We start from the raw sequence: 144,179 nt of genomic DNA, 5'->3' as shown, positions 1-144,179 counted from the left end.
TAAAGGAAATCAGTCCTGAATATTCATTGGAAGGACTGATGCTGAAGCTGAAACCCCAATACTTTGGCCACCTGATGTGAAGGGTTGACTCACTGAAAAAGACCCTGATGTTGGAAAAGACCCTGATGCTGGAAAAGATTGAAGGCAAAAGGAGAAGGAGTCAGCAGAGGATGAGATGGTGAGATAGCATCACTGACTCAACGGACATGAATTTGAGCAAGCTCAGGGGTATAGCAAAGGATAGAGGAGCCTGGTGTGCTGCAGTCCATGAGGTTGCAGAGAGTCAGGCACGACTTAGCAACTGAACAACAACAATAACTCACAGTAGGCTTGAGAGATACTCCCTTGAAGCATGAAAAACACTGTTAGAAAACACTTCTAACACTTCTAAACACTGTTAGAAAACATGTGGCACCAACTTGGAGCATGGTGGTTTCAGAGGAAAGGTTGCTCAGGGAGAATCAGAGAAATTAGGGAAAAGGTTGTGACCATGTTTCTGTGGACCAACTCAAGAAGATCCTTGCTTATGCTCATGAACAATGGAGAGTCCCAGATTCAGTAGGACCTGCTGGGTTTGAATTGGGAATGGGCACGTTATAAGCCCCCTCGACACTTCTGATGCACACTGAAAGTTTGGGGAACCCTGATTTGTGGCTTCGGTCCATCTCAATTGTACCCATTCTTTAAAGTTCAGGCCTTGTGCTAGCTCATTAATTTGTTGAGTATTTATAATAATCAAGGTGCTATGAGCACACAATATACTGGATTCTCTGCCATCAGGGGCTCATGGTCTCATGGGAGGGAAGTCATGAAGAATGAATCACATAGAGTATAGGTTGGCAACTGCTGTTCCCCGGGAGGATGGCTTTGGAGCCACACAGATCTGAGTCGTAATTTACCAGTTTACTAGCAGTGTGGCTGAAGATAAATATTTTAAATTTCTTTCTTCACTTGTGAGTACTAAAACATGAGGACAGACATGTACACTTGTAAATCTTAATTAATTTAACCTTAACTTAATCTTGAAATTGCATAGCTCAGATCCCTTTCTTCCCACACAAATAGGTACTGTGCATGCATGCTAAGTCGCTCAGTTGTCTCTGACTCTTTGACCTCTATGGACTGTAGCCCACCAGGCTCATCTGCCCATGGGATTCTCCAGGCAAGAATACTGAAGTGGGTTGCCATGCCCTCCTCTAGGGGTCTTCCTGACCCAGGGATCGAACCTGCATCTCCTATATCTCCTGCATTGGCAGGTATATTCTTTACCACTGAGCCACCTGGGAAGCCCCCTAAGTAGACACTAACTCCCAGTTATTCTCCCTACTAATCCACAGCCCCCACCCACAGGATGAACCCACTGATGACCGCCAGCAGTCTGCATGGTCCTCACCATGTTCCTTCAATCCTGCTGTCTTTGAAGGGGCCCAGCGCCATCAGGTCACTCAGGGAACACTCACCAAGGCCATGGTGGTCAGCCTAGGTGCTTCTAGAGCTGTGGCCCTCGGCATGCAAGAGAGAAATTGAATCCATGATGAAAAGACAGGATAGCCTGTTCTTGTCTCAGGATTGCAATCTGTCCTTTGGGTCCAAGGAAACTCTGCTTATGTCCAGCATGTCACAGTCTCTCGTGAACAGTTTCTGGTATTTACTTTTGCCTCAAGTCTAAAAGACTCTCAAATTCATGGACATGTCCATATCTAACTCTCATACATCTAAGCACAGGGCTCCACCCAGTCCAAGGGGGCAGGTAGGGAGCAGAGCCTTGATCATTCCTCATTGTCCTCCTATCCCCTCAGCTCAAATACATCTTCAAAAGCAGTGGCCTCCTTGATGTCAATATTACTACCCACCCCCTTCCCCACTCCTTGAAGCTGTTGTATCTCAGGACATCTCTATTCTAGCAGAACCTCTTTGCTTTACCTTGGCATGGTGAAAGTGTCCACTGAGGCACTGTCTATAAACCATATAGGTGGACTGCTAACAGGCAGTCTCCAGGCTCCATCTCTGGTGAATCAGAAAATAGTTCCAACTTTACAATAACAGATTCTCTGATTTCTATCACCTTATAATAGTTTATAAGATGCTTAGGCCAATTCAGACCTCAAGATTCTTGTCCTTCCCTCCTCTCTCCAGCATCATGGCAAAGGGAAAATTCCTCATTCTAGTTAGTCTAGGATGTTGGAGCTGAGGGCTAAGGTGATGACCAGAGTGAAAGGTCTAGTCTTATCTCCTACCGGTGGCTTCATGGATCACAACTTTTTGTTACAGCAGTAAGGATAGGAGTAGATGAAGACAGGTTTGGGGAATTCTGGGCAATTTATGCCTAGGTAAACTCTATGAAACTCCAGTACTTTGGCCACCTCATGAGAGGAGTTGACTCATTGGAAAAGCCTCTGATGCTGGGAGGGATTGGGGGCAGGAGGAGAAGGGGATGACAGAGGATGAGATGGCTGGATGGCATCACCGACTCAATGGATGTGAGTTTGAGTAAACTACGGGAGTTGATGATGGACAGGGAGGCCTGGTGTGCTGCAATTCATGGAGTCGCAAAGAGTCGGACACGACTGAGCGACTGAACTGAACTGAAACTCTATGAAGTGGTAGTAAAAATTATCATAAAAGCTAATATTTCTAAATACGTATGATGAGAAAAGTAGAGTCCTAGTGTGGATTAAAAGAGATAAGGGATCATCTCATTAACCTCATCTTAGTATTGAGATAGGTATCATCATGTCCATCCCCCCAAGGGAATACAAGTTACATGAATGCAGGGACCTCATTTATCTTGCTTCCTGTCATACCTCCTGGTTCGATAGTCCCTCTGAGATGAGTACCTGGCACATAGATACTGAAATGGTGTTTGTCAATTGCATCAATGAGCACTCATGTCTTATAGTGAACCAGAGAATCTGTTATTGTAAAGTTAGACTCTATGCAACCCCATGGACTATAGCCCACTAGGTTCCTCTGTTCATGGAATTCTCCAGGCAGGAATACTGGAGTGGGTAGCCATTCCCTTCTCCAGGGGATCTTCCTGACCCAGGCACTGAACCTGGATCTCCTGCACTGCAGGTGGACTCTTTACCATCTGAGCCACCAGGGAAGCCCGTGTCTTATAGATAAAGAGCCAAATATTAGAGAGTTTAAGTGGCTTGAATCTCCGCAGCCAGACTCAAAGTCTATTGCTCTAAACTATCCATTAGACCCTGCTATGAGTTCTTTTGCAATTGAGAGCTATAGAGAAGGCTGAAAAGTGTGTGGTGAGGTTTTAGAATAGCTGGTATGAGGACTAGCAGAGCAGGGTGGCCTCAAAAAATGAAAAGATCGCCGTGATTTAGAAAGCCCAGCAGACAGTGCCATCACTGCCGATTAGTTGTGAAAGAGACAACAGTTCATTCAGAATCCCTCTGGTTAACCGTTTAAAGAGGGAGGCCTGTGTGTGTGTTTGTGTGTGTGTGTAGAGAGAGAGAAAGTGAGTGAAACTGGGGAAAGTAGTCAGTTAGGTTGACAGCTGCTGCTGCTTCTGCTGCTGCTAAGTCGCTTCAGTCGTGTCCGACTCTGTGCAACCCCAGAGACGGCAGCCCACCAGGCTCCCCCGTCCCTGGGATTCTCCAGGCAAGAACACTGGAGTGGGTTGCCATTTCCTTCTCCAATGCATGAAAGTGAAAAGTGAAAGTGAAGTCACTCAGTCGTGTCCGACTCTTCGCGACCCCATGGATTGCAGCCCACCGGGCTCTTCCATCCATGGGGTTTTCCAGGCAAGAGTACTGGAGTGGGGTGCCATTGCCTTCTCCATAGGTTGACAGAGTACCATGCAAACCAGCTTCCTAAGAGAGCAATCTGGAAACAAAATTACAAAGTTGTGTGTTAGAAAATATAAAGTTGATCATATGAACTCTGAGCCTACATAGATAATTAATGCAAGAATCAGGGTTAAAGATATGCATTCAAGGCCCCCAGCCAGGTGGGGAGATAGCTTTCATTTTATCATTTTCTCAATCTGACATTACATTTCACAGTCGGACTTGCCCACAGTTTGCTTTTTACATAGGCTACCTTGTATCACTGGGCTTCCCCGGTGGCTGGGTGGTAAAGAATCCACCTGCATTGCAGAAGATGCGAGTTTGATCCCTGGGTTGGGAAGATCCCTTGGAGAAGGAAATGGCAACCCACTCCAGTATTCTTGCCTGGAAAATTCCACGGACAGAGGAGCCTGGTGGGCTACAGTCCGTGGGGTTGCAAAAGAATTGGATACAACTTATTAAATAACAACAACAACCTTGTAGCCCTAGTGTTTCAAATGGCAAAATACACAGTCAGGGCAGGAAAGTGGGTAGCAAAGGGACTCCGCCTTCTTAGGAAGCCACGTTTATATCTAGACTTGGCATCCTCATGAATCAATCCATACCTGAACTCTTGTTGAAGGCAGAGATGGGTTGGATTCATCTCCATGCTTCCTCCATGACCAGAATATTTCCCAGCATGCTGTGGGTGCTCAGTAAAGTACACATATTACTCATCTGAAGGAGACCCGGAAGCCAGATTTGCAGGATCAGTGTCTGGTGACCGAGAACTGGGTTGAGGAACAGACTGGGGCTCTCTCTGTGTGGACAGCTGAGGACTTGTTGAGGCTCTGAGGTCCTTTGTGGTCCTCCTTCTCCTCCACCTACTCCTGGAAGAGTTCACACATGTGGTGGATACCAGAAGACTTTGAGTATCTACTCAACAAGGAAGCCTAAATCAGAGAAAAAGAGTTAACAGTCCAGCTTCATGTATATGCCAAATAGAAGGACTGCACACGGTGCCATTTAAATGGGCAATGAATAATGATGTAAAGAGAAGTAAGCCCCAAGTGGCCTTTGGTGCCTTGGTGCTTTGAAGTCCACCCCATGGACTTCTTGGGTGAGGAGAGTCAAAGGCATGCCAGACCACAGAAGTCTGTCTTTTTGGCTTTGGAATTTCTTTCGATTTCCATCTTCCATTGAGAATTTACCCTCCTTAAGACTTCTGCTTATTTGAAAGTAGATTACCTTGATGGGAATGCACACTAGCCCGTGATTATCTGATACGACTTTACAGTGGTTCACTTTCCAACAGGTGAGCCAAGTTGCTGGTGTTTAAGGAACTCAGGCTCTGGAACACAGACTTCCTGTGATCTTCTTTCAAGTCTCAGTTCTGTCATTATAAGTTGACCCACTTTGGAAGCCATTTTGCTTCAGGGTCTTTCTCCAGCTCTAAAGTAAGTCGAAGTCTGTGGTTCCCTGTGGTGCTCTGATACCATCTTAGTGGGTGCCTCCTGGGTCTGTCACTGCTCACAAAGGAGGAAATGACCATCCACTCTGGCTTGTCCCATCACTGATAAGAATGATGGCTCGGTTGCTCTTTCAGTTATGGCTGTTGATGTCTCCAGGGGAAAGGCTTTTGACTTAAGGTCTGAGAACACCTGGTATGTCTTCATTATTGAGGATTCATTTGTACTGTCCCAGGAGTCTGACTTCAGAGAATTTATTAGGTGATGTTGCATAATGTAGTAGGAGTCCACACTTAAAAAGTGTAATTTATTTTTTCTATTATCTATCAATCAGTCATCAATCTATCCATCCATCTATTATAATCTTGTACTTATCTGTATCATTGTTGTATTAATGTCTGTCTCTCCCACTGCGTGGTACCCTTCAAGAGTGTGGGAACCACTTTTGTCTCATTCACTTGAAGCTGGCTGTGTTTGGAACAATGCCTGATGTAGTAGATGCTTATTAAATCTTGTTGCATGAATGAGTGATCCTAGTGTATTCTGCTCCCTAGTCCTGGTCACTCTTCATTCTTGATGTCTCTTTCCCTGTGTGTCCTACTTGTACTGCAACTAATTTTAATTTAAAATGCTTTTTAAATTGAGGTATGATTCACATACCATAAATCCACCCATTTAAAGTGCACAAATCACTGTTTTTATGTATTAAAATACATAAAATTCCAGAACCTACTCATCACCCCACAAAGAAACCTTGAACACATCAGCAGTCACTCATCATTCCACCCTTCTCTTTGCCCTGGCAACCACTGATCTACTTCTGTCTCTATGGATTTGCCTATTTTGGACATTTCAAACTAGTAGCATCATACAATATATGATCTTTTATGTCTGACTTTCACTTAGCATGTTTTCAAAAGTTCAGCCATGTTGTAGTATGTATCAGTACCCACTTCTCCTTCATGGCTTAATGATATTCGGTTGTCTGCATATACACATTTTGTTTACACATTCATCAATGGATGGACATCTGGGTTGCTTCTCCTTCTTAGCTGTTATGTTATAATGCAGCTAGCTATGAACATGCCTCTCCAAGTTCTTGTGTGAACATATGTTTTCAATTCTCTTGAGTATATCCTAGGAGTGGAGTTGCTAGATTTATTTTTGTAACTGTCTTTCCCGTTCTTTATTTTTATTCTCTTTCTTCCTTCTGTTTTCCTTTGGTGAGAACATTTTGTTTTCATTTGTTGTAGAGATGAGAACCCCAGTCATCACCCGATTGTGCCTCACTGTGCATGGGGGCTAGCTGACTATAAACTGGGAACACGGACTCACCGAATTACAGAAGTTCTTTTCTGTAGGAAACCATCTATTTCAGCCAGGGCTGTACCTGAGTATTGGGAGCAACACAGACAGGGCTAGTCATTTCACTCTCTACCACTGACTGTTACCGCATTTGTTTTCAGAAAGTCCCTCAAGAACCGTCTTTTAAAAATGGTTCACAGCACCAGTGCTCTTTGATGGCACATTGTAGAGAGAAAGCTGTGGACCAGCCCAACTCCATGGGACAAGGATGGAGAAGCTGGCATTCACATTGCAGAGAGGTGATCTGGAGTCTTGAAACTTCTTGCTGATGGGTGTGCTGACCATCACAATGCTTCTTGGCTGTCAGCAAGTCCAGCGCAGTGCTGGGGAGTGATAGTGCCCGAGGCCCAGCTAAAAGGTTCCAATCAATGCGAGGAAACTTGTCTGTGCGATGGAAAACCTTTCACAGTGTCTGACAGAGGCAAGAGTGCAAAGTCATAAAGAAAGGAACAAAAATCTGCTTGCCAATTCCCTGAAAGATCTCTTTTAAGCATCTAGCTTTCTAGAGCTGGGGTGAGGGGTGGATCTCAGATGCCATCAAATGGGTTATTAATGTTTCAAGGACTGCAGAATCATAAAAGTTAAATACGGAGAGTAGCTATTAAGCTTTCTAATTTCTCAACTGCCAATATGCACCTCTTCCACCCTCCTCTCCACGCGTTCAGGTAGGTTGTCAGGTCTGGTTTAAAGAGGTGGCTGTGACTAGGCTTCCTCCTTTGATGCAGGTGTCTTTGGTGAGATTTGACAGGAAGTTGGCCAGAGCGTTTCCCCAAATCAGGGACGTGAGAGGTGGGAGTGAGGATGTTCTGGTGTGAAGCTAAACAGGGAGGCAGTGCCTGCTGGGGGAGGAGCAGCTGGAATTCACAGCTTCAAAGGCGAAGTTGGAGGCAGGCAGAGAAGTGAAGTGTCTTTTACTTATTGGGAGCCAGTCCTATGTACTTGGCCATAATTAAAGAAGGTGGCCACCCGTGTGGTTTGATTTGAGATGTGCCTGGAGGCCCTCCTTGTCCCCTTTAGCTTGTTCGTGACTAGTGGGAGCCCACCATTACCAATTCTTTCCTTTGGGTTAAGAGATGATTCCCTATTAAAGTGCAAAACCCCTGGGGAAAAAAGAATACCTTAACCCTGATAATCACTCACCTTGCTCTATATTTAAGCATCAGATCTTTTCCAAATATCATCTCCTAAAGATAAATTCTGCTGGGATGAGGGTGGGAGCAGGGTGGTAAGGTGGAGAGGAAAATCCAGCTTTGCAGGAGAATCACTCTCTGGAAAGCTTGTGACTCGGGTTAGAGGAAGGTATTTGTTGTGGAGGAGAATTAAACAATGTGAAGGACAAGTCTACGTGGACCATTGCATGGACTCTGACCAGTTCTGAGGTCAGTTCTCAGCCCCTGCACATCATGCCCACTGCTGCTAGCTGTCCAGGATGCACCTTGAGGTGAACACCAGGGCTGACTCTATGCATCCCTCTTTCTGACCTGGCTTCTCCCTGCCAGAAGCAGAAGAAGACAGAGACATCAAAAAAACTCTGCCCCTCCATTTCATTAGGAAACCTGAGCGCACTTCTAACTTAGTTCACACTGCTGATGGTCCGGCAGGCATCCGGGTCTATAGATGAGCAGAGTCTGCAACCAGGCTTTTTATCCCAATGAATCCTGGCACCTGTAAAGATGTCCACAGTGTCCCCATCTCCAGAGCCTGTGAATAGTTACTTCATGTGACAAAGGCGACTTTCAAAGTGTAATTAAGTTAAAGACCTTGAGATGGAGTGATTATCCTGGATTATTGCGTGGGACCAATGTAATCACAAAGTGAAAGTGTTAGTTGCTCAGTTGTGTCTGACTCTTTGTGACTCCATGGACTGTAGCCTACTAGCTTCCTTTGCCCATGGGATTCTCCAGGCAAGAATACTGGAGTGGGTTGCTATTACCTTCTCCAGGAGATCTTCTCAACCCAAGGATTGAACCCAGGTCTCCCACATTGCTGGCAGATTCTTTACCTTCTGAGCCACCAGGGAAGCTCATGGGTCCTTAAAAGCAGAGGAAGAGATTTACTTCCACCTGTAGTCAAAAAAATAGAATGATGGATAAAGGGTCAGAGAGATGCAAGGCTGCTGATGTTGGAGATGGATGATGGGGGGCCATGAGCCAAGGAATGCAGGGAAAAGAAGGAAAAGGATTCTTCCTTTGAATTTCAAGAAAGGAATGCAATCCTGCTGACACCTCGATTTTTAGCCCAGTGAGACTTGTATTGCATTTCTGACCAACAGAATTCCAAGATAGTGTTGTTCATGGGATAATTTGAGAGAATAGCGTTGAAACATATGCATTACCATATGTAAAATAGATAGCCATTGGGAGTTCGATGTATGATGCAGGGAGCCCAAAGGTGGTGCTCTGTGACAACTTGCAGGGAGGGGGTGGGCAAGGAGGTGGGAGGGGGTTCAGGAGGGAGGGGACACACATCTGCCTGTGGCCAATTCATGCTGATGTATGGCAAAAATCATCACAAAATTGTAAAGTAATTATCCTCCAATTAAAATCAGTAAATCAATTAAAACACCACTACAAGAGTGGTGGTTTGCTAGAGCAGCTATAGAAAGCAAAACGTCATTGGGAAGCTTGAACTGAGTTAATCCCTCCTTGTCCCTCGCTGTGTCCTCCTTAGTCACTTCCAAAATCAAGACTCTCACCATCCCCTCCCTCCCAGACATTCATTCTCATTTGGTGTTCTCCTTCCTCACTCCATCCACTAAAACATTCCTTCTGCCCTTTGAAACTCCTCTCAGTGAATAATAATAGATACCATTGACTGAGCGCTTACTGTATTATCTCATTCACTTTTTATACATTATAAAGCACTTGAGACTTACATACACAAAAACTAAGACTTAGAGAGGTGGGTAACTTGCCCAGGGTCACACAGCAAGGAGTGGGGAAGATGGGCTTAAATCCAGATCCGAAGCCTGTGCTCTCAACTTCTATTCCAATGCTTCCCAAAGGGCATGTGGTAGCACAGCAACTCCATGGAGTATGGATAAGGGTCAGAGGAAAAGCTGATTCCACAGCCTATGGTCTAGTTCTAATTTTCTATATCCTTGCTGCTGTGTGCTGAGGTCCAGGTCACCGTTGGGCTCCCTGTTTGCAGGCTGTATCCACACTGCTCCTGCCGTTCTCTTGGGGTGTTTCTCTCTGTGCAGTGGGTCCATCTGGTGCTCTTGGTTCATAATTGTCTCCTCTGGTGCCCTTGTCCTCCACCCGTATCTCCAGCCTACCTAGCCTCCCCTTTCTGGAATGCCGCCTTCAGCCTCTAGCCCTCTGCCCAGCCCCTTCTCTTCTTCCTGCTCAGCCCTTCCTTTATTACATCATCTGCTTTTCCTGAAGACCTTCAGTTCCTTGGCTCTCCCCTCTTTCCAAGTCCGCTAGACTCACCCCGGCTTTACCAGACTCACCTCTCTCACCCCAAATACTAAAGGCAGAGCTCTGAGAGTGGGGGATGGACATGGGTGTGAAAACCTCCTCTGGTGACTCTGATGCCAAGGTTGGGAACCAAGCTTAGTAGTAGCTCAAACTCTTGGGAGATGCCCTCAACATCTCTAGCTCTCCTCCTGCTTTCTTCCTCTCTTCCTCATCACACTGCCATACCCTGCAAATGCTCCAAAACCTGGGTAAATGTAATGGTCTGGCTCCACCATTGTTTTAATTGGGAATTCTTGCCTGGCAAGTAATAGAAACCTCCTTAGCTAACCTAAGATCTCTTTAGAGGAAATTTATTAAAAGAAAACTGCAGCGATGCCTGGAAGCAGAGGCAGAGTCCTAGAGGAAGTCGAGGGCACCTTCTGTATCATCAGCTCCGTGTCCCTCTGTGCTTCTGCTTCATGCTCCTCTCTTGCTGCAGTTTCTTTTTCTCTTTCCCAGTCCTTTGTGGTAGGAAGTGGTTACCACCAATAACTTCTAAATTCACAGTTTGACAGAAGAAGGTAGGCCGAGATGGGAGCTTTGAGGTCCAGTTTTAAATTCCTGAGAAAGGGGTTTGGATACCCCCAGACAGGATCAGGTTTTCACCCAGGGCCAGACAGCTGTGCTTATTAAGGTGGGACCAGGTGGCATAAACCTGGCTGCTCCCCAAATAACTCACATCCCCAAATCAATGGAAGGGACAGATAGAACCGCCATCCTTAGAAAATCGGAGACCAGAGGGAGAGCTGGGCATCCCAAACACAGCAGGGTTGCTGGATATCCTTGAGGAAATTTACAAACATGTGAGAAGTGGCACTAGTGATAAAGAACCCAGCTGCCAGTGCAGGAGACGTAAGAGATGCGGGTTTGATCCCTGGGTCCGGAAGATCCCCTGGAGGAGGACGTGGCAACCCACTCCAGTATTCTTGCCTGGAGAATCCCCTGGACAGAGCAGCCTGGCAGGCTACAGCCCATAGGGTTGCAAAGAGTTGGACATGACTGAAGTGACATAGCACGCATGTAAAGCGGTAGCATCACAAATTTTGTTTTACAGCGTCAGTTGGGTCCTTGACCGAGTCCAACAATCTTTTTACTCCTCTGTAGTCAATTGTTCCTCAGTCATCTAAGCTGACTTCCAACTTTCCCGCAATCTTTTCATCACCTCCTATCTTGTAGAAAAAATAAAAACCAATGGGCACCAAGTCTTTCAAACCTCAGTTACTGAGAAGCTGATCCACACTCACACCTTCACATTCTTTCTCCTGTCGCTTCCTGCTCTAGCAACCCATCCCTCGATGATGGGTCTTTGCTTTGCCTCCAGGTTCTTATCTGCAACTATAATCTTGGTCCAAGGTCAAGGTTCTCCTATAGATCTCCCTATGGCCCTTGTTCTCTCTTCCTTAATTTACAATCAGATTTCTACCTTCAGATTTTAATTTCCAATTTCATCCTCAATACACTCAATCTGGCTTCTGCTTGCCCCACCAATTCCTGGTAACCTCTCTGGCTGAGGTCACCAATGACCTCCTAATTGCCAAACCCAATGGGTGATTTCCAGCCTTTGTGTTAATGTGCCTCTCGGCTGCATTTGACACGATCTTCTAAATATGTCTCGAACCATTTCTTTTCTCTCTGTCCCCGTGGCCATGCCAGACCCTCTTCAAATTTCCCCTGAACTCTTGTAATAGTTCCCTTAATGGCCTCTCCGTCTTTAGTTTCACTCAACTCTCCCTACTGCTATTCAAGTTATTTTTCTGAAACAAGATCTGATCAAGCCTCTCTCCTACTTAAAATCCTCCCATAGCTCAGCAAATGGGTGCAAAATCCTTGCATGTCATATGTGCAGAGTTGCTCAGTTATATTGGACTCTTTGTGACCCCAAGGACTGTAGCCCACCAGATTGCTCTGTCCATGGGATTTCCCCAGGCAAGAATACTGGCCTTTTATTGCCATGAACCCACCACCCTTTCCATTCAACCTCTTCTGCTGCCTCCCCTCAGCTTCCATAACCACAGGAACCGAGCTGCTTCTAGCTACTCAGAAAGCCACCCTCTTGCACATACTGTTCCTTGCACCAGGCACCCTGGAATATTTCTCTGCTTTTACATCTCAGCTCAAAGATCCTGTCTGCAGTGAAGCCTTTCCCGACTGCTCCAGGCAGAGTCCACTGTTCTTCTCTTCTTGATTCCCAGGCCCCCTTTATGTTTCTCAACTGTAGAGCTTCTCACATTGCATATTTATGATTTCTTAACACGTCAACTTTTCCCATAAGATCACCAGTTCCTCAAGGGCAAAGGAGGGGGTTTAATCATTCTTAGTCAATAAATATGTAATAAATGGATGAATAAATGGGAAGGAGTATCCATGGAGACTGGGCTGGAAAGCTGAGGAAGTGAAGCAATGCAAGTTGACAAAAACGTGGGCTGTCTCTACTTCTGCCCTGGCCGTCCTGTACTGAGATTTAACCTGTTTGCTTAGGCTGCATATTCACTGATTTAGGCAAATAGCATCTCCTTGGAGTGCATCTGCTTTCTTTTATAGCTCCCATCAAGGTATTACTCAGCTCCTTCTAGCTTCTACCTCTTTACTTCTCTCCTTAAAATCCAATTTTGAAAAGCAAGTAGAGGACTTCAGTCACTGAAAGATCTTCATTGATTTATTTTGCCTTCCTTATTTATTAATGGGACCACTTTCTCCTTGATATTTCTTTTTTTCCTCTCTGATGTATTTGTAAAAGCTCTGCTCCTTCCTTTTAACCACTCTGCATTCGATCACCCCAGCCTCTGAGTTTCCTTCTCTCACTATCCATTCTGACTCTAGCTGAGAAAATTTTAGGTCTCCTTCCCAAAGTCCCTGTGTCCAGCAAAATTTTCAGATGATCTTAAATCTTGGTGTTGATCCTTGAGAATCAAATGGCTGACTTCTTCATGCTTGCATCTTGTTCTCTTTCAAATGGTTTTAGCTTTCAGTGAGCCTAATGGTTAAGGACATGGTCTTGGAGCCAGACGACCAGAGTTCAGTCTCAGCTCTACCGCTTACTGACTGTGACCTTGGTCAGATTCTTTAGACTCTTTGCTCTTTAGTTTCCTCTTCTGGCAAAATGGGCTTCACAATAATGCTTACTTCCTGAAGTCCTTGTGAGGAAAGTTATTGAAAGCTTTAACATGTATAAAAGAGTGTCTGGCATAGAGCATCTCCGCCCTGGATCTTAATGTGTTTTTCCTTTTTTTTACTGTTTCCCCCTCACCTCTTCGCTTGGTTTTCTTTTCCTTTCTCTGGTTGGTTAGTGTGAAGCATCAGGATCGTCTTCCCTGAGCAGGACATTTTTCTGGGTCCTAGATGTGTAATGGTCAGATGGTGATCAGATGGCGAACACAGTATGAAGAGAAGCCAGGCCCCATTTATAAACCTTGGGGATTGTAACAAAAGAGAAAAGGAAGTGACATTATATCAAGCAGTGGGATAGGTGCTTTAGGTAGTTTATCAGCTATCATTTCTCCCTTACAGCAGTTGTTTCGGGTTGAAATCACGATCTCTGTATTTTATAGAGAGAGAAATGAAAATACAGTAAAGTGAAGATTCTCGTCCAGCATCACCCAGCAGGAGTTAGCATAAGTGGAACTGGAATCCAGACCAGTCTGGCTGTGAATCCCATGCCCTCAGTCCCATGGCTCTGCCTCCTCCCAAAGAGAAGAGTGTTGTTGTTATTCTGGGATGGGATGTGAGATAATGGCAAGAAGAAGGAACTGAAGCAAGTGTATCATTGTTCCAGCGACAGGCACGGCGGCCCAGACAAATGGGTGACTACGAAGTTAGGATAGGCCTGAGAGTAAGTACTACAGTTTTAGTTTTAGTTTTATTTATTTATTTTTTCAAGAGGGGTGTGCAGCAGAAAACACACAGCACAGGGCCCTGACATTCTTCAGTAGCTTAGTGTTTGTTGGATGAATGTGTGAAGGTGGCTCAGATGGTGAAGAATCTGCCTGCAATGCAGACAGCTCGGGTTCAATTCCTGGGTGGGACAAATCCCCAGGAGAAGGGAATGGCAACCCACCCCAGTATTCTTGCCTGGGAAATCCCACGGTCAGAGGAGCCTGGCTGAGTACAGTCCATGGACACTCAAAGAGTTGGACATGACTGAGCGACTAACACACTTCCAGTGAATGTTTGCTGAATGAATACGTGAAAGTGAAAAAGCAGCTTTTTTTTGCTGCTTTGGGGTGGGGGGCAGTGACTGTTCTCTGGGAGCTCACCAAGGGGTGGGGCTGGGGCTGGGGCCATCTGGCAGGTGGTCCCAGGGCCTGTGGGTTCTCTGGTTCACAGTGTGTTCAGAACACCATGGCGGGCAGTGGGGACATCAGGAGAGGGCAGGGCTGGGTGGGATGAGACCAGGTTCGGGGGGCCTGCTGGGGTTGCCTCCTGGGCTGGCTGCTTGGGAAGGGTTTGATTCATTAGGGGGAGGAGAGCGAGGTCATGGCCTCCACATTTTTCCTCAGTGATGGGTGACCAGACCAACTTTGCTGACCCTCTGCCTGCTCTGTTAGGTCTGGCGTGAACACTGAGGGACAACTGACTCACTTGGGCTGACCTGCAGAGATGTGAACATCTGGTATACCCAGTGACACTGTGACTCATGTCAGATAACGCAGGTGGGCCTCGTTGTTCACAAGGTGTCTCTGGTTGGCCTTCTGGAATTCACACTGCCTGCTGTGGCCTGAAGGCCATTCTGAACTCTGACCTAGAACACACTCCTGCCCTCTTCTCTTTTCTGATCCTTGCAAGTTCATTTTTGCTTCAGGTCTGCGTGTCTGTTCTTGAACCCATGTCTCCTACCTGCAATGCAGGAGATCTGGGTTTGATTCCTGGGTCGGCAAGATCCCTTGGAGAAGGAGAAATGGCAACCCACTCTAGTATTCTTGCCTGGGAAACCCCATGGATGGAGGAGCCTGGTGGACTACAGTCCATGCGGTTGCAAAGAGTTGGATGAGACTGAATGACTAACGCAGTTCTATCTGCTCAAAATTGTTTTCTCTGATTCCCAGAAGGGCTGGCTCCTTTGTGTAAGTCAATTCTCAACTCCACTACCTCCCCACTGCCCTGTCTAATACCGTCACCTGCTTAGTATCAGTCTTGATCATATCACCCTGTTTTCTTTTCTTTATAGCATTCACTGTTGCTCAGAGTCTAGTTTGTTGGTTTCCTTGCTTAATTTGTCTGTCCCATGAGTCCAAGCTCTAGGGTAGTAAGAGTTTACTCTGATTTGTTCATTGTTATGGTCTCAGTTCTTCAGGAAGTGCTGAGCACTTAGGAGGTGCTCAATAAATATCTTTGGAACAAATGGATGGATCTGAGCATGACTCTTAGTGAACGAGACATAGCCTTTCATGAACATGCTTGGTCTCTGTTGCCACTAAATTTCCCTGATTTCTGGTTCAGAATGCTAGAATGCAGTTTTATGAATGTGAAACAGTGGAATTTAATTGAATGCAGTGCCTGGAAAAGAGTTGGATTTTTGTACGATCACAGAAGGGAGAGTAACTCACATGATTTTAAATTCTAGAATGTGATTTACTGTAGAGTGAAACATCAGGTTGCCAAGAAACGCTTTTATAAATATTATGTTTTCTTCTTTCCCCATTTAATAAAGAGAAAGGCCACCTTGATGCTTATTTGGGGTTCAGCACTTACAAAGTTCAAAACTGAGAACAACTGAGGGAAACTCTTTCCTCCTCTTCTGCCTGCCTATCGAAAGTGTTCCTATGGAGAGTTTCCTGTTCATGTTTTTACTGGTTAGAATACATTCTAGTTCTTTCCCGAAGCAGCTTTACTTTCTCTGTTTTTTCTTATTTTAAGGAAACAATCAACCCATGCAGTGTTTCTCAAATGTCTTAATCGAGTAGCTATCACCGGAAAAGCCCATTCATCTTCTCGGTTTTGACCTTTGACCTGCTTCAGAGCAATTCCCTTATTTACCTTTTTTTGATCTGACTCCTTTTCCTAGTCCTGCTTCCAAGACATCTTCATTTCTGTGTCCCACCTTCTTTTGAAATTTAACGTAACAAGACAGCTCAGTATGTAACTCCTGTCCTACTCTATGACCACATAGACTGTAGCTCGCCAGGCTCCTCTGTCCATTGAATTCCCCAGGCAAGAATACTGGAGTGGGTTGTCATTTCCTCCTCCAGGGGATCTTCCTGACCCAGGGATCAAACCTGAGTCTCCCACATTGCAGGCAGGTTCTTTACTCTCTGAGCTATCAGGGAAGGCCATCGTATCTAACAGCCAGAACCCAAACTCCTCAAATTCCCAAATGACCTTCAAAAGTTCTACCCATGTCTCAGTCCCTGGAAAGTATGATCTCAGGGTTACTTCTTACTCCCTTTCCTGTAGAAGCATCTTAGGAACAGTGTCCAAAGTCTCCAGTCTTCTGGGGACTGGAGGAGCCCCTAATGCCCTCCTACTTTTCCTTAGGTCTTGGGCAGAAGGAAGTGTCTCTTGAGGGTCTACCGAGATACCTACTATCTTGCCAGTGCCCCTTAGCATCTGCCCCCTCAGCCACACACCTTGATCTTAACCTCTGCACCAGAGCCGGCTGATGAAAAGGCCAGTCTGCTCCAACATCTTTCTCCTTAGTGGAAGAATCTTATGTTTGCCTCCCAAGGTAGCTGATCTGCCATGGAATTTTCCAGGCAAGAATTCTGGAGTGGATTGCCATTGCCTACTCCAGTGGATCTTTCTGACCCAGGGGTCGAACCTATGTCTCCTGCATCGGTGGTAGGAGAGATGCTAGTGGGAAAGATATAGAAGAACTAACAAGCATCACAGGAATAAAGGCAAAATTGGAAGGAGCATAAAAAATTTATACCACTGAACACACAATAAGAAATAAGAAACTAGAAAAGAGAGAAGCTAACAAAATAAATGGAAACAGAATAAGAGTTTAAAGGAAATAAAGAGGAAAAAATTGATATTGAATACAAATGGCCATCCAAAATTCACAAAATCGAAGTCTCCAAAGACAAAAACCCAAACAATGAAACTTTGAAAAACTGAAAACATAATATAAAATAAAAGTATGATTGTTAATCAGTCAATATAAATAAGCTTAATTCCCCCACTAAAAAAAAAGGATTTCCAGCTTAACTTAAAACAGAGCCTAGCTCTGGGCAAGAGGCAGCCCTAAAATGAAGTGACTCAAAAAATAAACTAATAAACTAAAATAAATTAGTTTATTGAAAGTAAACTGACAGGCAAAAACATATACTGGGGATATAAAAACAATAAGAAAGCAGGCATTGAAGTACTAACATCAAACAGGTAGAATATGGGACAAAGGCACTCATTGAGTCAAAGAAGGAATTTTGTAGTGTTCAAGTATGCAGTAATACACAACGAAGACACCACAGTTATGATAGCTGTGTGCTGAGTCTCGATGTATCACTATTCGTGATGTGGAAAAATAGAAAATAAAAGAGAAAAAGATGGAAACACACTGAAATAGTAGACATAAAAGCTTTCTCAATTGGTCAAAAGAAGAAGAGCCAAAAAAAGCTAACACTTGAAACCTTACATTTGAAAATTTAAAACTTGCTCCAATAGCTCTTGAATCAATAAGAAGATAAAAACTCAGGTTAGAGAACACCACTAATTAGAGCACTGCAGATTAGAGTCTGAAGGATAAAGCAAATTAGTACTCAGAAGAAATGTTATATCCATAAATACACAGATCGATGAAAAACAAAGAATGAAAATAAATGAATTAGGGAGGGGAATCTGGTAACCCCATGAATACACACTGTCAGTCTCCTTTTCAACTAGAAGGATGTCCAATCCAGGGTAGATATTGAAGTGAGAGTCAATTTTGTTGCCCTCCAGCCTTAGTCTAATTATGTAGGTGAATGTCTTTCTGTTTTGAAATATTTGATAGTCTCTCTTCCACCACGTTTTGGCTTACGATTAAAGAAATTTAGCTAAATACTTTTCTCCTTCTATCTCACCCTGGTGAACATTAGACGAAGAGGTAAAGGGATGTGTGGGTTAGGAAAGAGATGAAACCTCAAAATAGGACAATTTTAGGAAACTTAGTTTGTGCAGGTGTGGGTAAGGACAATGATTTTCAACCTTGGCTGACATTAGAATCACCTAGAGAGCTTTTAAAAAATATCAGTGTCCCTGGTCTTTCCTTTTGTAGCACTTTATAACAGTCTGTGTTTATTTTATCAATGCCTGTTTTCCTTGAGACTGGAGGTTTCACGAGAACAGATACCTCTTCCATTTGGATCCTCTAGTGTCTAGTTCAGTGCCTGCTCAGTCACCCCAGAAATTTTAACTTAATTGGTCTAGGGGAGCCCATAAACTGGTATTTTAAAGAACTCCTGGGGATCTTAAGGAGTGGCAAGGTTGGGGACCACTGATAGGGGAGGTGCCTAAGAGGGAATGTGGTCACCTGGGGCCAAAGCAAACTAGCTGTTGCCACCCTAAAACTCAGAGGAGTCAGCATGGGGAATGACTCCTGGAAGTGTGGACCAGGCCACCAAGAGAGGGTCAGTAACCTTTGATCAAGACACGAAAGTGGTTTTTAGGCAAAGTTGCAGAGAAAGAGCCTGGCCTTCTGAATTTCCTCACTTCTTCCATGATCTGAGGTCAACTGGAGGTCTTGGGGACAGTCACACTTGTCAGCCTCCCAGAGCAATGAGCAGAGTGGAGGACATGGGGAGAGCTTCTGGGGGAGCAAAGGGAAGATGTGTCAGCATGGGGGGGCATTCCCTGCAGGGGACTAACGTCCTCAATCGTATATTACAGCCACTGGGGGAGACAGCTGAAGACAAATGGGGCAAGGATGTTGAGTTGTAAGCGTTTGAGCTGATAGATGCCATTATCTGGAGAGCTCTTCTAACCCATACGAGTCCACAGACAAAAAATTGAATGAATGAACATGGGTAAGTGACATGGAAGTTGGGCTATACTATTAATATCAGAAAAAGTGGCTTCCCAGGTGGCTCAGTGGTAAAGAATCTGCCTGCCAAGCAGGAGACGTGAGTTTGATCCCTGGGTTGGGAAGATCCCCTGGAGAAGGAAACGGCAACCCACTCCAGTATTCTTGCCTGTAAAAACCCATGGACAGAGGAGCCTGGTGGGCGACAGTCCATAGGGTCGCAAAGAGTTGGACACAACTTTTTAGCATCTAAACAGCAGCAGCACAGCTGACAAAAGGTAAGCTTGAAAAAAGCAAAATGCTTCGGACACAGCTTTACAATGCTGGTAGCCTATAACCTCCCTTCCTCCTACCCAAGGGGAAAGGTGGGGAACAGACTTGCTCAGGGTCACACCCTGTTCTGATAAGGTTCTCAGTGAGATCCTGCTTGAACACATGGCTCCTCTGGGAATTACAATATTGTGCTATCAGTCTGAGTGATAGCCTTGTACTTGTGTTTCTTGGGATTGGAGAATGATAGGAATTACATCATGAGACGTACTACATTTGATTTGTTTCACCATTCAAGGCCGTGTAAATGAATGTGTGTACACATGAATGTGTATGTTCAGTTCAGTTCAGTCGCTCAGTTGTGTCCGACTCTTTGCGACCCCATGAATCGCAGCACGCCAGGCCTCCCTGTCCATCACCAACTCCCGGAGTTCACCCAAACTCATGTCCTTTGAGTCGGTGATGCCATCTAACCATCTCATCCTCTGTCGTCCTCTTGCCTCCTGCCTTCAATCTTTCCCAACATGAGGGTCTTTTCAAATGAGTCAGCTCTTCTCATCAGGTGGCCAAAATATTGGAGTTTCAGCTTCAACATCAGTCCTTCCAATGAACACCCAGGACTGATTTCCTTTAGGATGAACTGGGTGGATCTCCTTGCAGTCCAAGGGACTCTCAAGAGTCTTCTCCAACACCACAGTTCAAAAGCATCAATTCTTCGGCACTCAGCTTTCTTTATAGTCCAACTCTCACATCCATACATGACGACTGGAAAAACCATAGCCTTGACTAGACGGACTTTTGATGACAAGGTAATGTCTCTGCTTCTTAATCTGCTGTCTAGGTTGGTCATAACAAGGAGTAAGCGTCTTTTAATTTCATGGCTGCAATCACCATCTGCAGCAATCTTGGAGCCCAGAAAAATAAAGTCAGCCACTGTTTCCACTGTTTCCCCATCTATTTGCCACGAAGTGATGGGACCGGATGCCATGATCTTAATTTTCTGAATGTTGAGCTTTAAGCCAACTTTTTCACTCTCCACTTTCACTTTCATCAAGAGGCTCTTTAGTTCCTCTTCACTGTCTGCCATAAGGGTGGTGTCATCTGCATATCTGAGGTTATTGATATTTCTCCTGGCAATATTGATTCCAGCTTGTGCTTCCTCCAGCCCAGAGTTTCTCATGATGTAATCTGCATAGGAGTTGAATAAGCAGGGTGACAATATACAGCCTTGATGTACTCCTTTTCCTATTTGGAACCAGTCTGTTGTTCCATGTCCAGTTCTAACTGTTGCTTCCTGACCTGCATATGGGTTTCTCAAGAGGCAGGTCAGATGGTCTTGTATTCCCATCTCTTTCAGAATTTTCCACAGTTTATTGTGATACACACAGTCAAAGGCTTTGGCATAGTCAATAAAGCAGAAATAGATGTTTTTCTGGAACTCCCTTGCTTTTTCAATGATCCAGCAGATGTTGGCAATTTGATCTCTGGTTCCTCTGCCTTTTCTAAAACCAGCTTGAATATCAGGAAGTTCACGGTTCATGTATTGCTGAAGCCTGGCTTAGAGAATTTTGAGCATTACTTTACTAGCGTGTGAGATGAGTGCAATTGTGCGGTAGTCTGAGCATTCTTTGGCATTGCCTTTCTTTGGGTTTGGAATGAAAACTGACCTTTTCCAGTCCTGTGGCCACTGCTGAGTTTTCCAAATTTGCTGGCATATTGAGTGCAGCACTTTCATAGCATCGTTTTTCAGGATTTGAAAGAGCTCAACTGGAATTCCATCACCTCCACTAGCTTTGTTTGTAGTGATACTTCCTAAGGCCCACTTGACTTCACATTCCAGGATGTCTGGCTCTAGGTGAGTGATCACACCATCGTGATTATCTGGGTCGTGAAGATCTTTTTTGTACAGTTCTTCTGTGTATTCTTGCCACCTCTTCTTAATATCTTCTGCTTCTGTTAGGTCCATACCATTTCTGTCCTTTATTGAGCCCATCGTTGCATGAAATGTCCCCTTGGTATCTCTAATTTTCTTGAAGAGATCTCTAGTCTTTCCCATTCTGTTGTTTTCCTCTATTTCTTTGCATTGATCACTGAGGAAGGCTTTCTTATCTCTCCTTGCTATTCTTTGGAACTCTGCATTTAAATGGGTATATCTTTCCTTTCCTCCTTTGCTTTTCACTTCTCTTGTTTTCACAGCTATTTGTAAGGCCTCCTCAGACAGCCATTTTGCTTTTTTTCATTTCTTTTTCCTGGGGTTGGTCTTGATTCCTGTCTCCTGTACAGTGTCACGAACCTCTGTCCATAGTTCATCAGGCATTCGGTCTATCAGATCTAGTCTCTTAAATCTATTTCCCACTTCCTCTGTATAATCATAAGGGATTTGATTTATATCATACTTGAATGGTCTAGTGGTTTTCCCTGCTTTCTTCAATTTCAGTCTAAATTTGGCAATAAGAAATTCATGATCTGAGCCACAGTTAGCTCCTGGTCTTGTCTTTGCTGACTGTATAGAGCTTCTCCATCTTTGGCTGCAAAGAATATAATCAGTCTGATTTCAGTGTTGACCATCTGGTGATGTCCATGTGTAGAGTCTTCTCTTGTGTTGTTGGAAGAGGGTGTTTGCTATGACTAGTGTGTTCTCTTGGCAAAACGCTATTAGCCTTTGCCCTGCTTCATTCCATAGTCCAAGGCCAAATTTGCCTGTTACTCCAGGTGTTTCTTGACTTCCTACTTTTGCATTCCAGTCCCCTATAATGAAAGGACATCTTTTTTGGGTGTTAGTTCTAAAAGGTCTCGTAGGTCTTAATAGAATGGTTCAACTTCAGCTTCTTCAGCGTTACTGGTCGGGGCATGGACTTGGATTACCATGATATTGAATGGTTTGCATTGAAAATGAACAGAGATCATTCTGTCGTTTTTGAGGTTGCATCCAAGTACTGTATTTCGGACTCTTTTGTTGACTATGATGGCTACTCCATTTCTCCTAAGGGATTCCTGTCCACAGCAGTAGATATAATGGTCATCTGAGTTAATTCACCCATTCCAGTCCATCTTAGTTCAGTGATTCCTAGAATGTCGATGTTCACTCTTGCCATCTCCTATTTGACCACTTCCAATTTGCCTGATTCATATTCAATATTGCTCTTTACAGCATCGGACCTTGCTTCTATCACCAGTCACATTCACAGCTGTGTATGTGCACGGGTGCATTTCCTCGCATCAGCCATGTATACAACATGCAGCTGTAGCTACAATGCAGTTCTGGCAGCTTCTTTGGTCTCCTTACAGATGTAACTCAAGATGGCTAGGGCAGTGGTTCTCAGTGGAAGCAGGCATCAGTAGGGTTTGTGGACACAGACTGGTGGGCCCCACCCCAACTTTTCTGATTCAGTAGGTCCAGGGTGGGACCTGAGTTTCTACATTTTAATAAGCTCTCACCTGATGCAAAAGCTGCTGGTCTGAGGACTACATGACTAGATTACAGAGATATCTCTCTTCTGGTTCTGGGTCACTTGTTCTGCTGTTGCTTAAGCTCTGCTAATTCACACTCTGGTGATATGTTGGCTTCACGTGATTCTGAAATTACTCTGAATCCTGATTTTTTCAGCACAGAGTCTTTAGTATTTGAACTTCTTTTAGGCTGCTTAGTTCTATTCCTGTTAGTTACTGCAAGGATCCATTCATTACCAGAAGGTAGGGAGGTATAGTCTTCTGAATATGCATCACTGATCTTTGCAGGTTCCAACAGATGACGATCAACAGGATCAATATTTTCCCTCTCCTACAACTGCTCTTGGAGTTATATATGGTATTAGCTTCAGATTGGCCATGAAGCAAGTCCTGTCTCTACTGTTTACTGGCTGTGTAACACTGGATAAATGATTTGGACAATTCTTCATCTGCCCAGTGCAGGTATTTATTCTTTCAGAGGGTTTTTGGGAGGCTACAATGAGATAAGATATACAAGAGGAAAAATGCCTGGTTCAATAACATTAGCTAATAATGGATCACCTTGGATTTGGGCAAAAAACTAATAACTTTTGCCTGAAAAAAATTTTCTTTCTCTCTTAGAATTAATTTACTTAAAAAAAAAAACCCTTTTTTTTGTATTGGTGTATAGACAGTTAACAGTGTTGCAATATCAATAGTTTCAGATGAACAGCAAAGGGGCTCAGCCATACATATACATATTGTATATGTACATATAGATATACATACATTTATTCTCCCCCAAACTCCGTTTTGATCCACACTGCCACATGATGTTGAGCAGAGTTCCATGTGGTATACAGCAAGGCCTTGTTGGTTATCCATTTTAAATATAACTGTGTGCACATGTCTGTGCCAAACTCCCTAACTATCCCTTCTCTTCATTCTTTGCCCCCGGAAACCACATGTTCATTCTCTAAGTCTTTGAGTCTGTTTTGCAAGTTCAGTTGTATCATTTCCTTTTAGATTCCACATGCAAAGGAAGTCATACGATATTTCTCCTTCTCTGTCTGACTTACTTCACTCAGTATGGCAATCTCTAGTATTAATTTACTTTTAATGAATTCCGAGGGCAATGCTCAACTATGATTTGAGAGGCAGTGGGCTTGGTGGATCAGGATTCACAGTCTAAAACTGGCATTAGAATCTGGGTTCTGCCATTGATTAGCTATGGAACCCTGGGGGTTTAACTTGACCTCAGTTACAGCATCTGTGAAATGGGAATAGGAAGAGAATCTTCCCCAGAAGATTGTTGTTCAGTCACTAAATTGTATCCAACTCTTCGTCACTTCATGGACTGCAGCCCACCAGACTTCCCCATTTTCCACTATCTCCCGGAATTTGCATTAAATTCATGTCCATTGAGTCAATGGTGCTGTCTAACCATCTCATCCTCTGCTGCCCTCTTCTTCTTTTGCCCAGAAGATTATATGAGGATTAATTTACATAATGCATGTATGGGATTTAGTCCACTGCTGGACACTTCATAAACACACAATAAATTTGAAGTTCTACTATTAGATTTTGGAGAACAATAAAGTCTTATAAATTGGACCTAGATTTTGTGCTTCAAAAAAATCAAATCATAAAAGATTCATAAAAGGAATGCTTTCCGTTTTGTTTTTCCTTCAATATATTTTTAATCTTCAATGAAGAATATCCCTTTGTCTTCAAATGAGTACAGAAGGGAAAATGGTGCTTATTTGAATATTAAATTTAGTATTTTAATATTAATATTTAATATTTTCTCCCTCAGACTCTTGCACTTGAAGAGCATTTTCTGGGTAAGATGTGTGGGGAATTTTAACTTTATTGAGAGCAACACTGTGTTAAGTATTTTGTAAATATTATCTTACATGTATCTCCTTATCCTAGGAGGCCAATGTTTCAGGTCAGTGTACAAGATTTAAAAGATTGTGTGTATATCATGTCTCTTGTAACAAATTCTTCCAAGTTATGATAGAAATAAAAGTATGAATATTTTTATTTGGTAACTCTATCAACTGAGTGAACACATTGAAAAATGTTGTCTGGTTACTTCCCAAGTTATACTATTAAATACCCTATTATGGTGATAGGACCTGGAACTTTGCTATTATGCTTTTTATTTGGCAAAACACATGCACACATGTGCACACACTTTCTATAGACTCACACAGAGCAGGTGGTGGTGGTTTAGTTGCTAAGTTTTGTCCGACTCTTGTGAGCCAATGGACTGTAGCCTGCCAGGCTCTCTGTCCGTGGGATTTTCCAGGAAAGAAGACTGGAGTGATTTGCCATTTCCTTCTCCAGGGAATCTTCCCGACCCAGGGATTGAACCTGGGTCTCCTACACTGCAGGCAGATTCTTTATCAACTGAGCTACCAGGGAAGCCCTTACACAGAGCATACACCCTCCTAAATTGATTATATTAAATGTCCAAAAAATTTTCAGAGTGCATGAATGAGTGTATTATCGTCTCTGCCCATCCTATCTTGCTTTTAGCACAAATTTGGCTTGCTTCTTGCCTCACATAATGCTTAACAAATTCTTGTTGAGTAAAAGGAAACCATATTGAGTTCTCTGACATCTCTGCAGCAGCCTGGCAGTTAAATCTCTGTTCTTTTCCTTCCCCCATGTTCTCATAACAAATGACTTTAGAGTAACTGGTCCATGTCTCCACATTCTGACCATTTCCACTTCTGGCTCATTGTTGGGCATTTTCCCTAGAAGGTTAATGGACCTCCTTGCCAATGCCTGTTGCCATCACATGTTAGGAAGGGGTCCTGCCTCCTTTGATTTTGAGCTGCCTGAGCTTACCAGGGAGGTCACAATTTCAAAAATATTTACCCCACTCTGAATGATGGGGAGAATCAATCCAGTTTCTAGCAAAGAGGCCTGGAGGAGTCACACCAATGCTGCCTGAGGCTTTGAATTAGTTTGCCTGGCTCAGAGGGGCCCACTGCTCTTGCCTTCCCTTGATCAGGCTGGTGGTTGTCTTCTGATGGGGCTGCCTTTGTGTTGGGACAGTGTTCCCACCACCCTGACGGGGGATACAAATATATTAGCCACTGGTGAGCCATTTGTAATTAACGAGTGCTTCATGGTTTTAATCTTTCTTTAATCTGTAAAGCTATAAAAATTTATAACGCAATTTTAGAATCAAGGAAAAAAGCTAACTTGCGTGGCTCAGTCCCTAAACTGATTTCACCAGATCAAAGCTGCAAGGAGAGTGTGTACAGAGGGTTTCCCACGCTGCCCCCACTATCTTTTCTCAGTGGGTCTGTTTTCTTCCTTACCCAGAAGCCACTGGAAACAGGAGAGCATCTCTCTGTCACGAAGCTGCTCACAGCACCCCAAAGAAAACAAACAATACGGTACCTGGTATATAAAACGAAGAGAGGAAAGGAACATCTTAGGTAAATACCAGTCTACTTATTTTATGATTTTTAAATGTCATTTTTGCTCCAATATTGACTTTTTTTTTATGGAGGATGAATTATAGATCCCCCAGCACTGGGAGACCAAAGTGCCCTTTCTTCGACACAGCTGGTCAAGTTTAAGAATTGAAGTCCTGGTAATTAGTTATGAGTTCCTTAGCACCGAAGACCAGACCACTGAGAAAATTCTGCGAGGTGACCCCTCCAGGGAAGACAATACACCTGGGAAAGAACCAGAATGGGCAGCAGAGAAGCACAAAACAACTTCCCAATCTTGTTGCTTACAAACAGATGTTGCCGCGGGCATTCTCTTGCAAGAACAAAATTCAATCCAATCCTTCATTTGTCTGACCAGGCTTCTCTCTCCAAGAACTGGTTTTGAGGCACATTATTTCAGGGTTGCACAGGCTGGCAAAAGGCAGTGGAATTGGAAGCGCTCGTCCTCAGTGACCTCAGGGCTCGGAGCTGCTGCTGTGAGAAGGGAAAGGGGTTGAGCTGAGGTCGTGGAGAGCCCAAGAGCCAGAAACCAGGTCACAGGGAAGAAGCCGGTGGTCAGACTTCCTAGAAAAGGTTTCGAGAAACTAGCAAGAGGGAGCCAGTGTGAGTGAACTGAGCTTCCTGGAGGAAGGTCATGAAGGCAGAAGGGGAAAGAAAGAACACTGATTTAGTACCTCTCCAGCCCTCACCCACGACTTGACTGTTCTCTCGCTTGGTGTCTATGTAAACAGAGATACAGGCTTATAGAAGTGGAGACTGAATTAGGAAAATTCAATTTGCATACACAAAAAGGAGTCAATTCAGACCAATTGGGGTTAGGATCCAGTAGAGGGGGGACATCCCTTTGTTTCATTTGGGAAAAGTTGTTTGTTTTTTAAAACCAAGTTATGTGAATTAACATGTCCTGTTTTCCAGCTTGCCTGGATAGACAAGTGAGCCTACAGTAGATTCAAGAAACATTTTGCCAAAACCCATATTGTTCTGTTAGCAGTTAAAGGCAAATCCTACCACAAACGTATAATTACTTAAATCTTGAATTTGTTGCTCTCCATCATCCTTAATCTGCCTGCTTCTATAACAATAAGTCATTGTGTGGGTGAGTAATGCTACAGAGAAGAGCTAACATCTATTGAAAACCTTTTGTTTTGGCATTTCATTTGTAACAGTAATTCTAGCCAACATGTCTATAGTGCATGGAGGCATCAGCGATATTTTAAACTTTTATGTCAGTTACATTGCTGGCTCCCACAGCAAGTCTGTAATATGGGTACAATTATTACTTTCTTTTTACTGATGAAAAACCTGGGGGCGGGCAGTGAAGTTAGATGGTTTGTCCCAAAGTTGTACAGCTGGTGAGTGACAGAGCACTGTCTGAGCCAGACTGTCTGGTTTTAGGAGCTTTCCAGGTGGCACTAGTGGTGAAGAACCCATCTGCAATGCAGGAGATGTAAGAGATGCGGGTTCAATCCCTGGGTCAGGAAGATCCCTTGGAGGAGGGCATGGCAACCCACTCCAGAATTCTTGCCTGGAGAATCCCATGGACCATGGAGCCTGGAGTCTGTGGGGTCGCAAAGAGTCAGACACGACTGAAGTGACTTTGCACATCTGGTTTCAGAGTCTCTGGGCTTTCAACACTAATTTCATTTCGTGCTAATAAAACTCTTGGAAATAGGTAGCCACAATTGTCGTCATTTCCATTCTACACATGAGGAGATTGGAATTCAGGGGTGAAATCTTTTAACCAGCCTTGCCTAGTGAGGGGGACAGCCAGGCTTCAAGTCCAGGCCTGTTTAAATCCCACCTTAACTAGAGGTAGAGCTGTGGGTGGTGGTTTTAGATCTGTGCTTTTAAAATATTAATGTACACATGCGTCATCCAGGTTCTGATTCCGTAGGCGCAGAATGGGGCCCCTGAACTGCCAGCAAGCTCCCGGGTGATGCTGCTGGGTCACAAACCACACTGCATGAGAGCCTTCAAGGACTGGGAGCCAGGACATGTGAAGTGTTCCTCCTCTGCTCCCCACTGCCCAACATGGATGTAGAGATGGTGTCCCTGAAGGAAGCAGCCTAGAAGGGATTCTCTATTTCAAGTAAACTCACTGTTCTCTTTTCTAAAGCAACACAGAGTCCTATTAAGATTCAGGGTGCTTCTTTCACTTGTATAACCAATTATACTCTTTTTAATTTACTGAGATCCATGCAGTGATCAAATTCATCCTAAATGTCATCACTTTCTCCATAAAATATCTCTTTAAATTTCTTTTTCACACATTCTCTCTTGATTTGCATTTATGTCCTTTTGTTCTGATCTACCTAATAAACTCAAATCCATCATCAACCAAAAATTTATAAGCCATATAGACTTCATTCAGATTGCTTCTTAATCACCAACTTTTAGAATTCAAACACAGATTCCCATTTTGTCCATTTCTCTTCAATCAGAAGAGAATTTAATTCATTATCTTGAATGTCCTGCATTTTTCCTGCCCTCTGATATAGCTCTTTCCTTTCTCCTTAAACACCAGAACTAGGTTCTGAACCTCAAATCTATATGTCAACTGTGGCTTACCGAGTCCCCTAGAAGGCTAGAGTACAATATCCTGGAATTTATGATTTATGCCAAGCCCCCTCTTCAGCCTCACTTCCACTGCCTACTGAGCTGAAAATTGAAATGTTGGCTCAGTCTGTAGAGTCTGACTCTTTTTTTTCTGTTGTGTTTACTAATTCATTTCTAACTTTAGCTTGAGTGTTTTGCTTACCCAAGAGTACCTCACACTGAAGAATTTAAATTTCACATACAATCTCTTTATTCCTTTCCCTCACTGATCAGACTTATTCAGGGCAACAATTATAATTGTTGTTATAATCCGGATAATAATTTTCTCCCCCATTTCATGGCATCCTCAAACAAAGCTCGCAGGCACATGGCAGTCCTTCATTAACTGGGAACATGCAAAGTGCACAAGTCTTTTCAATGGAAAATTCGATGCAAAAGCCAAATGAGGTAAATTGCACTGACCCGCCCTGGGACATTTTAAAGAGTGTTACATATTAATCCGCTGCCAAGTCTCAAGATCATGAGAAGATTCTCATCAGAGCCCAGCGTTATTTTTGAAGGAAGGAGACATCCTCCCCTTACCCATCACTGCTGCCCCCCCCGACCCTCCAAACATAAACAGATGCAGTCTTGCTGATACAGATGGACCTCTGGCAAGAAATAATCAAAACCACCAGTGTTCACATGGAGACAAAAAAAAAGACAGGGCAGGTCAACTAGGGTCACTGTGTCTAGGCACACCCTCAACTTCGTATCTAGTTAATACATTCATAATCTTTGGATTCTTTTCCAGCTGAGCCACAAGGGAAGCCCTGTTTATAGCAACACATGTCATTTTGTAATCATACCCAGTATAGGTGTAACTTGGTTGTTGCTGTTGTTCAGCTGTTAAGTCATGTCCGACTCTTTGTGACCCCCATGGACTACAGCACACCAGGCCTCCCTGTCCCTCACCATCTCCCAGAGTTTGCCCAAGTTCAGGTCCATTGAATCGGTGATGCCATCCTTGAAAGTATTCAGTTCAGTCGCTCAGTCGTGTCTGACTCTTTGTGACCCCATGAATCGCAGCACGCCAGGCTTCCCTGTCCATCACCAACTCCTGGAGTTCACTCAGACTCACGTCCATCGAGTCCGTGATGCCATCCAGCCATCTCATCCTCTGTCGTCCCCTTCTCCTCCTGCCCCCAATCCCTCCCAGCATCAGAGTCTTTTCCAGTGAGTCAACTCTTCACATGAGGTGGCCAAAGTACTGGAGTTTCAGCTTCAGCATCATTCCCTCCAAAGAAATCCCAGGGCTGATCTCCTTCAGAATGGACCAGTTGGATCTCCTTGCAGTCCAAGGGACTCTCAAGAGTCTTCTCCAACACCACAGTTCAAAAGCATGAATTCTTCGGCGCCCAGCTTTCTTCACAGTCCAACTCTCACATCCATACATGACCACTGGAAAAACCATGGCTTTGACTAGACGGACCTTTGTTGCCAAAGTAATGTCTCTGCTTTTGAATATGCTATCTAGGTTGGTCATAACTTTTCTTCTAAGGAGTAAGCATCTTTTAATTTCATGGCTGCAGTCACCATCTGCAGTGATTTTGGAGCCCCCAAAAATAAAGTCTGACACTGTTTCCACTGTTTCCCCATCTATTTCCCATGAAGTGATGGGACCAGATGCCATGATCTTCATTTTCTGAATGTTGAAAGTATTACTCTTGCTATTTTACATGTATGCCTTCCTATATTCTGTTCTAAAGATATGGCCTCCCACCATTTACCTTTATTCCTCCAGTCTGAACATGTTTGAATTATAGTCACTTTAGGGAATTTCTTTTGGTTGTGCCTACAGAGATGGAGCAGCAATCCTTGAAGACAATCTCAGACAAAAGCTGCACGGTTTTTATCCGTCTAAGGATGGGACACTAAGAAAGGTGTTCCTGGAGTACTTTTGATGATTCCTGCCCACTGACTCCTGTCTCCCAGAGCTGTAATGTTGTCAGTTCCTGGCTCAGATCCTCCTGAACTGTGGATCTCAGACTGTCTTTGGAAAAGTTCTGCCCATAAATTGGGAAACCCCCAAACTGATTGCTTGACTCACTGCCCTAGCGGCTGGCTTTTCTGGATTGCGTAGGAAACATGATCACCTAGACCTCACCACTAAATGTTCACATCTCCAGACTGGCTCTGGCCAAGCTCAGGGATCGCACAGTGGGCAGCAACTTGATTATTTAAATAATGGAAAGCACTCCCCAAATTTTAAGATTGGGTTGACTTCCAAAATAGTAATTCACCTTTATTTAGGAAATATTTATTATATGATCTTGTCATGTTGAGACAAGGCTTGTTTGGGTATGTCTTGCCTGCACAAATAGTCTGAGTGACTGCCAGCTTTGCCCTTCAACCCTGAGAAATGAGATTCACATCACTGTTCAGCGCTTCTGCATATTCAAACCTCAGCAAGGATTCCTAAAGCTGTTGGAACCTACAGACACATTAAATGCTTTTGCGGGGTCAAGGAAGAGGGACCAAGGTTAACGTGGGCTGGTCCCTGATCTCTGTTCACGTGTCCTTTCGCTATTGTGCTGGAAGCATCGTGTCGGCGGAAAACACTGTATCCGGAATACACAATTCAGGCCCCGCATGTCAGCATGTGACTGCCAGACAGCCTTACTCAGCGAGTAGCCCCGAAGAACACCACCCAGGATCTTTTAAGCCCTGTAGAGTCACGAGACCCTGGAGGCAATTATCATAATCAGTATGTTCCTGCCTCCTGTAGATGGTAATAAAAATGGTATTTAAGAAATGCCATGGCTGTGGCTTCTGAATGAGATAGTCACTCTGCGGAGGGCTCAAAAGGGTTTGATCTCTGTCCCAAAGAGCCCTGTGCCCCTGTCACCAGCACCTGTTAATTTTTCCATGTCCTGAGTTCAGCAGTGACAGGAGAGTGCAATAGTCTTGTCCTCAGACGCGGGCTGACATTCTTCTTGTAGAGGGTCTCCCACGAGCTGGGGCGGCTTGCTGGAGGAGGTTTTCTTCACAGAGATGGGTGATGATGGTTAAACCCATACATGAGCATCTGGGCGACACTCCCCACTGGGGAGACATATATGTAAATGCATTAATGTATATATTTAATTGGGTTATAATCTATTGACCATAGATACTAAGGCACTGAGCAAGCAATTAACAAAACAACTTTGACTAAATATAGTTAGCACTAAATATAGTTGGTTAATTGGTATTTAATATGCTTATTAAATGTCAATTAAGTATCTTAAGCAATGAATTGGTACCTAATTAACTTACTATAGCTATCCTGTTACTTGACATTTGAACAGCTAAATATTCTCTACAAGTTTAATGTTTTAATAAGAAACAAATTATCCATGCATTGCTCATGAATTTTTCAGTTAGTTTAATGGGATTTAAATGTATCTCCCAACTTGGATACATGTTTTTCCTATAATCAACTAGTATTTTACATTTCAGACTGATTTAAACTTGAAAGCCTGATTCCATGAGAAGAAAAAGCTATAGAAGTCAGAAACACTTTTTTCATCCTGGTTCTGTCACTGACACCCTGTGTTGTCTTAGACATATTTTTCGCTGCTTCTAATTTCCAGTTTTCTCATCTGCTCTGTGGTGTTAAGAATAGAAGTTATGATTACTATAAAAATAAAATTATATAAAATATATGAAAGCACTTAACTAAGCAAGACATCTTCTTGAAAGTTGTGATTAAAAATTCTTAGGAAGGTTATGTAGTCATTATATTGACTGCATCTTCATATTGATATTTATGTAGAAATCTTAAGGTAATTTGTTATTGGACTAGAAATCCAATGTCATCGTTTTCTGAATTGTCCCTGAAGTATAGCGTAAACTTGGCCTTATTAAACCCACAGCTGCACAGCAACCTATGTTGTTCTTTAAAACATGCCTGCCTTCCTCTTCTGGCTGTTTGCCTCTTTATCTGGTCCTGCCCTATTGATCCCATTTACTTTATGGGTTTGAGCAGGTAGCAAGCTGTTGGTCTTTTATCCAGAAATTGTTGGTCTGTGACTATGGCTCTATCTCAGTATACATTGTGTTTAAAATTTTATATTCACTGACCTGGTTTATGGTCTCAGCTGAGCTCCATTTTAATTCTGCTATTTACTTGCATTTGAAGGCCAGTCGGTCACTTATAACCTTAGTAGATTTCTTATGTCTGTTGGTGGGCTTCCCTCGTGGCTCAGTCGGTAAAGAATCCGCCTGCGATGTGGGAGACCTGGGTTTGATCCCGGGGTCGGAAAGATCCCCTGGAGAAAGGAATGACAACCCTCTTGTGTATTCTGCCAGAAGAATTCCATGAACAGAGAAGCCTGGAGGGCTACGGTCCATGGGCTTGCAAGGAGTTGGACATGACTGAGCGACTTCCACTCTATGTCCGTTGGAAGCACACAACAATATATATTGTTTCTCCATTTATGTGTTCACTTATTTTACATCTTCTGCACTTTGTAAGCAAGGCTTCTTGTGTTAAACACTTGCAGTGATTTTAATGCCAATTACCTATCTTGGTTTGCTACACTCGCACCTTCACACTCATCAAATGTTTGCTTTACCTCTGCTATAAATATTTCAAATTAAGTAGAAAAGAGGTGCTGGACATGTCTACCTTAGAATTTGTTGTTGGGATTTCTATAAATGATTTCATGGCTTACAGTTATTCTGTTTTTCAGTTTTCATGGTTTCAAACTATACCCATTATTGCTGACTGATTTACAGAGGTGGCAGTTGTGGTCACTTTGCCCAGCCTTGTTTCCAGGCACAGTACACATTGTCGAAGTTAATTGTCTCCTCACCACTTTTTCCATGTGGCAGAGTGAGTCTCTCTGTATTAGGTTTGGAATGATTTATCCAACATTTTGTTGCTTTCCCTTGGATATCGCTTGGGAAGTCTCCTGGATCTTTGTTGGGCCATAGCATCCGACCAAGTGAATATATTGAAACTGCTGCCTCAAACCCACCGATTGCCTTAATTTTATCTCCTGCATTGAGATTAGTTTGTAGTGTTTTCTCCACAAGTGAACTAAATGTTATTATCTTTATTACCACTGTTGATGCTCTTGTTATACAGGTGCAAAAATATTCTTATCTCTGCTATTTCTGAATCTTCCCCTCTGGACTTACAGTTAGTGATTACCACTACATTAGTCATTCATTGACATGTATGGAGTTCCCAGTTCATGCTGGAAATGATTGCAGCCTTCAGTTAGAAGCCTAAATTCAGACTGAAGTTAGCTGAGACAGGAATTTGAGTGCTCAGTCCTTCAAAAAGCTGGGATAGTATGGTACAGTGTGTAAAGCCAGATTCAAGTCAGAGAGAAACAGGGTCTGTCTCCCTCCCACTCATGGAGGAAAGTGATTCTTTGTTTGACTTCTGCATTTGTGAGCTTCTCTGGTGACTCAATGGTAAAGAATCCACCTGCCAACACAGGAGACGCCGGTTTGATCCCTGGGAGGGAAAGATCCCCTGGAGAAGGAAATGGCAACCCACTCCAGTGTTCTGGCCTGGAAAATCCCATGGACAGAGGAGCCTGGCAGGCTACAGTCCGTTGGGTTGCAAAAGAGTCAGACACAGCAACTAAACAACACCAGTAACTGCATCTGTAAATAGGAGTGAAAAAGAATAATACTTACTTACCTTCTAGGGCTGATGAGATATTATAGGGAGAGTTTAAAGTACCTCATATGACACACTGCAAATGATGTCTTAAGAAAAAGTCAGCTATCATTGAAATAGAATGTTTTTCTAAGATATCTCAATAATAAGTATGATTTAAGGAAGTGGAAGAATAAGAAGACACTTTTTATAGTGTCCTGTCTCTTTATTAATATTCAAGGAAAAAGACAGTAAATGGCAGTTAGTCTATGAGCTGAATGTGTGTGCTGTCCATGAGAACATTAGCTGCAGAGCACCTGGCCTTTTTATTGATGCTTCTTTAGTCAACAGAAGAAAAGCAAAGAGAAAAAAGGGAATTTATTTCCCCATCCCTGTATAATGAACTGTCTTGACTGCATTGTTTGAAGCACAGCGAACAAGGTTTGATATTTGTAGAACACATTGTGTTTTGAAATCATTGATGTATGTATTCTAACTTGAGTATATCAGGCCACTAGAACAAAGACATTCCAATTTCCATGTCAAGATGATAACTGGATTATTTAGGTGTCAAAAGTACAAAGTGTGCATTAAACCACTTTCTGCCTGGGTATAATGAGATCCTGTATAGGAGATGTATACACACTCATCCTGCATAAGTCAAACAAATAAACGTGATACGCGCTAGGGCTATGGAGCAGGACAAGCACTTATGAATCAGACGCTTGCATTCAAAGAGAGCTGGGCTAACCAAGGCTGGCTGCCAAGACAGAGCTTTTGCATGTGTACTTAAGCTGGCATGTGTCAGTCCCTTCACTGGGGTTTTTACACTAAAAAGAGAAGTACTTTATAGAACAGGCCATCAAGTGGAATCCACGTTACTTTATCACTTTTCACTCTGAGTTTATAGCAGAAATATACACAGACACACATACACACACACCCCATCCTGGGAGTTACCTTAAAGCAATTCAGTGACTGAATATCAAGCGTCTTCTGTGGCCAGGCAGGCCCTATGCTAGGCTCTGGGGAGCCAGAGATGAAGAAGACAAGGAGTTTGTGATCTAGCAGCGGAGACAAAGGCTTATGTATATTCCGTCCTGCAGTGTGATTTGTGCAATAGCAAACAAAGGGCTTTGGGAGCACAGAGAAGATAGCAGGTAATTCTGCTAGGCAGTTGGGGTAGGGGGTGCAGAGAAAGAAGGGAACATGTTGACAGTGTATAATCTGGTCTCTAAAACATAGTGTCATTTATACTTCATAACCTATGGACTTTCAACACCAGTACCTGTGCAATTTAAAGCTCTGGTTTATTGTGCTACATGTGGGGGCAGACTTGTTCTTATTGTCACCAAAAGTAACTAACTTTCCGTAAAGATGGACATGAGGAGCATATTTGCAGGGCAGCAGTGGAAACAAGGACATAGGGAACAGACTTATGGATGGGGTAGGGGGAGGAAGGAGGTGGGATGTATGGAGAGAGTAGTCTGGAAACATATACACAACATATTTAAAACAGATAGCCCATGGGAACTTGCCATGTGACTCGGGGAACTCAAACCAGGGCCCTGTAACAATCTAGAGGGGTGGGATGGGGAGGGAAGAGGGATGGAGGTTTGAGAGGGAGGGGACATAGGTATGTCTATGGCTGATTCATGTTGATGTGTGGCAGAAACCAGCACAATATTGTAGAGTAATTATTCTTCAATTAAAAATAAATGAATTTAATTATAAAAAAGATGGAAACGAGATAGAAATGAATTGAAAATTTCATTTTGGCGAAACACTTCACTTCCTTCAAATTAGTTGAGTGAGCAGTTATTTTAATGTTAAAACAAGGAATTCGCAACCAAGAAAATCACCTGGTATCATATGCTTGTAATGATATGAACTAATTTCTCACAACTGCCCTGAAAATTTAATTAGCATTGACATGTACTGACAAGTCCTGGTCTTAAATATTCTCACTCTCAAAAATAATCACAATTATTAGTATTATTATTTAAAGAGTAAGTTCACAGAGATTATCCAATTCAATCCTTCCCCACCCAGGGTTTTTCAAGTATGTGAACTCTTGCAATAGCATATCTACTTGATGTATGTTTCTAAACATTTCCCATCACATCCATTTACCACACTGCCTTCAAAAGATACTTTCCAAAAGACGTATCTTTTCATATCACTGTCTTGCTTAAAAATCTTCACTGATCCCCAATGTCTAATAGAACAAAGCTGAGACAGCTTGTCTAAGTATTCAAGACCATTTATGATTTGACACCAATGTAGCTTTCCTATCTCATGTTCTGACAGTCTTGGTGGTGCTCTCTAATCACGCCTAACTATTTACTATTCTTTTACCTTGTCTTGCCCTTCTGGGCACCCTTGCCTTTGTGCATGCTTCTTTATCCCAAAGCTCTCTTGTCTGATTCTCTGCTATTTGAACTTGTACTTTAAAAGCCCAGTCAAATGATCTTTGTGAAGTTTTTCCTGACTTCATTCTTAAAAGTTAATCTGATGCAACCTTAACACACACACACGTAGTTCTATGAAAGCGCATGTACATATTTCTTTTGGAGCAAGTGTCCCATGGTATTGCAGTTATCCATTTATGAGCATCTCTTTCTCTCTTTCTCCTTAATTAGAGTCACCATAAGCATCACCAGAACAGGACGATATCATTTATATTTGTATACCTAGTACACACTGGAGGACTTCTTCCATAAATGCATAGTATCTAATCAAGTATCATTATCTTCATTTCACACAAGAGGGATCTGGTGCTCAGAGAAGTTTGCATACTTGCCTGAGGTCATCAGAGTCATGAGCAGAAGAGCTAATGCCAGACCCTCAGTCTTTCTGTACAGTGCCAGCTACTTCCCATGTGGCTACAGACTTCAGGTTTCCTAAGGGTCATCACTGAGAGACTGATTCATTTTTCTCACTTAACAGACTATTGTAAGCACTTTATTAGTCTTCTAGAGCTGCCATAACAAAATACCACAGACTGGGTGGCTTAAACAACAGAAGTTTGGCTTCTCAAAATTCTGGAGGCTGGAAGTCCGAGATCAAGGGTGGTATCTTCTGAGGTTTCTCTCCTTTTCTTGTCGATGGCCACCTTTTTCTGATGTCTTCACAGGGTCTTCCTTCTGTGTATCTGTGTGTCCTAATTTCCTCTAAAAAGAGGGAAAAGTAAGGACACCAGTCAGATTGAATTAGGGTCCATCCTAATGACCTCAGGTATTCCTGGTGGCTCCAATGGTAGAGTCCACCTACAGTGGAAAAGACCTGGGTTCTATCCCTGGGTTGGAAAGGTCCTCTGGAGAAGGGGATGGCTTCCCACTCCAGTATTCTTGCCTGGAGAATCCCATGGCAGGCTACAGTTCATAGGGTCGCAAAGAGACGGACACGACTAAAGCGACTAACACTAATGACCTCATGTTAATTATCTCTTTAGAGAGCCTATCTCCAAAGTCACATTCTGAATTCCGGAGGTGGGCGGTGGAGTGTATGGTAGGGTTTCAGTATATTAATTTCGAGGGGACATAACTCAGCCCATAGGAGGTACTTTGGTAAATGCTAAGCTGGGCAAACTTTGAGGCAGACTTCCCTGGTGTCCACAAGTTGGCACGCCATCTCACATTACCCCCTTCACTGACTCACTGGCATTTGGGGCAGGGAGGAAACAGAAGAGAAACTATACTGACACAGTTTCCTTAGACAGTTAATTAATAGAGGAGATGATTTATTCATCTCATGTCCTCCCGGTCCCTGCCAACACCTCCAACCATCTCAGGGTCTTTGTTCTAAAATTCAGGATCCCTGTGTATGTCTTACCTAACATTTGGATGACTTCGTAGAGCAATACCACCTCTGTATTTATGACTTTCCCCATCATTTGTGCTCTGGCTGCAAATGGTTAATATCATAAAACCAGCGAAGGAAGGAAACCCGGCAAAATTTACAAGGCAAAACAAGAGAGCACCACGAATTTGAAATTCCTTTCCCTAAGTGCCCATGTCCTTTGCTTAATGCTGTGCATCATGGGATAAAGAATTTTAGGTAAAAACTGGGAAGTTTTCTCTTTACACAGCCAAGATTTCTCGTGCTTTTGAAAGAAGTAGATCCTGTAAATGATGACAATATCGGTCACAGCCTTAATGCCCGCATAAGAGCGCAATTGTGAGATAGGCACCTTCCCCCAGTCTTCTCTTTGAGTCCCTCGCGTGTCCCAACCACTTTTAAATCGTCATGTGCTTTCTTCTCTCTGGCAACAGCGCGCCCAGAAGGACCAAACATCTAAAGCATCTTCTCCCAGGGGCTTCTTCTAACTCAATAAGAAAAGTTTAAAACTCCTGACAAAGTCTCCTGTCTTTTTCTCCCTTCATGTTCTCTTCAGCATCTTCCTATTCTGTTTCCCTCTGTGATGTGAAGTATTGCAGATTCAGAAATACAGTGTTATATGAACGCCAGAGCACTCAGACCAAGGAGGCAATGAGCAAACGCACACCACATTGTGCACTATCGGAAATGACGGAGCCCCAGACAAGGGGTGAGGGGGGACCCTGGCTCACTGGGTTCAACGTGTAAAGATCAGCCACAGGGAAATTTTATCAGAGGAATTCACGTATGAATAGGACCTAAAATAGCGTTCTAGAAACATCCACCTATACTCCAACATCCACCTATATTCCCTGTGCCCTAACTTGACGCTTCCATGATTGTTTCCATAGTTTTCTTTCCCTTGGACTTTTTTCCATGTGTTCATTACATCTCGGTTTATGTTGAAACATGCTGTTTCTTAACAAATGTCTCTCTCCTCTTTAAAACATTCTATTTCTAGGCGGACTTTGCCACTTTTAGTTGTATTAAGAAGTCCTTGATGATTCTTTCCTTTCTTTGCTTCCCGCATTAGTGAGACTACACTTCTCCCCTTGTTATTGGAGAGGTCACGACCACAGAATTGGGTGACTGATTATTGGACCTTTCAGTGTCAGCTTAAGAGTTGGGAGCAGGTGGGGGAGATAAAAATAGAATTTATAAGCCTGATAAAGGCTATTGGCAGGAGACTAACCTTAACAGGGCAAGATGTTTACTTACAGATTTTAATATTTCGAAAAGTAATCAGGCCGAACTGATACGAAATAAGAGTTCTATAAAGGAAACTGCAACCCCGTGTTGAGAATCAGCCCAGTAGTCTTTCTCCTTCTCCTGGTTATGAATCTTTCTGCTTCCCTCTGCCGAGCTTGAGAAATGTCTGAAGTGGGAATTGCCATCTATGCCGGAGACCAGGGGAACTTCCAGGACCCCAGGGGGGCTTACACCTTGCCCAGTGGCTGGTAGGTCAGAGGCGGGGCTACCCCCTGCAGGAGGTGTTACAAAGGCAGGGAGGCTTGGGGATGGGGAGAAGGGGCTGCAGGCAAAGCAGGCATCTCTGTGGAGGGCTCCTGCCTGGGGAATGCACACAGGGACTTCCGGAGAGTCTGAGCTTGGGGTTCCTTTGCAGCACAAAGGGATATGTCAGGAGCAGGGAAAGCATCACCCCCAGATGTTTGCACGCCCCTCCCTCTCCTCTACAGTTGTGTGTCACTGGAAACGTTCACTCATAAGCTTCTTGGGACTTCTCTGAAGTTGTTGTCCAGCTGAGTTGCAAACCACATGTTTGATCATGGACAAGTCATTTTTGTGTCTCAGGGCTCCAGTGTCCTCCTTTGCAAAGGCAGGGTGATAGTAGCTACCTTGCAGGTTTGTTATGAGGATTCAATAAAATAGCAAAAGGACAGCTTGTCCGGTATGCAGTGGGCACTCAAAGTGTGTTCATTATTGAGAGCAGAGATGGTGTTCCTCCAAATTCCCCCAAGCATGTAGGACCAATCCTCGCGTACAGTAGATGCTCAACAAATGTTAAATAAGGTGCGCCATGGAACTGCACCTTTGAGGATCAACACACCCCACAGATGGGGCTTCTCCTGTTTCCTGACACCCTCTTCTTCACTGCCAGAGCCTCCCCCCTCCCCCATACACACGTCTTCCCTCTGGCCACCTGAGAACTATTATTTGTGGATGGGTTTCATTCTTCTGTGATGCTTCCGTTGCCTGGGACATACTTTCCCTTCTGTAATCCCACACCCTTGACAACTCAGCACAAATGTCCCTTCCTCTGGGAAGTTTTTCCTGACTCCTGCCCCCCTTTTCTGCCACAGTATAAATGACACCCTGCTGTCTGGTCAAAGTAATTGTCTTTCTGTCTCATGAGCCCGAGGGCACACTTTGTGCACTGTTGTGCCCCGGGGACTGGACAAAGGACTGAACAAGAGACTGAGGCATAGGGCACCCAGAGGAGGGTGTGTTATGGAAAAAGTGACAGATTCCAAGTGATTTTCTTGGACCCCAAAATCACTGCTTATGCTGACTGCAGCCACAAAATTAAAAGATGCTTGCTCCTTGGAAGAAAAACTATGACAAACCTAGACAGCATATTAAGAAACAGAGATATTACTTTGCCAACAGAAGTCTATAGATTCAAAGCAATGGTTTTTCCAGTAGTCATGTATGGATGTCAGAGTTGGACCATAAAGAAGGCTGAGTCCCGAAGAATTGATACTTTTGAACTGTGGTGCTGGAGAAGACTCTCGAGAGTCCCTTGGACAGCAAGGAGATCAAACCAATCAATCCTAAAGGAAATCAAATGAAATCAATATTCATTGGAGGGACCGATGCTGAAGCTCTAATACTTTGTCCACCTGATGCAGGGAGCTGGCTCATTGGAAAACACCATGGTGCTGGGAAAGATTGAGGGCAAGAGGAGAAGGGGGCAATGGAGGATGAAATGGTTGGATGGCATTCAGTGACTCAATGGATATGAGTTTGAGCAAACTCCTGGAGATAGTGAAGGACTACCTGGCTTGCTGCCGTCCATGGGGTCACAAAAAGTCGGGCATGACTTAGCGACTGAACAACAACAGGGCTCCATGGATGCACATGACAGTGTTGCTTTTTAAGAGTGACGGAGTTTGAGTCACAGGGTGCACCATGTGTCAGGAGATAGGACCAAGATCACAGCCCACTGAGTCTGCAGGGCCCAGAGTCTGTGGTTACAGGAAGGTCGAGAAGAATTCTGGAAAAGAGCTCCTCCTCGTCTCAATAATAGGTGTCATGCCAGAGTTATCCAGAAAACTTCTTGCAAATGGAAGAAACTACAGAAAAGGACGCTCCCAGTTCCACCCAGTACTCCCTCCCATAGCATTATTTGTGGAAATAATGGATATGGCGCTGTCAGCACCAGATGGATGGGTCCCTGGGGACGCCCCAGCCTGGCTCTGGGTCTGCAAATCCCTGGCTGTTGAGAACGACCCGGGGCATACCTGGCTTGCAGGAATCACTGCAAATAGAATGTGACTATTATGATAATCAATTAATAATCAATTAGTTTAGTAATCTTCCCTTGTAGAAAACCTGCTGAAACGATGAATTGTGCAGAATCAACCAGGGCCAAAAGATGACAGAGGGGTGGGGAAGAAAGTAGCTTTCCAGTTTAAACACACTCAAAAAAAAAAAAGAAAGAAAGAAAGAAAGGAAAAAAAAAGACTTAGAAACCAAATCCCCAAGCGTGGCTGTCTCTGGAAAATGAATTCCACAGGCACCGACTCCAAGATGTTTTATCGAATGTGCTTTAGACTCGCAGGTGATGCATTGTCCCTCAGAGTCATTAAAAGGAACCCAGCTTCCGAGAAGTGCAGACTGTCCACACTCGTACTTTCACACAATATACGGTTATTGTGAGATGCGCACTCCCCCACATGCCGCCTGGGCGGGGGCCTCTCTGTCCTTTATTCAGATATGGGATGAGGATGCTTTCAGCACAGCAAGATGGCAGCCATGCCTCCCACTCAGAGCGGCCCCACAGCAGAGGCGAAAAGTTCCTTTGTTCCTAATGCAGCCCTCATCTTTTTGTCATGCTGGACCTCAAAGCTGAGGGGCATGCAGACCATTTTAAAGTGATCTGGATAATTTCTGAAAACCATAATCTCTACTAATTTTTTTTTTTTTTGGTAAGGAGGGCCATTAGCAAAGCTTTATCATCTATTGTTGTGGACACCATCCACTGGAGGCAGTTAGGGCTGTGCTTAGGAAAAAAATATCCTTGTATTTGTATTTTATTGAAAACAGAATGGTCATTATCCAGAGTCCAGAGGACGGCTCCCTTTCTGACACTGCTTTGGTGGTGGTGGTGGTGGGGGGTGATTCCAACAAAAACTGCCCTTTCTAAAATGACACTGGCTGAGAAATGCTCAAGGGGTGCTTCGCTGAGACTCAGGCTCCTGGGAGGCAGCTTCGGGCATTCTGTGTTTGGGCTGCAGGGCCCCAGAGCCAGCTCTCACTTGATTTTTTTTGGCAGAGAGGGCAGCAAATGTTGGTAATCGAAGGTTTGCCCAACCGGAGGCCAATGGGCTGGCAAAGTCTATTGATCCCCCTGAAGCCCCGGCCCCCAAGGAGTGACTGATTACATCTTAATGTTTTTCTAACGTGCCTCAGCATCGCAGCCACGGCCATTTTTTTCACCAAGACACTGTGCAAGACGTTGTACATGTGAGTGGGGAAGGTCATTTGTGTCCCCTGGAGCCTTAGCTTCTCCTGAAACATCTGAAGAGGAAGCCAGTATTTTAAGACTCAGAGATACTTTTAAGTAGAACCCTCTTGTTCTGCTTGTTTACCTTCTCCTCTAGACTGATGTTGATCTGCTGCGGCGTGTGGGTGTCGGGGACCCTGTGCTGAAATGATGACACGAGCGGTCTTCTCCATTCCTGTCATGAGCAATTGCAGAGTCAATAATTTCCACCGTCTATTCCAAAGACTTTTGTTTTCTCATTCATGACATACCAATTAAAACAGTTGCACTTCATACATCTTTGCATAAAAGCACATTTTAAGGATTTCTTTCTTTCTTTTTTTTTTTTTTTTAAAGCATGAGAGTATCATCATTATTATTTCCTTCCACCACCAACTTCTGATGACATTTAAACCAACAACTCTATGGGACGGACCAGCAGATGTCACTATAGTTCTGTTCGTTCATCTTTTGTCTTGACGGGATTCAGGTTCTATCCTTCTGGGCTCAGCCGCTCACATTTCTTATTTAATCAAAGCATAATGCATCCTAACATTTGTAATTCATGTTGTTGTTATTCTTTCATTGTGTGCGGAATTGGAGACATATCTCCGCACACAGAGATGCAAGCTAAAAAGTAGCCCAGATACCCCTACTGAGGTGTAGAAATCGAAGGCCCTGCTGGAGAGTCATGATAAGATGCAGGGACAAAAGAGCAGGGAAAGTGTCTGTGCACTGACTCTTGGTTCTGATGGACAATCTCGGCATTAAAGACGACACATCCCCTGCATTCTTATGGAGGGCTTCCGGGGAGTGTCAGTGGGGGACTGTGCCGGGTGTGAAGGTAGGTCCCCTGTCAGGGTGGCTAGGGACCACTCAGTGGAGGAGGAGGAGGGCAGGAGCTAGAGATGAGGAGACTCTTTAGGAATGGAGTCCCTGGGACAAAGCAGTTTCTACATTAAAAAAATCACTGCCCTCTTGGGGGAAAAGAAAGATCCATGTGTCAGCTTCAGGGTCGTCATTCGGCAGAAGGTACCTGGTTCCTCGAAAGTTTGGTGTTTGAGGGAGAGAGGTTGACCACACGAGGAAGAGAGTAGGAAGATCTACTTGCTTGTGCTCTCTGTACTGATCTAAAGAAGGTGTCAAATCGAACAAACTCAAAAAGGTCTTCTTTTTAGAAATAATCAGATTATTCTTTGAGGGAATAGGAAAATTTGTGATATTTATGCTGACTTGGTCAATAATCTCATGTGAAGAACAAGGATATCACTCAATCACAGAGGCTGGACTCTAAAGCACAGATCAACCTGGAATAAGTAAATGAAGCCCTAGAGACTGGGAACAAAGCCACTCTGATGGAATAAGCTATTTTTTAACAGACATTGTTATATCCCCTCTACTACCCAAGTCATCCAGGTGGGTGACCCCTAGCTGGGATGTTATGGACTGGCATCCTTCCTTGGTGGACACATTCAATGGAACGACTGTGTCTGGGATGAAGCCTTTGTGCTCAACCCTCCCCACTACATACACACAGCTGCAGAGTAAAGAGCTGGATTATCCAATAATACAGCCAACCCTAGTTCTCCTCCACAGTTTGCTATTTTGACTTTATCTTTATCCAAAAGCTCAAACCAAAGCCATTCTTATAAAGCCAGATTCTCAGTTAAGCATTTTTCTTCCCCTTTCTCTCCTCCTCCTCTTTCTTTGTAAGGTAGACAGCCTTCAAAATGGCAGCCAACAATCTATTATTCACACCTTTGGGTAATCTCACCCTACAGGGTATCAAGGTTGGTCTGTGTGACCAGTAGAATGACGGAAATAATGGTGTGTAGTTTCTGAGCATGCATGATGAAAGTCCCTGTGTCTTTCACCTTCCTTCTTGGCTCACTTAGCTGACATGTCATGAGGACACCCAAGTGGATTATGGAGAGGCCCACATGCAGAGAACTGAGTCCTCCTACCAATGGTCATTGCCTACTTGCCAGACATGGGAGTGAACTGCTTTGGCAGAGCTCTTTCAGTTCCAGTCAAGCCTTCAGATAATTGCAATTCCAGTTGACATCTTGATTGCACCTTCATGAGATACCCTGAGCAAAAATCATCCAGCTGAGCTGCTCTCAGTGAAATTGTGAAAGTGTTAGCCACTTAGTCATGTCTGACTCTTTGTGACCCCATGGACTGTAGCCCGCCAAGCTCCTCTGTCCATGGGATTTCCCAGGCAAGAATACTGGAGTGGGTTGCCATTCCCTTCTCCGGGGAGTCTTCCCAACCCAGGAATGGAACCCAGGTCTCCTACACTGCAGGCAGATTCTTTACCATCTGAGCCACTGGGGAAGCCCTAGTGAAACTGTGAAAGATTGTAGGTTTTTGTTGTTGTGTTAGACAGCCAGGGTACAAAATTTAAGGGGACACTCACACTCAGGGTCATGTAAGCTTGTGGTCACAAGCCCAGACCTACTCTAGTCCCAGACCTATTGTTTTAAGTCACTAAATCTTGGACAGTTTGTTACCAAGCTGTAGGTAAGTGATACATCCTTCTTCTTTGCCAAGTCCCATTCAGTGTGGCATGGTCTGATCCCCTCAAGGTTTGTGACTTATTTCCCTTCAGGCTCCCTGTTCCCACTTAGAGATACGTCTCCAATACTGTCCTTTATGCTGGTCAATTAATTTAGAAAACAAAAGAACCACAACCATAGTACATCGTCTCCTTTTCTAGTATTGATACATGTTAATGTCATCTTTATCAGGTGCTGTCATATCAAGATGATAGTAAGGCTCTCTCTTACCACAGGTTGTGATAGTCAAGAACATTTTTCAGTACACGAAACAATGGGTTTGTGGTTTAGAACACAGCCTGGAGTCATGGGGGATGAAGTAATAAAGTTAATGCAGGTCAATAAGAACCAGAGGCTTTTCGGTAAACACAGAGTGACCAAAGACAAAGGCTTTAGTGAGATGATCAAGGGCAAACATCTAGTTCAAAACCAGACAGCAGCAGCTAATTTTGACACTTGCTTGCCCTTGAACAGAGATTGATAGGTGCTACTGGGTGACTTTCGCTTTTCTAGTCACCTCCTAGATGTATCAATACAACAATGTATCAATTCAACACATGCCTTTTCAACCCTTTTTTTTTTCTGCTTTCAGAAGATTCATGGGAATCTAGAGTTTTGAATGAAAGACAGGCTATTAATTTTATTACTTTGCTTTTTGGCAAGTTTGAATTTCTCTTTTTTTGTTTGTTTGTTTTTTGTTTTCTTTGGTTAAAGATCATACTTCCACAAAGTGAACACAGCTCAGGACCCATTTTAGATCCAGTTACACTCCTGAGGTGTTATGGAAAAGGGTCAAATCATATTCAGACCAATGATTACTTAGACAATATAGACTATAAGAATATTTTTAAAATTAAATTCTGCTCAGATATGCTAAGAGCTGATGAAAATAAAGTCAAGAGGACCAGCATGTTCTTTCTCCACTTGAAAGATGGAACTACCTGTGCGTTATCAACCTCTTAAGAAATAGGGAACTCCTAGCAAGCACTAAATTCAATAAAAAATAATGATAATAGTGATAATAATAATTAAACAAGAGGAAGGAGGAAGTGGATGAAGAGAAGGAGGGAGGGAAAAAGGAGAAGGGGAAGAGAAAGAGGGAGAAGGAGAAAAGAGAAGGAAGAGGAGGAGAAGGAGGAGGAGGGGAGACGGGAGAAGGAGGGAGCGGGCGAAGGGGAGAGACAGCAGCGCCGGGCAGCATCTGTGGGCGTCAGCCCTCCAGGGTTGTTTTAGGTGCTTTACCTATATTAGCTTATTACAGGAACTCTAGTGAAAGATACTGTTTCTATTCACATAATACAAGAGGACACCGAGGCACACCAAAATTGAGTAACCAGAGATCCCATGGCCAGTAAGTGGCAGAGTCGGGAAGTTATTCTTAGGACACTGTTCGTGTCCTCAGATGATTTGTTAATGTCCCTTGGTACTACTGTTGAGGTCTCAAGCACAGTCACTTCTAGAAGTGGTGCCTTACTCAGTGCGACGCGATAGCTCGTAGTAGTCATAGCCATAAAGGCCAGAGTGGGGAGATGCAGAACAGGGTGAGACACCGCAAAGAGATGTTGACAGTAGCTTCAAGCGACATGAGATGGCTTGGGGGGGGGGTTGGTAATTAGCATCAACAACAGTATCCATTTGTTATGAGAGATACTTTTGAATGAGTAAGGGATATCGTCAGTATTCTTTTCTGCACTCGTAGATTCAGCCGCCAGCCATAAGGAGTCTTTGCAGGTGACAAAGACTTTGTTTTAGCATGGGGAAGACATCATTTGTTCAGCCTCTCTATATACTTGAATGACAGCTTCAGCATCAGCACTTCTATAGCTAGAGTGCAAGCTCTTGGAAGGGCAGGGTCATTTAATCTTTGCCTGCACAGTGTCTAGAACCTAGTAGGCATTTAGATAAATGACCCAATATTCATTTAGGAAAAAATGATTATTAGAAGCCAACGAATCACAATGTATACAAGAAATAACATAAATTTCTGGCCTCTAGGCTTTGGGGATCAGAAAGTCTTGTGTCTGGGTCCAGGCTCTGCCACCTCCTGGCTAGGTGATTAAAGAAATCACTTAAGCATTCTAAACCTCAATTTCCTTACTTATAAAAAGAGAGAATTACAGCATGTATTTCCTGGAGATATTTTGAAGATGCAATTATAAGGTAAGACTTGAGAGCATGAACTGTGGAACAGACTTGCAAAGGCTTTGAACTTCTGCCCTATCTCTTAATTAGATATGTGATCCTGGAGAATTTTAAACTCACTGTGCCTCAGTTTCCTCATCTGAAAATGTGATAATAATAGTGATTAGCTTATGGGGTTTTGGTGAGTACTAAGTTAATAGATAAAAAGTGCTGAGAACAATGTCTGGCACATAGGAAGTTCTGTTTAAATGTTTAGTCATAGATTGCTTTTTAAAGCTCACGGCACACTGAAGATGCTCAATTAATGGTTGCTATTGTGTATTTTACTGGTAATAGTCAACATTAGCTGGAGGGAGGGGGGCATCTAATGTGAAATGTGAATGAGTCACAAATTGCTACATTGTTACAATTTTAATAGCACTATTGTCTATTTCCTGTGAGTGACAGTCTAAATTAAACTGTTTGCTCATCAAGTGGCTGTTTCCTGGGATTTTTGAGTTTCTTTTAACATCCAATAGCCCTCTTGGCTAATGTCACATGTTGATTTGTTAGTGATGATCATTTAGTGATGATCAATGTTGAACCTTAGCCGTGGTACAAATATCCTGTGTGTTTATGGGCTATATATTTGAAACTTTAGCAACCCTTTTCTGGGGGGACTCTTCCTTAAAGGCACACATTCTGATTTTATTGTGCCCATTTTTCTCAAACGTAATTTTTTCCTATAGAGCCAGTACTGGCAGAGGTATTGCAGAATCACAATGGTGGGAGACCTTTAGACCCAACAGAAGAGCCTATGGGGCCAAAACTCTGTTTCTCTTTCTGTCTTTTGTTTGCCCGGCCCTTGTTCTCAAAGGACTAATCGGGCCAGGCTTGCTCTTAAATGCAGTCTCTCCTTTCTGCTCAGGCTGGCTGTTGGAAGGACTCTCCCCTGGTTGCTTGTCAGGTGCAGGCTTTTGGCAACCTGGAGGCAGGCTCAGTGGAAGCTCATGTTTCCGACCACGGCATAGCCGTTGACAGGAAGGGCTGGCATGTATCTCATTTCTGCGGCCAACCAGGTGATGGCTTTCCCAAAGGTGGGAGCAGGTGCTTCTCCTATGTCTCCACTGTGCCTCTTTTTCTCCAGTCAGGCTGTTTGGTGAGTTGCCCTTTGGTAAAATCCATGTAGATGGTGCCTGGCAGGCAGGCATGTTGTGCTACTTGGAGGCAACCATGAGCACTGGTATTGGCATAGAATTGATCGCCGATCATACCCATCCCTTGGCCTGCATGGACCTTCCCCTCAAGTCAACACACGTGTAGAGAATGTCCACTGGTAGAGAATTTTTTAAAAATATGTTAAATAATTGTGCTCAGAAAAGCAAAATCTTAGGGGAGGGGAAATATTTTAAGAATCATTGTTATGATTTTATGATAGTATTTTAAAAGATTTTAAAGTCATGGAAAACTGCATGTGAATGAAGTTGTCAGGACTCTGTTTGGGGCTCCTGGAGCCAGCTTGCCAGTACTTGGCCCTTCCTGTCGACAGAAAGGAAGAAAGTGTCCGAGGGGATACATGCTTCAGGATGAACACTGGCCTCGTGTTCAGGTGTCCTCACTCTGCCGATGCTCAGAAGGCAAGTTTTGTCTGTGAGCACAAGGCATAGCAGCTTCCCAGGTGGCTTGGCGGTAAAGAACCCACCTTCTAATGCAGGAGACATGGATTCAATCCCTGGGTCAGGAAGATCCCCTGGAGGAGGAAATGACAACCCACTCCAGTATTCTTGCCTGCAAAATCCCATGGACAGAGAAGCCTAGCCAATTACAGTCTAGGGGGTTGCAAAGAATTGGACATGACTTAATGACTGAACGTGCACGTACGAGGCAGGACTGCCTTTGCCCTCACTCCTGGCTTCTTCACGCGGGAAGCGGGGAGACACATTGACCTCCCTCAAAGTAGGATCAGAAGAAGGTTTACTCGATGAGCTCATTCTCCAGAAACACAATCAGGAAAAGGCTGGGATCTGTAAGAATCTTACAAAGTTCTGAGACTGTACAATCTTCCCATATGGTGAATGTTCTGATCCCCCTGAATGTCTCTACCAAGTGATTTGTAGACGAGTTTTTCAGTGGAAGGGGGCCTTGTGCTTGTGTTCAGGTTTGCAAGGAAGAAGACTCCTGGGAAGACTGTATCCTACCCTGCCCCTGGCTGTGTGGCCCCAGGGCACAGAGCATGGTGGCAGTTGTAGGGCAAGGCCAGGGCTTGTAGAGAGAAGCAGAGGCTCAAAAGGTCCTTGGTAAGAGACAAGAGTGCAGGCTGGATCCACTGGGTACCGTGGCTTCCCTCCTGCCTCCTGCTTCTTCCTTTTGCTCTTGGAGCTACCATTGTTCTGAGGACCAAACAATCTTAGCTTCCCAAGAGGGAGACCTCATTCCTCTGTTCAAGGAAATTCACGCTTATGTGTGTGTTTCTTTCATGTCAAAATAAATAAGTAAACATATATTTATTTATTAAAAATACATGTCATTGACATGAGCCATTTTCTTTCCCAAGGATTTCTGCAGTTTTAAAGATTCTAGGTGATAGGAAGCAATGCTATGCTCAGGGGTCTAGCACTGGCAGGAGATATTTCAGCCATCAGTTAAATGCCTAAGGGAGAACTGTTTTATTTGCCAAGGAATTACAAAGGAGGAGAGAGAAAGATGGGTAGATTTGGCGAATCCATTCTCTCGGAAGACAAAACTCAGGCCAATACAAAGCTGTTGTGTTGAGTTTATCCTGCTGCCAATTGATGTGTGCTGTTTGAGTGCCTTTCTAGGACCCTTCAAACAGAACCACAGAGGCTTCTGTCTCTGTTACCTGTAAGCCCAGCCTTGTGTGCAGCTGGACTGACTATAAAAAAGGAAACATCCTTGCCAGATAGTAAATTCCACTAGAACAAGAACTATACCCATCCTTGAGCATACATTCTGAATGTTTAGTTCAGAACTCAGCCTCTTGGTCACTTAATAAATATTTGCTGACTTGTTGACACACTGCTTAGAAAAGACGTGTCCGTGAAAATAAGCATGCACAGCATTTATCTGTGTGACCTTGAGCCAATTCTCTAGCCTTTCTGCATTACTGTTTCCTCATCTGTAAAAAAATACAGTGCTTAGCATTTATTGAGTGTTAACCCTGTAGCAGGCATTGAGCTAAGTGCTTTATGGTCAGGATCTCACTGAATCCTTAAAACACATATATGGAGTATGAACTGTCATTGTTTTACAGATGAGAAGACCCCGGCACAAAGAAGCCTCAGGTCACTGAGTGGTTAAATGGCAGCAGTCTGGCTCCAGAACCCATCAGGTTACTTACTACCCTGGGATAGGAATAATGAAAGTGCCTGGTAACTAACTTATTTATGCATTTAATCAGCATATCTCTGGGGAGTGCTCTCTGCTACAGGTCCCGTTGAGCTGTGCAGTGAGTTCAGTGGGAGAAGGAGAACAAAGGCTCTTGTGTTAGGAATGCATTTGGCTGCAAGTAGCAGAACAACCACCTCTTAGCACCTTGCAGGCAATGGGCTTTATGAAAGTGGTGATGCTGCTGTGCATCTTTAGGCATTAACCACTCTTAGGATCTTCAGCTGGAAGGGCTATACTTTCTCAGGCTTTTTGTGGGGTGTCACCAAAAGCAGGGAGAGGTGTAAGGCTCTCAACTTCTGTGCAAGCTTTAATTTCCCATCAGATCCACATAGGTCACCTGGGTAAGGCCTTTGCCTGCTCCCTTCCACCACCCCTCAAGGCGAAATGCCTCCTCGTGGAAGGGGGACACAGTTGCCCTTAGAGTGGTGAAGTTGGAGGAGTCTTGGCTCTTCCTATAATAACTTTTCATTTCCGGGAATGCCTGCAGCCCATTTCTGTGAAACCAGGCCATGAGTAACTAACTAGAAGAGCAATGATTTGAGAATTAAAATATTACTATCAGTAAAACCCCTTGATGGTTCCCTGCATTATTTAAAATTAACTTTTTCTTTCAGGTGAGCACCTCAAGTGGGGAGCATGGCAACTAAATGTTTGACTACTGCCACTTACGAGGGCCTGTGTTTTTCGTCATTGCCTCTGTTGTTTTCTATGAGTGGATATCCTGAAATGAAGTTAAAATGTCACCTATACCTACTTTTTCTGCTCCATTTTTTTATAGCCAACAATATTGCTCTCATTGAGGCTGCCAATACTTCCTGGGCATTGTGATAGCTTCCCTACATGTCTCCCTCCCTCTAATCTGTTCTGTTCTCTCCCATAAAATTCATCTTCTAAAACACTGCTTTAATCATTTTGTTGCTCTGCTCATGAGTCCGTGTGGGGCTCCTCTCTACCTAACGAATAAATTCCAGGGTATGCAGCCGGGCATTCTGGTGCTTCATCCTCAGGCCTCAGATGTCCCTCTTTCCCCCTGTATTCCCCAGTGAAGATTTATTCCCCCAGCTAAGCAGCTCATTACACAGTTCTTTCTCTGCTTCTTGGCTCTTCTCTACTCTGCCTTGCTGGCTCTTCTACTTGACCTGTCATTGGAGGCCCCGTTCAACCATGTAGATTCTTCCATCAGGCTCTCCATCCTCAGCAGTCTCTCCTCCCTTCTCCCAGATACACCTCAGTCCTTATTACCCTGACACAGTTTCACAACCAGTGAGGTCTGAGCAGATGCTCGATGAGCTTGTTATTTACTTATGGCTCCAAGACGTGACTCGACCATTTCCCCTATTTATTCCCCCCAGCAGAATTCATGATGCTTGTTAGCATGATGAACAATCCCAGGGATGGATTTGAGTCAGACATACTGTGGTAGACATTGTTAGTTGCCCATCTAATGTCTCCCTTCTTTTTTATCCATGAGATTCTTATTTTATTCAGTATAGTAACATGCCCAGCCATAGCCCTTTAATCTCAAGCCTAAGATAATCAGAACACTCATACTCCCATTTCTCAGCTTCTGTTATAGCCAGGAGTGACCATGTGACGCTGTAATGGAAACTATACCAGACCCCTTTGGGAAGGGATTTATTTCCTAATTAAAAGGCACAATGTTTGAAGAGAAAGTGCATTGATGAACCTTTAACTTCTCCCTGCCTTGAACATCATTAGGATGTTTGGGACCCATACTGACCATTTTGCAACCATAAGGCAATAAGCCCAAGAATGAAAAGTCAACATATTAAATATGGTAAACAGAAGGACAGGGAGACGTTGGGTGATTGTTGTCTTTGTTGGATCAGTACATCAACATGCAGCTAAATCTCAACTTCCTGTTGTTGTTGTTTCTCAGTCACTGAGTCATGTCTGACTCTTTGCATCCCCATGGGCTACAGCATGCCAGGCCTCCCTGTTTCTCACTATCTCTGGGAGTTTGCCCAAGTTCATATCCATTAAATCAGTGATGCCAAACATCCAACCATCCAACCATCTCATCCTCTGCTATCCCCTCCTCCTTTTGCCTTCAATCTTTCCCAACATAAAGGTCTTTTCCAATTGTTCACATCAGGTGGCCAAAGTATTGGTGCTTCAGCTTTAGCATCAGTCCTGCTGTCTTGACTAGTTAAGCCACTGTTAGTCAGTTATTCTATTACTTGCATCTGAAAGCATTTCTAACTTGTGCAACCACATTCATATTTTGAGAGCCTGAAGCAATGCATGAACATTGTACACAGAACCAAATGCTTTGAACCAGTACAGGAACAGATGTTGTCCTATGAAAAAGAAACTTTCAGGAAATTAACATCATATGCATAGGCATCTAAGTATTCTCCATTTACCAGACAAATAAACCCCCTCAATGACAAAGGATGATGTGTTAATTATAGTCATAACAATTAATTAAATAATAGAACAGTTGAACAAGAAAAACAAAGGAAATTGTAGAAAGAGCATATTAACCCCACTGGCCAGGAAAAAAGTAACATTGGCTCACATTTTTAATTAGTGGGACCGCAAAGAAGGTCCCACTAATATTTACATATTAAATTTATTTCACTATTTGTTCATGAAAGCTCCAACCCCTTGTCTTCGTGATTCCTTGAGAGATCTTTTCTCAGAGCAATATTCCTGCCTGTCTTTCCATCCTTACTCTTTCCTTTCTATGCAGAGAGTGAGTTACCTGATAAGAAACTTTGGGAGGAGGTTCTGGGCATACTCCACCCAGCTTCTCTCTGGCTAGAGTATGCGGTGCTTGTGCTCAGCCGTGTCTGACTGTTTGCGACCCCGTGGACTGTAGCCTGCCAGGCTCCTCTGTCCATGGGATTCTCCAGGCAAGAATACTGCAGTGGACTGCCATTTCTTCCTCCAGGGGATCTTCCAAATTCAGGGTCTGAACCTAGCGTCTCCTACATCTCCTGCATTGGTGGGTGGGTTCTTTACCACTAGCACCACCTTAGATTATATAAATTAGCATATAAATTATGTATACATGGTAATTGAAGCTGTGAGTCTGGATAAGCTTAACTGGGGAAAGTTATATAAAATACAGTCAAAGACCAAGACCTTCAGAATATTCACATTTAATGGTCAAGTAGAAAACTAAGATCATGGCATCTGGTCCCATTACTTCATGGGAAATAGATGGGAAAACAGTGGAAACAGTGTCAGACTTTATTTTTTGGGGCTCCAAAATCACTGTAGATGGTGATTGCAGCCATGAAATTAAAAGACGCTTACTCCTTGGAAGGAAAGTTATGACCAACCTAGACGGCATATTCAAAAGCAGAGACATTACTTTGCCAACAAAGGTCCGTCTAGTCAAGGCTATGGTTTTTCTAGTGGTCATGTATGGATGTGAGAGTTAGACTGTGAAGAAAGCTGAGCGCCGAAGAATTGATGCTTTTGAACTGTGGTGTTGGAGAAGACTCTTGAGAGTCCCTTGGACTGCAAGGAGATCCAACCAGTCCATTCTAAAGGGGATCAGTCCTGGGTGTTCTTTGCAAGGAATGATGCTGAAGCTGAAACTCCAGTACTTTGGCCACCTCATGCGAAGAGTTGACTCATTGGAAAAGACTCTGATGCTGGGAGGGGTTGGGGGCAGGAGGAGAAGGGGACGACAGAGGATGAGATGGCTGGATGGCATCACCGACTTGATGGACATGAGTTTGAGTGAACTCTGGAAGTTTGTGATGGACAGGGAGGCCTGGCGTGCTACAATTCATGGGGTCGCAAAGAGTCAGACACAACTGAGTGACTGAACTGAACTGAACTGAGAAGGGTATGAGTCTAGCAAGGAGAATAACTATGAGAAGTTACAGAGATAGGAAGAAAACCAAGAAATATTGTGTGAGCTGGGAGGAAAGGCTTGTAGAAAGAAGAGAGTTGCGCTGAACTCTGTGAAACATTGCCAAGACAGGGAAGAAGAGAGCTGGAAAGTGTTCATCCACTAACTTTAGTCCCTGAGACTTTAGCCAGAGTGTTATCACTGGAGTGATGGGGCAGAAACCTTGCTGGAGTGTGAGTACTGAGTGAAAAGTGTTTAGGAGAGGACACAGTAACTTTAAGAAGAATTCTTCTAGAATTTAGTGTGAGGGGATGAAAAGAGAGGGAGGACTAAAGCTGAAGAGTATTTTTAAAATGTGATTTAAGATGATTTAACGAGTCCAATGGGAAGGGTTTGCTTGAGAGGAAGAGTCTGAATATATCAAAGAAAAAGAATTATTTTTAAGTGTGAGGTTCCTAAAGAGATGGGAGAGGGTCAGAGGCAAAGTGGAGCCTAAGAATTGACTTTAGGTGGGAGGATGAATAGCTCTTCCATCTTTAAAGGAAGGAAGGAAGCATAGAGGTAGGTTTGTAGATCAGAAGGCAATGCATTCTTGTTGGATGGCCTCCATCTCCTGTGTGAAGGGGATGAGATCATAGGCTGAAAGTGAAGGGGAGCTACAGGTTGGGGAGGAGAGTGGAGGAGACCTACGTAGCAACAGAAAGTAAGACGTTGAGTTGACCGGCACCCCCGTGTGGACAGTATTTGTGACCCATTTGGGGTGGATTGTTATGAACTTATAGTGAACGAGTAATAATTTTTTGAAAAATGAAACACAGATATTTTAAAATTCTCCCTAAATACCCTATTGCCTGGGTTTGTTTATATCACCCATTTAGAAAAATCCTCGTTGTTTGTTGAGTCTTGCCTTCTTGTATGTCCAGTTATTTTTTTATTGAGTACTTAGTTGTTAAATAGAAGCAATCAACATATTATCACACAGTTTCTATAAGGCAGACGTTCAGGGCCAGCTTATCTGGGTGGTTCTATTTAGGGTGCTCCCATGAGGGCTTCCGTGGTGGCTCAGTGGTTAAAAAAAAAAAAAAACCCACCTGCCAATGCAGGAGATGTGGGTTCAATCCCTAGGTTGAGAAGACCCCCTGGAAAGGAAATGGCAACCCATTCCAGTATTCTTGCCAGTATAATCCCATTGACAGAGGAGCCTGGTGGGCCACAGTCAATAGGGTGGTGAAAGAGTCAGACGCGACTGAGCGACTGAAGAACAACAGCAACGGGAGTTTATACTCCAGGTATTAACTAGAGCTGTGGTCATCTCAAGGCTTGGCTGGAACTGTGGGATCCCTTCCCAGGCTGGTGCACTCACCCGGCTGTTGGTGAAAGGCCATGGTCTCAGTTTCTCAGCATGTGGACTCTGCAGAGAGCTGCTTGGGAGCCCTCTGGCTTGGCAGCTGCCTTCCCAGAAAGAGTGGTGTAAGGAGCAAGATGGAAGCGAGTGCTCACTTATTTTTGATTGAATGTTTGGCAGAGAAAATTTGAGACACTGGGTGCTGTTTTCTTCCTTTCACGAATATTTGCCATTGTTGCTGGCAAAGAGCTGGGTTAAGGGCACTAGCCATCCCAGGCCCTTCATCCAATCAGGAATGGATAAGAAATGTTTGTCCCTGTGAAGATGCGTATAGTTCCAGTGCACTCTTATTTCTTGGGTGTGGCCCTTTGGTGAGCTAACTAATTTCATGAGGTGCTTACCAGGCAGGCCTTGAACTCCAAGCTTTGAGTCCCCAGACGCTGGAGACTCCTAGAATTTCTGCCCAGTTCTCAGTCTCCCAGCTGTGCTTTCAGAATTAGAGGTGCCTGAAGGGCCCTGGTTCTCAGACATTAGGGGACATCAGAATCAACTTGATGGTTTGTTGAAGCAGATTTCTGGGTCTCATTCCCAGGTTTCTGATTGAGTGGATCTGGGGTGGAACCTGAGACTGTGCATTTTGAACCAGTTCCTGGGTGCTCACATCTGGAGAACCACCATTCGAGAGGAAAGGCAGCCTTGAATGGGCTTCCTTCCTCTTTGGAATTTGACAGTTTGTTTTCTTACTGCTTGTGTAACTTGTCAGTGTCATTAAACTGATGTTTCTTTTAACACGTTTCTTATGATCAGAGAGAGGGTTGTTCTGAACCACCTGCTCTGCTGTTGCTGGAAGAAAAACTTCAAACTAATAATAATGACTAACATAACAGAGAAAGTATGATATATCAGACTAAGGCTGTTGTGACTGCTGATGGAACAACCGTACAGGGCGTCACGCACATTGTCTTTCAAATGCTTGGCAGCACCGTGTTGGTGGAGTTGTGCAATCCAGCAGCCCTCTGTAGCTGGGTCCTGTGCAAAGATCTCAATATATATTATTTCATTTATCCTCACAAACTTCCTGTAATCCTTATTTTCAGATGAGGAAACTGAAATTTAAAAGGAATAACTTTCCAAAGGTCACAGGGTTTGCCAATTGCTAAGACTCTATTACTCAATATGTGGGAAACCAAGTTTGGATTAAGCCTTTGACCTCTCTGCCTTCCCTGTCTGTAAAATGGGCACAAGAGTATTTATTCTCCACCTCGGAGCTGGGTAGAGTGAACTAATAAAGCAGTGGACTTAAACTCTTGAGAGTTTTTGGGATAAGAGAATTAACTTTCAGAAAATGGTTTTGTGGTGAAGGTAGAAACACCTCCAGTTGTTAAGCAAACAAATGAAGATGACCAATGAAGCAGAGATAAGGCCAAAGCAGCTGTTTCAAAGAGCCCTGCAGAGCCATGGTAGGAGGAAACCAACTTTCAGATGGCACCCTGCTTTAAAAAGCAATGGCTTTAAAAAGCAGTGGTTTCATCTACTGAGGCATGTTAGACCAAGTTTCTCCTCCCCTTGTTTCCCTCTTTCTCTTCAAGACATCAGGTGTTGAATTCATTTCTTCTTTCTTTTCCTCTCCTCCCTCAATGACTAATGACCAAATGTTCATTTAAAAAGTAAGGATTTTGAGAGCCCCTAGACACTTCAGAGGACAGAGGATGAGATGGTTGGATGGCATCACCAACTTGACGGACATGAGTTTGAGCAAGCTTTGGGAGTTGGTGATGAACAGGGAAGCCTGGCGTGCTGCGGTCCATGGGGTCGCAAAGAGTCAGACATGACTGAGTGACTGAACTGACTGAGACACTTCAGACATTATTATTGCAACATAAAGCTCTTTACCTGCAGGTCACAGGTTCTCAGGTAGGCTGGGTCAATAGTGACAAGTCTGATACTGGCCATTGGTCAGTTGCATGGTTCACGTGAAATGGGCTGATGGGCTCAGCTCGCACACCAGTCCACATGGGAAGGGCATGGCCAGATGCTGGTTGGCATGTTCAACACAGAACCTGTGGCCTCAGCTGGAAGGGATTCAGCTTTGCTAAGATTGCATCCTGGAGATATGTGTGTGTGGCAAGAGAGAAAGGCATGAGCTGCTTGGAAAGAAAGAGAGAGATGAGAGATTGTCTTAATGTTCCACCTTCTTGACTACAAAGAAGATACCTCTTTCCAGACCCAGGGAGGAGGTTGGCTTCCTGGTTTGTCCTTCACTTTGGGGACTTTATCCAGCAGAGAAGACAGTTGTCGGTAGTAAATGATGAAGGTAATGTTGTACAGAAGAAAATGCTCTTCCTGTTTCTAATAGAGAGGAGCCGAGTGGAGAACACCCAGGAAGGGGAGTAAGACAGGGATGCATGGGCATGAACGTACTTAGAGGGAGAGACCTCTCTTCTTCCACACATAAACAATCAAGTAAGATTCTGGGGAACACACGACAGGACATCCTGCTGTTTCTCTTTTGTCTGGTTTTATCCCGGTTGACTCCATGCTCTTACAGGAAGGCAGGATCTCGGTCCACTGCTCCTGTTATCTCCTGTGGGGTCAATGTCAAGGATAGATGTGGATATGGACGCCCCCCAACTCCTGTCCTCCACTGAGGGGTATTATTTATTGCCGTCTCTGAGTCTAGGCGTTTTCAGACCAGTTTTGGCTCAAGAAACATACAAAATGCTTTTAAATTTTTTTTATTTTTTCAAGAAGAGGCACATACATTTTTTAAGCTCCTTTTTTTATTTTCTTAAATTTTATTTTACTATGTTGTCCCGTTACCGAAGTCCTTGCCTGAATCCAAGGGTCTTCCTGACTTTGGTCTGAGCGTCTGAATCTTCATCACATCATCAGTAGAATGGAATATGGTGAGATCCAAATTTCAGTGGGTCGATGTGTGAATGACATTGCAAAGGCAGCAGTGAAGAAGACGAACTCTTCTTTCCAGAAATCTGGTGGTGGGGGAGAAAGACAGAGCAACAGGGAGGTGGGGGGCGAGGGATTGCAGGGAGGTTTGTTAAGATGAGGAAGGAATTGTGCACGTATTTTCAGTCTGAGAGGTGGTGACGAGAGAGAATAAAATCATGCTGGACAGAAGGGGAATGCCAGAGAAGCAGGAGAGGAGAGGAATCAACTGCATAGGAGGAGGTAATCCCAAGGAAGACGAGGTCCCGAGGAAGGGAAGAGTGCTGTTATGGATCTATTTCAGATGTGGAGAGGTGAGTTTTGGGTGCTCCCTCAACAATGCTCTATCTTCTTTGCACAGTAAAAGTCAGAACCCTTCACTGAGAGACGACTGGGAGCCTGAGGAATTGCCAAAGATTTGTGGGGAAGAGGAAGGAGGTCACAAGGAAACAAGTGGAGGGCTGCCGGCTGGGCTGGGTTGAATGAATTTACACTCTCTATCTGTATACTGATAGCATCTTTAAAGTCATCCAGCAAAGCTTGCTTTTCAGTCATGTGGTGGGGATCACTGCTTTCTGTTACACAAGGAGGTTTGACGTGAAGATTGGAGGGAAAACAGGCTATAGAAAACTCCACCCACAATACACATGGAATGGGGGAAAAAAGCCCAATTGGGGTTGTCAAAAAGTTTTCAAAGAACTTTAAAAGAAAAAAACCCAACTTCTCTCTTATTTAAGTCAAAGCAGCATGGAAAATAATAATATGGCATTCAAGCTCCATTCTCTCTGTTGGGGGCGATGCTTGAAGAAAAAGAAAAGTGTATTCTGTGGTTAGTCATATTTTAATTGGTCACAATATGAAGCAAAAGTTCAAAATGAAATGCTAGAAATGTCTCCCCTCTGGAACATTCAATTAAGATCCATGGGGGGAAAAAAACCTCAAAAATGACAGCCAGAGAATAACAACAACAAAAGTCACTGTAAACCTAGATTTAGGCAGGCAGATGGCATTGAAATGAGTCATGTGTGTGTGTGTGTGTGTGTGTGTGTGTGTGTAGGGGGAATGGGTACATTGGGGATAGGAGGTGGGGAGGGGAGGCTGAAGGGGTTAACCCTGGGCACTCAGCCCAGCCTGTGCACTAAACATTAGTCCCCCTGCAAGGGTGTTTTGCTCTGAGCAAACGTGTAATATGGACAGAATTCCTCCCAAGCACCTGGAGTCCTGCCTTTCCACGCCCTTCTTGGCCATCGTAGTTCCTGCTTCCAACCCTTAGGAATATCCAGTGTCTTTTCTCACGCCTTCACTCAAAGGATTTGAAATGTATTCACACTTAGGTAAAAATAACTGAAGATAGAAAAGACCAGTTACTTATCTCAGGGGTATTCTCACTTTAATAAGGCGAATCTTAGGTAAAATAAATGTTACTGGACTCTGAAATAGCATCGCATGCATAGACGCCTGTTCTGCTTATTCATTAAAGGCACTCTGAGACCATCCCCCTTGCCTGCCAGGAAGAAACCTATGTGGGATAGCTTAGAGAATTGTTTGAGTCCTGGAAGGAGGCTGAGAAATTTTAACATGTTGTATCGCTCAAGATGATGTTAGAATCATCATAATAAAAACCAAAGGGTTATTATAGACAAAATGATCTGTGAACTGTTTAGCGTTTAATGTTGCACCTGACAATTTTTTTGTTTTTCCTCAAAGGAGACATTACACGCCTCACAGGTGGGTCCCAGGCCCATCACATATCCACTTGCAGGGGAGCAAGTGCATGTCTGCCCACAGGTTTGGCAAAATCCTTGTGCATCACACCCTCTACCGAAGTCCTCATGCAGAGCCAACCTGGTCCCTTGTGAATGCACCTGGTCCTCATAGCCACTGTGTGAAGGAGGTACATTGTCTCAATAGTACAGAAAGGGGAGCCGAGACAGAGAGCTCAAGCGAGTTGCCCAAACACACACAGTATGCAGGTGATGGAGCTGGGATTTGAACCCCAGGTTTCAAAGGGGTAGAGGGGTAGAGTAAGTCTGGATTCTAAGCACTGCGAACTGTCTTTGAGAACTTGAGATGGACGTCATAGAAGTGGTTATTTCTGAACTGGTGTTGAAAAATGAGTTTTCCAGGTTGGCGTTGGGTGAGTGGGATTAGGTTGCTTTTCCACACATGTGACAGATCCTTGGAGATTTGGGGAAGGCAGTACCTTGGCAAGGTGGGCGGCTTAGGATGGACATGGAGATGGGGCTGATCATCCATCCCATGTCAGTTAGCACGTGACAACCTGAGTTTTCATGTATCTTCCCAGCATAGTCACAAATAGCACCCGCCTACACTCTCTAAAGAGTCTGGGTTTGGCTCGTGTTACGTGGTCCCCTCCCTATGGGGGCCCCATTCACATGGAACCTTGAATGGCCTGCTGCAGAGTTTGGGTTTTATTCTATGGGCTGGGATGGCAGGTTTGATGCCCAGAATTTCTTGGGAAAAGGACAGGAGTCTGAGAAAGGAGACCTATCCTATGGCACCAATCGACCTGCTTTGTTGCCTTGTGAAAATGAAATGAAATGGTTGAGAATAGATGAGTAGCAGTCCATTGCTCAGTATAGACTCACTCCTCATGTTTGCTCCTTTTTTTCTCTTCTTCTCTTTCCCCCGTACTCCCACTTCATTCCTCCTCTTCCTCCCCTCATTTTCTTCTCCTGACCATTATTCCTGGGAACCATAACCCAGCCCCCTCTCTCCTCTGCAGTTCTTCTCCCGTCTTCCCCTGCCTAACCTTCCTTCCTTCCTCAGGAAGCAGGGGCTGGAGAGCTTTCAGAGGGGCAGGTACAGGGAAGGATGGTGAACCCATGCTAAGAAATAGAATCGAAGGACCATCTTAAGGTAGCCTGACTGTGGGAGGCCATCCAACCTTTGAAAAATTACCTTGAATTTTAAAATCTCCGCAAACTCAACTGAAGGCTGTTACATTGGACACTTTTTCAACCTCATCCTATAGTAGAGGGGGAAAAAAGCCCCACAACAACTGAAAGCCCACGTTTTAATTCTCACAGCTGGGGATCTGGTCAGGGTCATGTTTTATCAATATAAACAGCATACAGCCAGCAGTCTAATATTCATATCTAATAGATCGAGCATCACACATCAGCGTCACACATCAAACACCGTATGTTTTTGAAGCAGATATCAAATAACGTTTCCACTCTTGATTATGTTCCCTTTGTTCTAGGGCACTAGAAAAGAAATGAGTGAAGAGTCCCTGGTCACATTATTTTGGAAGCTGATACCAGCAGGCTAAACAGCAAGCAAGGGAAGGGCTGGGGGAAATGATACCTATTTATTAAGCACCATCAATACACAAGGAACATGATAGACTTTATGTTACATCTTCCAACAGCCTTATGTCTTCCAACAGCCTTATGAATAGGGACTCTTATTCCCATTTTACAGATGAGGAAACCATGGCCAGAGAGTAAATACTTGATAGTTATACCAACAGGAAATGCTAGAGCTGGGATCCAAGTTCAAGTGCTTCATAACAGCAACCATATTTTTGCAAATACTAATACCCTAATGTCACCAAAATATATATCCATGGATAATTTCATAGTGAGGGGTCTGCCTGACATTGGATCTGCTTATGGCTTATCCACTATACACCACTATAGCATCCAACCCATTAGACCACTCCTTCCTTGATGCTGGTTTCCTGATCTTCCTTCTAATGCCCCAGCTGCTTCCCAATCCCCTTTACTAGTTCACCTTCTCCTGGAGATTTTAAATCTCTTTAAACTACCCACTTCTCTCCACCTGTTCTGCCAGTGTGTATTAGTTTCTCAGTCATGTCTGACTCTTTTGTGATCCCATGGACTGTAGCCCATGAGGCTCCTCTGTCCATGGAATTTCCCAGGCAAGAATACTGGAGTGGTTTGCCATGGCCTCCTCCTGGGGATCGTCTTGACCCAGGGACTGAATTCAGGTCTCCTGCACTGCAGGCAGATTCTTTACTGTCTGAGCCATGTACCCCAGTCCAAAGCATCAACTTCTTCCACCTTGACTTTTCATAGCCCTCTGAACACTCTTGGAGAGACTTCAGGTGCGTGCACTACAGAAGCCACCCTCTACTGACCTCTTTTAATAGCCTCCTGTATGCTTAGGATAAAATAAGGAAATAGTAGTGATCCTTACCATGGCCAGAAACATCCGCGTGTTCTCCATGCCCTCCACCTCCAGTTTTATCTTAGCCCCCTCTATCCCTCAACTTCTGCTCCTGGCATTCTGGCTTTCTCTTTGTCCCTCAAATGATCATGTTTGTTTTAGCATCAAGGCCTGAGGGTAAACTTGCCTCATGGTCTGAATGCTGCTATCCCACTCTTTGCTGAGCTCTTGTTTATCTTTCAGGAGCTAAACTTCCTCAGGAAGATTTCCCAGAATGCCTGAGGAGTAGCGCGAGTCTTTCTGTTATGGGCTGTCATGGCACCTTGTACTTCTCTTTCAGAATAGTTATCACAGGTGACTATTTGTGTAGTGTTTGGCTTAATGTCTCTCTCTGCTGCTAGTTTGTAAGTCCTTGAGGACTTATTCAAGACTCTCCACTGCACTCCCATCATCCAGAACAGTACCTGTATCATATAGAATAAGTTAATGAGAGAAAAAAAGTTTCAGTTTTCAAGATCATTAATACCAAGGTAAATTTGCAGTGCTGTTGTGTATAATATTAACATGATTTGAAGATCAAAATTCAGAGTCCATGCCTTCCCAACTCCTTCATCACCTGAATTCCCCTTTCCAGTTGAGCCCAGGGTTCTATCCAGATGTCGACCAATACGGCCACTTCTACAAATTCTGTTTTGAGTACATTTCCCTCCCTCATCCTCTCTGATTCTCATCATCTCCATTTCAGCTACTGGCATCGCCATTCCCTTACCTCTTTAAAGTCAAAACAAAAGATGCTTTAAAAACCACATATAGAGTACGTTTTTGATTGTAAAAATGTTGTATGTTCATTGTAGAAATTTGAAAAATGTATTTATAAAAAAGCAAGAAAGTGAAAATGAGCTTTGTCTAGTCAGCAATAATCATGGTAACTACTTCGGTTACAATTCTTATTTTTTTGCACACATATACATTATTTTTAAAATGTGGCAGGATTCTGCCTTCTTTTTAAATTAATATTATTATTATGGGAATTTTTAAAGTAGAAAAAATATAAATTAATAATTATCACCGTTTTGTCATTCTTGTTTTATTTCATTCCTTTATTTTTTAGTATTGTGAAACAAATTCCAGATTTCATATAATTTCACCCTATAATATTTCAGTATGCATTTCTAACACTGAAAACTTAAAAAAATAAGTAAAATGTTACTGTTATACCTAACAAAACTAATAGCAAATATTCAGTTTCATTTAATATTTAGTCCATGTTTGGTTTTCTGTATCCAAAATGTTTTTTTTTTTTTTACAGTTAGCTTGTTTGATTTAGAATCCAAAGTCTATATACTTTATTTGACTTATACATACAGATTTTTAAAAATTAGGAACATATTGTGCAAGTCCTTTATAATCTGCCTTTTAAATTAACATCTTATGCACATTTTCCCATGTATTAAATATTTTTCTTCAATGATTTTAAGGTCTAAACAATATACTTCTTACATCCAACAGTTTAGTTTTATTGGACATTTAGCTTATTTTCAAATGTATCACCCTTGAGAAAGGCTTTGATATACATCCATGAGAAGTGACTCATGGGATGTAGAAAACCTGGGCTCAAGATGAATAAGCCTATTTATTAGATTTTCTGATTCTGCCAAATCGCTCTCCAGAAGGTGTGCATCGGTTTTCCCATGAACAGTGTATTCCTTACAAACACTGGATATTACAATATAAAAATTAGTATTACTTTTATCCAAGTAAATAGGTAAAATAATACCTTTTGTTTTTATTTTCATTCTTTAGTGTGGTTAAATGTGACTTCATATGTTTAGTAGCCTTTTAGATATTGGGGGGAAATTTTTATGTTCATATTCTTTGTCCACTTTTCTAATATGTTTTATACTTTCATTGTTAATTTGTAAGGGTTTTTTGCTGTGTTTGTTTTGTCTTTTGGTAAACTTTACCAAGGTCATCTTGTAAGTAGTGTATTTTGGAGTTTGTTGTTTGCCTTTCTAAAATTATGTTTTATTCTTCCCTATTACATCCTTAATCAATCCTAATTTTTTTAGCTTTTTAAATTGGGGTACAGTTGCTTTCCCAGGTAGCACAGTGGTAAAGCGTCTGCCTGACAATTCAGGAGACACAAGAGACAGGATTTTGGTCCCTGGATTGGGAAGATCCACTGGAGTAGGAAATGGCAGTCTGCACGAGTATTCTTGCCTGGAAAACTCCATGGACAGAGAAGCTTGGTGGGCTGCAGTCCATGGGGTCACAAAGTCAGACATGACTGAGCGCGCATGCACACACTTACGGCTGCTTTACAACGTCATGTTCGTTTCTGCAGTACAATCAAGTGAATCCGCTACATGTGTATTTTTGACCCTTGTTCCCTAATAGTTTCTTAAATGTGCCAACTCTTCTTTCCTATCACAATGCTGTGACTCCAACTGAACTTCTCAACAGCTCTTTCCTCTGACTGACTTTAAAAAAAAATCTCCAGTCTCTTTTCTGGTCCATTGTGAGGGCTGCTGCCTATTGAGTGTAACTATAGCCACTTTCATCTCATTGCTTCTCCATTTGTGACTTGATAACAGCTTTTTATAACATATCAGATGAAATCTAAACTTTTCTTCCTACCATTGAGTAACAGCCATAGTTTGATTTAAACACTCTTTTCTAAACTTATTCGTGATTCCTCTTGCACAGGGACCATCCATGGCAGCCTGGATAATGTTCTTGCTCTCCTCATCAGACAGCTCTTCTGACCCTGTTCTTGTTTATCCTCTCTGTGAAGGACACTCCAATCCAAACCTCTCCATCTTTCAAGGTCCATCTTCAAGTCCCACCCGCTCTGTGAAGTCTTTTGTGAGTTGTCTCAGCCCAGAGATCTCGTCTTCCTGTAGGTCTCCGAATACTTAGAGTCAGATCCATAGATCTTTTGGCATCTCCTAATTATTCAACTATGTAAGTTTGGCTTCCTCAGTAGGAGTTTGATGCCCTTTTTGAGAGCAGGTACTGAGTCATCTTCTTTTGATTCTCCTGTATTGCATGGGCTTGCCCCACGTCTGGACACTTACTAACAACAGATTCTTAATGACTTGGGTCTACTCGGGAGGATAACATTACACATTTGCCAAGAACAGGGCAGGTACTTTTAATCATTTTCCCAGTAGTGATCAAAATGGTTACAGAACATCTATAATCTTTAATGCTGTCTTCCCTTTGACTAGTTCCATAAGGTATACCATGAGTGATTGAATTACATCTTCATTCAACAAGAGTACAATAGAATTTTCCTTGGTATACAATGGTTACTGATTCCCTGTAAGCAATTTAATGATGTTAGTAGATGGACCAGCTGTAGTGTGTCTGTCTCAGCTGGGAGAGGGGAAGCTATGAGAGTCAAATCAATGTCATCCACAGAAAGTCACTATCTTTGCTTTAGTGAAGGATAGATCATCTCCCAGTGGGTCTGCTTTTCAAAATTCCCTGATGAATTCTACTAGAAATGTCTGAACCAAAGAAGAACCTTCAGGATTCTAATTCTAAATACAAACTTAAGCTGTGAGATAATTGTCCTGGCTATGTGGCAGGTCTTCAAAGAAATCAGTAGAATGACTTATTTTAACAGAGTTCATGTTGTTTTGTTCAGTGTATTTTAGGTACCTAAAAAAGTGCTCAGCAGTGAGTAGGCACCCAGTAAGTATTTGTTGAGTTTAATTTAATTGGACTGTTCTTAAATTTTTGCTCCTATGGTTGCATGGATACATGTGTATACACTTGTAAATAGAGCAAAATAAAAAGTGCATGCTTGCACATGTTCCAAGTCACTATACATACTGACTATAATGGTAGGTTTCAATTAAGAGTCTCTCACCATTCACTCACTCATTCAGTCGATATTTGTTGGGTGACTATTAAGTACCAGTCATTGTGGTTGTTGCAGCCATGAAATTAAAAGATGCTTACTCCTTGGAAGGAAAGTTATGACCAACCTAGATAGCATATTCAAAAGCAGAGACATTACTTTGCCAACAAAGGTCCGTCTAGTCAAGGCTATGGTTTTTCCTGTGGTCATGTATGGATGTGAGAGCTGGACTGTAAAGAAGGCTGAGCACTGAAGAATTGATGCTTTTGGACTGTGGTGTTGGAGAAGACTCTTGAGAGTCCCTTGGACTGCAAGGAGATCCAACCAGTCCATTCTGAAGGAGATCAGCCATGGGATTTCTTTGGAAGGAATGATGCTAAAGCTGAAACTCCAGTACTTTGGCCACCTCATGCGAAGAGTTGACTCATTGGAAAAGACTCTGATGCTGGGAGGGATTGGGGGCAGGAGGAAAAGGGGACAACAGAGGATGAGATGGCTGGATAGCATCACTGACTCGATGGACGTGAGTCTGAGTGAACTCTGAGAGTTGGTGATTGACAGGGAAGCCTGGCATGCTGCGATTCATGGGGTCGCAAAGAGTCAGACACGACTGAGTGACTGAACTGAACTGAACTGATTGTGGTTGTTAACAGGGGTACAGCATGGCACCCACCTGCCTGTATTTACAGTCTCCAGGAAAGATAGTCAGGTAAACAGATGGCTACAGTGAAGGTGTCAGATGCAGTGGTAATCAAAGATGGTGTAAGGACAGCTAGCCCCGTCTTAGGATATCAGGGATGATTTCCCCAAGGAGGTGCTGCTCAAGCTGAGACTGAAGGATGGAGGCCTTTCTGGGGAGGCCCAGAGGGGAGAGGCAAAAGGTGTGTCTGCGTGCCTGTCTAATGAAGATCCTCCTCCTGCTCTTTCCTCAAGCATCTTCCCCCACCTTCTCCCCGCTGGTGGTGAGATGGGGTCACTCTGACATGGGAAACGTGGATCCCAAATGAGCTGTGTCAGTGCTTGCTGATGTGGCGCTCCAGCCCTGGGGCGGGTCCAGTGAGTGCTCTGCATGCCTCCCGCCTGTGACTCACCCAGTGCCCCGTCCAGTGGCTGGGGCCTCCAGGACTCCGCTGCACTGTGGTGGGCAGTGCCACTGTGCTGGTCCAAGCACCACTGCCCCTGGACTCTCAGGCCACCCTGCTGCTGTCACTCCCTCAAAGAAACCCTGGACTCCCTGCCTTAGTCTCCTGAGTGTCTGTAAGTAAGCCAGCGTCAGTAGGGAGACCCTCATCTTCTTCTCTATTTCCAGAAAAGTGGGGAGAATAATGTGCTATATGAAGTTTATTCCTTTGAACTCAAGGGGCCCGGAATTCTTTCCTGGGCTCCCCTCTCTTTAGGCTCAGTTGAGACTCTCTTGTGCTCTCTTACCGTGGCTTCCGCCTGGAGGAACAACTCTGTAAGCCCTGTCCATGGCTCCTGATTTCTGTGGTGTCAAGACTATATCATAACAAAGGCCATTATTTAGTGAGTACCTACTATGAGCCAGGGATTTTGCTATCGTGATCTTCAATAATATTAACAACCCTGCAAAGTAAATAGCAGTATCAGGTGAGAAAACAGACTCAAGAGAAATTTAATAATGTGCCCAGGGTCATACTAAGGTACAGATTTAGAATTCAAACTGGTGCATCTTGTTCCAAAGCCATGGGCTTTCTAGACTGTCACATGACTATCCATCCACCCCATCATACTCCTAATGCCTTATTTCCAAGGCAGTCCTCTATCAGAAAGCATTAGCTTTCTACACCCCATCTCCCCGTCATGGTAGGAAAGAGGTTTCTGCCTCCAGATTGTCTCAGGCAGCCCCCTGATCACAGTGCACATGATTCCCTGTCATGCAGGCGCATTCTGTCATGGTCAGGAGCATGTGACGTCTTCTCCCACCTCCCAACCCTTAAAACAGTGGCAAATTAGAGCTCTGTAATGGATTTTAACCCTTGGGTTTATCAATACTATTAAATGGTTGTGGTGCAGCAGCCACTAAAAATACAAAGACAGGAGAGAAATCCTACCCTCAAGTCCAGTAAGAGAGCCAGATTCAAGGTCAAATAATAATGACAATGTAGTACAGCAAATGCAACATTGGACTGTATATAAGGAACAGTGATGAGAGACAGGCAAGACCAGCAATGCGTAGGGAGTTGGGGAGAATTCAGAAGCAGGTGAGGCTTGGTACGGGCAATGAAGGATGAGTCGGAGTTTGGTGGACAAATAAGGGAGGAACAGAACACTGGGGACAAAGGGAGTTTGGAATCCATTGCAGGGTCCTATCCTGGCATGGCTGACATTACTTGCATGGGCAAGGATCAGGCCCTTACCCAGCTCCCCTTTTCATGGAAAGCATGCTATAAAAGCTACCAGTGGATCTTCACTAAATCTTATCTGGCTTTGCGTGTCTGATGCAACTTCAGAAACATCTGGGCCAATGTTCTTGTTTCCTCAGATGAGCACAAAACCCCTTCGTCCTAATGTTTTCTGCAGAAGGACGGGCCTTCCAGGAGTCTGTGTCGTAAAGGAAGCTGGAGCCACTCAGCTTGCAGTTGTCATCAGCGTGGCCTTCCTAGACGCGCCGGCACAGCCAAGCTACCAGCAGCCAGCGAGGACAAAGGGGCTGACCGTCTTCCCATTTCTTCCTCTGATGATAGGGAGTCTGTTAATGATGAGCGGGCAAGTCAGTATTTCCCAAGAAAGGACATTTTAGTGCTTTTAAGTAACATTTCTATGTTTTGTTGTTGTTCAGTCACTGTCATGTCTGACTCTTTGTGACCCCGTGGACTGCAGCACGCCAGGCTTCCCTGTCCTTCACTATCACACAGAGCTTGTGCAAACTCATGTCCCTTGATTCGGTGATGCCATCCAACCATTGCATCCTCTGCTGCCCCCTTCTTCTCCTGCCCTCAATCTTTCCCAGCATCAGGGTCTTTTCCAATGAGTTGGCTCTTCGCATCAGGTGGCCAAAATATTGGAGCTTCAGCTTCAGCGCCAGTCCTTCCAATGAATATTCAGGGTTGACTTCCTTTAGGATTGACTGGTTTGATCTCCTTGCTGTCCAGGGGGCTCTCAAGAGTCTTCTCCAACACCACATTTTGAAAGCATCAGTTATTTGACACTCAGCCTTCTTTATGGTCTAATTTCAAAAGTAACACATGTTGATTGTACAAAAAGTTGAAAAGTAGCAGGGAAGGAAATTTTACCTGTCCAACTTTTACTAAGAGTAATGATGTCAGTATTCTGTTCTTCATGTGTGCATTTGAGAAAAAACAGAAAAAGAATAATAGTGTGCTATACAAACTTTTTCAGTTATTAGTATGATGGAAATATTATATCATTAATACACTTCTGGTGTGTTATTTTTAATGGCTTTATAATATTCTCTACCTTATTCATGACTTATTTAAAGTCTTCTATCATTGGGCAAGGGCATCCCAGGTGGCACCAATGGTAAAGAACCTGCCTGCCAATGCATGAGACCCAGGAGCCGCCATTTGTATCCCTGGGTCAAGAAGATCCCCTAGAGGAGGAAATGGCAACCTATCCCAGTATTCTTGCTTAGAAAATCCCATGAACAGAGGAGCCTGGTGGGCTAGATAGAGTTCTTGGAGTCATAAAGAGTTGGACTCGACTGAGTGTTTAAGCACATTACTAGGCGTGGCGATTGTTTTTTTAATTTTTTACAGTCATAAAACTATGATAAACATCTTGTAGCTAAATCCTTGGGCACATACATGATTACTCTAATTCCAGGAAGAGTGTTAAGCAGGTATACCAGGTTGAGGAGCCTTCCAGGAGGCCATGTGGATGGCAGCTTGCTTGAGAAGTTGTCTCCTTGGTTGCATGGGCTTAGGATGGTGGACCAACCAGAACCCTGGGCTCCCCCTGCTGAGCTGGTTCAGAATTGATACCACCAGGCACCCCTGCTTTGGCTCTGAGCCTGGCTATTGGACTGGGGCCTCCCAGTTGAGAGTCATCACTCAGGGTGGGACAGCATCATGGGGAGAGGAGAGGGTCCTCTCTAAATTTGCACAACACCAGGCTTCTGTTCAGTGTTTTGGATAATTAAAAGTAGACCCTCACCCAGGCCACATCTTTAGTCTAAAGTGTGCTGCAGGTGGATTTTGGAATTGGTTCCTGGGGGCCAGAGAGAAGCACCATCCCCCGTGATATCTAAACTAGGTGGAGAAGTAGCCCCGGAGGTGTTGTGCAGAGCAGACCCTCCACAGGCCATGTTCCGGCAGATGACTTCCTCAGTCCTCTCATCTGGTGAATATCAGACCTGATTTTAGAGGATGACCAGACTTAGAGTATAAGCTCTGAACAACTAAGTCAACCCCTGTGGCATGACAGACACATCCTTCTTCTCCATAACTTCAGCCTGAAATCCTCAGTTCTCTCTGATGTTTGGGGAGGGCCCATGCCTTCCTTAGTCTCCTTGGTTGGGTGATGCTCGGCTTTCCTGCAGTGACGGTGATGGAGCCTCCTACAGAAGTCCTGCCAGAATGAGAAGGGGATGAATCCACACCCAGCTGTCCCCACCTTCTAGTCACTGGCTTGCAATGTAATGAAGACCCTTGGGACAGGGCCATAGACTTCTCCCTCTGGGGCCCTCAACTTTTTTTTCACTTGGAGTGAAAATGACTGGCACAGCAGGAACACAAACATGGTTGTGAGATGATGATGAGGCTATGGCATCATTGCCACGGCCTGGCCTGCATTTGTCCCAAACCTCATTCAACACACGTTCATCACTAGAATGGGATATATTCATTTATTTATCACTGCAGTCTTTAAAGGCAAGAGTCTTTAACTTGTTCACTGCTCTATCCTCAGGCACGTAGTATGCCCTCAATAAACGTTTATGAATGAATGGATGGATGAATGAATGGAGCATGTCCTATGGCCAAGGCACTGGGCTAGATGCTGGGAAAGCAACCGGGTAGGATGGAAGGGCCATGAGATTCGCAGTCACATGGTCATGGGTTCCCATCCACGTTCTGGCCTCCATTTCCTCTTTCAGGAAATGGGACTCACAATGCCCCGCTTATAGGGAAATTGTGATGATTGTAATTGTTGGTCAATGCCTAGTCCAGCACCTGGGCTGTTATCATCCTCCTTCTGCGCATCCTGGACTGCACATCTCCCTGAGGACTCAGCCAGGCTGAGAAGATGCTTGAGAAGCGAGGGCTGCCTGTTCTGCATTGGGCCACCGCTCCCTGGTACCCGGTGGAGAAAACTGGCTGTGTCTGCATCATGTCATCCATCTCTTTTCAGGCCACACACCTGGAGCCGGGAACTGGAACGTGTGAGCTCCAGCAGCAGCTGGTTCATCTTATAGCCACAGCCCAGACACACGGTGAATTTAGAAAAGAGAGGAAGAGGTGTTCATCTCTCTCTGAGGGAAAAAAAAAAAAGAGTGAGGCCTCACTTTTATCGTGTACACCGGCACGTTGGCTTGGCAGCTGATCTATTTCATTTTATAGTTTACTTTGCAGAAGACTGATTCCAGCGTGTGCACACCAGAGTTTTGCTGTATTTAAAAGTCAAGCAAGGAAGATGTCCACTGTCTACATCAGAGGAGGCCAGGCAGTGGCATGAATCGTAATTCTTTGTGCACTTATATCCCCCAAACTACTTGCTTATGTGCTTAAATAAAAGGCTGTGTATTGAGTACCAGTTATTTGCCAGTTGATTACATTTCAGAAGAATGTCTGAACTTCCCAAGGCTTCTATTTCACACCAGAAACCTAAGCTGAAATATTTTCATGTGGTAACACTTTTGATAGAGGCAAAATAATTTAAACAAATAATTAGCCTTGAGAACAAAAGTGTACACAAAAGCACAATTAATGAATTTACTAATTGTCCTTCCCTGCTGTGGACATTGCTCAAAGTTGAATTTTAAGCTATTACATAAATATAAACTACTGTACCAAGCCACACAACCGGATGACTCACCATTAGTCATTAATGTTGCCTCGAAAACAAACCTGGGCTCTCAGAGAGAAAATGTGTTCACCTAAGCAGACATTATTTTGAAAATAAAGCCAGTCTTACATGATAAACTGTTCTTTGAGTCTGTGGGAAAAAACACGCACACACACAAGAGATTTGTGGGTTTTAATGCCTTATGTAAATATCAGACAGGCAACATTTACCTTCTTCAAAATTCTCCATTAGCCGAAAGGGATGAATTTGGTCTGGCCTGGCCACGTGGTCCAATGCATCCCCTCTCTCTCTCCATCCCACCCTTTTGCTGAAATGGAATAAAAAAGGTGAACTAAAGTGCCTTTGTGCTTAATATTCTGTGTATGTGATGGAGGCAGCTTTCTACTCCTCCCTGTCCTCTTCTTCTGCATCTTCTTCTTCAATTCCTACAGAGGCAGTGTTCTCTGGCTTTGCCTGGAAGGCTGCATACAGAAACTGTAGAACAGAAGCTGTTTTCATATGTTCCCAGCCTGGGAACAAAAAGTGGGAGAAGGCAACAGAGGGATAGTCAAGGGTTAGATAAACTCCTGGCAGAACTGGCGGATGTTTACTGGAACAGAACAACAACAAAGAAAGCTCCTTGTATCCCTTAGGGCAATTGTTTTTCAATATGGCTCCAAAGGTTTGTTATTTTTAATTACTATATTTTATGTGAAATAACACTACAGCAATCACCTAAAAACAATGCACTTTACATTAAACCTACTTGTATTAATAGAAAGAATGATCCTCTGTGTCTCTGCCTTTGGATCTTAAGGGACTGCATGTAGATCAACATTGGTTCATAAAATGGGACATTCAGACAACCCATCGTATCTCTATAATGTGATGGACGGTTCTAGAGTAGTACAGGTCTGATCTCAATAGTATGTGTATGTGCTTAGTCACTCAGTTGTGCCTGACTCTTTGCAACCCCACGGACGGTAGCTCACTAGGCTCCTCAGTCCATGGGATTCTCTAGGCAAGAATGCTGGAATGGATTGCCATTTCCTCCTCCAGGGGATCTTCCCAACCCAGGGATCGAACCCTTGACTCCTGTGTCTCCTGCACTGGCAGGCAGGTTCTTTACCACTAGCGTCACTGGGGATCTCAGTAGAGACAACTGCAGGTAATAAGGAGCCGCAGGATTCTGGAAGGGTCTGCAGTGGATATTCCAGAGGGGACAAAAAGGAAATCAGTGGTCTAACAAAGTGGGATTCAAGCACTAAAACATATTTGGAAGAACTGCTTTGTGGTATTCCACTGGAGGGGTGGGGGAGGACTGTGTAGAAGCAGCATGGGGAGCCAGAGGAAGCGGTGATCAGTAGCACCTCTTCTTCTCCGGTCTGAGCAAGTCTCCATCACATCCACAGTTGGAGGTCTAGAGGCCTGGGTCCCTGGTGTGGCTGGTGCGGAGGAAGCAGCAGTGAATGATGTAATTTTAGAAGCTTCCTCCAGAGTCCTCTCCACCAACAGGAGGTTCCTATTGTGAAGATCGGTTCACACCCCTTCCTGCCTCCCGCTGAGAAGAAGGGAGGTGGCAGGGAAGGGGGCAAGATGGTCTTACTGTTAGCAGTGTCCATGCCTTCACCATCTCTTCAGTTTTGCTTGTCCAGACAGTATGCTTCTGATGCTTTGGGTAATTTCAACAGAAAAGAAGGCCTGCGCGCCTGTGTGTGGGGGAGGAGGTGGGGAGGGGAGGGAGTGGGCAGCGGAGGGAGGGGATCTGACTTTGAGGGGACAAAGGACACAGAAAAAAGAAGGAGAGAGGCAGGCAAGGCAAGCCAAGGTATTTTTCCATCTTTAAATTTTGCTCAGGGCCATCCAAGTCCACCAGTGCAAGCCCTGGCTCCCCTGAGATGGACTGGAGAGAAATTTCTACAGGCAGAAAAATCTAAGCTGCCAGGGCTCTTCTTAGTCCCGGGCAGTGGGGAATGCGCCTGCTTGCAGAGGTGTCCTGGGGGAGGGAGAAGTCCTGGAGGGGTCCTGGGGGACAGTCTCCATCAAAGGGGGCGCGGGGGGCTGTGTCTGCTGCTGCTGACGCCTTCCCACTGATCTCTGTACTTAGCATGCCACAGAAGTGGCTGGGTGCCCAGATACCCTGTCTCCTGCCTGCATTTGGATCCTGGTTCAGTCATCTTCCACCTCTGTGACCTTGGGACAGAGTTGGTGACCTTTCTGTGTCTCAGTTTCCTCCTCTGTAAAGTGGGGATAGTCAGAGGACCTACGTAACAGACCTGCTTAAAGAGCAAATGAGATCATCAGTAGGAAGCACTAGAGCAGTATCTGGTACCGACTGTCATAAATGGTAGCTAAAATCACAATTGCTTTCCCTTCCAAAGAGAGCAAAATTTGCCCTTGTATCCAAGAAAGGATCAGAAAGATTTTGAGTCTTTTATTTTTTTTTCCTGGAATGGTTTCCAGAATGATTTGGCTTCTGGAGAGGGAATTATAAGGCAGCTGAACTTCGCTGGTTCTGTCTTCCACTCATTATCGTGCAGGAGTAACACAGGTTAATCGCATAGCTAATTAAGAGATAACATTAATGGAATCTGAGTTGGTGCCCTGATAAAGCTGAGCCTTGGCAGATAAATGCTGAGGTGGAGCCAAGCCATTTATTTGAGGAGCAGCAGGGCTCCTATCAGGGCACCAACTCCGGTTCCATTAAAGTTATTGATATTACACCCCAATCTAAAACTGTAAGGAAATTCAATGCCTCTTTCTCTCTGTTTCTTCTGAGTCCGCCCAGTGTTAGCGGTACTGGTGGAACAGAATACAACTCTGGCTAGGTGATACCAGCCCCTATAATTGAACGACACACTTAATAGTGAATTAACAAATAATGAATGAACATAACAGAAATTCATTCAGAGCCAACACTGCTGCAATTAATATGCTGCCATTGGCTGGGGGACACTGACAGGGCGTCCAGCAGAATCGGATCCTTCCCTGAATTGATCAGTTGTCTCTTTCAGGGCTTTGCCTCCGAGCAAATCAATGAAGGACCTGAAGTACCATTTCTGTATTTCTCCTTGTCTCCTTGCAGTTCACTTGATGAAAGGGTTTTGGCGATTTCCTTTCCTCCTTGCTTTAATAAATTCTCTCATGGCTTCTTTAATTGTTGCCTTTTTTTTTTTTTTTAACCTTTCTTGGGAAGTAATGATCAATTACTGCGTCCAGCAAGCTGATGGCTGGCAAATTCTATTTGACATAATGCAGCCATGATTTAGAGGAAGAGCTATCATGCTAACTCCATGACTGCTTCACGAGGAGCCTTGGTGATTATACTGTCGCCTCCCTGAGGGCTCGGGCATCGTACAGTTGGCCACGCGCGTTTCCGAGAGCCTCCCACAGCCTGAAAGACAACCTGACCCCAGCTCAGGACACCTGCCTCAGAACACCGTCATTCCTGGTTGTGGATCTGCCAACATCTTGGCCGACTACATCCTCACAATTTCCTGCACTCAGGCAAATTGCCCCTTGCCTCTGCTCCCTAAAAGCCCCCACTGGGGCAGATTCCCTTCAGAGTCAGTAACCTCCATCAGCCACTGAAGCAACTTGACTTCACTTGGCATTCCTGTGCTGAGAATTTTAAATACCAATCTCGTAATGAGAAGTAAACCGTGGGGCCGTCTGAGAATCACACATCAATAAAGAACAGCCTCCTCCCTGGTACAGGCATACCTGGAAGCCATTCTGAATTGTGCCCAAAGGCCATCTCGGCCACTTTTAAAACCTTGAATTCTCTGAGCCTTGAGATAATGTCCCTAAAACAGAGTTCCCGGCACATATAAAGGCTCAACAACAGTAGTTCTGGTTATTCTTGTAGCTGTATTGCTATTTCATAGTCTAGACCTAAGTGAAAGCAAAGGCGACTTCCATAGAGATATAAAGTAGAAAGAGATGAGGAACTGCTGCTGCTGCTAAGTCGCTTCAGTTCGACTCTGTGCGACCCCATAGACGGCAGCCCACCAGGCTCCTCTGTCCCTGGGATTCTCCAGGCAAGAACACTGGAGTGGGTTGCCATTTTCTTCTCCAGTGCATGAAAGTGAAAAGTGAAAGTGAAGTCGCTCAGTCGTGTCCGACTCTTAGCGACGTCATGGACTGCTACTGCTGCTAAGTCGCTTCAGTTGTGTCCGGCTCTGTGCGACCCCATAGGTGGCCTCCCACCAGGCTCCTCTGTCCATGGCATTTTCCAGGCAAGAGTACTCGAGTGGGGTGCCATTGCCTTCTCCGATGAGGAACTAGCCCCTCACAATAATGAACCCGGATAACAGGAACATGCACACTAGGCTCTTTGATTTTGGCATCCTGTATTATGGTTTCAAGGGGGAGTGAATTTAAATGCAAGGAAAGTTCTGTCATTTTTTTTAGCTGTATAAATTAACAATGCTTCCCTTGTGGCCCCGTGGTAAAGAATCTGCTAGCAATACTGGAGACCCGGGTTCAGTTCCTGGGTCAGGAAGATTCCCTGGAGAAGGAAATGGCAACACACTCCAGTATTCTTGCCTAGAGAATTCCATGGACAGAGGAGCCCGGGAGGCTAGAGCTCATGGGTCACAAAGAGTTGAACATGACTGAGCGACTAACACTTTTCACTTTCACACTTTTCCCACAAATTACTGCTTTGAAAATCTGACATTTGCCTCCTTTTGTGCTCTTCAAAATTCCCATTTATCGGGTCTCAAAAGCAGATATGTTCCTTTCAGCAGTTTCTCAGAGAAATCAGAGCACACCTGAGACTCTGAAACTCAAGGGGAAAAATAATTTTTCCCCTCCTGAAATTTTAAGCAGAGATTCTACAATCTGATTGGACATCATGGTTTTGTCACCCTAGATAAAGATCTGCCATTCAGCTTTAAAAACTCATCATTACACTATTTACTGCAATTGTCTTAGGAAACCAGTAACCCGTGATAACAAAAATAGTGGAGGGAAACTGTATGCAGAGGTCCTCATAGTAGGAGAAAGAAGTGGCGAAGTAAAGAAGCTCACAGTTAAGAATTAAATCTCAAAAATCTACACACAAAGCAAACCAGAGTTGTATGGAGATGGTGACCTACCGTGCCTGTGTACTGAAGAGTAAATTCTATTCTGTTCGGCCCTTGATAAATACACACAATTTCCATGTGGAGCTAACTCTAATTACCGCCTGTGTCAATATGAGGTACGTGTCCAAGAACACAGAATAGCTAGTGGACATGAGGATTCTATTGGTATTTTTTCTTAGGGTGTAGGAGACTAGGGAACAAAGCTTGGGTTTCTGAACCCCAAACAAGCCAGTTTGCTTCTGCGTATGTCCTTCCACATCTCGTTCCATTTGCAACAAGAATGCTCTGCAAAGATGCTTTGCAAGATGCTACGTTTAAGAATGGCCATGTGGGCAAGCAGAAACCTCCGACATTGTTAGAACACACAAGATATGCCAGCGTTGGGGTGAGAATCTCTGTCCTGATCATCTTGCTGGGAGGAATCCAGCTTCTATCTTCTGTTCTTCTCTGAAGTCGTCATGAATCCCAGGCTTGCTCCCATCTCCTCAGTTCTTTTCTCTTTCCCACACCTTGACCTCAACAACATGTTACACACCGTCTGTATCCTTTCACCTAATTCTTTGTAATTCCTTTCAACTCAGTTTTCATTTACTTCCTGAGGGCAGAAACAGTTTCATGTATTTCTCCCTGTTCCCGGAGCCAGCTGCACAGTCTCTAGAATATACAAGGGGTTTCTCAAAGTGTTTATTAAATTGAATTATTGAACGTAGTCCTCAGATTATTCCTTCTCACACTGACTGTGTTTGTCTCCCCGAATACCTTAGTAAAATGGCTTTCAAACATTACACTTTCATATCTCACTGTACATCTTTAAAGTGGTCAACATCTTCTCTCCTGGGATTTCAAAAATGTTCCCAGCTTCTGGGGGTGGGTCCTTGTATTTCCCTTCCCCCACATTTTCCCTCTGGGAATTGCCTCGTTTCCTTTGCTCAGCTAATTCCCCGGGTGGCTTCTCTGTCCACCTTGAGTGTGAAATGGAGAGACAGTAAACTTCCAAGCCTATTGCCAAGGAGGGTTTCAACAGTGATAGAAACCCAGAGACTCAGTGCTTCTGCTCAATGAGGTAGGCATCTTGAGCCCTGGTCCTTGCTAGAAGTTATTCTGCCAACAGGAGGGAGGCGCAGTACAGATCCATCTTCCCTCGATATAGCTCAGGTGGACAAGCAAGCCATCCCCAAAGTGGAAACAACCATTCTCCAGAAATACTTTTCTGGCAACAGGTATTTTTGAAGTGGGCATTGCAGAAAATCAGATGCTCTTTAACAACAAATGTGTATCCTCCCTACTTTTTTAAGATTTTTTTTTTTTTTTTTTGATGTGGGCCATTTTTTAAAGTCTTTACTGACTCTGTTACAATGTTGCCTCCATTTTTTAATGCTTTGGTTTTTTGGCCACAGACATGTGGGGATCTTAACTCCCCATCCAGGGGTTGAACCTGCACCCCCTGCATTGGAAGGCAAAGTCAATCGCTGGGCCACCAGGCAAGTCCCATCCCTGCCTTTTTTAACTGAAAAGTCACATGTGCTAGCTAATCATTTCTGGCAGATAGCACTAAGTGTCTGTGTCAAGCAAGAGTCTACCCAGAAGAACAGAGCTTGCGTCAGTTCCATAGAGGGACTTTTATGCGAGGTATTGGTTACAAAGGTATTGGAAGATTTGAAAAACAAAAATACAGGTGACATGAAGGTAAACCAGAGATTTATAATGTCAGGAAATGTCTAAGTCTTAAAGGTCAGTGGGAGGCAGTTGTGTTTCCAGAGCCCAGAGTTCAGCGGTAACTGGAGTCACAGGGTGAGGGCCTGTCTCAAAGATGTAGAACCACAAAGACAAGGGCAGAAATGCCACCTGAAGCAGAAACAGAGGGAAGAAACACCTTGGGTTCTCTTCCTCCAGCTCTAAATTATCCAGAGTAATTTAAAACCCAGGACTTCGCAATAATTCCAGTGCAGACTTTTATGGGACACGTTCAAGAAATTTAGAAACCCTTGCACATGCAAAAATAATCCCAACCAAATCAGAACAGAGACTAAGCTTATCCACAACCATCTATGAGGATGCTGGTATTATTTTCTTTAACTATTCCTTTTATGAGGAATAAATGGAACTTGATAACAGACTCCAATATGGATTCATTTATGGTTTCTTGCATGTAATTATACTTTATGGATTACCACACCTAGTTCTCATTTCATAGCATATGCTCAGTCATTTCAATTAATGTTTTTATTGTCTTCATAAAGTCTAGCTTGAAGGATTCTTCCAGGTATTGTCACGGATAGATATTCAAGTAGGGTGGTCCCTTCTTGACCATTATAGGAATAATATTGGTGTCCAACATAGATATATAGGATGTGGGCTTTATGACAGTTATTTCTGACTGAAAAAGCTACAGGTTACACAACAATAGAGACATTTCTTACTTATCTTTAAGGACAGGTCATCCCTGACATTTTGTTTCATTAGGCAAGTGAAGAATTTCTTAAAAGTTTCTCTTAAAAAAATCTTAACCAGCCCCCATCAAAATCTGAGACACCAGAGCATTCTTCTTCCCCTAGTGAATACCTTGGGTCTTCCTCTGTTTCCTTTCTTTCTCTCTCTTCCTTGTGAACATATTTCTCTCTTCAAAACTAAGACAGTATCCCAGGCTCTGATTTTCTTATATCTGAACTTTCATTGTTTTTTCCTTCAGAAACTTCCTTCTCACAAATTCATTAGAAACAAGTGTCCTCCTTTATTGGCTTCCCAGGGGGCACCGTGGTAAAGAATCTGCTTGCCAGTGCAGGAGATGAGGGTTAGATTCCCCGGGTCAGGAAGATCCCCTGGAGGAGGAAATGGCAACTCACTGCAGTATTCTTGCCTCAGAAATTTCATTGACAGAGGAGCCTGGTGGGCTACAGGCCAGTGGGTCGCAAAGAGTCAGACATGACTGAGTAAATGAGCACGCATGTCGCTCTTTATCAACCAAAGCGCTTCTACTGTTCAATTTAGTTTCCGTTTTGGCCCCTGGCTGTTTACTCCTTCTTGTTCTCCTTTCCCTGTCCCCCTCCCCCAGCCCTGGTACCTGGTCTGCCCAGGACCTCCACCCCGGGAGCATCTCCATGCCCTTTTCTGTACTTCACTGCCTCTCTCTGCATAGAGCCCTCTCCTTCCTCCCAAGCTCCAGATGGCCTCGCCTCCGGTTCAATCTACCCTGCACAAGTTCTTGAAACTTCCTCTGTCCACAGAGTAGAGCAGAAATATTCCATCCTCTGAGATGTCAAAGAGGAAAATCTCCTTTTAAGCTGGGTCTTTGAGAGACACGCACAAATCGACATGTTCATCATATTCAACATCTGGAAGAAGCAACCGTAATGTTTTATTTCAACCACACTTCAGTTTGTAAAACAAGCTCTGCGTGGCCTCCCTTCTGCGCTTCTTCTGTCCTTCCCCAATAGGAAGCCTCTTCCTCAAAGTACAAATCAGGGCAGCAAATCCAGGTTAAAGCAAGCTCTGTGGCAATCCAGAGCCTTCCACCAACCCCAGACTCCCTCAACCCCCAATCCTGGTAGCTGAGGAAAGGGGAACTCCTGTCCTTTCAAGGGCGGGGACCCTCTGTGGAGACTTCTCAGGCTCTTGTCTTAATGAGTTTAACTCCAGAGATGGGCAGCTAGCGCGTCCCCGCTGAGCATAATTACCATGATGGGGCACCTGGGGAGAGATTGTCACAAAGATAACTGGGTCTCAGGCTATTTAGCGCTTTACAGATGAGAGTAAGGTGGTGACTTGGAAAAATGAGGTCTGGTTCAGATAGGAAGATGGCTATGGTTCATTTTCTCCCCTCCTGTAGAAGCATCAACTGTTGTGTTTCTAATTGATGTGCAGAAGCCCAGGGCACAAAATGGACTCAGGTGAGAAATCCTAGGATCCCAAGGCTGGATGGGACCATAGGAGTCATCCTGTCCACCCGCAGCCTCAGGCAGGGCTGCTCGCAAACCACCTTGGAAGGAGGGCTCGCTTCCCTTTTCATCACCACCTGGGGAGGCCTGAGCACGCAGATAACCGAGGGCTACCCGGGCACTGACACACGCTACAAAGGATGATCAGTGTGTGTTTTCTTCTGGCTCTTCTTGCTTAAAAGTCCTAGCCGGGGTCAGGGGCAAGTCCCTAACACACGCCGCTTACAGCAACACACCAGAATGTCAGAAATTCACCAGGCAGCCTGAACATACTGAAGAACACACAAAGAAAATACATTGAATCATCTTGTGCAAAATCACACCTCAGTGAGGAGCTGAGAGAGGACAGTGATCTTTTGACCACTGTCAAACTCTCACTGAAAGTGGCAGGATGGAATGGGCTTCTGCTTTCCCCCAAAGAAACAGCTGGTGGAGGACCCAAAATAGGGAATGGGAGGGGAGTGGATCTGACAGGTGGTCCTGAGACCTCTGATGTTCAGATGCCTGCAGAAAGGAATCTGCTAAGTGCAGGTTAGGTAGAGGGGGTCTGGGGCCAGCCATCCCCGTTGTGGTTTCTGTGCATCTCTTGCCTTAGGGATGTAACAGTACTGAGAAGACCTAACATAAATGAGGCAGGTGGTGTGGGCTGCAGGATTGGCAGAGGGAACCTGCTGCCCCCTGTTTGGACTAGATGATGTCCACCAGGAGCCTTGACACAGTCCCAAGATTTCAGGAAAGTTTGTAGGGCAAAGAAGACAAGTGGAGCTTTCTCTTTGGGCTGTCCACACCTTGAGCCATTGGACATCACATGTTCTTGAAGACTCTAGAGGAGACTGTCTACTCGGCTGGAGGTAGACAAAGTAGAGCTTGTGGCTTATTTGGGTGCAGCCCACAGCTAAGAATGGGTTTTACATTTTTAAAGGATTGGGGTTGGTGGGGAGGAAGAATATGAGAACAGATCATACCTGGTCCACTAAACCTAAATTATTTTCCATCTGGCCTTTTCCAGAAAAAGTTTGCCAACCCCTTCTCTAGGCTGCTGGTTCTCAAATTTCCATGTTCATAAAAACCATTTAGGGCACTTATTAAATATTCAGATTACCCTCTCCAGACAGCTGATTTAGCAGGTCTTGGACTGGGTTCCCATTGTCTGAATTCCAAAGCCACCAAAGGCAATTCTGGTGTAGGTGAGCATCTGATGACCTTACCAATGCTCCCCTTTAATGAATCAATAAATATTTATTTTACAATTTCTATCTGGCCACCTCTATACTGAATGCAGTGGAAGACACCACTGGTAGAAGATAACTCACCCCTCCCCACGGAAGAATCGCCATCTCATTAGGGGGCAGGAGACTTCTCAAGCTGAAAGTGTTAGATGTAAGTCAGGGACAAATGCCATGGGGTGATTCCACGTGAACTGGGGTTCTGGGTGTAGGGCCGCCATGCATGGTTGTGTCACCCTAGTTGCAATCTATGTCAAATGGAGTGTTTGAGGAAGACTTGGCAAGGTTTGGGATGTGGGGAGGCATCATTTGCAAAGGCACAGAGCAGCAAGGAGCTTCCAGAATGAAAGCTCTGAAAATGTGGGCAGAGCTACTGGACCACCAAGGGTTGGTGGGTAGAACTGATGAGCTTTCTCTTCACAATGAAAGCTATTGAGAAGAAGTGCTTGTCCTCCTTCTCTTCTTCAAGCCTTGTTAGATTCCAAGCCACAGCAATCAGGATTCTAGATTTTTTTCTACCTAAAATTACTTTTTATCATTTTCTACTTCCTCCTCACCTGTGTCCTCATATACTTTCTAAGCTCCTATCTCACTGAGATTTTTTTCATTATGCACTACAGATTTATGCCTCTATTTCCTGGCCAAAAAAAAAAAAAAAAAAAAAAGCTATTCTTGTAGACTGGATTATTCTTTCCCTACCACCTTCTTGCTTATAAAGAGAATTCTGTCTCATCTCTCAAGACCCAGTGGAAGTATTATATTCTCCTTGAAGCAAAACCCTCTCCAATCTCTTCTGTTCCAAAATAGAGCTAAGCAAATTTTCATTTTGCAACAACCTGGTATCTTGAACAAAGCAAAAAGATAGGGTTTACCCTGTAGTAGAATCATTTATCTTCAATTCTACCTATCTTCTACGTGAGACTAGGACCTCCTTGGGATCAAAAAGCCATGTTGATCCACTTTTATTTTCTTGGGGCCTCGAACAGTGTGCGTTATATTGGGCAGGAGACATTTTTTTGGTGGGTGGGTGATTGAATGGTTCATGAACAGGACATTTTCAGTTTGTGGAGTCCCCTAAACATCAGAGGAATGCAGCCTTGGTGACACTATCAATGAGCCCCATACAGGTTTTTAAATAGGGGATGACATTGTGGTTCCATTTTAGGTTACTTATAAGGGAAATATTAATGAAAAGTGGGAGTGTAAGGATGATTTCTTGACTAGGTGAGAAGGCTGCAGATTCTCCCTGGTGGGATACACTGCCTTACTCCCTTGATAATAACTCCTTGGCATCTCAGCATCTTTAAATTCAATAACATCTGCAGCAGAAGCTCATGGCTGAGATCTGAGCTGGGCCCTGCATTACAGACTGTGTCTCAGCTGGGGCATCTGCTATTGGATAAGCTGAGCTTTCATATGGCGTCTCAGAAAAACCTCATGGGGCCCTGGAAGGCAGGGATAAATAAAAAATCATCCTGTTACTATCACCTCAGTTCTAATCTCCAGAATTTTGTTAAATTACAACTTAAAGCTGCTCACAATGGAAAGTGGTTCTTGTTGCAACTAAAGGAAATACTTTAAGGACAAGAACCAACATGCATAGAAATTGTGGGAGTTTCAGAGAACACCAAAAAAGCATAAAGACAAAGGAAAATAGGTCCCATGCGTGCTTAGTCACTCAGTCGTGTCCTGCTCTTTTTGTGACCCCATGGACTGAAGCCCACGAGGCTCCTCTGTTCATGGAGATTCTCTAGGCAAGAATACTGAGTGGGTTGACATGCCCTTCTCCAGGGGCTCTTCCCAACCCAGGGATCGAACCCAGGCCTCCTGCATTGTAGGCAAATTCTTTACCATCTGCGTTACCAGGGAAGCCAAAATAGGTTCCATGAAATTTAATAGCAGTTAGACAGTAAGACCTGGAGACAGAAATGGCAACCCACTTCAGTATTCTTCCCTGGAGAATTCCATGGACAGAGCAGCCTGCTGGGCTACAGTCCATGGGGTCGCAAAGAGTGACACGACTGAGCGACTGACACACACACAGACAGTAAGAGGGAAGAGATGGTGGAACAGGCGAAATTGGACCAAGGCAAGTGGAAATGATGTATGGGTTTCTGAAGCAACAAAGAGGAGGTCCAGAGGAGGTGAGAATAGGGAAATAGTTTCAACAGATGGGTCTAGGATTCTGCGTTTTATTTATGAGGGGATGTAGGTAGTATGTCAGGAAGAAGGTGTCAGAAACAAAATATCCAAACTCCAAAGATATCTAACCAGGGCTTCTATTTCCCTGACTCCCCACGCCTGCATGAGGTAAATGAAAAAACCAAACTAAAACAATGAGAGCAGAAGCAGTGTCTTCGAGACCAAGAAGGTTGAGTGCCCAATGTGCCTTCCCAACACTCTCTTCTGTGTCTATAAGCTCCAGATTAAAGTTGGAAGCTTCTCTAGGTTGGCAAAACCTGGATCCTAAGTTATGGCTTGGAAGAAGGCCACCCAGGAAAACCACCAGAGGAGGCATAACCATCTTGGTCTTTGTGTAAAAGAGACATGAACTCTTACTGGGTTTATCCTTTGAGATTGGAGGTTGCTCATCACAACAGTTAGGCTATCTTTCTTAATTCAGGGTAGAAGGCTAGTTTTCCAGAAAATTTGGGGAGCACAGCTAAGTTATAGCCTAAATTGCCATCTGAGATAGGGCATCAGTAGGGCAGGAAGAGTTCTAGGTGGTCTTGGGGCACATACAAAGCTGGGAGGAATCTAGGCCAGCAATTCTTTCACCCCCCTGATTTTTGCTGGGGGCAGGCAGCCTTTGACCATTGCTTTTTTTCTTTAATTTTATTGGAGTACAGTTGCTTTACAATGTTGTGTTAGTTTCTACTGCACAGCAAAGTGAATCAGCTCTATGTACATGTATATCCCCTCTTTTCTTTGGATTTCCTTCCCCACCTGGCTTCCCTGGTGGCTCAGACATTAAAGAATCTGCCTGCAATGCAGGATACCCAGGTTTGATCTCTGGATTGGGAAGATCTGGAAAAAGGAACAGCTACCTATTCCAGTATTGCCTGGAGAATCCCATGGACAGAGGAGCCTGGTGGGGTACAGTCCATGGGGTCATAAAAGTCGGACAGGACTAAGCAACTAACACACTTTAGGTCACCACAGAGCACTGAGTAGAGTTCCCTGTGCCATACACTAAGTTCTCATTACTTAATGTACTTTATACATAGCAGTGTATATATGTTGTCCGTTGATCTTAGCCACTGATTAAGTCAAGATCCCTGGTCTGTCAGCACGCACTTCATTTCCTTTCACCTCATGTTTTCACCTGCTTGAAGCTCTACAGTAATCTGCATCTTGAGTTCACATGTGCACATTTCAGAAGAGGTTTAGAAATGTCCCCCTTCCCCACACAGCCGTGTTCAGGCCAGTCTTTCCTTCTGTCCTCCAAGACAGTTATTCTTGGGGCTCTTGCCCCTTAGACTGAGAAAAAGGCTGAAGCTGGAGGCAGCTGAGCTTCACAGAGCCTACAGCAGGGCAGAGCTCCATGTGGAGGAAGCCAGTGACGTACTGGGAGTTATCTCAAGACCCAAAGACTCCTTTGTCTCCCCAAAACGACCCCATGAAGGCAAGCAAGAGGCAGAGTGAGCTTCACAGCAAACAGGAACTGAAGCGCATCCAGCAAGTGGTGGCTCAGGTGCCAAAGCAAACCTCCTGTCAGTTGACGAGGGGGCACAGAAATAGAATCAAATGTGGCCCATAGTGCTTGCAGTGGGAAAGAAGATTCTACACCTCAGGGCAGATCTGTAAGAGAGAAGGGGCTGGCAATATCCTCTTCCTCTTTCTTTCTCCCTCTCTTTCTGCGGCTGCTTAAAGAAACAGACAAACCAGCACACCAAGATGGCTGCGGATGGCTCTCTGGCTCCACATGCTGGCTGACACCCCTGCGCGCCAGGTGGGCCCAGCTGTCCAGATGCTGCGGCCCAGTCTGCCAAGCGAGCCTCACTAGGCTGCTGATCAATCCTCACTCGCCGGGGACTAGATTCCCAGCCGGCTGGGGACGGCTGCCTAGCAGAGTGGAAATAGCCCTTGGGTTCTTCTCCGAGGCCCCTCCCACTTTGTCGCCTACAGGAGAGACTGAGGGAGGTGGGTGTGAGGCCAGCCACACACCCCTGCCCCCTCACCGTCCTTCCTGTCATGCGCAGAAGGACAGTGTTTGGTGCCGCCTCCAACAAGGGCCCGGAGAATGGAAGCAGTTTGAAAGCTTAGGATAGACCGGAGATCAAACTCCCTTTGTGGCAGATGCAAATTCTGTCACCAGGTTGGGGGAACACAAGCCATTGTGCATTCTCCTTAGGATATCTGACAGGAATAGAGAGGTTCTGTGCCATCTATGCCCTCTTCCCAGGATAACAGGCACACAGAATGCTAACTCCGTACACAGAGCCTGGGATCTGCTGTCCTCCATGCTCAAGGAAGGCAACTGCCTCAACAGCCCAGCCCAGGACCCGCTGAGCCAGGTGGGGCTGAGGAGTGGGGAGTGTGGCACTGGGGTTTCTGTGTGCGTGTGTGTTGTGCACATGTGGAGTTTAGGCAATATGTCTTCTGGAATTTTTGTTACCAGTTGGAGTAGCCGTCTGAGGGACTCCCAGGAACAGTGGCTGGACCTGGCACATAAGAGAAGCCCAGGGTCCAACCGGCTGTCTGTAGACTGAAGAGGCCCCAGAAGTCATGGGTCACCCTTCTGGGCCAGCAGAGCAGCACAGTCAGTAGACGAGGCACTCACCTCCTCCCCTCCTAATGGAATCCTTGACTGCAGCTGTCTTTCCCAAACCCAGGTCCCTCTTCTCTCCCTGAGCAGTGGTTCATGCTCCTTACCTCCAGCTGGAGCTTGGCCTGTTCTCACTTCACTATCTCCTCTCTGATCACCTTTCCAAAGGAACCGCCCTCTTCCCTCTGTGGAGTCTACTGTGGGAATAGCCCTAGAATTTTATCACGATCCTGTGGTTTGCGAACTTCTCTGGGCTTCCTAGATGGCTCGGTGGTAAAGAATTCACCTGCAAGGAAGAAGACCCAGGGTCTATCCCTAAGTCAGAAACATCCCCTGGAGAAGGGAATGGCTACCCACTCCAGAATTCTTGTCTGGAGAATTCCATGGACAGAGGAGCCTGATTTAACCCCATGGCTACAGTCCATGGGGTTGCATAGAGTCAGACAGGACTGAGCAACTAACACTTTCACTTACTTTCTCTAGATAACAAGTACAGTGGGGGCTGGCCCCCTGTCTTCTACATTTTGGTTTCCCTCTGCAGTGCCAATAATAGTGCTATTCAACTATTAACCTTGAAATAAATTTTGGCTAAAATGACTCTGTTCTCAGGAAGCAGCAACTTAAAGATTTGCCCCCTGAAAACTGTATGCCTTAGAAAGAAATACTAAAGACAAAACCTCTTACATATGGCCCTGCTTTCACCTCTCGAGGCTTTGTCAAGAACTGGCAGTCCTGTTGATTGATAAATCCCACAGTGCTTGCTGGTCATCGCCCTGCCCACCATGAGACCGTTGGAAACTCCCCCTCTTTGCTGTCGTTTGTCGCCGGCTCCAAAGCTAGAATCACTGAGTGCTAAGTTTTGGTTTTCAGGCTCATGCAGAAGTATTTTCATCTGTGTCCTTTTTTTCCGTCTGACTCTTTAATCCTTCTCAACTTCAGATCTTTGCACAAACCTCCCGTGTCATCATTGGGGAGCTCTGGGCTCAGAGCTAAGGTAGGAAGCAAAAAGGCCCAAATCTGCACGTTTTATTTCATTGGTACATGTATTTAATCCATCTGCAAACTGTTCATTGGATAGCATTGCAGGCTTCTCTCTCTGGGAACACTAAGGTATGTGTATTCAACAGTGGAAAATAAACATAAGATTTTATTACAAAGTGCCACCGCCGCTCCTGGCATGAGTAATTTGTGCACCTGCATTTTTAAAATGTTTCAAAGTTTTTCCCCTTGGTGGGTTCCGTGGTAACACACATTCGCTTCCTGGCTGTCACAGCCTGGGCCTTCTAGGCTCCTGTCATGTCTAGCCCTGCTTCCCCAGAAGCCACTGTCTTCAGCGCAGATGCAGTGACCACCCATGGAAGCCTTGGAGAGTAAGGGTACCTGTGTTGCCCTGATGAATGCCTTCCTCCCAAGAATAGGCAAAAGTGTGGGAGTGTTAATCCTTAGTGCAAAGGGGGTGGGGGTGGACTATCAGGGGAAGAGTTAAGGTCAGGTCTGCCCTCCTCAGATTTGGGGATGGTTTCTGGGGTTGCCCCCTCCTCCACACCCTTTGCCTCTCAGTCTGCTTTTTCATAAGCATAGGAACCCCATCTTTTGCAGCTCATCACTGAGGTTCTTTAGCAAAGAAGATGATCCAGTGTGAACCAGACAGAACTGAGACACCCAGTCAGCCAGAGTGCCTAGAGAATGAGAGGGGTATTGGGGGAGGAGGGCGCTATGATTCCAAATGGGGTTCAGCATCCTGGCTGTCTTTTCTCTTTTCCTTCCCCTTCTTCTGCAGGATTCTGATTTTTGCAGGTGTGTAAGTCAGTCTGTGTGCTCAGCACTCACTAACAATTTCCCCTGCGATATCTGTAATCTCCTGGAAACATTCCTTGAAGCCTTGCAATGTCCCCCACAACCACCCAGAAGGCTGGCAGTTCCAAGTCATCTTTGGCACATTCGTGCTTTCTTAAAGTCATATCACCACATGTGACACTCTCCTCCCTGCAACAGCAGGTCTCAGAGGATGACGATAATAACCCAGCGTTATACCAACTTGATCGTTAGAGTTTCTGCTCTCTAAGCAGCACCAGGCACATAACTTGATCTAAAGAGTATTTATTTATCTGTCCAAGGCTGCAAATGGAGACAGAGGGAGCGCCACTGATGGAATCACGGGGTGTGAAATCTTCATTGTTCAATGTGATCCACAGCAATGGAATGCTTGTTTCATTTAAATAATACCGAGTGCACACCATCTGGCTCGAGAGCTGCCTGACTCAGGCACAGGAGTGGATGGTTGTGGCATTTTGAATAGTTTAACTGCAAACTTGTTCAGGTTTTGCTTGAGGGTTAGTAATGGAGTAGTTGCTTTCACTGCTGAGGATCAAGTCCCTTATTCTTGCCGTGGGTGCGGCTTCTGTTGACCAACTGGCCATCTCTGAACTTGACTGTCTAGGAGAATAATTTTAATAGGATTCCTTCGCAGAAGAATAAAAGAGCCTCACTTTGATATCCCCTGTGATGCTTTGTTGTTGTTTAGTCCCTAAATTGTGTCCAACTCTTTGCAACCCCATGGACTGCAGCAGTGCCAGGCTTCCCTGTCCTTCACGTTCTCCTGGAGTTTGCTCAACCATCTTGTCCTCTGTCATCCCCTTCTCTTCCTGCCTTCAATCTTTCCCAGCATCAGGGTTTTTTCCAATGAGTCAGCTCTTCACATCAAGCGGCCAAAGTACTAGAGCTTTAGCTTCAACATCGGTCCTTCAAATGAATATTCAGGATTGATTTCCTTGAGGATTGACTGATTTTATCTCCTTCCTGTCCAAGGGACTCTCAAGACTCTTCTCCAACACCACAATTCAAAAGCATCAATTCTCCGGTGCTCAGCCTTCTTAATGGCCAACTCTCACATCTGTATGTGACTGCTGGAAAAACCATGGCTCTGACTATATGGAACTTGTGGGCAAAGCACTCCCTCTGCTTTTTTAATATGCTGTTTAGGTTTGTCATAGCTTTTCTTCTGAGGAGCAAACATGTTTAAATTTTGCGGTCACAGTCAGAGTCTGCAGTGATTTTGGAGCACAAGAGAAGAAAATCTGCCACTGTTTCTACCATTTCCCCATCTGTTTGCCACAAAGTGATGGGAGCAGATGCCATGATCTTAATTTTTTGAATGTTGACTTTTAAGCCAGATTTTTCACTCTCCTCCTGCCATTAGACTGGTATCATCTGTATATCTGAGGTTGTTGATATTTCTCCTGGCAATCTTGATTCCAGCTTGTGCTTCATCCAGCCCAGCGTTTCTCATGATGTATTCTGCATATAAGTTAAATAAGCAGGGTGACAATATACAGCCTTGATGCACTCCTTTCCCAATTTGGAACCAGTCGGTTGTTCCATGTCCAGTTCTAACTGTTGCTTCTTTACCTGCATACAAGTTTCTGAGGAGACAGGTAAGGTGTTCTGGTATTCAAATCTCTTTCAGAATTTTCCACAGTTTGTTGTGATCCATAGTCAAAGGCTTTAGCAAAGTCAGTGAAACAGAAATAGATGTTTTTCTGGAATTCCCTTGCTTTTTCAGTGATCCAGCAGATGTTGGCAATTTGCTCTCTGGTTCCTCTGCCTTTTCTAAGTCCAGCTTGAACATCCAGAAGCTCTCAGTTCACATACTGTTGAAACCTAACTTAAAGGATTTTGAGCATTACCTTGCTAGCATGTAAAATGAGCACAATTCTACAGTAATCTAAACACTTTTTGGCATTACCTTTCTTTGGAATTGGAATGAAAGCTGACCTTTTCTGGTTCTGTGAGCACTGCTGAGTTTTCCAAATTTGCTGACATATTTAGTGCAGCACTTTAACAGCATCATCTTTTAAAGTTTGAAATAGTTCAACTGGAATGCCATCACCTCCACTAGCTTTGTTCATAGTAATACTTCCTAAGACCCACTTGACTTCACATTCCAGGATGACTGGCTCTAGATGAGTGACCACACTAATGTGGTTATCAGAGTTATTAGGACCTTTTTTTGTATAGTTCTTCTGTATATTCTTGCCACTTCTTCTTAATCTCTTCTGCTTCTGTTAGTTCCTTGCTGTTTCTCTCCTTTATTGTGCCCGTCTTTGGATGAAATGTTCCCTTGGTATCTCTAATTTTCTTGAAGAGATCTCGAGTCTTTCCCATTCCATTGTTTTCCTCTATTTCTTTGCATTGTCCACTTAAGAAGGCTTTCTTATCTCTCCTTGCTGTTCTCTGGAATTCTGCATTCAGTTGGGTGTATCTTTCCCTTTCTTCTTTGCCTTTTCCCTCTCTTCTTTTCTCAGCTTCTTTTCTAAAGCTATGATGCTCTAGTCAAGTTATAAAATTAAATTCTGGGAAAGGTTTCTCAAAGAATCCCCTAGAACTTTCTAACTGGCTCCTCTGCTAAGTCCTGCCTTAAATAGAAGTATGAACTTCATCCCAAAGCAAAGATGCTTGCTGTTGTCACTAAAAACCACATATGCTCATACACATGCACGCCTGCATTTGTGCACATGCACGCCCTATTTGTTTGTAGAGAAATCAAAGACTTGCTTTGATGTAGTTATCTGGATTGTCTTGTGCTCAGATTGCTCATGTAATGTTACTCTCCATGTTTGCTAAGTCACTTCAGGCATGTCCGACTCTGTGGGACCCTATGAACTGTAGCCCACCAAGCTCTTCTGTCCATGGGATTCTCCAGGCAAGAATACTGGAGTGGGTTGCCATGCCCTCCTCCAGGGGATCTTCCTGACCCAGGGATCGAACCTGCATCTTTTATGTCTCCTGCATTGGCAGGCAGATTCTTTTACTCTACATACAGAATATGATGAGGAGACTGGTGATAACTGAGGAGAAGGTTGCCACCTTCAGCTGGGTTACGTAGCTCTTGACAAATATCCCTTGACTTGGATTCATTATTGCTCAGGCTCTTTCCACAGTTTTAGGCAAAGAGGCTATTTAAATTATCTCATTGATTCAGGGTGAGGATACTGTATTTGGATAAGTGATGCTGTTAAAATGAACCCTACAGTTCTAGTTCCTTAATATAATAAAGGACTCTTGTTCTTCCTTCCCATCATGTTCTTATATGATTTGGGGGGTAAGGTGAGACTCTACTGTGATGCCAGCCAGGGGTCTGGTCTTTGTCTTCTGTCACCTCCATCTCTACCACACAGCTCTAAGGTAACCTCAGAAAACAGGAGAGAAAAGAGTATGTAGAGCATATGCAACCACTCTACCTGCCTTGACTTAAAAAACCTCCTCGGTACAAAAGGGGCGGGGCATACCTGCTCACGGGTGCCAGGCAGGGGGCAGGTCTCACCACTGATACCTTGCCTTTGTTATCTGGATAATTCATGAGACAAGATCCAGCTCCAATTACAAATAATCGTTCCATTTCTCTTCTCATTACATCTTAGTGCTGGTGGAAGGAACACATGCAAAAGGCCATGTTCTTGAAGTTTTCCTTCTTGGGTACAAATTTAGTACCTTCTACAGGAGTGATGGGCTCAAGATGAGTTGTAAATGGAGCTGATTATAGTTACGTTATGACCATACATGTGCCTGGGGTATTCTTCAATCTGTCTCAACCACTTCAGTCTGGCTTAGTGATTCTTTACAATAGCAAAACTTCTTTCACTTGCAATTTGAAAAAGGCACTATAAAATCAGGCTATAAATAATATTTCATTAGTAGTTTCAAAGGCATTATGTTTTGAAGCATGATACTAGCTTACCATACCTAAATCCTTCCCATTGTCTGTTATTTAAGCTTGCTTTTGACATAACTACTCCTAACATAATGTTTCTGGCATACCAGGCCTATGTTATTTAAATGTTGGTGATATTGATAATATGTTTTTCAGTCGTTCTAAAATATTTCTTATATTGGTGACTTGTCTTTGAAACTGTGATTGGAAACAATAGAATAATGAAACTCCTTCAAGAGTTTTGTTAAATGGTATTTGGACCACTTGGAATAGAAGCTACATTGTTCTTAGCTCCAAGTTTCACATGTTTGTATGCAACCGCTTTCTTGTGTCTGAAATAAATTTGCTGTGGTCTTTGTCTCCATTCTAAACACGCTGTACAACAAGGGCCTGCTTCTCGGGAGAGTAACCAAGCCAAGGATGTCATGTTCCATCTTGATGATGAAATGCAGATTTGTTGTTAAAAGGCAAATTCTTCATTTTCAAAAGTGGAATAGAAATGATGCTTTAGAAGATTTTAGCTAATGAAATTTACCCTCTTCTCCCCCTCCTAAAAAAAAAAAAAATTTAGGGATATACTCTGGAGCTTAGCCCAGAGTATTTCATTTGGCTTCAAAATGCATACGTTTTCTTTTACTTCATCATCTTGCCTTATGGTATTTTATTGTGCAGAGGGTAGCAAACCAATGTCGATCACCTTGTTAAGCTCAGGGCCACTGCCTGCTTGGTTTGCCTGATTTGTTTCCATGGCTTGTGGCTGTTGAAGCTGAACCTGTGTGGTTTCTGGCTGGTCCAAGTCGAGGAAGCTGAACCCAAATGGTGCCGTTGCTCTACAGCCTCTTCATCAGCCCAGACTTGTCTGTCAGGTTCCCTTTCTGGTAGTCCTTTCTCCATCTTCTCTGAAGTCACTTGTGCAAGATGGGAGGCCGGGGATGCCTCTTTCCTTCCAACATTTCTATCAGCTTAGGCTGAGTTTTCAGTTTGGACTCTGCTTTGGGAGTTTCTGGAGAAGGAAATGGCAAGCCACTCTAGTATTCTTGCCTAGAGAATCCGTGGACAGAGGAGCCAGGTGGGCTGCTGTCCGCAGGGTCGCACAGTTGGACGTGGCTGAAGCAACTTAGCATGCATGCATGCATTGGAGAAGGAAATGGCAACCCAGTCCAGTATTCTTCCCTGGAGAATCCCAGGAACAGAGGAGCCTGGTGGGCTGCTGTCCATAGAGTCGCACAGAGTCAGACACGACTGAAGCGACTTAGCTTGCGTGCATTGGGAGTTTCTAGGCTTTGAGAAGATATACTTTTCCAGCTCACCGATGAGTCTGGGTATATGTCAGTTTTTTTTGCAGCCTCCTCAGTCAGTTCTCCACAAATATCCAAACATGAAAGTCTCATTCTGCTCCTTTATTCCTGTTCCCATGGCTTGGGTGAGCCATGGTGGATGCAGGTTGCCACTGTGGACAGGACGAGGAGAACAGATGAATGGACCTGTCCAGATCCGTTCAACACAGCTGCCCTCAAGTTACCAAAGGCTTGTGTGGAGATAGTAGCCCTCTGAAGGAGGAGGGTTCTGCAAGGGAACCTGCCAGAACCTCAGAAGATGCAACAAACCCAGTGGCTGTGAGAGGCATCCACTTCCCTTCCTATGGGGTGCTGGGGAGCCAGGCATCAAATAGCTTTTTGGGTTTTTATTGTTGTTTGGTTTTCTGATTTTTTTTTTCTGCTTTGTTACAAACTCTAGTGTGACTTTGAAAATTAAGTTTCAGACTGTCCCACGCATCCCTCATCCTCAAGACCAGGAGGGAAGAAATCAGACCCAGGATTTCACTAGGATAGTAGTACAGTGGAATGGATCAACCAAGATGCTTTTAAATGCCCGCAGCTTCTCAGTGCAGAAGAATGCAGATGAGGCATCTGTTAGACCAACGTGGTGGTCTCCAGGTGCCCAGTGGCCCTGGGGAAAAAATTAAAAGAACCTCTAGGAGACAAACAGCAGCGACCCACACACCAGAGGGGTCCCATCCGAGGCAAGGCTACATGGCTCACCCTGATGTTAACGTGGATGAAGGAAGGAACTGAATGACATTCCCAACCCACAGTGATTCCATTTCATCATTTTGTACACATACATTCACGATGTGCTATATGTTATATATAATTTACTAAAGCATGCTTTTAAAAATAGATTTGAGGAGCATGGAGCCCCCAGAAGCGTATGTTATTGTACTGGGCTTGAGTTTCTGCTTCCCTCCCACAGGGGACTGCTGAGGGTCTATTTGAGGGCATGAATATGGAAAATTCAGCTCCAGCTCCCCCACCCCGCTCCCCAAACAGCACTGCAGAACTATGCTGAGCTCCTGTGGTTTGGAAAGAACAGATGCAAGAGACAAAATAAGTACAGAAGGAATTTGGGGAATGGGTCCTAAGAATCACCACGTTTCCTATCACTCTCAGAAAATCATCTCTTTTCAGGGGTACTGTACATCTGTGTGGCACCAAACCACCAATTATTTTTCCAAGCAGCCTAATTACAGCCTTCTCCTGAAAATGCCAAACACTCCAATGAAATACAGCTTCAGAAATTTTCACTTACGTTAATTGGTTCCAATTACTCAGACCTGCTTTGGCGCCCCCCCGCCCCCCCCCCAAAAAAACATGCAAGCCAAGTTCTTTTTTCCCCCCTCTCTTCCCATTCACTTTTTCCAGAAAAAACAGTAAAGAGCTACCCCCCGGATTCTACATTTTTTATTAGAACACGACCTAACAGGACAGGAAGTATAATTGAAGGAGGCGGGGAGGACCCTGTCCCGGTGGACACTGACCCTCCACATCTGCACGGGCCCTGAGAGGACACAGATGTCACAGGCCTTCCCCTCGAACCACTCTGAATGTAATCTGCTGGGCTTGGTTTGCTGACTGTATATGCACGTCAAAGACTGTGGCCATGGATTATTTATAAGATGTTCACTTCCAATTAGCGCCGCTTAAACCGTGAGCTTCAACTTGGCACATGCAGCAGCCGCAGTCTGCTCTGAAAGGTTGGGCAGGTCAGGGGTGGTAAGTAAACCTCTTGCCGAGCTAGCGTGCAGACGTTAGCTGAAGTAGCATTTGGAAGCTGCCCTGTTTGCAGACAGACTCTTACTTCAGTTAGCAATGCTTTACGTGACATCATAAAAGACATACAAGGGCCCTTTTTCAGAGGATGGATCTGGGAGCCATGGGTCGTTTGAGTCCATGACTCCGCAAGCACCCACTTGGAGAATCAGCGGGTCTCATTTCAGATCTGTGTCTGCCTCTGTGGAAAACCCCCGTTTTCTAACATGATGGAGACTCACCGGCATTGCCTTCTTACTCCACGATCTAGTATGGTGGGAAGAGCTACTGGGAAAATCAGTTTAATTTACCCATTTTAACCAAATCTAATTAACCAAATTTAATTAACCCATTTGCTGAGGTTAATGAAACCCTTGTTAACTTGAGTCAGGAGGGGCATGAACAGGAGGGCCTTTGAAGCTCAGATCCCTAATAGGATCCGTGCCTTTGGGAGCCGTGAACCTCGCAAAGCCAGGGTAAGGAGGTTGGTACTTGGAATCTTTTCTCAGGAAGGGAGTCAAGGGGGCATTCTGCAGAGACAGTGGACAGCACTCTAGTCTCTCCTAAAGTTATTCAGAGCTCGAAATTGTCATTTAGTCTATAACCCGGGGGATTTCAGGTATCAAGGACATATTCCATAAAATTGCAGTAGGTCATTCCATTGCCAAGTGGAAATGACCTGGGTCCACTTGCACTGTCTAGTCGCTGTCCTGCTGCTCCATATTATCAGACGCCCCGTTCTCAGTTAAGGGTGTTTACGAGGCAGACATCCAGACCCAGACTGATGGTTCTCCTGCCTGGAGTTCAGGATCAGGGCGATGAACTGGCAAGATCACTGTGTTTTAGTTGGCAGGTGTCACTGTCACAAAACTCCCCTTCATCTGGCATTGGCTGAGAGCCCCGTCCACTGACTCAACTCAGGGCTTTGAACACCATGCAGTCTGGTGCCCTTCTCTGCTCTGCGGTGGTGTTTCTTTAGTGGTTCCTGAACTCTTCTGAACCTTGGGAGACAGCTTCCAAAGCATGTCTTTAGCAGGAAGGTGGCCCCCCTCTTTTTTGGAATGTCAAGTTTGTTCCTAAGAGAAAAAGAATTTAGAAGACCTTTGCACATGTGCAGAGGCTAGGAGCTAAACGGAATCTTCTGCAGTCAGAGTGCATCTGCCAGGACATAGAGGACGTTGAGAGTGTAGAGAGAGGGGCAGAGGGCAGGGTTGGGGGGGAGGTCTCAGAATTCCACTGGGAGTTTTTTCTTTCTTGATTCAAAAGATGGTGTGATCCGTTCAGGACTGGTCTGGCCAGAAGGAGAGGTTTGGGGCTCTCACACATCACTGAATGCAACGGGCTCAAAATCTAGGGCTGAGCAAGGAGGGGCTCAAAGTAGCATAAGAGGCATTTTGCTCCACTCAGAAGGCTGTTGCTTCTAGTCACACTCTCCATGTCTGTGACCTTGAGTTCAAAGAGTAGAAACGCCAAGTGAAGCCTTTCTGATCTTTAAAGGGATGCATTCAGTGAGCCCCCTCCTCCTTCAGTCTTTGGAAAGAAGAATGTGCAAAATGCTAAATGAATGGTTTTATTCCTGATCCACCAAACAGGGAAGGAAAGAAAGCAGCTGAGTGCAATAGGATGGATTTCCATAGGATGGAACAGTGTCAGTGGGAAAAGACAGTAACAAGATTGGGATCAGATTCACCACAAGAGCAGAGCTTTTCCTTTATTGATTATTTAAGTCTTCTTCAAAAGAATTTTCCTGAGGTGGTAGAAAAACTCAATGAAAAGGCTTCATTTATTCATTTATGGGTGGAGATGGAAAAAAATACATTAAAAAAGTATAACAAAAATGAACATTATGAAATACAGAAAGTATTCTGGGAGTGTTTTCCTGGAAATTTTCTAGTCTTTCAGAAAGTGCTTTTCCTAATATGTCTCAAGTCTTCTCCATCTCCCTCATCCACTGTTTAGATAAATGCCTCCAAATGACTTTAAGCCATCATTCTGAAGCAAAAGTGGTTTAGGTGTCAGATCAGATCAGTCACTCAGTCATGTCCGACTCGCTGCGTGTCCAACTCTTTGTGACCGCATGAATCGAAGCACGCCAGGCCTCCCTGTCCATCACCAACTCCTGGAGTTCACTCAGACTCACGTCCATTGAGTCAGTGATGCCATCCAGCCATCTCATCCTCTGTTGTCCCCTTCTCCTCCTGCCCCCAATCCCTCCCAGCATCAGAGTCTTTTCCAGTGAGTCAACTCTTCACATGAGGTAGCCAAAGTACTGGAGTTTCAGCTTTAGCATCATTCCTTCCAAAGAAATCCCAGGGCTGATCTCCTTCAGAATGGACTGGTTGGATCTCCTTGCAGTCCAAGGGACTCTCAAGAGTCTTCTCCAACACCACAGTTCAAAAGCATCAATTCTTCGGCGCTCAGCCTTCTTCACAGTCCAACTCTCACATCCATACATGACCACAGGAAAAACCATAGCCTTGACTAGACGGACCTTTGTTGACAAAGTAATGTTTCTGCTTTTCAATATGCTATCTAGGTTGGTCATAACTTTCCTTCCAAGGAGTAAGCGTCTTTTAATTTCATGGCTGCAGTCACCATCTGCAGTGATTTTGGAGCCCAGAAAAATAAAGTCTGACACTGTTTCCACTGTTTCCCCATCTATTTCCCATTAAGTGGTGGGACCGGATGCCATGATCTTCGTTTTCTGAATGTTGAGCTTTAAGCCAACTTTCTCACTTTCCACTTTCACTTTCATCAAGAGGCTTTTTAGTTCCTCTTCACTTTCTGCCATAAGGGTGGTGTCATCTGCATATCTGAGTTTATTGATATTTCTCCTGGCAATCTTGATTTCAGTTTGTGTTTCTTCCAGCCCAGCATTTCTCATGATGTACTCTGCATATAAGTTAAATAAACAGGGTGACAATATACAGCCTTGACGAACTCCTTTTCCTATTTGGAACCAGTCTATTGTTCCATGTCCAGTTCTAACTGTTGCTTCCTGACCTGCATACAAATTTCTCAAGAGGCAGATCAGGTGGTCTGATATTCCCATCTCTTTCAGAATTTTCCACAGTTTATTGTGATCCACACAGTCAAAGGCTTTGGAATAGTCAATAAAGCAGAAATAAATGCTTTTCTGGAACTCTCTTGCTTTTTCGATGATCCAGCGGATGTTGGCAATTTGATCTCTGGTTCCTCTGCCTTTTCTAAAACCAGCTTGAACATCAGGAATTTCACGGTTCACATACTGCTGAAGCCTGGCTTGGAGAATTTTGAGCATTACTTTACTAGCATGTGAGATGAGTGCAATTGTGCAGTAGTTTGAGCATTCTTTGGCATTGCCTTTCTTTGGGATTGGAATGAAAATGGACCTTTTCCAGTCCTGTGGCCACTGCTGAGTTTTCCAAATTTGCTGGCATATAGGTGTACCAGAATTGAAATAGTTCTATGTTAATGAATTGATAAAGCGGTATTCCTGTTGGGTCCTCTTTATCCTTCCCTTAGAGGGTCAGCGAGGTGAAGAATTCATTCATGGAGCAAATATTCATGAGTACTGTTGGAAATACAAAGGAATACAAGCGATGCATTCTGTTCTCAGGGAGTGATTAATCTAGTGATTCAAAGACGATCAACACACAAACAAGGCTGACGTTCCTACACATTGCCAACCACAGGCAAGTCAAGTCAGTATTGGCTTTATTATCCAAGTCAGCACCAGAGTGATCATTTTCAGTCATCATGGGGGCAATCAAACACAGACAGGTGCCACGCACAGAACGAGGATCCTGGAGGTATTTAGATCATCTACATCCTCTCCCAAGGCTGCTGGTCCCAGAACCATGAGGGGAGCTGATGTACTCAAGGCCACAGAGCTTCAGGTGACAGAGAAGGGCTCGAGCATACATTTCCTTATTCCAATTCCAGAGCTCCCATTCAATTTCATAATGAAAAGTTTATTTCCCTCAGCTTTCCTTTGTGACATTCTCTTAACAGCACTGAGATATGAAACCCAAGATGTGCGTTCTGGCCTTTGGGTCACCCCTGACCAGCCATGAGTGTTTAAGCAAGACGCAGACCTCTCTGGATTTCAGATTCCTCATCCATCAGATGAGGTAATTAGACTTTTCCAGTGCTCGCTACACTTCTCCATCAAAGTACCCCTCCTAGCAGAGCAGAGTGGATGATGATCGGAATAAGAGTTTGGAGGTGTGTCAGTAAGTGGCCCCCTACAAGCAAGAAATGCATTTGAAGTGTTGGGATTTGTCATAGTGGTTTGTGTGACTTCTGCATTTTACTAAATATATCTGTGTTTGTTTTCAAGTAAAAGCAGTGTTTGAAATGTCTTACTGTCAGTCGGAGTTAATTTGCCAACGAGACCCTGTTTATCCTGGGGTGTAAGGGCGGGGTGGTGTTCTAGACTTCTTTCCTCCTCGTGGATTCCCTGCTCTGTGTCCATGTTTCTTATTTCACCCTGCACTCCTCTTCCTGGTTTCAACAATGTAAGCAGCTTTCTCACCACGGTGTTCAATGACACTCAAGAATGTCTGTTTGTTTGAGAGAGTACCTGAAAGGGAAATTAGCAACCTAGGCAGAGTGTCTAGAAAAGGACACAGATATTTACCAGATGGAAACAGGAGGCTGCTCTTCTAGATAAGATCGGCGGCTAGTTCATCAACTTGGACTCTATCTGATGGAAATCTGCCTTGGTATTGAGCCACATTTTAACCCTTTGCCTTAGATCTTTTCTGGAAAGAGGTGGGCCATGGATGTTGTTGTTCAGTCTCTAAGTTGTGTTCGACTCTTTGTGACCCCATGAAATGCAGCATGCCAGGCTTCCCTGTCCTTCACTATCTCCCAGAGTTTGCTCAAACTCATGTCCATTGAGTCAGTGATGCCATCCAACCATCTCATCCTCTGTCACCCAATTCTCCCCCTGCCTTCAATCTTGCCCAGCATCAGCATCTTTTCCCGTGAGTCAGTTCTTTGCATCAGGTGGCCAAAATATTGGAGTTTCAGCTTCAGATCAGTCCTTTGAATGAATATTCAGGGTTGATTTCCTTTAGGATTGACTGATTTGATCTTGCTGTCCAAGGGACTCTCAAGAGTCTTCTCCAGTACCACAGTTTGAAAGTAAAAGCTGTGACAAATCTAGACAGTGAATTAAAAAGCAGAGACACCACTTTGCTGACAAAGGTCTGTATAGTTAAAGCTATGGTTTTTCCAATACTCATGTACAGATGTGCGAGTTGGGCTATCGATAAATATTTGGATTTCAGAGGCACTAGATTAAACCTCTTTGAAAAAAAATGCAACATTACCTTTTATTCAGATGCAAATCTTTTGAGTACCTCAGCTTGCCAACACCAAAGCGGAGAATCAGTTTCTAGTTTGGTTTTCCTCCACTCCTCTCTGACTGTGGCTCCCATAGCCTTCTGGGTGTGTGTGTGTGAGGAGGATTTAGGATCAAGGGTGAAAATGGGGATGTTTCTCACCCAGTCCTGGGCAGTGATCAGCAAGGACAGGGAGACTGGCCAAATTTCTTGTCTGCTGCAGCAGCAAAGCCCTTCTCCCCAGTGGCTCTTCCAGACGGAAATTGCTCGAGTGTTCTGACCACCTCCCAGAGGGTGAAGTGGATGGGATGAGGAGGGACGTTCACTCTTCTGAGTGAACCGAGCCCACATGCATCATGCTGCTTGCGGGTATCTTCAGGCACCTTGCACATAGTAGATACCCAAGAATGGCTTATCAGATTCACGAATCAGTGCCATTTCATCACCGAAATGTTGACACGTGGCTTATGATAAAGAATAGCCCCTTAAAACCCAGTATCTCGGCTCAGGTTTAGTTTCAAATCCTATAAATATACAGAGACTAACGAACAACTCTAGATGAATCTGCTGCTGCTAACTCATTTCAGTCGTGTCCGATTCTGTGTGACCCCATAGATGGCAGCCCACCAGGCTCCCCTGTCCCTGGGATTCTCCAGGCAAGAACACTGGAGTGTGTTGCCATTTCCTTCTCTAATGCATGAAAGTGAAAAGTGAAAGTGAAGTCGCTCAGTCGTGTCCAACTCTTTGCGACCCCATGGACTGCAGCCCACCAGGCTCCTCCTTCCATGGGATTTTCCAGGCAAGAGTACTGGAGTGGGGTGCCATTGCCTTCTCTGCTAGATGAATCTAGGTTGTGGAGTTTAGGCTCACCAAGTGGTTTCAACTCTGGTTGAAGAGTCAAAGCACAAAACAAGCTTTCTAAAAATACTGATGCCCAGGCCCCACTCCAGTGTAACTGAATCAGAAACTCTAGGGAGGGACCTGCTGCTGCTGCTGCTGCTAAGTCGCTTCAGTCGTGTTCGACTCTGTGAGACCCCATAGACAGCAGCCCACCAGGCTCCCCCGTCCCTGGGATTCTCCAGGCAAGAGTACTGGAGTGGGTTGCCATTGCCTTCTCTAGGGAGGGACCTGGGTATAGGCAATTAAAATTTTTTTTCCAGGTGATTCTGAAGCATAAGACTATGAATGACTCATCTAACCAGGCAGGTGAAGTGGTTTTCCCAGGACCTCCCCGGGCTGGGGGTAGTGCTGGCTTCCCATCCAATCCTGTGCTCTTTCCCACACACCCCAGCAGCCCTCCTTTACCCCTGTGGCCTGTGGGAGAGCTTGAACTTTTCCACTGGGAAAAGGGAGCAGTTGTTGACCCACTAACCCCCTGGAAACAAGTGCTTCAGCACCATGGGAATTTTCCTGGTCCTATTTGTGGAAATGGTCCAACGTTGGATGTTTTTCCAGGAAAGGATATTATGAGCGGGGTCCCTTTGGTAACTGCCTATAAGCATTATTTGTGAGGCATGGGAAGATTCTAGCCCTAAAATATCCCCTTTGCCTTCAGTTACTTATGCTGAAAGGCATCTCCCAGGAATATTTAGAGGGGGTTAAGATAGATTACTTCATAGAATATAAATGAGGCTGTAGGTGACCTCTTTTCTCTCTGCTAGTCTAAATTAAGGGCTGATCATTTGAGTACCTAGCACAGTGCTTGGCCATAATAGTTTTACAATATGTATATGGTAACTTTTTACAATTTAATTGAATTTTTTTCTTTTATTGAAGTATAGTTGATGGTACAATGTTATGTAAGTTGTAGGTGTATGATGTAATGAGTCACAGTTTTAAACGTTATTGTCGTTACTGTAAAATATTGGCTACATTCCCCGTGGTGTGCAGCACATAGCTTATTTTATACATAACGGTTCGTACCTCTTAATGCTGTACCCTCATATTTCCCCTCCTGTATTCCCTTCCTCCATTTGTTACCACCAGCTTGTTCTCTGTATCTGTGAATCTGTTTCTGTTTTGTTGTATTCACTAGTTTGTTGTATTTTTAAAATTTCACATATAAGTGACATCATACAGTCTTTATCTTTATCTGACTTATATCACTTAAAGACTTAAAGACATATCACTTAGCATAATGCCCTCCAAGGCACTTAGCAATATACCCTCCATCCATATTGCTGCAAATGGCAAAATTTCATTCTTTTTTATGGCGGAGTAGTATTCCAGTGTGTGTGTGTGTGTGTGTATGTGTATTCTACATCTTCTTCATCTTTCTGTCTGTTGATGGACACCTAGGTTGCTTCCAAAGCTTGGCAAGTACAAATAATGCTGTTATGAATATTGAGGTGCATGTATCTTTTTGAATTAGTGCTTTTGGTTTTTGGATATATAGCCAGGAGTGAAATTGCAGGGACATACAGCAGTTCAATTTTTAGAACTCTTATGTGTAAGACAGAGAAGGCACTGGCAACCCACTCCAGTACTCTTGCCTGGAGACTCCCATGGATGGAAGAGCCTGGTAGGCTGCAGTCCATGGGGTTGCAAAGAGTCAGACACAACTGAGCGACTTCCCTTTCACTTTCCACTTTCATGCATTGGAGGAGGAAATGGCAACCCACTCCGGTGTTCTTGCCTGGAGAATCCCAGGGACAGAGGAGCCTGATGGGCTGCCGTCTATGGGGGTCACACAGAGTCGGACACAACTGAAGCGACTTAGCAGCAGCAGCAGTATGTGTAAGAAAACCATGCTGGGTTTTAGGTACATTGTCTAATTTAATTATTACCACCACACTTAAGAGGTAGTTGTTATTATCCTTGTAATGAGGATATACAGTCTGAGACTCACATTCTAATTCTGATGCCTATAGGTTTCAATGAAACCAGAAGATCCTCTGAGCTCAGACTAACACTTCTGCTTTACTTATGAAATGGGCCCTTGACATAAGAGGGAGGGGGCATGATTTTCTCTGGGGATGCCTGATATTTAATTGTTTATTAAAGCTTCAAGCCTTATAAACATTAGTGCATCAGCTTTTTCCAAAAGTGGAAAAACCAAAGCCTTTGAGTCTCTTGGTTTGGTGTTCAAATCCTAGTCTGATCATTTTCTGGGTGTTTAAAAAAAAAAAAAGACTGTACTTGTAACACCCCACTGTCAGAAGGAGGGAAGAAGAGAGGAAAAAAAGAAGAGATGGCGAGGGCAGGGAAATGGAGAGTAAGAGGAGTATACAGAAGAAGGGAAATAAAGAAAAAAAAAAAGAGAGGGAGCAGGTGGTGTGGGGGTTGGGGGTGGAGAGGTGGAGGAGGACCCTCAGAGTGTGATGGGGAGGCAGGAGATGGATGCTGTGGGGACCTAGCTATGCTGCACAGCAGGGCGCAGGACACTCGAGAGGAGAAGTGCTTTTTAAAGCACATTTCATTCTTTTTTTTATGCATTTATTTTAATTGAAGGGTAATTGCTTTACAATATTGTGTTGGTTTCTGCCACACATCAACATGAATCAGCCATAGGTATACATATCCAAGATGCCAAGCAGAAGACCAGGACCTGCTGTGAGGAGAAGAAGACTTGAATTAGGAACAAATAAGTGGAGGCAGGTATGAGGGAGGGTTTCCACAGACCCAGGGCAGAGGAAGAGTGGAATTGGTTCCAGAGGAATTCAGTGACAAAAAGATGCAGGAAGCAAAAGAAAACGTTGGGTCAGTGAAGGCTCAGAAGGGCTTCTCTGTAGGCCAGAATTAAAGACATTGCAAAAGTGAAAGGCATGAAACGGAACATTTTTGACCAGAAGAATGTACCTCTTTGAAGTGTCTGCCTCCCAAAAAAAGTATGTCGTGGACTCTAGCTTTTGAAAAAAAGGAGAAGGGAAAAAACTGTGAATCAAAGGAAGTGATAAATCTGCCTGCACCCCTCCCCGAAACAAAGCACGTGGAGCTTAATTAATGCTTTTAGTTACCTGACCAGCAAAACCTCATTTTCAATCCTGTCTTGGGGCCTCATCTAATTCAGGAGTTCTGGGGAGATGAAAATCACTTTTAAGTGCTGCCTCTGAGGATGACCATGAGTGCTGTTAACTCCTTGGGGAAAAACCAAACTCATATATTCAGTGTATTATAATGCTTATAAATGTCTCATTGAAGGCAGTGTCCTATAATATAGAGACATGGGTCATGAAATAAGGAAAAGCAAGCAGATTTGGGGAGGTGGAGAGACACTGCAGAGCTAACAGGACTGCTTTTAAATTTCAGACCCTGGACAGTGTGGGAGGGAAGGTTTCAGATAGGAAAGGGGGTAGAGAGGACACGGAAGATGTGAGGTGTCTATTGTGAGAACCTGAGAAGAGAAAATGAAAGCCACTCGGAGATGGGGCCCCGTGAGAAGAAAGGGACTGCGTCGCACTAAATTACAAGGGGTTACATTTCTAGAGAAGGGACAATACCCACAGGCGATAGAATCAAGCACCAAGTATTATACCGACCTGGGAGAACCAGGAAAGAGGCTACAAATGAGCAGCAATGGGCAAGTCCGCTATTTCTCCGTGTCTTTCTCCTGTCTCTCTGTGTTTCTGCTGTCTCTGGGGCTGTCTCTCTGACTCAAAGCTAGCTGAAATGGCAAGAAGCAGTATTCAAAATTTTTAAAAGGCAAAAAGTAACATCACAAGCAAAGGTGGGACCATTTACACAGAACCATGTCTTTTTCTTCTTTATTTTTCCCCACTTAGGGAGATGTCTAAGAGGACAGATGGCTGTTTCAAAGATTTAGAAAATGATGGTCAAGCAGATATTTAAATAAATGGCAAGAGTAGTGCTTCTTGCATTTAGATACATCTCTTAATTTCTTTGTTATTTGATTTCAGAACACTGGAGCATTACTGAGGTTTACTCATAAATTTGGAGGCGAGTTTTTGCACATTGGGCCAACCCTGCCGAGGAAGGCAAGGAGAAGCCAAGGGGCATGGCAGAAAGAGCACGGAAATGGGGGTGCCAAAGCTCTGGCTCTTTTCCTTTGCTCTTCTGGAATAGTCAGCCTTGGCATGTCACCAGACTCAGTTTCGATTTCTCCCATTAGTTATCAGGACTAGGATATCCCAAAGATCAGATTCTAAAAAGCTATTTTTCTAAATTGGCCTCTCATCAGGAACTGGTTAACAGAAATTTAGAGGTTTGACATTTTCATTATCTCCTGATATCTGTTTCAAAAAACTACTTTCCGTTTATTGGCTTATGAATCCAGGAGAAATCGCATTGGTTGTACTTAAGCCTTCCTTTTGCTAATTTCCTGTCAAGATGTGGTTGAGATTTATAGTTCTTTCTAGGCAGCTCCAATATAGTCTTCTTGGCGAGAAAGTAGCTTCAAAGCGCTATTCTGTTCCTGTTCTAATACAGTAAGTACAAGGAGCTGTCTCTCAAGTACCCGTGGGCCAGGCCAGCTCTTCCTGGGTAGTTGGTCACATTTCCATTGGAAAGACAGTGGAGACGGGTGGGACTAAGAGCTGGGTGCTTCTCTACCGCCGCTCCCCCCACTCACTCTCTATGTGTTTGGGGCAAATTATTTATACTTCTGAAGCCTCAGTTTCCTCATCTGTGAAACTAAGATAATAATTGTGTTTAATAGGGTTATATGTATGAAATGCATTAACACACAAAAAACCACTTAGCATTATGTCTGATCCAGAGTACAGAAAATGAATGTAAAGTGTAACTGTAATGGCCCTGTCATTAATACAGTTACCAGGAACTTCTTACATTATAATGAGTAGCCTCAAATTAAATTCTATTCACTGCTCTGGTGGTTTGTGACTCAGATGCTTTCTTCCCTCCCCTCTCTGATTCTCATTGCTGAGTAGTTACATTAAAAATGTAACAAGCTGAATATCATTTAATAATAACAGTTAATTCAGGAGAATTATTTTCTCTCTGGTTTTTTTTTTTTATCACTTTTGTTCACTCCACCTACCTTTCCATTGGGGTCTTCGGGGTTAATGAGGAGCAGCTTTATACTTGGATAGTTGGTTAATCACTGAGTAGAATGTGGGAAGAAAGCTACTCAGATGCTTTTCATCTTAGCATCCAATTCCCAGGGAACTCTAGAAAAAAATTTTTTTCCTCGTCTAAGGCCACCTACAGTATTAGGTAATTATTAAAGCTGATTGCATATCAGAGCCTAAATACAGTGTTATAGAACCGTGCTTCACTCATTCCCACCTCACGGCAAATGAATCAGAAGCACTGCCGTGTATTTTTGAAGAGTAAATCTTTGTGCTAATTAATTATATTAATATCAACATGTTGATATTGATATAATTAGCACAGTGGATGACACTGATATAATTAGCACAAATATTTACTCTTCAAAAATAAGTGGCAGTGCATATGCATATAATAACCTTAATAATGACACTGAACAGTTATAGCACCATTTTCTCCAAGGAGCTTATAAAAATACATAAATAGCAAATAAACCAAAACTCAAACCTCTTTGAGAGTTTTAATAGCATCACTGAGCAAGGTTGAAGGGGATGACTTGGTCAGAAGAAAGTCCATGAATAGATTCTGATGGGAGTCTTTCCCCAAAATGAAGTGACTCTCCAAATAGCTCCTGATAAGCCTAAAACTAAGAGCTGCACCAAGTTATGTAATGGGATTGAAATTGAAAAGGAATCCTTCTCTTTCCTTATTCTAATTAATGTTCAGCTAATCTAAAGCCACAGTGATTTGATTTTAAAACTAAACAGAATTGGGTAAAAGTAGGGGTGTCTGCAAGTAAGACAGAAAAATATATTTGGGCCATCCTGTCTTCAGTGTCTTTGACCTAGAAAGACCATGGGCCCACTGTCCAGAAAACCTGTCCCTAGGTCTTTCTCTCCTTTGTTTGATGATACAGCTTCCATGCCTCTTCATGTAACTGTGACAAGAGCGGGTTTGGGATGACTGTGTGCGGTTCCATGAGAGGAGAGGGTGGGCATGGTGCCTAATGGTTCCATTGGCACTCTGCTGTCAGGGGCCTCTGAGAACCAACTTTCCCACTGTGTTTGTGATGGGAGATATCAATCTCAACCAATTTCTTATTCCTTTATTTGAGTACAGGCTAATCAAGTTATACATTTTCTTACCCTAACAACCATATCAACAGCCGCCACGGTTTTGTAGCCACTGTGGCACACACACATATCTGCCCACACAAATACGCAACACGCACAACACCAAACAGAGCCTCGAGTTCAGATGAGCTCACTGATGAGCATGGTAGATACAGGCTGGGAGACTTTTGCAATATATTGTGTTTTATAACGCTGATTTACTGGCAAACCTCTGAAAAGTAAGCATGGTTTTACAGACTGACAGAAAAGAACATTCATTATGTTAACCCTCTTTCCCCACCCCGGGGATGAACTCCTATAATGGACCATTCCAGATGTTCTGCTTCTTAACACCTCTTTGGATGTGGAGATTGCACAGCAGGAGGCAACATCTGGGGGAAAAGGAGACTTAGAATATTGGTGTGCGCCTGGTAGTGATTCTGGGGTAGATTCTTCTTTTTTTTTTGATATGGACTTTTTTTTTTTTTTAAGTCTTTATTCAATTTGTTACAGCATTGCTTCTGTTATTTATGTTTTGGTTTTTTGGCTGCGAGGCATATGGGATCTTAGTTCCCCAAGCAGGGGTTGAACCCACATCCCCTGCATTGGAAGGTGAAGTCTTAACCATTGGACTGCCAAAGAAGTCCCTAGTCTCTTGTAGATTAGTATTTTTAATTTCTGGGTGCACAGCAGAGAGGTAGATCAATATTTCTTCTTGAGTTTTGAGTTTTGAATTATCTAAAGAATTTTTCTTCCTTGCATTCATGAAGTTTTAGAATTCCAGATATAAACTGACCTTCCTCATTACCCTAAATTGTATGGTGTTGCAACCTCTTATTTGATAAAACTGCTTTGGTCTTTCAATAAAGGGCTTCGTTGTTATCATGGTGAGAAATAGTAGAAAGTCTCATGAATGTCACTGCTCGGACTGTGCTTGGTTCTTGGATCGGGGGGGGGGGGGGAGGTTGAATTTCAGTCCTAATGCTTATGATTGTTTCATTTCATTTTGACGTCGTAATTGAGACAAATCTCCACCAGTTCCCCCATCCCCCACCTCATCACCACATCTCTGTGTTCTCGCTTCCAGGTTTAATCTTCCACTGCAATTTGAACGTAACAGCGTTGGAGTGGATGACACACGCAGTAATCGTTTTGCATTGTAGCCTCAGTCCGTGACGTTTTGCAAAGCAGGTATCCAAAGGCACACACTGAACTCATTTTGCCAGTGTAATCTTGCCTTTTAATAGCTTCCTAACAGGGTATCCAAAGAAACACTCTGGAAACATTTTGCCCTCCTAATTTCATGTTGTAATGACATCAAAATGTCATAAAGCAATTACCATCCCAAGCACAAAATGATCTTTAGAAGTTACTTTCTCCATAGGCTCATTAACTTCTTTCTAGCTTTAATATCTTGATTGTTTAAAGAAATGTTCAATGCTAATTGAGAGACCTCATTTAAAATTGAATACCATTTATTTAGCACAGACTTTCTTTCTGTTTCTGTCTCCCTCTTTCAACCCATTTGCACTAGGCTGACAGAACCCTGGATTTATAGATACGCACACACCTTTTGACCTCTCCAGTTAAAATTCGAAGTGGAATTGATCTGGTACAATGCAAAAATCAGCATAAAGCCTGGACTGCTTCGAGGACAAAGGGATCAGTAGATACTGAAGATGTCCTTGGTAGCAAGGATGTCCCAGAGCTTCTGCAGTGCCCCCAAAATACCAGACTGCATCCCTATTATGACACTTGGAGCAAACATGAGGAGCTTAGTGGGAGAAGTTCAACGCAAACACCAGACTTCAACTCCCTTTATTTCTAATGATTGAGATCTGCCAGGTGCATTTCTTCAAATGAAAAGTCTAAATCCAGAGAACCGACAGTGACAAATTGGATTCAGTCTCATTCTGTGATACCGGCTGTGATTTGCAGCTGTCCTCTCCTGCAACATATACAGGAGGAGTCTGAGCTTGTGTTTTTCTGCGGGCTGTCTGTCTGAAATAAATAAGGAATGGGGAACAACCTCGACAACCTTTTCTACAGAAGCATGAGGGCCAATTTGCTTCTCCCACACATGCCAGGTAATCTTCATATCTTAACCTTTAGCTCTCAGAACACATTCTTATCTGGATAATGGAAGGGTTGGAAATGAGCTCAACTCATTTGCACAAAGCAATGCCAAGGAGTCACGGCCTCTCTACTCAAATCAAGAGATAAGATGGCCTCTGACTTTCTCTATAGACTCTCTGTCCAAGACTAAATAACACAGGGATGTTCTTGCCAAATATTTTTTTCTTCTGTTTTGAGATCCCTCCAAGGTGACCTATAGAGCTCTTAGCAACCAGTTTAATCTTTTGCCGATGGTGGAGAGACAGAATGATTGGTTCAGATGTTTGAAAATAAAGCTAAAACTGGGAGGGGCTACTTGGTTAATAATAAATAGCAAGAAAGATATATGAATAAAAATAAGCATCTTAATGATTTACCATTGCTATGAAACCAATAGGTTGGTGATCCAATTCGATATCCGCAAATTTGTATAATCCTCGGGGTAAAACAATTTAATGGGCTGTCTCTTTTATAGTTACAAAAGGCCTTTCATGTGATCAATTATACATAAGAGTACAATAAATGTAACTTTCTTCATACTAATCACATCTAACTTAAATTCTCTTGTTGGTCTTTGGAGTGTATGTAGCATTCCCAATAAAGTTTTTAGTTCTGACTCTTACCAAAAGTTAATCTGCCCAGAACTTCCAAGTAAATCTTCGATACGAGGGACTTTTTTCCACACTAAATAAAATGGTTCAAACAATACACTTTGTTAGGAAACTGCTGCCTCCTCCTGTTCTGGCCCCTTCTTCAACACGACAATCCTGCTGCTTTAGTCAGCCAGTGGGCAGTGGGGGGTTGGTTTGATTGTCTTTCTTCTGTTTGGTTTTGTTTGTATTTTGTCGGAAAGGCAGCCTAGCACTGTGTTAACACTGTCACCCGAGGCTAACAAAACTTGTCTAAGAGATGGAGATTGCCAGTCTTCACGCCAGTGACAGGTCCCAGGAGGCCGTCGGACCCTCCCAGATTCCTATAAAGCCCAGATTCCCATCTGTTTTATTAGATGTTTAATTAGTTTGCTCCTCTATGAAACCAGAAAGTAAAAGGAAACCCCTCATCATGAACCACTTAAATTAGAGGTAAAGGTCACAAAGACTCTAAAGTTAGCGAAAAATAAGAAATGACTAAATTCTCTGAATTGCTTGAGTGAACCAACTGATGCTTGACTATGAGTTAGTTGATTTAATAAACTTTCTTGTAGCCACTACTAAGTACCAGGAACTGTTCTAGGTGATATAAATGCAGTCATAAGATTTAACTCTGTAGCATTTCAAAGAGTAGAATGAACTTCAAGGCATTGCCCTGTACCTACTCACAATGTATAGACAATTCATTTCAAAGTATGAAGCATCTCAGAACATAGAGGATAGGATTGAAGAAAAATAATAGGGAAAGGCAGTGGATATATATATATTTTTCCCAAGCCTCCAAGCATAAAATGAAAGATATCTGAGAAAGGAGATTTCTTAAAGTCCCAGTTGGGAGATTAGTTAATCCCTTGAGGATTGATTTTAGGGCTGCACATCCTGAGAAAGTTACATGTATGTGGAAATGTAGGAAAATCTAGGTCTAATCACTAAAATAAAAGATGGGAGTGTGTGTGTGTGTGTGTGTGTGTGTATAATTTGCCTGAGATTATCTAAGAAAGCACATTCTAAAGACTCACTTGTTGCTGCCTTGATCCATGATTTTGGCCTCTCTAGTGAGGTTTGCTAAAGAAATCAGGCTGCTAGCAAATACAGCAAATTGGAAAAATGAACTGGAACATCATAATCTGCTTCAGCTCTAGCAAAGAAAAAGACATCTGGTAGACCACTTGGAAGCCAGCCAGTGATGAAGACTTCAATTAAAATAAAGAACATGTCCTCAGGAGAGCATCTCTGAGCTCAAGAAGTTATAAGTCCAGTGTGCTACTTGAAAGCCAACTACTAGAGAAAAATCATTTTCAAATAAAGCAACACAGAGCAAGCAAGCCTTGAATTCTTTCAAGAAACCTCTTCCTACATGTACTGTCCCAACTGATGACTTAACAGGAGCTGGGGATACCACCACTCAATGCTGGAAATAGGCTCTTACACAGGAAATGAAGCTGAAGGTCCCCATAATGTCTCTGTCAGAGTTTGTTGCTCAGTCATGTCTGACTGTTTGCAACCCTATGGACTGTAGCCCACCAGGCTCCTCTGTTCATGGGATTCTCCAGGCAAGAACACTGGAGTGGGTTGCCATTCCTGTCTCCAGGGGATCTTCCCGACCCAGGGATTAATCTGGGTCTCCTGCATTGCAGGCAGATTCTTTACCACCTGAGCCACCAGGGAAGCCCCATATTGTCTCTGGGGAAGCTGTAGAGGGTGCCTTGGTGCAGCTGAGCATGTGTGGACTAGGGGTTGGGGGACCTAGGTTCCAATTCCAACTCTGCCACTTTTGATCCTTGAACCTCGGGCAAGAGACTTCATCCTTGTCAGTCTCTATTTTTCCAGCTGAAAAATAAGGATAATAAAACCTACCTCATAGACTAAGGGAAGAGGTACATTATATATTCTATGGAAAGACATTTAATACAACGCTTGTTGTATGTTAATACTGTGGCTACAATATGTTAAAGAGAATAAACCAGAGAGAAGAGAAATTCTTTGCTAAGATAGATTCTTTGCTAAGAATCAGGTGTTAATTTTCATAGTAGATAAATGGAATCTCATGCAAACAGCATCGATGAAATAAACACCCTGACTTGCAAGATACTGTTGTGCTTTCCTGAAAGAAGTATCATGCAGCTATGGAAGAGATAAAAGTGTTTGTAGCATCCCAGACACAGACTCAACGATTGAACGTAGACACCACTGGACACAAAGCCAGCAAATCTCCACCTAGGAAAAGGAGTCAGTGGTCAGTGTTTGCAAGGTAATGAGGGCTCCGTAAATTGAAGTTACACAGAAATTCTCAATAGACTGTATGCAGTAGCTTCTTGGTATACCAGTAACTGAGTGTTTTTATTAATTAGTATTCTTGATATCAAATTTATAAACAAGAACATTTCTGTACTGTAGTTATTCCCAGAAATCCTGGAAACCATGAAATCAAACACCATGGTGATTCAAGAGAACTAGCCCAGGGTATGCCCCTAACTCTTGAAGGGCTTATTTATCTTTTTTAATTGACATATAGTTGATTACAATGGTGTGTTAGTTTCTGGTGTGCAGCAAAGTGATTCAGTTATATATATATGAAATATACAACATTCTTTTCCATTATGGCTTATTATAGGATATTGAATATAGTTCCCTGTGCTATACATTAGGAACTTGTTGTTTATCTATTGAATATTTTATATACACTGATGGTTCAGCCATAAAGAATCTGCTTGCCATTGCAGGAGATGTAGGTTTGATCCCTGGTTTGGGAATATTCCCTGAAGAAAGAAATGGCAACCCTCTAGTATTCTTACCTGGGAAATCCCATGGACAGTTCATGGGGTTGCAAATAGCTTGCCACGGCTTAGTGACTAGACAGCAACAGCGTTGCTGACCCCGCGCTCCTAATTTATTCCCCCCCCCCTTCTCCCCTTTGACAACATAAGTTTGCTTCCTCTATGAGTCTGTGTCTGTTTTGTAAATAAGTTCATTTGCATCATATTTTAGATTCCACATGTAAGTGACATCATATGATATTTGTCTTTCTCTACGTTTCCTCACTTAATATGATAATCTCTAGGTCCACCCATGTTGGTTTCTTCCATGTCATGGCTATTGTACACAGTACTGCCATGAACATAGGGGTGCGTGAATATTTTCAAAGTATAGGACATATGCCAGCAGTAGGATGGCTGAATTATATGGAAACTCTGCTTTTAGTTTTTTCAGAAACTTCCATACTGTTCTCCATAGTGGCTGTGCCAATTTACATTCCTGGTGTAATAGGGTAATTCTTAAAAGAATCATCAGTTAATACCTTAGAAAGAATTTCTTCAATAAGCCATTCTTATTTATTAAGCCAAACAAAATGCAACACTGCTAAACCTTTTGTATTACATTCTTAAAGCATTTATAGTTAATCTGAATTAATTATAAAGATTGGCACATTATATATATATATAGTGTTAATATATATTGAAGAATGAATGAAAGAATGCACCTCAAACAGTTCACTACGAATGATGCCTTGTGGGAAAGGCACTTACAAGCCATAAGAGCACCAGCAGGGCACATGTTAGTTAGCACTGGGGAAGGAGAGGAGAAAGGTTTAACGGAGGGAAAGTTATAGAAACAAAACTTGCCTCAGATCTCAGAATCCATCTGGGAGGAGCTGGTCCTTACCTTCCCAACTCCAGGAAATGGCTCTGTTGGGCTAGTGACCCCAGGAAAGCTAACCCTCACTAGTAAGCCCTAGTTTTCTGTTTGGAAATTGATGGATGAACTCTGAAATGAAGAAAGGCAAATGATGATTCCTCGGAACGAATGACTGCAGATTACAATAGGAGGGGTCCCCCCTCCATTGCTAACAGAGAGCCAACACCCTGCTGATGTGGAGAAATAGCTTTCCTTCCCCTCTACTCTCTCTCTCTCTTTCTCTGAGACCATAGGGGAATGAGGGACTAGGGGAAGAAGGACAGGGTGTGGATGCCATGAGCCATTGGGCTCTTTTGACCATGGAGTTTCGCAGGCACTTCCCAGAGCAGCTGAGAGTCCACACACCTCATTTTCAAGAAGGTTCTCAAAGGCGGCACAAGGATATCACCATTTCCACTTGACACTCAGTCCTTTCTGCTCCCACCTGGTGTGTCAATATTGTCATCCCCATTCAGAACCAGAAGAACTCGCGAGAGCCTGAAGATCCATAGCCAGCTCTCCCCTGCTTTGTTCAGGGCCAGCCCCCATCAGCTGGCTGTCAGGGAAACTCAGTCTTGCCTTGTCCCCAAGTCCTAAGAAATTGATCAGATGCTTAAGAAGGTGTGTTACAACTCACAATGCTTTTTTGGCTCCAGTAACACCATTTTCTGCAAAAGTTGTTCAACCACAGAATGGCCTTTTCACCAGCCTCGATTTCTATGGATTGAAGCCCTCCTGTGACATATCTCAAGCGGGCAGGATGTCAGGTGGCATCTCCTTTAGAAAGGACCCTGATTGCTAGGGATGACGGGCCATCCCACGCCCAAGCCCATTAGTGCTCTTAGCCGTGGTGATGGAAACCAGGGAGCTGTCTGCTTTCAGTCACATGTGGCTCTTGTTTGGAGAGCGTGGTGCTGGACAGCTGTGGAGAGCCTTTTAGAAGGAAGAAATCACTCTGAAGGAGTGAGTAGTACCTCAAGACTATGATGCTTGGAGTCCCAGGGAGTTTTCTTGTAAAAACCAACATATACAGCCCCATCCTCTGGAGAAGGGGCCAGCTGGTGACCTGCTTTATTGCCCTGCCTTTGAGCCCAGAGAATCACCATTAACTTCAGTAGGTCTTCCTGGCTGGCCAGTTGCTCTTGTTGTCCATCTCTGAGCAGCTTCGTAGCTAATGCAGGAGTTCACGGTGTGTATCTGGTGGGGAAGCAATTTAAGACTGAGGTGCTAGTTCTTTCTTCTTCTTTCTCTCCATCGTTCCCCTTGTTGCTGATGTACTTGATGCCGCCTTCTTCTCTAGCCAGCATCAGTTCAGTTCAGTTGCTCAGTCGTGTCTGACTCTTTGTGACCCCATGAATTGCAGCACACCAGGCCTCCCTGTCCATCACCAACCCCCGGAGTTTACCCAAACTCATGTCCATTGAGTCAGTGATGCCATCCAACCATCTCATCCTCTGTTGTCCCCTTCTCCTCCTGCCCCCAATCTCTCCCAGCATCAGGGTCTTTTCTAGTGAGTCAGCCCTTTGCATGCGGTGGCCAAAGTATTGGCATTTCAGCTTCAACATCAGTCCTTCCAATGAACACCCAGGACCGATCTCCTTTAGGATGGACTGGTTGGATCTTCTTGCAATCCAAGGGACTCTCTCAAGAGTCTTCTCCAACACCACAGTTCAAAACCATCAATTCTTCGGCACTCAGCTTTCTTCACAGTCCAACTCTCACATCCATACATGACCACTGGAAAAACCATAGCCTTGACTAGACGGACCTTTGTTGACAAAGTAATGTCTCTGCTTTTCAATATGCTGTCTAGGTTGGTCATAACTTTCCTTCCAAGGAGTAAGTGTCTTTTAATTTCATGGCTGCAATCACCATCTGAAGTGATTTTGGAGCCCCCCAAAATAAAGTCTGACTAGACAGCATGACTTCCTACCAACCCTACAAATAGGAAAGAGGAGGCATCTGAGAGAAAACCATTTAGGTCTAATCTAATCCTCCATGAGGGCAGGACCCTGGTCTAACTTGTTCATCACTGTGTGTTCAGAGCCTGGGACAGAGCTGAGGTCAGATTTATAATAAACTGTGCATGTATGCTGAGTTGATTCAGTTGTGTCTGACTCTTTGTGACTCTATGAATTGTAGTCCACCAGGCTCCTCTTTCCATGGGATTTTCCAGGCAAGAATACTGGAGTGGGTTGCCATGCTCTCCTCCAGGAGATCTTCCTGAACCAGGGATGGAACCTGCATGTCTTAAGTCTCCTGCATTGGCAGGACAGTCCTTTACCACTAGTACCACCTGGAAAGCCCTATAAGAAACAAGGGACTTTCAAAACTCTTGACCCAGTCAGAATGGATACTATCAAAAAGTCTACAAACAATAAATGCTGGAGAGGGTGCAGAGAAAACGGAACCATCTTACACTGTTGGTGGGAATGCAAACTAGTACAGCCACTATGGAGAACAGTGAAGAAATTCCTTAAAAAACTGGAAATAAAACTGCCATATGACCCAGCAATCCCACTGGTGGGCATACACACTGAGGAAACCAGAATTGAAAGAGACACATGTATCCCAATCTTCATCGCAGCACTGTTTACAATATTTAGGACATGGAAGCAACCTAGATGTCCATCAGCAGACGAATAGATAAGAAAGCTGTGGTACATATACACAATGGAATATTACTCAGCTAGGTAATCATTTGAATCAGTTCTAATGAGGTGGATGAAACTGGAGCCTATTATACAGAGTGAGGTAAGTCAGAAAGAAAAACACCAATACAGTATATTAATGCATATATATGGAATTTAGAAAGATGGTAATGATTACCCTATATGCAGGACAGCAAAAGAGACACAGATATAAAGAACAGACTTTTGGACTCTGTGGGAGAAGGTGAGGGTGGGATGATTTGAGAGAATAGCATTGAAACATGTATATTACCATATGTGAAATAGATGACCAGTCCAAGTTTGATGCATGAAACAGGGCACTCAAAGTCGGTGCACTGGGACAACCCTGAAAGATGGGATAGGGAGGGAGATGGGAGCGGGGTTCAGGATGGGGGACACTTGCACACCTGTGGCTGATTCATGTCAGTTCAGTCATTTAGTTGTGTCTCACTCTTTGCAACCCCATGGACTGCAGCACGCCAGGCCTCCCTGTCCATCACTAACTCCTGGAGTTTACCCAGACTCATGTCCATTGAGTTGGTGATGCCATCCAACCATCTCATCCTCTGCCATCCCCTTCTCCTCCCACCTTCAATCTTTCCCAGCATCAGAGTCTTTTCAAATGAGTCAGTTCTTTGCATGAGGTGGCCAAAGTATTGGAGTTTCAGCTTCCACATCAGTCCTTCCAATGAACACTTAGGACTGATGTCCTTTACGATAGACTGGTTGGATCTCCTTGCAGTCCAAGGGACTCTCAAAAGCTTTCTCCAACACTACAGTTCAAAAGCATCAATTCTTTGGCACTCAGCTTTCTTAATAGTCCAACTCTCACATCCATACATGACTAGTGGAAAAACCATAGCCTTGACTAGATGGACATTTGTTGGCAAAGTAATGTCTCTGCTTTTTAATATGCTGTCTGATTCATATCACTGTATGGCAAAAACCACCACAATATTGTAATTAGCCTCTAATTAAAGTAAATTAATTAATAAAAAAAAAAACTCTTGACCTGAGTGGGAGAACTAGCCAAAGGTACCAGACCATATCCCCTCCTTTTATAGACAAATGCCCTGTCTTCTGTGAATCACCCTGTGTCACAGTTGAGGCGCACTTTACCTGCTAAAGAAGGTTAAAACTGCAGCAAAATAATCAAAATGATACTACTACTACTATTTATAATAAGAAATGTAAATTTGGTCTCTGACCTACTTCCTGGCACAGAGCTCCTGGTGCAGCTTGAGTGGGTAAGTTCAGTTCAGAGGGAAAAATAGGAGCAAGCCCAGTGGTTTGCCAAAACAGTCTTTAGAAACAAAGCTGATATGTTGTTCTAGCTGCCTAACTTCTGTGTCTGTTTCCCAGTCAGTCTAGAATTTGCAGAAGGAGCCCATTAAAGGTGCTTTGGCCCACTCACACTGCAGGACCATTTTGTTGACTGTCAAATCTGGTGAGGTAGTTTTGTGAATGGTTTCTCAGTGGTCCAGATCCCATGTAGCCAAGGAGAAGAATAAAGAGTGAATATGAGGCTTAGTGCAAGGACTTCCACCCCCACCCCCAAACGCTCAAAACACAGAGGATGCTCTCACATTAAGTAATCTCTCTTCCAACAACTTAAGAAACTGGTCTCCCTGAGAGATGTGTGCTTTGTACATCTGTACATGGAATGAAGTCCACTTACTGATGAGTGTCCGACTGAGTGCCTCCTCATTCAGTTCGGTCCTTCAACAGATGTGAGTTCCAGGAAGGCAACTCTTAGTCTTTCAGTTTGCCATTGCATGCCCAGAGGCTGGAATGGAGCCTGAGTCAGAGTAACTGCTCAAAAGACTTTTTTTTAATGTTTGTTAAATTAATGAATGAATGAAGTCACCTCAAACTAAGCTAAATTATTTAGCTCATCTCTATCTAAGTGGAAACTCATTTCAGATGATTTTTCTCTACTTTTCAGTCAACTCACAGTATTCTTTAATGATTCAGGCCCTTCAAAGTACCTCCTAATGGGTTTGGTTATTTTATTTATTCTGTTTTGCTCAATCTCAGATAAATTTGCATTCAATTGGACCTAAATGGTTGGCAAAGACCCATCCTTGGCTACGACCCATCTAACCATAACACAACAGGCTGAATTTGGGCAAATTTCCACAGGAGCAAAATATTTTCCACATATATTCAATTATTCATTTATGGGTGGATTGCTGTGCTTGAGTATTATCTATATGTTTTAGTTTCCTTCTTTCTCCAGTTTTCCAGCATTTGAAACTTTCTTCTAATAAATGGCTGTAAGGCTGAAGGATCACAAACCAGTTCATCTTGCCAAATAAAAGGACTCCATTATCCTCAGCTCCTGACACAGTGAACTCTGAATTCCACGCTCTAATGGAAACTTCTGTCCTCTTACTTATCTACATGTGCAAATCCTTTCTTTCCTGACCTCAGTCCAAGGGCTGTTTTCTTTGTGAAAATTTTCTGTAGACATAGTTAGCTGCTGTCTCTCTCCGTGTTCCCAAAAGCACCAGGTTTGAATGTCTTTTAGCTCTTATCACATTTTGATAGAAGTTATCAGAGTTTTCATTGTGACTCTTGAGAATCCCTTGGACAGCAAGGAGATCAAACCAGTCAATCCTAAAGGAAATCAATCCTGAATATTCACTGGAAGGACTGATCCTAAAGATCCAATATTATGAGCACCTGATGTGAGGAGCTGACTCAATGGAAAAAGACACTGATGCTGGGAAAGATTGAAGGCAGGAGAAGGGGATCACAGCGGTTGAGATGGTTAGACAGCATCACTGACTCAGTGGACATGAGTTTGAGTTTGAGCAAGCTCCAGGAGATGGTGAACGACAGTGAAGCCTGGCGTGCTACAGTCAGGCATGACTTAATGACTGAACAACAACATCATTGTGACCAAGCACATAGACTCTGATCCAAACTCCCTGAGTTCAAATCCTGGTTCTCCTACTTAATGGCTGTGTGATCTAGGGCAAATTATTTCTCTCTGCTTCAGCTTCTCATCTGATTTATAAAAAAATGGGAGGGGGGATAATAGTAGGACCTACCTCACAGAGTTGTCAGCATTCAATGGTTTAATACATGAAAAAAAAACTTAGAATAATGTCCAGCATGTCATCAAGGATTGATAATTATTAGCTCTTCTAAAATTTATTAATCTTTTACATATGTTTGCCTCACCAATTAGATGGTCATCTCCTACAGTGTTTGATGTATGAATTTGGTATCTTCAACTTCCAAATCCTAGAGCAGCATCTGGCACACAGTTGAAGTAGTGTAAATGCCCACCAATGGATGGAAGATAGCCACTGACCATGATGATAAAAGTGAGGTGTGGGCGTTGTCTGTCTCAGCATGGGGTCTGAGAGTAGGGGAGGCCCTTGGACCACTGAGTATGGGATGATGATCAAGGAAGGAGACAGTTAAGACTGGGGACCCTTCACCCACCTTCTGGGGTCCCAGCCTTAGAGGCAGACAAAAGAGAACTGTAATTTCCTTTTCAGGTCAGTGATCTATTCAGCCCAAGACATGGAATAGATTGGCCCAAGACGTGTGAGAAGTGTGTATCCATTCTGACCCTTAAGAGCATCGCCTTCTTTTTCTTGCCCATTGACTCTTGGTCCAACTCTGTGAGAAGAAATAACCCACTGGCCCAAGAATCACGAGAGGCATGTTGAGCAGACCAGAAACCTGCCTAAGGCTCGCTGACATCACCGCGATGCCCTCAGCTCCCAGGTTCATGCCAGGGCCCGGAGCTCAGACACCAGCCTAGCTCAGCACAGCAGCAAGCAAAACCTAGACCTTAGTCAGGGTCACCCAAAATGACTGCAGGTCAGTGAGCTGGAAATAAAGGCTTCTTGTTGCAGGCACAGAGATACTGTGGTGGTTTGTAGGTAGCACAGTTAGACTGACACGAGAAACTAAGAAACAGGAGGAAAGGCTGAAACAGCCTAATTTTACCTTCCTGATACTTTAAAAAATATATATATCTTAATGCAATACTTTATTTTATTTCTATGAAGCAATTTGGAGATGCTTGATTATTTCCTTAAGGCAAATTTTATAATTTGTTAACATGGTCAGTAGGATTTGACAATGATAAACCGTATATAGGCTTCCCAGGTGGCGCTAATGGCAAAGAATCTGCCTACCAATGCAGGAGACACAAAAGACTGTAGTTTGATCCCTGGGTCTGAAAGATTCCCTGGAGTAGGAAATGGCAACCTGCTCCAGTATTCTTGCCTGGAAAATTCCATGGACAGAGGAGCCTGGCAGGCTACAGTCCATGTGGCCACAAAGAGTTGGACATGACCGAGAGACTGAGCACACACAAACTATATATGATACTAGTTTTTCTGTATATTTCTTTTTTAAAAATGTTTTAAAAATCAAAGTAGAGTTGATTTACAATGTTGTGTTAGTTTCTGGTGTACAGCAAAGTGATGTGGTTACATATATATCAGTTCATATATATATATAATTTCTATATATATATATATTCTTTTATATTATAGGTTATTACAAGGTACTGAAAATAGCTCCCTGTGCTATACAGTAGCACCTTGTTGTTTATCTATTTTGTGTCTGCTAATACCAAACTCCTAATCTGTCCCTCCTCCCCTTCTCCTTTGGTAATCATACATTTCTTTTCTAGGTTTATGAATCCTGTCTGTTTTGTAAAGAAGTTCATTTGTATTATATTTGAGATTCCACAAATAAATGATATCATATTATACTTGTCTTTTTCTGTCTGACTTACTTCACTTAGTATGATAATCTCTAGGTCCATCCATGTTGCTGCAAATGGTATTATTTCATTCTTTTTTATGGCTGAGTAATATTCCATTGAATATCTATAGCACATCTTCTTTATCCATTCATCTGTGGATAGACTTTTAGATTGCTTCTATGTCTTGGTTATTGTAACTAGTGCTGCTGTGAACATTGGAGTTCATGTATCTGTTTGAATTAATTTTCTCTCATTTCTTTAATTTTATTTTAAAAATTTTTGTATAATTATAAAGGTTACACTACATTTATAGTTATTACAAAACATTGGCTATATTCCCCGTGTTGTACAATACATCCTTGTACCCTGTCTTATACCCAGTACCTTCCTTATACTTTCACCTGGACTGCCTCAAGGTAGGCCAGAAGTTCTACGGCCCATGACCTGCAGGACAAGAGCAGCTGCAGCCTGCCTCTATTTCTGTTTGAAACACACACTTAGAGTTCACATGTGAAACTCCTCATGCATGTTTTCCCACAGAGTAGAGAGGGAAGTTAGCAGAATCCCCTCTAATGGTAAGTGGCATTTGAGATATCCCTGGTGGCTCAGACGGTAGAGCATCTGCCTACAATGTGGGAGACTCAGGTTCAATTCCTGGGTCAGGAAGATCTCCTGGAGAAGGAAATGGCAACCCACTCCAGTGTCCTTGTCTGGGAAATCTCATGGATGGAGGAACCTAGTAGGCTACAGTCCATGGGGTCGCAAAGAGTTGGACACAACTGAATGACTTCACTTTCAACCCAGTATGATCCATGCAAGTTGGAAATGACACCTTTTGATTGGCATCTGAAGGGGGATTGATTGCTTCAAGCATTCCAGTAAAGCCCCAATTCTTCTCGAAGGGCTACTAGGTGGACTGGAAGGTATAAATCTGAAGAACTGGAATCGATAAGATTTGGTTGGTTTCCTGCCTGTCTTCAGGCTTTCCTGGTGGCTCATATGGTAAAGAATTGGCCTGCAATTCGGGAGACCTGGGTTCGATCCCTGGGTCAGGAAGATCCCCTGGAGAAGGGAATGGCAACCCACTCCAGTATTCTTGCCTGAAGAATTGCATGGACAGAGGAGCCTGGCAGGCTACAGTCTATGGGGTCGCAAAGAGTCAGACAAGATTGAGTAACTAATACTTTCACTGCCTCTTTCAGGTGTGACCACCGCCAAATGATATAGCTCTATCCAGAGTCAGTCTCCTTGCCAGCAAATTAGGAGCAGCAATATCAACCTTGCACAGGAATTTTGAGGAGTAAAGAAGTTAGTTTAGGTAGATTCCCTGGCTCATAGTAGATGGTCAATAATAATAATAAGTAGTGGTTTGTATTATTTTCACCAAATTTCTCTTCTCCTTTCCTGTATCAAAAGAATATAATCAAATGATGACATAGAAACAAATACATGTTATAACTCAGTGTTATAAACCTGTTAAAGGTTTAGAGGTAATTGTGGTAGGACACATTCAGTTTTCCCAGCAGTGGACTAAGCCTGCTCTGTTTCAGATGGGTTTAACTGAAAGGTGACTAATACTCCTTGCATCCTGGTTTTGAGCGGTGTTGTGGGCGGGGAGGGCCTCCGGGAGGGTGTCAGTCGAGTCCTAAGCTTCTCAAACATACAGAGGGTTTTGCCAAGGCCACGTACACTATTATTAAGATTAACGCTTTTCAGATGGAGTCAGCTTTTTCAACTAACTCAAGTCAGACCGACTGGTAATGATGTTCATGAGATGCCATTTCCTGCCAAACAGTAAGGCGTGGAATTTGTTAAATTAAGCCATGTGATGGGTCTGAAATATATTAACTTAATCCATAATGAATGTCATTCCATCCCTTTTAACATGCTTCCCCAATTAAACTATTTAGGCCTCAGATATCTAAAGAAATTGAGCTGTCCTACTTGGTGCCAATTGTTTAATTCCTTGATGATGGATAAAAGCTACTAACTGCTTTTGTTTTTAAATCTGTATTTTCTTCAGTAATAGCAATCTTTTAATCAGCTGTTATAGAGAAAATGCTTAACACTCCGTAAGCAGATGCTCAAGAAAGTCAAATAATTAGGATGATGAGTGTAAGGAGGCTCTGTTCAGCCTGCCTCAGCCCTTCCAGCAGGACCCAGTGTGGCCACACAAAGGACCGGTGGTCATTTTTATTTTTTAGCCCCATGTTAGACACGCAGTAGACGCTCATAGTTGTTAGTGTTGATCAGGCTGAACTCAACTGAACTCTGGAGGACCTTAAGGTTTCTGACACCTTGTCTCTTCATAAGACAAGTGTTTGCTATTTCAGGATGCCCTTCCCATTCCCAAGGGCATGTGATGGAAACTCTCAATAAGAGTGTTGTGCCTCTACTAAGCCCAATCTATGGGGCCAGTCCCTACATAGGTACACAATCTCCGCGTGTCAACAGTAGACTTAGCCACCTTAGATTACCCCTGACTTAGCCACCAAGGTGGGACGTAACACGTTCACTGTTTCCTGAACATTCAGGAAAGTTTTCTGAAAACATTTAAGTCATTAAAAGATGACTTGGTGATGAGTGCCCAGTGCAATCTTGCATGGTGTAGCTTATTGACGGATAATCAAGTGCAATATTTCAGTTTGTAAACCCCACTTTAAATGATAGAGTGTACTGATGTGAGGAAAGCTTTTAGATAAAAAGCCATCCAGGTAAAATCAATCTCTGTGATAAGGAACTCATATTTTTTTGTTTTGTTATCTTTGGAGCCCACTTGATATTTCCAGACTTGATCTATCACCAGGGTGTTTTATTATAGGGGAGGAATCCTGGTGAGGAACTCTAGTGGTTTAGATCAGGAGTTGACAACCATAGCCTGTGGGCCAAATCTGGCCTGCCGTCTGTCTTTGTAAATAAAGTTTTATTATAACACAATCATGCCTATTCATTTGCATATTGTCTATGGCTGCTTTTGAGTTATAAAGCAGAGTTAAATAGTTAGGACAGAGACTGTATTTCACAAAGCCTAAAACATTTACTGTCTGGCCTTTGACAGAAAAGCTTTGCTAACCTCTGGTTTAATATATTTTATTTTTGGCTGCCCTGGGTCTTTGTTGTGGCACACGGGTTCTTTATTGTTGCACTTGGGCTTTCTCTAGCTGCCTTGAGTGGGGGCTACTCTCTAGTGGAGCTGCGTGGGCTTCTTGTTGCTGTGGGTCCTCTTGTGGTAGAGCTCGGCTCTCGAGTGCACAGTCTTCCGTAGGCACAGTGCACAGGCTCAGTAGCTGTGGTACACTGGCTTAGTTGTCTCGTGGCATATGGAATCTTCCAGACCAGGGAATGAACCTGTATCCCCTGCATTGGCAGGTGGCTTCTTCACCAGTGGACCACCAGGAAAATCCCTAAACTCTGATTTTGATTTTTCAAATATGTTCACTCTCTTTCTACCTTATTTCTGTAAGACTATTTTTGCTCACCCCATGATGCTGGCTTGCCATGTCTTGGGGGGCAGATGCTGTGTCTATCCCCCTTGATTTGGGGGCTGCTTGCTTGCTAAGTCACTTCAGTCGTGTCCGACTCTGTGTGACCCCATAGACGGCAGCCCACCAGGCTCCCCCGTCCCTGGGATTCTCCAGGCAAGAACACTGGAGTGGGTTGCCATTTCCTTCTCCAGTGCATGAAAGTGAAAAGTGAAAGTGAAGTCGCTCAGTCGTGTCTGACCCTCAGTGACCCCATGGACTGCAGCCTTCCAGGCTCCTCCATCCATGGGATTTTCCTGGCAGGAGTACTGGAGTGGGGTGCCATAGGGGCTGCAGTAGATGAAATTCAAGGTCCACTGGCTATTCAAGTAAACATGAGTCTAGGCATAGATGTGGAGGAACTTTGCAGATGAAATTAAGGCTCCAGATTTTAAATGAAGGAGAGGATCCTAGATTATCTGGTGAGCCCAATTTTATAAGAACCCTTTAAAATAGAGAAATTTGTGGCAGAAATAGAAGTGTGGCAGAAGAAATGCAGCGCAAGAGGAAGCTGTAGAGACTCAAAGCATGAGAAGGAATGTGGGCAGCCTCTTGGACAAAGGCGGGTCCCTGTCTGATAGTCAGAAGAAAAACAGGAGCCTCGTCCTGCAACCACAAGAAATGGCATTTTACCAACAGTTGGAGCAAAGTTGGAAGTACATTCTTCCTTAGAGCCTCTGGTAAGGAGCACAGTCCTATAGATACTTTGACTTTAGCCCCCCAAGACCTGTGTCACACTTCTGACCTATAGAACTGTCAGATAATAAACTTGTATTATTTTAGGCCACTGAGTTTGTGGTAATTTGTTAGGCGCATCAATAGAAAGCTATTATAGGGTCTGATATCTGACCTGCTTTGGCCAAAGTAATGTTGCAGGACGGAATTCAAGTAGAGAATGCAAATATGCCAGGGCTTCTATCATCACTGTCAGAAATGTGGTTGAGATTTTTTCTGTCAACTGGCTAGCCTGATTGCCTAAAGAGAGTAAGGAACACACAGAACAGATCTGGGCCCAACTTGTATCTTGGAGTTGAGCCCTCCTGAGACCAGTCTGAATCAGCTGATCCCCAGGCAACACACAGATGTATAAACATTGACATATGATTATTTTAAAAGCCACTGAATTTTGAGATAGTTTATTATGGAACATCATAGCAGATAAATGATGAAGACAAAAATCAGTACTGCAAATCAGTTACTCTCATTAAAAAAATCTAAAATATGTGTCAGTGGTTTGGGAAACAGACAGTCATTGATACACAAACTACTATAGCCAGCTAGAATAAAATAACAAAAAACAAGCAAACAAACAACCCAACCTAATAGAGGAACTTGAAAAACTGAGAACCTGTGTTACACAGAGGCAGACATGGATAAACTGTTGCCTGCCATAATCTGGAAGGTGGTTGATGAGCCTAATGAATATGTGCATTTGTGGTAGGAGACCTATGGCAAGATGTTGAAAGCTTGAACTGTTGCTTTAACTCCATTTGATGAGCTCTGACAAAGAGAAGAACTCAGAAAACAGCTGGCTGTTTTTTACAAGCAACATTTTGAGGGAATGTGGAAAGTCCAGAAATCTTAATGTTGGAAATAAAATGAAATCTTAGAAAATGAAAGATATAGCCAGTATGATAGAGACTCTGTGAAAACATTAAATCTGTGGTGCTGACAGGAAGCTGTGTCCTTAATTTGAAAACCAAATCAGAGGAATGGCTACCATGCTCTTTATTTAACTGATGAAAGAAATAATGTAGTGCCTAGTGTATTTTTCAGCTGAACAGAAAGTCTTACAAAAAGATTAGAGACTAGTCCTACAGAAGTCTGATGAGGTTGAAGTACTTGTAATTGAGTCTGTATATAGCAAGGAGATCAAACCAGTCAGTCCTAAAAGAAATCAACCCTGAATATTCATTGGAAGGACTGATGCTCAAGCTGAAGCTCCGATACTTTGGCCACCTGATGTTAAGAGCCAGTTCATTGGAAAAGACCCTGATGCTGGGAAAGATTGAAGGCAGGAGGAGAAGGAGGTGACAAGGATGAGATGGTTGGATGGTATCACTGACTCAATGGACATGAGTTTGAGCAAACTCTAGGAGATAGTGAAGGACAGGGAAGCCTGGCATGCTGCATTTCATGGGGTTGCAAAGAATTGGACACGACTTATCAACTGAACAACAAATAGAGAGAGGCATATGTTGGAAATAATTGCAGATTTTTTTTGGCACATGGAGTTGTTGTGAATGATACCCATAGAAAACCCACACAGCTTTTGAAAGATTTCTACTGTCAAAATAATTGCTGGACATATAAAAAATGATTGTTCAAGTTATATAGTCCTCTCAGCCCTCAAGATTCTAGAGACAGGAGGGTAGAGAAAGCTGCTCAACTCTTGAGATGAATATGTTTTCCATCGGCTTAATCAGAAGAGGCCAAAGAGGACTTTAGAAAAGACCTTCTAGTGAGTGGAGCCAAGAGTGACAGAGAACAGTAGACACAAGAAAGACCCAGAGAGGTAGAACTGGGGCCATATCAAGGAGCATTACTTACCTCCAGGGAAAGGGCACTTGACACTATTTTCCCCGTAGAATGTCAGACTTGGTATGATTAGTGGCAACTGTGTATCTCACATGCTTTCCTCTTCAAAGAGGGGTCCTACCCCTGTTCTACTATTGTGTGTTAAAGTGTGGAAGGGGCATATCACTTGTCTTTTTAGTTCTTTGGTCTCCAAATCAAGAAGAGGTAAACTCAGAATTGATGTAGTCCATGAGAATCTGGGTTTTGAGCCCAATGCCATGATTCAGTGACACTTTTGAGGGTCCTGGGATGAGAGTCCTTCCAATAATAACTACCTTAACTTTGGGTGTGATCTTGCAACTTGCATTGATCAATAGAATGTTACCAGAAGTGTCGCAAATGGAGAGTGAAATGTCCATGTGTGGTTCATCTTATTCTTGTATGCTTCTGCAATTGGTGTAAGAGAAAGTCCTGGCTAGCCTACCAGTCCAAGGAAGATGAGAGACAAATAAGCAAGACCAGGACCCAGACTGAAGCTTGGAGCCAAGCCCATGTGAGACCAACCTGGATTAGCCCACCTCCAGCTGATCGGCAGATACCTAAATGTTGTTTTAATCCTACTGGGTTTTAGGGAGGTTGTTATAGTATTACTATAGCAAAACCTAATAATACAGAGATTTTTTTTCCCCCCTCTTCTCCCAAGCATTCCATTATTATGAATACCAATGGCAAGTCCTATATTTCCTGTTCTTTTTAATATGCTTCCCAGTTAGCTATGCAGCTGACAGAGCTCTACTTTGGGAGCCAGGAAATCTGGTTTTAAATACCAGCTCTGCCATATTAAGCCCATACATTTATTAATTTATATTATTTATATATTATTATGAGTCTCAGTTACCTCACCTATGAAATAATGATGGTCATCCCAACTTCATGGAGTTTTACAAGGATGAAGTGAGATAGCAGATTTGCAGAAACAGTGTGCTGCCTGACATAAAGCAGGGTCTGAATAGGAGTTGAGGCTAAATAATTGAAACAGGCTACTGGATGACTTCCAAGGTTCTTTCTAGGCCAACAATAGCATGGTGCTGAGAGACTCCTGGTCTCCAACACAGTACCTACTCACTGATGCTTGCTTAATGATGACAAACATGTTTATTTCACTATTTGAGACAATCCTTATATTGGAAACATTCCTGAAAGGGTTAACACATTGGGACTTAAATTTATACTCTCTTGTGAATGACTAACAACATCAGAGCATAGTTTAATAGATATCCATGGGAGAGAAGCAAAGCATTTGGGTTTTTGATTGGGTTCCTAGTGCGTAGAAGGTCAGTGCATGGGAATGACAGAGAACACATCCAGTTAGTTCATAGCCAAGCGACATTTGTGTAGTGGCTGTAGTCCGAGAGAAAGACACCCAAAGAGAGTCTCTAAATGACTGAAATAGCACCGTAACTGCTTTCCCAAAACCAGTGTAATCTAAGCAGCATCCATGCAAAAAAAAAAAAAAAAAAAAAAACCTGACAAAAATTGACCCAGTTTATTGAAATTGATTTTTGAAATGTATTGTGTATTTCTAAGTAGAGTAAAAAGTTTTACATACAAAACCAGAGCTTGAAATTTCTAACTTAAAAAGTTTTGAACTCTTTTAATTCAAACCTTACTATTGATAAGTTTGTATAATACATAAAGTTGTTTCCTTATTTTAGGGATAAAAATTAGCAGGCATATTTTTATTTGTGAATTCTGGGTGCTGCTTAGTCTCCAGGTCATCATTACAATTGGGAAATCTCATAGTATAAGACCAAGACCCCAGTAGGTATCAGAAGTTGAAATAAATGTTTACTAATTGCATTAATGGGGCTTCCCAGGTGATTCATTGGTTAAGAATCTGCCTGCGATGCAGGAGACTCCAGTTCAATCCCTGGGTCAAGAAGATCCAGTGGAGAAAAAAATGGCAAGCCACTCCAGTATTCTTGTCTGAGAAAGCCCATAGACAGAAGAGCCTGGCTGGCTACAGTCCTTGGGGCCACAAGAGTTGTACATGATTTAGCGACTAAATCACCACCAATTACATTAAATGCCCTGGAAATAAACTTTTTGAGGAAGTCCCTGAAACTACCTTATTTTGCTTTATTTTGCCCCCAGAGTGTAATATAAATAGAAATAAAAAATAACAAATAAAAACTTGGTTCAGGTTATTTTAAGATAATCTAGGTTATATTATTTTTTGTTTTAAGGTTATTTATAGTTTAAGGCTCAATTGGGTTTCAGTTAATTGCAGTTTTGCTATATTTCCTCAATGCCATTTTCCTTACCATAACTCTGTAGATTACTAGAGTGGACTATTTCATGCACAATTTATTGCAGAGACAGGCAGTATTTATCAGTTCCTTCATGGCAAAGAAGAATCATCTGCTTGAAGGCCATCACTCTCGCTGCTGTCAGCAGAGTGGATGAGCCACATAATAAAAGAAAAGAGCCCCCCCCCCCCTCCAAGTGCTGGATATGTGATAACTTCATTAATTTGAGAATTAGGAGACTTTTAAAAATGGGGTGGGGGGAAAACAATACCCAGCCTTTTAGCAGAACATCTTAGATAAGATCCAGTCCAAGCCTTGCCTCATCCATCATTGTTTAGAATAAGCTTTCACGCACTTGACCTTAACCATCACTCTTTTTGTCAAGCCCGGGTGTCAACACAAAAGAAATTGGTTCATGGATGAGAGTCCCGAGTGTGCATCTGATCACACTTCTTTCAGGCGCTTTACCTTCTCACAGTAAGGGATCAATTAAAACCAAATGGAGCAGATTTCTCTGGATATCTGGGTCGTCCGATGTGGAATGCTATGGTTTGGACAAAGAAACATTTAACTGGGGAAGAGAGAAACTTCTGGCTGGAGTGCAAACAGGCCAGGCATGTATGTCATAAGCTGCGGGATGTAAGCACATTCAGCACTGGACACAAAAGGACAAGGACACAAGAGACCGTCTGTCATGTCATTACCTGAATATCTAGCTGTATTATTTATAAACCCACTCGCAGCAGATGTTGTCTTTTTTAACACAAATTCTCCTTCCCCGGGCATTATGTATGAGGCCTAATTGTAAATGCCTATATTGTTTCTTTCCCCTACTGATTTATTGTTCTATAGACGTCTACATGGGAACGCAGTGTGGAACTGTGCTGTTTTCTCTATTAATTATTTTCACTCTTTGATTACTAATTTCAGAAGACAAACTTCTCACTGTTGACCTCCTCAGGAGTGGATTGTTTTACAACGAGGCTGTATTAGGGAAATGAGTCCCCAGTGAAAGCAGAAGGGCATGAAAACCTTGTGTCTTATTTACATTAACCCAGACACAAGTTTCCCCATCTCTTCCCTCTTAAATCTTTATCTACTCATAAAAGGACAAGTCATAGATCCAGGAACAGTGATTCCACTGGAGTTGTTGTACAAAACTGGGGCTATCATATGAAAATCAAAGTCAGCTGAAAAAAATCATTGCTGTTAGACAATAAGGCACTCTGACTCTCTCTGTACCAAGGATGCAAAACTACCATACCACCACAGCATACACAGTAGGTACACAGAATATATGCCTGTCCTTAAAATTTAGAATCTGATATGGTTTCCACAGTAAGCTTTAAGATATAATGAATTGAAATTTGGAGGGGAGGTTGGAATTCTTTTCCAGAGAAAATTTTCTTGTTCCACAAGAATTTGTAGGCCCCCTTGACCCACTCCAGTATTCTTGCCTGGAGAATCCCACAGACAGAGGAACCTGATGGGCTACAGTCCATGGGATCACAAAGAGTCAGACACAACTGAGCGACTAACGCTAATATACTTGACCAAATGCTGATCAGTTTGTGTGATTTCCTACCTGCCTGCCCACTGGGAGAGAGATGTGATATCTGGGGAGCACTCAGGGAAACTGACCCTCTTCACTTCCTTCCTCTCAACGCCACGAAACATGCGGATGCAGTCTGTACAAGCCAGGCTGAAAGGCAGAATCCAGGGGCTGTTGTCCTGAACTCTGATGGGGAGCTAGGAGTGGAGAAAGTGGGGGCATGTCTTGCGTGTTTCAGGTGCTGCTGGTTCCTGCTTGGGCCTCACATGTTCCTCTGGAGTCCCAGCTGAACTTGGCAGAAGTGTGAACTCGGACTTGGGAAGATCAGGACAGACCAACCACCCAACTCCAGTGTCTGTCCTGTGCAGCACCCGGTCCCACTTTTTGCTGCTTAAATGATCACCCAGTAGGGACACTTCCAGGAATGCTGAACACACTTCCTCCTGAATGAGCTGCTCATTTTATTTTGTGAGCAATCTAATCGTTGTGATGTTGTCGCTTAGTTGTTAAGTCATATCTGACTATTTTGCGACCCCATGGACTGTAGCCCACCAGGTTCCTCTGTCCTTGGGATTCTCCAGTCAAGAATACTGGAGTGGGTTGCTGTTTCCTTCTCCAGGGGATCTTCCTGACTCAGGGATTGAACCCGAGTCTCCTGCCTTGGAAGGTGGGTTCTTTGCCACTGAACCACCAGGGAAGACCGGAACTAATTGCTGTTGTTGTTTAGTCCCTATGTCCCACTCTTTGCGACCCCATGGACTGCAGCATGCCAGGCCTCCCTGTCCCTTACCATCTCCCAGAGTTTGCCCAAGTTCATATTCATTGCATCAGTGATGCCATCCAGCCATCTCGTTCTCTGATGCCCCCTTCTTCTGCCCTCAGTCTTTTCCCAGCATCAGGGCCTTTACCAATGTGTCATCTGTTTGCATCACTCACCAAAATACTGGAGCTTCAGCTTCAGCATCAGTCCTTCCAATGAATATTCAGGGTGGATCTCCCTTAAGATTGGCTGATTTGATCTCCTTGCTGTCCAAGGGATTTTCAAGAGTCTTCTCCAGCACCACAATTCAATGGCATCAATTCTTCAGCATTCTACCTTCTTTACAGACCCTAATCGTTAGGGTGACCTTAATCGTACCAAGCCTCTGTTGAGAGGAGGCTTTGTCACTTTCACCTTTCTGTTCCATCTTTTCTTTTTTTAATTAAAATTTTTTGGCTGTACTAGGGCTCGTTGTGGTGCACCAGCTTTCTCACTGCAGAGGCTTCTCTTGTTGTGGAGCACAGGCTCCAGGCATGTGGGCTTCAGTAACTGCACTGCATGGTCTTATTTGTTCCGTGGCATATGGGATCTTCCCAGACCAGGGATGGAACCTGTGTCCCCTGCGCTGACTGGCAGATTCTTACCCATACTGTACCATGAGGAAACCCCCTCCCTATCTGCTTTCTGGAGCCACATGAGGGAGTTTCCTCTTTCCTCCATGTGACAGGTCTCATGAATTACCGGATGAGGATGTGTGGATCGATAGGGTCATATTTCATTCCTGAGCGCAGGGGAGGTGGTCGCTTTCTGCCCACCATGCCTTGTCCCTCTCCGTTTTGTCAAGGGTGCGCATAGGTCCTCTCACCCTGGGGTAGACCGAATAGATGAACTTGGTGGGGCAGGCAGGGCTGTCCACCATCTGGAGACAGGATGAAGAGGCAAGTAGAAAGAATAGAACTCAGGTTCCTTAAACAGATCAAGGGGATGGATCCTTCTGATGCTTGGTATTCCCCAAAGATGTTCTTTATCCTGTACCAGTGGAATCGTCCCATTTCAGGTACTAACCACGTGGCCTTATAGGCCTGCTTGTTCTTCCGGGGCACCACCTGCTTCTGAAGGCTCAAAGGCGTGCTGTGCAGAAGAGCTGGTGGCCTCTTTCCCTTGGTTGTCAGATTTCTCACCTGCCCTTTTGAGTGGGGACTTAGAGACAGGAGATTCTCCTGAAGGCCCCTGCTCGGAAGACCCTGTTACTGTCCTTATCATCATGGTTAGATTAGGGTTAAAGGCCCGTTTTTATAATGAAATGTACCAACAACCCTATATGTTTGCTGTCTCACTCTCTCTCAATCTCCCCTCTCTTTTCCATGTCTTGGGCTCTCCCCTCAAGAATGCTGGCAAATACAGCCCTGACTGATATATGACCCTGATGAGGGGAACTAAGAGGATCTAGAATTTGTTCCTGATGGTTAAAGGGCTTCTCAGGTGGCATTAGTGTAAAGAACCCGCCTTGCCAATGCAGAAGACAGAAGAGATGCGGGTTCGATTCCTGGGTCAGGAAGACCCCCTGGAGGAGGGCACGGCAATCCCCTCCAGTATTCTTGCCTGGAGAATCCCAGGGATAGAGGAGCCTGGTGGGCTGCAGTCCATAGTGTTGTACAGAGTCAGACACGACTGAAGCAACTTAGCATGCAGATACGCACACTGATGATTAAAACCTAGCCTTGGATCCAGTGATGGGATTGGGAGTACAGGGCTTGGAGGTGAGGGTGAGGTTATGCAAAAGAGAAAGCTTCATTCCGAAGGCTGAGGAGAACCTAGGTTGCTAAACAGAATAGCAAGAAAGGGCCTTGACGGAGGTGGCAGCTGAGCTATGACGGGCACATGTTCAGTATCCCCAGCAAGGTTAGATGCTCAGAGTCATGAGGTTGGTGGCCTGGGCAGAGATACCTGCCTCATGCACAGAGAGGCAGACCCTACATCACTACTGTTCCAGCACTTAGAGTTTGATTTCCCTGTTTGCTATGCCAAGACCCCGGGGGATAAGGAGGCTCTCTTGGGGAGATTCTGGCATGGGGAGGGGTGGGGTGGAGGACAGAGAGGGAGGTTAGGGTGGGGGAGTCCTCCCAGCCAAAACCTACTGCAATTGATCAGCCAGCCTCTGAATAGCAGCTTTTGACATCTCAGTGGGTGTGAGGGAGGTGTGGTCATCACAAATGAAACAGACCGCAGGGGGTGGAGGAGACCTCTGCAGGGTCCCTAATCAATTACTAAAAACACAGAGAGGGTCCTGGGAAAATGAGTGAAGGAGACAGATGCATGCTGATGCTCAGTGGTGTCTCTGAGCACCAAAGGAGAAGTTGGGGGATTTTCAACTTCACAGAGGAGAGAGGTGACTGTTTTCTTTCATCAGTCGTTGGCCTCAGAAAACAAAACAGACACCAGAAGAGAAACATTGCCTATGGAAAAAAAAAATACATATAGAACTGAAAAGGATGAAATAGGAGGAATGGAATTCTGCTTTTATGAAGTAATTTAAATAGTCTTGAATGCCCAAAGGGCCTAGGCACTAGATTATGTGTTATAGAGAGGTTGCTATCTCCCAGAGGGGATATGAAATGGGAGATGAATATTATTAATCATCCCTATTGGCTGCATGTTAGGAAACTGAGGTAAAGTGAAAGTTAGTAATTTTACCTCCTGACTCACATGCCCTGGCAGCCACAGTTGGGGTTGACAGACAGAAACTACGCCCTGCAAAGCTGGGTAGTGAGGGTCATGCAGCTGAAGACAACAATGCCCAGTGACCCACAGGGCAGAAGTTGGCCATCTACCTGAAGAACCCCCTCGGTGTGTCCACAGGCACCTGCTTGACCCAGGTTGGCTACAGTTCACTTAGAATGACCCCAAGGGACTGGGTTGATATGGAACCTCACTGAATCAACCTGAGGTTACAGAAAACAGACTAGAATATCAGATTCATTGGGTCAGAAATTGTCCATTTAGTTCACTTCTGTATCCCCAGGACCTAGGCCAATGCCTGGGGCTCAATCCATATCTGTGGGATCATATTGACTGCTTTCGCGGTGCCGGACAGTGACAGGCAACGGGATCGGAGTGATGATTAAGGCAGCCATTCTCAAAGCGGTCTTGTAAGGTATTGATAGGTGTGCTGCAGGGGTGGGGAGAAGGAAGTTCTTGGATCAAATGAATACGGGAAATGCTAAGTTTAGCTTTATGTTGGAAGGATTTCTCATAGCCTTTAATAGGTGAAGATGGTTTGTGAGTTTCCAAAACAAAGAGAGATTTACATCATTTCCCAAGTATTTGTTGGTTGGTGGTTTGTTGTTTAGTCGCTCAGTCGTGTCTGTCTCTTTGTGACACCAGGGACTATAGCCCACCAGGATCCTCTGTCCATGGGATTTCCCAGGCAAGAATACTGGATTGGGTTGCCATTTCCTTTTCCAGGGGATCGTCCCAACCCAGGGATGGACCCCGTGTCTCCTGCATTGGAGGCAGATTCTTTACCTCTAAGCCACCTGAGAAGCCACCTTCCCAAGTATAATAGAGGTAAAAGCCCCCCATCCTCACATGCACCTTTTGAGTGTATATTGCTAGCCATGTTTTCTCCTTAGAAAAAGCATAGCTCCTGCCCTCAAGTAGCTCACAATCTCTTGGTGGTCACATCCATTCAAGCTCCACCAAGCCAGAACTGGTCTTATTGATGATTGTTGGTCTTAGAAATGACTGGGATCACAGTTAAATTACAGTTACCAATTACTATAAAGAAAGCTGAGTGCCGAAAAATTGATGCTTTTGAACTGTGGTGTTGGAGAAGACTCTTGAGAGTCCCTTGGCCTGCAAGGAGATCCAACCAGTCAATCCTAAAGGAAATCAGTCCTGAATATTCATTGGAAGGACTGATGCTGAAGCTGAAACTCCAGTACTTTGGCCACCTGATGCAAAGAGCCAACTCACTGGAAAAGACCCTGATGCTGGAAAAGATTGAAGGTGGGAGGAGAAGGGGATGACAAAGGATGAGATGGTTGGATGGCATCACTGACTCGATGGACATGAGTTTGAGTAAGCTCCAGGAGTTGTTGATGGATAGGGAGGCCTGGCGAGCTGCAGCCCATGGGGTCGAAAAGAATCGGACATGACTGAGCAACTGAACTAAACTGAACTGAACTCTGGACCCTATATACTGCTCACTACTTGGTATCCCACCAGCCTCCACCCACAGCTGTTAGATTCCCCAACTGGGTAGGCTGGGACATGGGGTTGAAGACCCACTTTCCCTAGATGGAGTCAGCTCTCATTCAAAGACAAGCTCACGACCTGATATTTAAAACTGAGGCTGAGTCAGACCCCTCAACCTAGTTCTGTCCTCCATAATTCCAACCCAGGAACACAGGGTCTAAATCCTGCCACCTGGCTTGTCCTAGACACAGAAATGAATAACACAGACTCTTCAGACCCCACAGCCTTCATCACGTGGAGCCCAGAGTTGTCAACATGTGGCATCCAGGGTCCCCGCGTCTCAGCCTCCCTCTGACACTCAGAGGGCTGTCCATGCTCTCAGGCAGTAGACTCTCCCCTTGCTGTGGTGGGAATAAATCACTGATGCCCTTACTGAAGGGAGTTAATTGCATTTGGAAATACTCTAAGTGCTGGGGTTTGTTTGGCCAAAGACATGGGCAGGGGTAAAGAAATGGGTGCATCTACTTTTAGGAAACACAGGTTAAGAATAAAGGGACCAGCGTTGCCTAATTTATAAAGGACCCCCCCCCCCCCCACACACACACACAACATTCCTCCCTGTGTTCCTTTCCAGGCGAAGAATGTGAGAGGAACCGTGGCCATATTTTTCTTTTAGGTATAACAGTCTGTCAGTATCAAATTCTCTCAGTCAGTGGGGAGCAAATAGTGTTGATTTACTGAAAATCTGGGATTATGTCTGCTCTGCGGTGAGTGTAGATTTAAGAGAGGAGAGGTAAGGGGTCTCCAAAAGGTGAAGAAAAACACAAATGAAAGCTAGCAAGGAAAAAATAGCTTGACAGTTAAGATACAGTGCGGCCACCGTCCACATCTTCTGGAGAGAAAAGCCCAGAAGTGAACTCGCGCGCGCGCACACACACACACACGATGGGAAGGTGTATTAGCTTCGAGCCTGTGGACTGGAAGGTCCGCACCCTTTCCGGTTAACCCTTTTCTCCTTGGGGGCATCATGAGCATGTCAGTGAAGACTCCAACACTGCCATGTCTCATGCTGCAGAGAAATTGCGACAACAGACTCACAGTTCTGTTGTGGTTTTAAGGATATGGCTTTTTAAAAGGACTTGTGAGGAGCGAAGAGGGAATTCTTTCCTTCAAGGGCCCTCTGATGCTTGACTACATTCCTGGACCTTTTTGTCACCAATGTTTCATTATCCTGAAATATTCATTATCTCTAGTCTCCTGCTCCTTTTCCCCTTTGCCTTAAAATAACTGTCACCCTGCATGTTATTTTACCCCAGCAGTATTTTCTGGAAGCCCCTCAGAGTTCTTCTTTTCCTTTTATTATTTTACTCTTCTTCCTTTGAATCCTGTTTGAGAGGGAATATGATCATCCATCCATCCATCCTAAGTCACTTCAGTTGTGTCCAACTCTCTGCGACCCTATGGACCAAAGCCTGCCAGGCTTCTCTGTCCATGGGATTCTCCATGCAAGAATACTGGAGTGGGTTGCCATACCCTCCTCCAGGGGAATCCTCCTGACCCAGGGATCAAATCCACATCTCTTATGTCCCCTGCATTGGCAGGAAAGCTCTTTACCACTGGCACCACCTGGGAAGCCCAAGGAATATGATAACTAAATGGAATTAAAAATGTGAAAATGCAAAAAACCAACCAACCATGTGATAGTACCTGAGAGATTTTGAGAAGGGATGTTGGCATTTTTCCTTTCTCTGGGATGAGGATCAGGCAAGGACTGATAAGAACGGAGTCATAAAAGGGGTGGTGAGTGGCCAGGGTGAGGGTCGTTGGTGATTTGATCCCCTTCCCCTTCCTGACCCCCACCAGCCCCAAGAGATACTGCTGGATTTCAGGACAGTTGGCAGGTGAGCAGTGACTGTTCCCATGGTGGGTCTCAGCAGTGTCATAGTGGATCAGCCACTCTGGAAGGATCTGATGAGAAGGCAGGGGCTGAGGCCCACTTGGCAGCTGGAAAGTATTCAAAAGTGAACGTGAAAGTGTTAGTCTCTCAGTCTGTCTGACCCTTGCGACCCCATGGACTGTAGCTAACCAGGCTCCTCTGTCCATGGAATTCTCCAGGCAAGAATACTGGCGTGGGTAGCCATTTCCTTCTCCAGGGGATCTTCCTGACCCAGGGATTGAACCTGGATCTCCTACACTGCAGGCAGATCCTTTACTGTCTGAGCCACCAGGGAAGCCCAGGAAAGGGTTAGATGGGGTATTTGTGTAGGTCCCTGGTAGCTACAGAGGAGAGAGACGTCAGGCGTGGGTGAGAAGAGGCATCAGTAACCCCCATCTCTGTGGCTACCAAGAGACCAAGGACTGCATTATGTCTCAGGGTTAGAAAGGGAGAAGAGGAGGAAAGAGGGGAAGAGAATAGTGAAGAAGATGCCAGTGTGTGTGTGTGTGTATGTGTGTGTGTGTGTTAGTCACTTAGCTGTGTCTGACTCTGCGAAGCCATGGACTGTAGTCTGCCAGGCTTCTCTGTCCATGGAATTCTCCAGGCAAGAGCACTGTAGCGAGTTGTCACTCCCTTCTCCAGGGGATCTTCTCAACCCAGGGATCCAACTACCATCTCCTGCATTTCAGGCAGATTGTTTACCATCTGAGCCACCAGGGAAGCCCAAAGATACCGCTATCATCAAGTAATTCTGGACAGGAACACAAAGCTGTCTACCCGTGAATGAAATGCCACTGTGTCTCTTTATTTTTTTAATCATAAATCCTTGATCTCCCAAGTTGGGATTCCTATGTTATTTTGCCAAGCAGAATCTCTGAGTTTGTGATTCTCCAAGACATGCCTCTGAGGTTAGGATGGAGGCTGTCTGTGAGGAAGTATGGATTCTGTGCTATGACCTGCAAGATCTGCCCCTGGATTGAGCAGACCTGTGACATAGCTTACCTGGAAGAGTCCTGAGTCATAGTTTGAGTTTCTGGTGTGATTTTCAATAACACCCTCTTTCACTCTTCAAAATGTCCTGGTTTTAATGATGAATTATATGTCTTGCCTACCTATATGGCTTCCCTGGTGGCTCAGAGTAAAGAATCTTCCTGCAATGCAGGAGACCAGGGTTTGATCCCCGGGTCGGGAAGATCCCCTGGAGAAGGAAATTGCCTATGTACAGGCAAAGGATGGACCTCTTTTATGGGCTATCAACCACCTCCCTACGTTGAGAATAAAAACTACCTGAAAAGAACTGAGAGCAAAATGAAACTCCAGGGCAAAGAATGACTCCTTCAAGATCACTTCTCTTTCTCAGAAATGAGAGCAATTAGACCTCAGAAGAGGCCCCCCCAAACCCCCGCATTCATGCATACTTGGGCCCTGTTTAGACAGTATTTCTTTTCTTCTTTTTCTTCTTTTATTTGGCACATCGGTGCAGCTATTCAAGGCACAAGAACCTGGTTGTGAACAGTGTGCTTCACAAAGCAGCGTGACAATGATGAGCATAACAGTGAGACCCACAGAACAGTGAGACCCACAGAACAGTGGGCCCAGCAAGGGGACCCCCAAGGGAGAGCGGGCTCTGGGCCGGAAGAGGGCCATTGAAAAATTTAGCCTTCAGGGCGTCTTTCACTTTCTTCTCTAAACCCAGGAAGAATGCTGGAGACTCTGAAAGAAAACAAGTACAACTCCTCTCAGATTCTCCCGGTTCTGCTTGGTGCAACAAAGCCTGGCTTTTTTACATTTCAAAAGAGGCCGCTTTCTCTTTAAAAAGTAGGAGCTACTTAGTCTGTTGCGGCTGCCTTTATCAACCATGAAGTTCCCAGCAAGGCGCTGTTAGTGCCTGATTAAACGTCATACCAACCCGTGTCCCCCATGGAAACCCAGAAGACATCCACTGAGACCAGGAGCGCTGACTCGGTTTAATTGCCCTGGCTCTCTGTGATGGCCGGATTTCTTGTCTCTCAAGGCCTGGAATGGAAATCCATGTGATCAGATGAACTATCCGGGTGTCTTGACAGATCTGAAATATGAATATGGAGATGGTATGGTGCTCCGCAGCGACTTCTGAAGCCCCAGTGGTAGAATAGGATCTGCCACTGAAATGATTTCAGGAGTGTGTTTGATTCATGTAAAACCCATTTTCTAATGAAACACTAATTATTAGTAAATCAGAACAAAAGGAGAAAGAACAAGTGTGTGTGTATATGTGGTGTGTATATATAAACGCATACGATATTCATATGTATGAAAGCGAAAGTGTTAAGTCACTCAGCCATTTCTGACTCTTTGTGACCTGATGGACTATATCAGTCTCCTCTATGGAATTCTCCAGGCAAGAACACTGGAATGGATAGCCATTCCCTTCTCCAGGGGATCTTCCCAAACCAGGGATTGAACCCGGGTCTCCTGCCTTGCAGGCAGATTCTTTACTGTCTGAGCCACCAGAGAAGCCTGTTTATAAGATATGCATATGTATATACATCTATCTCTATAAGTAAATATATAGATCTCTATTCAGACGTTTGTAGACATAAATAACTGTCTTTGGATTCTTCCTTTAGGGGGAATTTATAGGATGGCAATAACTTGTATTTACAAAACATCGTACTCCGAGGAATTCACACATCGAAAATACCTGATTTCCTCTCCCTCCTCTACAATGAATGAGGAAATACACGATGCCAGTCTTTTTATTCCCTAGAGGAGGAAAACAGGGCTTGAGTAAAGGCAGCAATGAGACAGAAGTAGAGCTAGCAATCCTCTGGAATCACATTCCTGCTCTATCAGAATGAAGTAGGTAAGCGAGAAATCAGACAAGAGACAAGATGCCTTAATGAACCCCAGGGTCACTGGATTCCTCATAAGACTTCCCTTTCTTTTGGAAAGGCATCAAAAGGAAAGACAGTGACCGTCAAGGACCAAGGGGTCCACTTAAGGAATACTACAGACCCAGATTCTTGACTTCCTTCTCCTCAAACTCTGGTTTAGAAATTGCCTCTCCACCCACCACCCACCTCAGATCATTTGCTCTGAGATTTTAAATCTACCAAACAAAGTAATAGGTGTATAATGACAACTAGAGATCTACTAGTTATGCCCACTAATCCCTGTGATGACCCAGTCATTGTTCCCATCCACACAAGTTATCCATCATTAACTCACAGGACTTGTTATATTTCTGGCCTACTTCTAGCCAAATCAAAGAAATTTTACTGATTTCTTCTGCAGCCCTATTTTGAGTAAATATGTGATTTCCATTAGGCTTTTTGAAATATGTAAAATATATAGACTCCCATTACTACCTTCAGAACCTCTGGGTGTTTGGGGATCCCTTCCTGGGAATCACTCCTACGCCCAAAATGAGTTTGAAGATGAAAATTATTGCTAAGGGGAAAAGAACTGTTGGTGTAACAAGATATTTAAAAGCAAAATTTTTTCCCACCTGGCCTGGTCCAGGCCAAGCAACCAAGAAAAGGATGTTTTCAAAATAAGAGTAACTGCCAAAGCAAAATGTATAAAACCGAGTCATGAGGCAAAAAAATAAGACAAGAGCATTTGCTTAAAAAGGACAGTTTTCGTGTGTTAAGCTATTACTCCTGAAATAACATTTCCATTCAGCTGGGCAATCTTCTGGGCCTCCCCACATTTTATTAGGTTTTTGGCAATTATCCCAAGCAGGAAAAAATGGCACAACTGCCTAATGTGACAGAAATAAAGGAAGCTGCAGACAACTTTTCATTAATTAACATATTTTTTCCTCAGTGCTCTAAGGAAGGAAATTGTAAATTTGTAATCAGGCAGGTCTCTAAGTTTTCCAAGAAAGGCTGTTTCTTTTCCCCTTAACTAGAATAAAAAGATAACATGTTGCACTCGGTGCAAATCCTGCCCTGGTTGTTCCTATGTTACTCAAGTTAAGTTTTCAGGAATAGTCATCCATCTCTTTTTATATTTATTATTAACTCCTTTTGAGAAGCTTTCTTTATTCTAAACCTCCAGGATCTGTTTGTAAGTATCCTGAGTCCAGAGTTTCATAGAGAAAAGATGACTGAGAACCAGATTCC

General features: G+C 43.9%; 1 long non-coding RNA gene across 1 annotated transcript; it reads left to right on the top strand.

The window, feature by feature from the left end:
• The first annotated feature begins 68,318 nt into the window (after nt 1-68,318).
• Nucleotides 68,319-112,049, top strand: LOC129635940 (uncharacterized). Its single transcript, XR_008706552.1, has 4 exons — nt 68,319-68,476; nt 69,761-69,950; nt 110,516-110,619; nt 110,963-112,049. It is a non-coding gene; the product is annotated as an uncharacterized LOC129635940 (long non-coding RNA).
• The last annotated feature ends 32,130 nt before the right edge of the window (nt 112,050-144,179 follow it).

This window comes from Bubalus kerabau, chromosome 21 (assembly GCF_029407905.1).
Source record: "Bubalus kerabau isolate K-KA32 ecotype Philippines breed swamp buffalo chromosome 21, PCC_UOA_SB_1v2, whole genome shotgun sequence".
Taxonomy (NCBI): Eukaryota; Metazoa; Chordata; class Mammalia; order Artiodactyla; family Bovidae; genus Bubalus; species Bubalus kerabau.
This window is presented reverse-complemented; position numbering and strand designations above follow the sequence as displayed.